Below are 121,896 nucleotides of genomic sequence, written 5' to 3'. Positions count from 1 at the left end.
CTGGTATATACAGTAGATGAAATGTAATGAACTTAGTTTGCAACCCATCAAATGGAGTTTTGAGGTTTAGACACCTTACACCCCACTCCACTCCCCAAAGTAAGGGAGTAACGCAAGGAAGATTTAATTTGAAATGGAGATAATTATTTGGATTTACGGCTTCCATAATATCATAAGTGGGCGTCATTTCAATAAAGTCTTTTTCTGTTCCAGCTAACCAACTTTAATCACTAGAAATAAACTACAAGTCCCAGGATGCACTGCACGATTAACGTCACTCGAGGACCTCGGGTCTTACCCTCGCCTGACTTAAATGGGAATTTTCGTCAATCCCGGCGAAAATTGACGTCTGTGACTTAGAACAGATTTTGGAGTATTTGTACGCCTGTGTCGGTCGAGCGTGCATTTCGGAAAGGACAGCGTGGTATCTTTCTGATTAGGCGTGGCCCCGGGCAGCCTCACCCTCTTCTGGGGCTTCCGTGCGGCGGGAGGGCTCCGTTAGTTCGCCTCCAAGATGGCGACGCTGTTGGCGGTAAATTCGGGTAGGTACGGCCGGGCCAGAATGCAAGCTGTGGGGCAGGGTGCTGGTCCGTTCTTCAGGCAGAGACGTGGGCAGTGAGGTTCCTCGGAGTCCAGGTCCGCACTTGTGCATAGTTCCCGCTTCTCCCTAGCTTTGGGCCTAGAGTCCCGCCCCTCCCCAGTTTGAATGGCGCGCGTCGGCGCTGCGGCTCTAGCCCTAGCGTTGGGGCTTAAGGATCGAGGCACGGAGGCTTGGTCCCCTGGAATCGGGCGTGCAGTTCTCGCAGCCCAGGGCCGAGTCTGGTCCCTTCCATTCCCCACCCCATTATGTGTCTGCGGTCCGAATTCCTGCAGGATTTGCAGTTCTCCGGCAACGAGGCCGGGAGACCTGAGATATTTTTCATCCACGAGAGCAGGCTGAAAACTCGCACCTCAAAATGGACACTGGGGCCCTCCTTGGAGGGTGGGTGGGTGGGTGGGGTCCTACAGGAAGAGAGGCCCCTTAATTACGAAGCCTGCAATCCGGAAGGTGGCCCAGGAGTGCCGTGACTCCCAGCTCTGCGTGTGTGGCCCGCCCCTGGATGCTCCTGTACCTTTGGAGCAGTAGATCTTCGGGGAGGGGCAGAATCTAGAAGGGAGTAAAGAGACTCTGAAAGATTTGGATTGGGTCCTCTGGGCAATTCTCAATCAGGGGCGGAACCCCCCCGTCTCCATCGGGGCGTTTGAAAGAGTGGGTGCATTTTGACTGTCAAAATTCCTGGGATGCACCGCTGGCTCCTGGTGGGCGGGCCAAGGATGCCAAAAGTGCTGCAGCGGCCGGAGCGGGCCTGAAAATGAAGACTTTCCTGCTCAGAATGCCTTGATTGAGCCATACTAAACTTAATGGGCGGTTAAGAGCACGTCTGTGTGGTAAATGCTTGTAGAGGATCTCACTCAAGAGGAGTCTTTTCTGGGCGCCTTTTCTTTCCGTCCTTATACAGTCTTTTTGTTGCTGGTTTGTTCTTCTCACACGACTGATATTCTTGAAAACTTATCTAAACCTGACTTTTGCAAATCAAACCATTTCGGAAACAGTACGATAAATTGTTTTATAATAATGAATGATTATGTTTATCAAGTACCTCCTTTTTCGCAGCCACTGGACTAAGCGTTGTACTTTCATCTTATTTAGTCCCCTTTATACAACTCTGGGGTAGCTGCTATTAAACACCCCATTTTACAGGTTTGGAAATAGAGTCTTAGAGTGGTTAAGTAACTTCTCCAAGGTTATACAGCTAATGATTCGAAGCCAGTCTTTGATACTTAAACGTCTACATGCTCCTACTTAAGTAAAACCTAATTCATTTCATTACATAATATTTCCATATATCTGAATGTTAGTAGTGAAATTACTTCCTTAGTACTGCTGTCCTGCCCTCCCACACAGATGTAAACTTAAAACAAGGCTTGTGTGTTGTATGTGTGGTTATATACTTTTCTTTAGTATGTACTTGTTTTAAGTTACTATCATTAAACATAAATCATTGAAGGAAAAGGAGTTGCCAACAGTTGCAAAGAGTATACATTGTATGACAAGGCCTTGTGGCAGGAGTGTTTAATTGGCAACGTAGAAAGGAAACTTTTTTTTTTTTTTTTTGCGGTACGCGGGCCTTTCACTGTTGTGGCCTCTCCCATTGCGGAGCACAGGCTCCGGACGCGCAGGCTCAGCGGCCATGGCTCACGGGCCCAGCCGCTCCGCGGCATGCGGGATCCTCCCGGACCGGGGCACGAACCCGTGTCCCCTGCATCGGCAGGCGGACTCTCCACCACTGCGCCACCAGGGAGGCCTGAAAGGAAACATTTTTAAAAGCCCAGTCAGGAGAATATATTTTTTAAAAAAGTAAATGTGCAGCGAAGCAACCCAAATGCCCATTGACAAATGAATGGGTAAACAATGTGGTCTATAGATATATAATGGAATGTTATTTAGCGTTAAGAAGGAAATCCTGTCTTATGCTCAGCATGAATCAACCTTGAAGACATTCTGCTAAGTGAAGTAAGCTAGTAACAAAAAGACGAATACTGTATGATCCTACTTGTATGAGGGATTGAAAGTAATAGAAACAAAGAATGTTGGTTGCCAGAGGTTGGTGGGAGGGGGAAATGAGGAGTTGTTTAACGGGTACAAAATTTCAGTTTTGCAAGATGAAAGAGTTCTGGAGATCTGTTGTACAACAGTGTGAAAGCCCTTAATGCTACTGAACTGCACAATTCAAAATGTTTTTAAGATGGCAAATTCTATATTATGTGCTTTTTTTACCATAATTAAAAAAAAATTAAACATCTCAGAGTTGTAGAAGGGGAAAAAAGTAGAGGTAGAGTTTGAAGGCCTATGCCTGAATTTCAGCGGCATGATTTACTAGTATTGTGACCTGTATCAGCCCGGCTGAGTAGACCTACAGGCTTGTGAGTAAGCAACCATTAACACTGACAATCCTTGGATGGCTGTCTGGTCACCCCTGTCCTGTTCATAGCATTGTCTATTTCAGACCTTTTCCACACTCCTCAAATCTAGTCTCCTAGTCACAGAGAAAATAAAAGCCAACAGGCATGAACTCTTTTTCTCACCCTTGAACCTACAAACCTAGATATATCTGCACTCTTTCGAGTCAGTTTCCCTGTGTCTTCCTGTCTAAGGTAAATCCTGCCCTTTACACTCTTCTCCCCATTATCCCCTCCTCTCTCTTTTGTTCCTTTTCTTTCCACTAATTGCCCAAATCTTTATCTTCATCTCATGCCTCATTCCAGTTACTGTCCTCTTGCTCCTCTTCACAGTCAGACCTTTCAAAGATTCATCAGTGTTCAGACTCTGTTGCCATACCTTCTCCTCCTCTACCCACTCTAGTCTGTTCCCATCCTCCTGAACAGCTCTCAACATTTACATGCTTTTCTGTTTCACTAAGTCCACCAGACACTTGAAATCTATCTCACTTGATCTTTTAAGGTAAAGACCCAAATCCTTAACATGGGCAGGTAAGCCCTGCATGGTATGGCAGTTGCCTCCCTTGCTGATCCCTTCTTGGTACTCTTGCTCTCTTGGCATTTTCAGGGGTTTGAGAGTGCAGCATTTCCTCTTGCCTCGGGAACCCACATGCTGTCCTCTTTTCCTGGAGTATACATCCACCACCTCCCACTCCTACTTTTTTTTTTTTTTTTTCTTTTTTTTGCGGTATGCGGGCCTCTCACTGTTGTGGCCTCTCCCGTTGCGGAGCACAGGCTCCAGACACGCAGGCTCAGCGGCCATGGCTCACGGGCCCAGCCGCTCTGCGGCATGTGGGATCTTCCCAGACTGGGGCACGAACCCGTGTCCCCTGCATCAGCAGGCACACTCCCAACCACTGCGCCACCAGGGAAGCCCCTCCCACTCCTACTTTTATCCTTCACATTTTAGCCCAATTATCACTTGTTCAGTGAATCCTTCCCTTCCCTGATCTCCCTGGCTAGGTCACATTCCCCTATTATGTGATCGTTGCCCTGGGTACTTCACCTTCATAGCACATACCATAATGGATATTGCCCTTATGTATGACTATATGGTAAATGTGCTTCCTCACTACACTGTGAGCTTACCCATACCTAGTACATGATGAATGAGTGAATAAATTTGACTTGCTGGAGGTATTCCTAAAATTTAGGAAAGTAAATGTATTCCTCAAACAAGCAAATGACTTATGTTAAAAATACATATTTAGTAATTTGGAAAAATTATAGCCTCCTTTCATCTGTAATCAATAACAGGGAGATATTTACCAAAATTAGTCAAACCAAAGACAAAATGAATATAAATCTTTGTTGCAACTACCTTCTGTGATGTGTTGATGTTAATGATGGACTCAGGAGGCTGGTATCTGTGGGGTTTTTTAGTGTAGATTTTTGATCTGTTATTGGATGCCTCCCCACAAATGGGGGGAAGTGGAATTCTCTCTAGAATTCACTGAGCTTATTCAAACTAAGTATGTATAGTGCAAAGAAAGTTATTCTTCAGGGGTTCTATTGAGTATTACTTTTATAGACAGTTTACTTTTGTTCGCTTTTTGTCAGGTTTTAAAAATACCTGTGGTAAGGCAAGTTTCATATTTGCCTACAAGTCATTTTTGATAACTTTCCTTCATCCTCTGTGCCAATCATTTACCAGTTCTGACTCTACCAACAGACCTTGCCTTTCTACTTTACTGCCCTCATCCTGGTTAAGGTTCCATCACCTCATGAGTAGCTTACCTACCCAACATCCTTGGGTCCTGACACTTCATATTCTAGTTAGTCCATTGGTCACACCATTGTCCAATTTCATTTTGTCATCTACTACTTGAAACATTCCCATTTACTAACAGGAAAATATCCATCTTGGCCAGGAATACAAGGCTCAAACCTACTCTGTCCTTTGCAGCTGGAAAGAGCCAAGAAGATGATCTCTAGGGAAGTCAGTTAGTCACCATCCAACTAGCACCTCACAGGCAGTCACCAGGATCCAAGGTCAGGTCCTCATTTTGGCAGGCCTGGAACTGTGATGTTTGTTAGTGTATCCACAGTTGAGTAGATTCCAGTAATTGATGCTCTCTGATCACATTGGGAAAAGACAGATATATAAACCAGTATGTCAGTTAATTGATCTTTAGTGGGAAGTACATCTGCATGGATACTCATTTCATCAGCACATTTTTAATTCTAGAAATTTATATGACAAGCTATATTTTTCATTAGAATATTGGCAAGTTTAGGATCAAAACAGGAGAAGCAAAGCAGGGAGTTGGATGGTTGTCTCTATGTAAGGTCTAGACATGGTGATTCCCATTCCTCCACATCCCCACACCAAAGACCTGATGCAAAACTTCCTGCTCTGCCCTTCAGATTAGGTTAGAGTCTTCCTTTTATATGTTCACATAGCACTCTGTACCTCTCCCTTAGACTGGTAGTTCTGTTTTTTTTTTTTTTTTTTAATTTTTATTTTTGTCTGTGTTGGGTCTTCGTTGCTGTGCGTGGGCTTTCTCTAGTTGCGGTGAGTAGGGGCTACTCTTCGTTGCAGTGCGCGGGCTTCTCATTGCGGTGGCTTCTCTTGCTGCAGAGCACGGGCTCTAGGCGCACGGGCTTCAGTAGTTGTGGCTCGCGGGCTCTAGAGCGTAGGTTCAGCAGTTGTGGCCCACGGGCTTAGTTGCTCCGTGGCACGTGGGATCTTCCTGGACAAGGGCTCGAACCCTTGTCCCCTGCATTGGCAGGCGGATTCTTAACCACTGTGCCACTAGGGAAGCCCTGGTAGTTAGTTGTGTTTTGAATCCTGCATTTAATGCCTGTCTTTCTTGTCAATCTGTAAGTTCTCTGAGGCCTGGGATCCTGTCTGTCTTGCTTGCTCTGTAGTCCCTGGCACATGCATGACCCTCAGTAAATGTTTGTTGAGTGAATGGCTGATCCAGCTTGACTGGTTTAGTCTGTCCTCTCCCTGTACATCCTTTTTTTTTTTGCGGTACGTGGGCCTCTCACTGTTGTGACCTCTCCTGTTGCAGAGCACAGGCTCCGGACGCTCAGGCTCAGCGGCCATGGCTCACGGGCCCAGGTGCTCCGCGGCATGTGGCGTCTTCCCGGACCGGGGCACGAACCCGTGTCCCCTGCATCGGCAGGCGGACTCTCAACCATTGCGCCACCAGGGAAGCCCAACCTGCACATCCTTTTTAAAAAAAACTTGCCCAGTAAATTGCCTTCTTCTGACAACATTGTTCATAAGATTGTAATGCATTTAGTTAGGTTATCTTGCATGTCATTCTGACTGTTCTGGTGACTTTAGTGGGATTTGTGTTTTCTCAGATGGCAGTTAAACATGTTTGCAGACCACCCTTTACGGTTTAAGCTATAGTTAGTTCATCTGTTGAGTGAGTGAGTGGTTTTGATTAGTTTCTCTTTCAGAGTCTTTATAAACACAGGGGTGCCATATCTGATTGTTTGCAAACAGAAACTTTGGGCTTCCAGGTCGTGTTTTTCTAACCATGCTTAGTAGCAAAAGCTCTCTAAGTATTACTTATTATTGTTATTACCTTTACAAAGCAAAATGTGATCCTTTTTATATGAGTTTACAAAAGAATTCCATATTTCTATGTTGTTTTTTAATAGCTAGTGTCCCAGCCAAAACAAAAACTTTTTCTTTCAGCTTCCAAGTTTTATAGAATTTGATTTTTCCCCCCATTCTTGCTTTTCCTCTAGATGATAGGGAGGGAAGGAAAGGCAGTGACATTTATTGAGTGACTGTGATATACCAGACACTATATTGTATATTTTACCTAGTTTATCTCATTTAATTCATTCAACCCTATGAAGCAGGTGATCTCCCCATTTTATATAAAAGGAAACTGAACTTCAAAGAGGTTATTTTCTCATTCCATGTCACGTAACTAATATTAAGTGACAAAACCAGGTTCAGCTGATATTCCAATTTAAAGTCAGGATTTACTTTATATTAAGTTAGGTAAAATGACGTTTATATTATTGCCTGTGAATTCTAATATTCTTTTATATTAATCTTTGGTTTGTATATATAACTCCTTATATTTAAAAGTAGCTGTGAGCAAAAAGGAGCTGTGAGCATGACTAAAATGTATAGACGATAACCTTACCTTATTTTCCAAATATATGTTTTATTTGATGCTGATTTTTTTTTTTTTTTCTTTAAGCTGCTAGTCTGTGGGGTCCTTACAAAGACATTTGGCAGACTGTGGGAAATGCTCTTTGGAGAAGACAACCTGAAGCTGTTCATCTTCTTGACATGATTCTGAAGAAACACAAACCTGACTTCATCTCATTGTTCAGAAACCCAGTAGGAAATTTTCTTTTTTTGCTTCTTGGATTTGCTTTTTCCTTTAAAGATTGAAGGAGCAAGTAAATTCTTAATGCATGTAAATGAAATGTTACTTGTTCTAGTCCATTGATTCAAGTTTTTTCTAAAAATGGAAGTTTCCTGGGAGGAATTATTATCTTTTTTCTCTTCTCCATAGACGTTAATATTGTATTTATCTCTAGCTAGGAGATATCTTAATAGTATTTGAATACAATTTAGAAAGTTCCGTATATTTCAGAAATATGAGCCTCCTTGGAATTTCTGACTTATAGTTAATCTGTCTAAGCTTAGTAAGATTGATTATTTTATTTATTCCCAGGTACACTTCAGCATTTTAACTCTTCATAATGCTATGTAAGTTGTGTTAGCAGTTAATTCTTACATATTGTTAATCACTGCATCTTGACGTACTTTTCAACCAGGGGTAGAGTACTTCAGTGGCAGGGATTCATATTTGGAAGCTCCTTTCCCTGCTGCTTGACAATTTTTTTTTATAGACCAGCAAGACCATCTAAGAACTATTTAAGAGCCCTAGCCTGGGAGCCAGTTGAGCTGAGTTCCAGTCTTGGCTCTACCACTAAAGAGTTGTATGACCACAGGCAAGTCACCTGACTTATCTGGGCATCAGTTTTTCCATTCTGTTAATAGAGCAGTTGAATTAAATGACTGTATGGCATTTTTCAAGGTGTAAATACCTAAGATTTTATGATCTATCAAGTAATTCTATACTATATGTTATTTGTTAAATATTTGCACCAAGTAAGCCTTTTTGCAAATAAGACTACATTTTAAAATAACATACTAATAAGCTATCATTAGCCCTACTAATTAATTCTATAATTTTTTTCGATTTGCTGTTTCCCACTTGAAGATTTATTGTTTTTATATTTATTAAAGATATACTTGGAAAGTTTCTTAGACATTTGAAAAACAGTATGCTATTTTGTGTGATTTCTCAACATTTTTTAGTTCAGAGTTTAGCAGAAGCAGTTATTGAGAAGGTAATAACAGTATAAAAAGTTGAAAGTGATGTAAAATGTTACCTCATAAAGGTCTAACTATATCTGATAGTTAGACCTCTATCTGATAAGCAATGCTCCTGTTTGTCACTTTACCAGACTGCCTTGTGAATAAACTTCTCTAGGTAACAATTTACCTTGTCTCCATGTGCTATTGTCATTACATGATCCTATTTATTTATTTTTATTGTTGTAGCCCAAAAATGTTCAACAACATGAGAAGGTTCAGAAAGCCAGTACAGAGGGAGTTGCTATCCAGGGTCAACAGGGAACCCGACTTCTTCCTGAACAGCTTATTAAAGAAGCCTTTATCCTCAGTGACCTTTTTGATATTGGAGAATTGGCAGCTGTTGAGCTTCTCCTTGCTGGTAGGTTGACATTTAACTGAACCTATGGTAAGGTAGTACATAAATGTAAAATTATTCACTTATAATTTAAAATATTATATCACTTAGATTCCAAAATAGTTTCTAAAGATGTAGTTTATTTGATATTCACAGTGTTTCCTTTTGTTTATCTTTGACTAATGGGAAGGCTTTAGTTTAGTGATTAGAGTTGTTAAAGGAAATTTAACGACTTTTTCATGGTAATTGACTAGCAAAGAATGACTGCATCTCAGAAGTTTTGTAGCAGAAAGCATTTATTGTCATATAATGAGTAAGAAGGTAAGGTCACTGCTTTTTTGGAGTTTCTTTTTGAGGGGGTGATTCAGATAATGAGTAAAGAATAAGATAATTTCGATAATACTGAGTTCTAGGAAGAAAATAAAACAAGGCAGTGGGATATAGAGACATGGGGGATGATAGGGGGCACCTGTAAGTAGGGTACTTAGGGGAGGCCTCTCTGAGATTGGGACATTTGATCTGCGACCTGCATGATGACAAGATACCAGAGTTGTTGGGGAAGGGTGTTCCAGGGAGAGTAGACAGCTCAAGGTGCGAATAAAGGCCTGCTGAAGGATACAAAGACCACTGTGGCTGGAACATCAGGAACTGGGAGAATGAAGGAAGACGAGGACCGAGCAGGAGTCGGATCATAGTCTTGCAGGCCATGAAGATTATTTGAATTTTATTCTAATTACAGTGGGAGGTTGTTGGCAGGGGCTTTAAGCAGGAGTTACAGAATCCAGAATAACTGAAATTATTTCTCTGGCTGCTGTAGAGAGAAAAGATTGAAATTTCCATAAAATAAGCAGTTCATTTTAATTATAGCAAGGGAACCATGTGAAGAAGCCAGGTGGGCATTTTAATTGAAAGAAAGTCTAATATGTCTGAAGATAGCATGTGGCTGCCAGAATCCTTTTTGACCTAAGGCTGCATTAAAAGAAATATGATATTGAGAATGACTAAGGTCGTTTTCCCGTTCTGTGATGCAGATGTTAACTGGACATGCTTGAATTTTGAGTTTAACTCGAAACTTCATTTAACAGTTATTTTTTCTGTGCATATTATGGGCCAGGCACTGTGTTAAGACTCCAGGGATATAAAGATGAATAAAACTTCAACTAGTGTAAAGGAGCTCATGGTCTAGTAATTGAGAAAGAGATGGAAACCAATAACTATGCCACCATTAAGTAGATTAATGCATGGTTTAGGGATGGTCCAGAGGGGAGGCATTTAAATTGACCTCAGGTTGTACAGGGAAGTCCACAAAGATAACGAGGCTTACAGTAGTTGTTGAAAAATGAGTAGGCATATGTCAGGTGGAGTAGGTGTGCACTCAGGAAGACAGAGGGCATCTAGACAGAAGAAATCGCCTGTAAGAGGTGTGAGGCAGTGAGATGAATTTGGGGAACAGAAGGGAGTAGAGTGTAAGAGCGATTGGGCCAAGGGGCGAAAAATACCATAGGGAATGAAACAGAAACTATAGGCAAAGTAGTTCAGAAAAGACAAAGTAGAACTTATTCAAAGGAGAGCAGTTTAAAAGGGCGAGTAGGGCTTCCCTGGTGGCGCAGTGGTTGAGAGTCTGCCTGCCAATGCAGGGGACACGGGTTCGTGCCCCGGTCCGGGAAGATCCCACATGCCACGGAGCGGCTGGGCCCGTGAGCCATGGCTGCTGAGCCTGCGTGTCTGGAGCCTGTGCTCCGCAACGGGAGAGGCCACAACAGTGAGAGGCCTGCGTACCGCAAAAAAAAGGGCCAGTGAAAGCTGAAACATAAGAAAATGTTATTTAATTTACTAGGGGAAGAAACATACAAATATTTGAAAGACTTTGTGAAAGAGATAAAACAATGGGTAGATGTTTGAAGTAGAGGACTTTTTTTTTTTTTTTGGCGGTACGTGGGAATCCCACGTAGAAGGGAAGCCCAAGTAGAGGACTCTTAAGGGAAGCCCAAGTAGAGGACTCTTAAGACCCTTTAAACCCTAAGGTTCTGTGATTTCTTTGAACTGAACATTGGTATAGTGATTTTTTTCTCAGCCTAAACACATATGTGTTTATTTACTAAATTATTTCTCAACTCCCTTTCCTAGGAGAGCACCAGCAACCACATTTTCCTGGCCTCACCAGAGGCTTAGTAGCTGTTCTTTTATACTGGGATGGAAAGCGGTGCATTGCAAATTCCCTGAAAGCCTTGATACAGTCTCGACGAGGAAAGACATGGACCCTCGAACTCAGGTCTGTTTGCATGCTAGGATTTCAAGGGGTTAATTAGAAATTGCTTGAAGAATTATAATTTTAGAAACAAAAATTCACTTTAGTATGTATAATTTAAGTGTATAACCTAAGTTGAGTAATAAATCACTCCCTTATTCTACCAAGAATGACACAACAGTTTAAACCTGCTTTATTTTGTTTACAAATGAAAGGTAATTCAGTTATTTATGGTTAGAAGTTTATTGAAACACAAAGATCTAAAAAGAATGGCAAGAGCTAGGTTATAACTCATCCTGGTTGTTTCCAGTAACCTAACATTATCATCAAAAGAGTGTTTGCTATATCCATGTGATGAGAAAGTATAAACATTACTGTTCATTATAACTTTATCGATTATTTTCATTACAGTCCAGAGCTGGTTTCCATGACAACACGGTTTACTGATGAGCTGATGGAGCAAGGATTGACTTACAAAGTTCTTACTCTTGTGTCACAGATTGATGTTAACAACGAGTTTGAGAAACTACAGCGTGAGAGAGGTTTAGGCAGTGAAAAACATCGAAAAGAGGCAAGGGTTCAATGACATCAATTCACGGGTTGTCTGTGTCACATATTGGAGGCAGAAAAGTCATGTCACTTAGAACATTCTTCTAATACAGGCATAGGAAAATTAACAATGCCTAGGAAAGTGTATAGGCAGTTGTGTCCATGAAATTGACTTGCACTTGTTTCAGCCTCTTTCTAGGCACTATGTGCCATGTTAGCACTTTTTCTGGAATGAGCCCTTTAAGAAATTTTTTTTTTTTTAATTTATTTTTGGCTGCGTTGGGTCTTTATTGCTGTGCGCAGGCTTCCTCTAGTTGCGGCGAGCAGGGGCTACTCTTCGTTGCAGTGTGCGGGCTTCTCATTGTGGTGGCTTCTCTTGTTGCAGAGCATGGGCTCTAGGTTCGTGCGCTTCAGTAGTTGTGGCATGCGGGCTCAGTAGTTATGGCTCGTGGGCTCTAGAGCACAGGCTCAATAGTTGTGACGCACGGGCTTAGTTGCGCCACAGCATGTGGGATCTTCCCAGACCAGGGCTTGAACCCGTGTCCCCTGCATTGACAGGCTGATTCTTAACCACTGCACCACCAGGGAAGCCCCGAGGCCTTTAAGAAATTGTCCTATAGAGGAGGTTGGGACTTAAGATTGAGGAATTAATAGGGTTTGTTCAGAATTGCAGAGGTGAGATTTTAGGGTCGCTTATGGATTCAGATACATTTATATAGTTTGCCTTTATGATACATAGTTTACATTTTGGAATAAGATCAGGCTTCAGTGTAATTTATTTATACCGATAATCATTCATCTTTATTTCTAGGTTTCTGATCTCATCAAGGAGTGCAGGCAGTCTCTGGCAGAAAGCCTTTTTGCCTGGGCTTGCCAATCACCTTTAGGCAAAGATGACACTCTGCTCCTTATTGGACATTTGGAAAGAGTGACTGTTGAGGCTAATGGCTCGTTGGATGCAGTGAATCTGGCTCTTCTTATGGCACTTCTGTACTGCTTTGATATCAGTTTTATAGAACAAAGCACAGAGGAACGTGATGGTATTGGATTTTGTACCTATTAATACATTTATTTCAAAAATCAGATTAATTGTGGAGATAACATTTAAGAAGGGTGATTTTTTTAACAACTAAGATAAAAATAGTATATTTTATTCCTTTGTGTGTAATTCATCCATATTTGAATATTTAGATATAAGATCACATTTTTAAAGTAATTGCAGCCCCGTTAGATATTTCTGTTATCTTTTGAGGTTTTGGAATGGGAACATGCTAAAGGATTTGCAATATATGTTTGTTGAATTAGGCATGCCTAATTTACTTGCTTGTTTTTTTTTTTTTAAATTAATTTATTTATTTGGTTGTGCCAGGTCTTAGTTGCGGCAGGTGGGCTCCTTATTTGCGGCACATGGACTCCTTAGTTGTGGCAGGTGGACTGCTTAGTTGTGGCTCGCCCGTTCTTAGTTGCGGCATGCAAACTCTTAGTTGTGGCATGCATGTGGGATCTAGTTCCCTGGCCAAGGATCGAACCTGGGCCCCCCGCATTGGGAGCGCAGAGTCTTAACCACTGCGCAACCAGGGAAGTCCCCCTACTTGCTTGTTTCTTTACTATTCACATTTTAAACCTTTCATTCTAAGGGAGGATAACTATAATTTTTAGTAATATATTATCTTTAACTTTTTTTTTTTCTGTGAAGTAGATAAAATTTCTCTTGGTAACCTTGTAAACAGTTACTGCTTAGAACCGAGGATCTCAAAAATGATTCCCACAAAGGAAGCTTATTGCCATTTAATGTCATAAATATTTATAATTATTCCAACAGTTGTCCGCTGTCCGCTTTTGATTGTATCATCCCTGTCTCCTTTCGTTAGGTATGTGAGGAGACCAGACACTTCCCACTCCTCTTTGGTTATCATCCTTAGCCATTACAAAAGGCTTATTTAAAATAAAACTACCCCTTACCTCCAATCGAATTGTCACGTAGTACATTGTGTGTCACATAACGAGCAGTACCTGTGCTTCTCATACAGGAATGCTTCCAGTTAGTGCATTAGTCAGATTTCCTGTATTGAATGAAATGAATCACAGAATTAAGTAGATGTAGTCTGTTTTTATGATAGTATACTTATTATTTCAAACATTAATTATAATTAGTCATAATTTTTTGATGGGAATACTCTGACTTTCTGATTCTTAGACATTATTCCTGTATATCAAAAGTGAAAATTTCTCTACTTTGGTATAGTCGTCTATTTTTGTTTTCAGATATGATTCATCAACTTCCACTGTTGACAGAGAGACAATACATTGCAACAATTCACTCTCGTCTTCAAGACTCACAGCCTTGGAAGCTGCCGGGGCTGCAAGCCACTGTGAGACTTGCCTGGGCACTGGCGTTGAGGGGGATATCTCAGCTCCCTGATGTGACAGGTAAACTGATTGTAGGTCATTTTGTTATGAGGAAATGACATATCAACGTTTAATGGCATTTCAGAAAAGGTGTTATCTTTTTCTTTTTTTTTTTTTTTTTTGGCTGTGCCGTGTAAGGAAAAGGTGTTATCTTTGACATGTATAAGCATGAGCCTAGGAAGATACCTAGAGTTGTGGTAATTGAAATTTTGTATTGAGAAGTACGGACCTTTTCCTTTTTTCTTGTCTCCCAAAAGAAATTATTTGAAAAATTTTTTCCCTTTCTTGCAGCCAGTGACAATTCTCTTTTAGCTTCTTTTTTTCCTTAAGAGTTTTAAATTTGAAATGACAGTATAACAATATTTTTACATTTTTCTTTTTGGTTTTGTTCACAGACAGACTAATTTTTCTTACATTGTGTCAGATTAAAAACTACTGTTATTTTAAATTACAGTATATTAGGTGATATTTGGTTCAATCAATAATGGATGTGGAATCTGACGTCTAACAATCTGTTACCCACTATAGCATATCCTCTTCTGCTGTTTACATGCATGTAATTATCATACTAATAGTGGTTTACTCTAATAGGATGAGAGCTATGCTTTTGTTGTAATTTGAAGGCCCGAAAATTGTCACTTCTGTAGGTTTTTACTGTAAATTTGAAAGGTTTTATTAAAGTTTACAGTCCATGTCAATGTTTCCTAGTCTTAGAGTGTCAGCAGATTCCAGTATCTTATCAGTTGTATGATTCCAGAACATTTTGTTCTCTAGTCTCATGCTGTTCCCAAGTGGGCTATGGAAAGATTTTTTTTTTTAATTTTTGAAATTTATTTTATTTATTTTTTCTACAGCAGGTTCTTATTAGTTATCTGTTTTATGCGTATTAGTGTATATATGTCAATCCATATCTCCCAATTCATCCCACCACCACCACACCCCGGCCAGTTTCCCCCTTTGGTGTCCATACGTTTGTTCTCTACATCTGTCTCTATTTCTGCCCTGCAAACCGGTTCATCTGTACCATTTTTCTAGGTTCCACATATGTGCGTTAATATACGATATTTGTCTTTCTCTTTCTGTCTTAATTCCCTTGTATGACAGTCTCTAGATCCATCCACATCTCTGCAAATGACCCCGTTTGTTCCTTTTTATGGCTGAGTAATACTCCATTGTATATATGTATCACATCTTCTTTATCCATTCGTTTGTCGATGGGCATTTAGGTTGCTCCCGTGACCTGGCTATTTTAAATAGTGCTGCAATGAACATTGGGGTGCATGTGTCTTGAATTATGGTTTTCTCTGGGTATATGCCCAGTAGTGGGATTGCTGGGTCATATGGTAATTCTATTCTTAGTTTTTTAAGGAACCTCCATACTGTTCTCCAGAGTGGCTGTATCAATTTACATTCCCACCAACAGTGCAAGAGGTTCCCTTTTCTCCACACCTTCTCCAGCATTTGTTGTTTGTAGATTTTCTGATAAGCCCATTCTAAATGGTGTGAGGTGGTACCTCATTGTAGTTTTGATTTGCATTTCTCTAATAATTAGTGATGTTGAGCAGCTTTTCATATGCTTCTTGGCCATCTGTATGTCTTCTTTGGAGAAATGTCTATTTAGGTCTTCTGCCCATTTTTGGATTGGGTTGTTTGTTTTTTTAATATTGAGCTACTTGATCTGTTTATATATTTTGGAGATTAATCCTTTGTCCATTGATTCGTTTGCAAATATTTTCTCCCATGCTGAGGGTTGTCTTTTCGTCTTGTTTGTAGCCTCCTTCGCTTTGCAAAAGCTTTTGAGTTTCATTAGGTCCCATTTATTTATTTTTGTTTTTATTTCCATTACTCTAGGAGGTGGGTCAAAAAGGATCTTGCTGTGATTTATGTCATAGAGTGTTCTGCCTGTGTTTTCCTCTAAGAGTTTTATAGTGTCTGGTCTTACATTTAGGTCTCTAATCCATTTTGAGTTTATTTTTGTGTATGGTATTAGGGAGTGTTCTAATTTCATTCTTTTACATGTAGCTGTCCAGTTTTCCCAGCACCACTTATTGAAGAGACTGTCTTTTCTCCATTGTATATCTTTGCCTCCTTTGTCATAGATTAGTTGATCATAGGTGCATGGGTTTCTGTCTGGGCTTTCTATCCTGTTCCATTGATCTATATTTCTGTTTTTGTGCCAGTACCATATTGTCTTGACTACTGTAGCTTTGTAGTATAGTCTGAAGTCAGGGAGTCTGATTCCTCCAGCTCCGTTTTTTTCCCTCAAGACTGCTGTGGAAAGTTTTTTTTGTGTTACAAGTTTTTCTTTGGCCAAGTATTTTTAAATTTTTAATAAATAAATTTATTTCTTTATTTATTTTTGGCTGCATTGGGTTTTCATTGCTGCACATGGGCTTTCTCTAGTTTTGGGGAGTGGGGGCTACTCTTTGCTGTGGTGCGCAGGCTTCTCATTGCAGTGACTTCTCTTGTGGAGCATGGGCTCTAGGCACATGCGCTTCAGTAATTGTGGCATGTGGGCTCAGTAGTTGTGGTGCACAGGCTTAGTTGCTCCATGGCATGTGGGATCTTCCTGGACCAGGGCTCGAACCCGTGTCCCCTGCATTGGCAGGTGGATTCTTAACCACTGAGCCACCAGGGAAGTCCCTGGCCAAGTATTTTTTATATTAAAGCTGGTAGATGGAGAATTAGACATTTACAATCATGTACAAATTCTGTTTCTCAGCTATACCTCTTATTCATTTACAAGTCTTATTTCAGTACTTTTCTGGCATAAAATTACTGTATACTTTTAAGTAGCTATGTGATAGTTAATCAAATTCATATACTGTAAATTACTGTACCATTGGCCTAATCTTGAGAGGCACAGTAGAAAATACAAGAATAGGAATCCAGACCTAGTTTCAAGTCCTAGATCTTTGGCTACTTAATCTCTTTAGTTTTACATGCTCATACCCTTTTATAATCTTTAAAATTAGGTGTATTATAATGAATGATTTTCTTTTTTTTTGGCTGTGCTGCATGGCTCGTGGTATCTTAGTTCCCTGACCAGGGATTGAACCCAGGCTCTCAGCAGTGAAAGCGTGGAGTCCTAACTACTGAACCACCAGAGAATTCGCTATAATGAACATTTTAAAGTATACATTTTTATCTGTTAATTTATGTTTTAAAAATTACTAGAAAAGATGAATAGCTTATGTTGCAGAAATGGTCATTTCTTGAAATAATCCAGATGAGTTTTAACAAAGATGTGAATTTTGAAAAATTAGTTCCTACTCTTTTTGTAGACTTCTGGACATTTTATAAAATACGTTTATTACATTATTTTATAAAAACTGTGTTTTGAATTTTACTAAACTGATTAAAATTTTTATATACTGTTTTGAGACGATAAAACTCAATTTACATTAAGATATTAGTGTGGTTTATTACCTAAGTAAGTAGTCTTCAAGAAATAGTTCTTAATTTCAGTATTTCTGAATTCAAGTGAAGGCTTGGAACTAGTTATTAATATTTAATTAATATTAATAATTAATAATTTTAGTAATCATTACTGTTAGTAGTAATAAAAAATTAAGAAACTGTTTTGTTCTCAAGGAGTTTGTATGATATGGGTAGATATGCAGGCTTTATTTCAAAAAAACAACACATAAACAAAAAAAGGGAAAAACCAACCAATCTCTTTTCCTCTGGTTGAGACTATCCTGGTTTATATCTATTCCTGACCCTTTTCAAGGCATTGAAAGTGTACTTTAAGTAACAGAATGTATTTGGTCTCTATGACAGTGAAGCAGAATAAGCTATTTAACATTTCTTTTTCAAAGACAGATTATCACAAAATTACCTAGTAATTTTTAAAAAATATATATTTATTTATTCTTTTTTGGCTGCGTTGGGCCTTCGTTGCTGTGCGCGGGCTTTCTCTAATTGCGGCGAGCGGGGGCTAGTCTTCATTGTGGTGCAGGGGCTTCTCATTGCGGTGGCTTCTCTTGTTGTGGAGCATGGGCTCTAGGCACGCAGGCTTCAGTAGCTGTGGCACGCGGGCTCAGTAGTTGTGGCTCACCGGCTCTAGAGCACAGGCTCAGTATTTGTGGTGCACGGGCTTAGTCCCTCCGTGGCATGTGGGATCTTCCCCATCCAGGGCTCAAACCTGTGTCCCCTGAATTGGCAGGCGGATTCTTAACCACTGCGCCACCAGGAAAATCCCTTAAGTAATTTTTTTATCGCTCTCGATGTTATTGTGAAGAGTAGATGATTTTCTAATGTACTTTTTCTGTAGTTCTTTGGGGTTTGTGAGTCAGTTACAGTTACACACTGTCTTATTTTGTGTACAGAACATATTAGAAGGTTGAGAAGAGATCTGAATTTTGAACTATCAGCAGAATATTTTGAGATATTATAATCTAGTTTAGTAATTTTTCCTCCATGTGCTGTTTTTCTAAATATGTTCCTAGCTCTGGCTGAATTCACAGAAGCAGATGAAGCAATGGCAGAGCTCGCAATCGCAGACAGTGTTTTCCTGTTCCTCACTGAATCCGTAGTGGTGTCAGAAAACTTCTATCAGGAGGAATTTTATATTCGTAGAATCCATAATCTCATTACAGATTTCCTGGCACTTATGCCAATGAAGGTAAGTGTAATAATGTAGGATGAGTAAAAAGTAGTAGAAGAATTTTATAAAATAATTTAAAATTGACTAATTAACCAACTTTATGTTTTGGAAACTAATAAAACCTTTTACTGTAGGCTAATATTTGGCAGTAGTTGTTATGTTACAGCTTGTGAATTAGTTTGTGATTCATGAAAATGAAATAATGTAAGACCCATTAACTGAGAACAAGCTAAAAGGAAGAAATATTTGGCATTGAGAATTGTTTGTAATGAGAAAATAATAGGCAAATGAAAATGCTTCTGTGGGGAGAAAATTATTAACTTCATGCTACCCTGGAGAATCAGTGCTAAGGTTGTCTTATTTAATGCCTTTTATACATGATTTGGAAGAGGTATAGTGGAGAATCTCCAGTTTTATAGTTTCATAGATAATTGCTTAGACTCTTAATTATAGTGTATAAATAGACCTCCACATAGATACGGGTAAAGTGATGGGTTTAAGACACTAATGCAAAGGTTGCTTTTTTTCTTTTTTCTTTTCTTCTTAATAACAGGGCCCAGGGGCCCTGCCTACCTTTAGTGAGGTTACATTTGAATAAAGTGCTCAAGCTATAACTTTGATCCAAAAAGGAGTTCTTGGAGCCATTTCAGACAGTTCCTACATAGCGTATGTTCTTTGTGCCATTTTGTGTCAAGGAAGCCATCAGAGTAGTGGCAGGAAGTAAAGGAGGGGGTAAAGTCCTATAAAACTGCCTTTTGTGTGTGTGTGCATAAAAAAAGCACCCGAAGGGTCTACACTTATAATACCAATGTGCAGTTCTGATATCATACCTACTGAAAAACATAAGGCAAATGGAAAAACTACCCAGAATGGTAGCAAACAAGGAATGAAGTGCTTACTCATGATATAATGAATCAAGTGTTCATTGAGTTTCTCCTGTATTCCAGGTAACCATGCTAGGAATTGTGAAGAAAACAAATAAGTAGGAGATTGATTCCCTGCCAGCAAAGAATATATAGTCAAGTTCAGCAGTCCCCAACCTTTTTGGCACCAGGGACTGGTTTCGTGGAAGATAAATTTTCCACGGAAGCGGGGGGAGGGGGTTGGGGGGGATGGTTCAGGCAGTAATGCGAGCGATGGGGAGAGGCAGATGAAGCTTCTCTTATTGCCCGCTGCTCACCTCCTGCTGTGCGGCCCGGTTCCTAACAGGCCACGGACCACTACTGGTCCACGGCCTGGGGGTTGGGGACCCCTGGTGTCTAGTTGGAGAAATGAGATATACACAGAAAAATACAGGTAGTAACAGTAAGTCAATGACAGGTATAGACAGTAAATTACAGTGGATTTCTTAGGCTAAGGATAGCTCACTCAGGACTGGAATAGTCAAGGAGTGTTTAACAGGTAACTTGAGACCTCATCAGCCTTGAAGGATGTGGTAGATGAACATCATAGAATTTTGGAATTGGAAGAAATCCTTTCATTTTACATTTGTGGAAATGAAGCCTTAGAAAGGGTTAAGGCTTTAACTTTTTCCTAGTTATTAGTCCAGAAGGGACTTTTACTATGGAAAGATAGTGGTCATCTGGAAAGATAAAGGCTGAGAGGAGTTTGAATAAACAAAGTCATATGTGGCTTGAATAGGGTAAACAATGAACTTATTCACACAATTTTGGGACACTAGAATTTTGTTAATAGATATAGTACTATTTAGGTTATCTATGTCTTCTTAAATGAGCTTTGAAGGTTTGTGTCTGTCAGTGAATTTGTTTCATTCCAGTTATCAAATCGATTGGCATAAAGTTATTACTAGTATTCCTAATATCATACTTTTTATGTCTGTATGATCTGTAGTGATGCTTCTTCTTTCATCCCTAATATTGGTTAATTTGTGTCTTCTCCCTTTTTTGTTAACCCGGCTAGAGATTTATCAATCTCATTGATCTCTCCAAGGAGCCAGCCTTTGGCTTTATTGATTTTCTTATATTTTCTTTCACTGTTATTGATTTCTGCTTTTATTATTTTTTTCCTCTCTGCTTGGGTTTTAATTTGCCCTAATCATTTCAGTTTTTTACCACAGAAGCTTAGATTATTGATTTGAAACCTTTATTTTTTTCTACTATGGGCATTTAATGTTATAAATTTATCTGTGATTTCTGTTTTAACTGGGTCACACAAAGTTTGATATGTTGTGTTTTCATTTTTATTCTATTTAATGTATTTTGCAGTTTTCCTTGAGACTTCTTTGATTGCTGAGTTATTTACAAGTACATTGTTTAATTAGCAAATGTTTGGGGAGCTAGTTTTGCTCATTACATGACTATAGTGGTGGTATTAGTAGTTAGTAGGTAGTACCAGGGATGCTAAATGTCCTGTAATGTTTAGAATCATCCAACCTAGTGAAGAAGTATCCTACCCAAAATGTCAGTAATTGAGAAACACTTTAGTTAAAATTAACTTATCTGTAGTGGAAAATGCATTGAAGTCTTAAGATATTATAAATTATGATTAATAATATTGCAGTAAAATTCCTAGCATATTTCTTCACATTATTAAAGTGGAATAGATATTTAAACAATATTTTTTTTTTATGTAATCACTTTTAGACAGTTGCCTGATTTTCTCATTTCATTATTATTAACCCATATAATAAATTTACCTATAAACTATATAATAAATTTAATAGGTGAAGCAGTTGAGGAATCGGGCAGATGAAGATGCTCGAATGATTCACATGAGTATGCAGATGGGCAACGAACCCCCCATTTCACTTAGAAGGGATCTGGAACAATTAATGCTCTTGGTAAGTTGTTATATTGGATGGACTATCATCTCCCTCTCTCCATTATTTTTTCCCCACCTTTGGAAAATTTCAGATCTAATATCTTAAATATACAAGTGAATTCAATAAAATTGTAAATTTTTATTTAAAAGTAATTTGAGTTACAGGCATTTTCCCACAGTCTTTGTTTACTGTTTGCAGATTGGTGAGCTATATAAAAAGAATCCTTTTAATTTGGAGCTTGCACTAGAATACTGGTGTCCCTCAGAGCCTCTTCAGACTTCCACTATCCTGGGTTCTTACCTTGGGGTGGCTCATCAGCGACCCCCTCAGCGCCAGGTGAGCTCCTAGTTTTTCTACTTTTGTACTGTAGGATGGTAACTGGAAATCTTAAAAACATGAAAAATGGTATTTCCTGCTGTTATTGCTGTTCATGCAAATGAACACTATTGTAACCTTTAGACATTTATACTTTTTCCTTTTATTTAAGGAAATTGAAACTCTTAAATTGATCTGATCATTTTGGAGTTTATATAGTCAGCCTTTTATTAGATACTAGCTATGCATCGAAGCATTAGACACAGAAAAGTGTCTAGTTTCTTTATGAGTCACTTACTTGGATTTAATTAGTATTTATTAACTTACTCTGTCCTCTATAGGCATGACAAAGAATATACATCATTCTTAGCAAGTTGAGGAAGATAGGAGAGGTAAAAATACTACAGGCTTAGAAGTTACAATTAATGACAGAATGCCTATGAGTCAGTAGATAATGTAGGAAAAAGTCCATTTTATATCCTGTAGTAACTAAAGGATGCTGTGCAGCAGCAAATCAGATGGATTGCCATATCTATCTTCATCTCTTTGGGATTTTCTGTTCTAGATGTTTTCATGCCATATAATACAATTTTCATTTATGCTAGCTAGAGTCTAAGATCAGGACCCCCCCTTTTTTTAACTGTATTTCTTACATTTATTGTTTCACTTTTTTCCATTTAAAAAGTTTTGGAGAAGGGTTTATTAAAAGTTTATAAATATTAAAAGAAATTTCCATTATGAAAATTTTCAAACATATGGAAGAGAGAATAATTATAATAAACACCCAACATCTTAATTTATTTTTATTTTTTTACAGCAAATGCCCCTTTCCATTTAATCATTTATTTATTGACTGCGTTGTGGTATGTGGGATCTTAGTTCCCAGGGATCAAACCTGTGCTCCCTGCAGTAGAAGGGTGGAGTCCTGACCACTGGACTGCCAGGGAATTTCCCCAGAAGAATTTCTTTTTTTTTTTTTGCCTTGCGACTTGTGGTCCCTTAGTTCCCCAACCAGGGATTGAACCCGGGCCCTCAGCAGTGAGAGCATGGAGTCTTAACCACTGGACCACCAGGGAATTCCCCAATATCTTAATTTAATAGCTGTTAACATCTTGCCATGTTCACTTCCACTCTTGTTATTTCTACTGCTTTTATTTTGCTGGGTTATTTTAAAGTAAATTATAGGCAGCATGACCTTTCACCTCTCACTGGTTAAGTTAAAAAAATAAGGATATTTTTTCTGTATAATCATAAAATTGTTATACCTAACAGATTTAACAATAAGTTCCAGAGATCTGTAACATTTTTCGTTCTGAGTTCCAACTAATTAGTCTGAATAATATGTTTAGTTGTTGATAATAGATTTAAGGCATAAGCAAGAGAAAAGAGAAATCTAAGAAGTAGACTTAGAGAACAGGAGTGTAGGAACATGTATTGGCCAGAACACAAAACAGAATATGTTTAGGTTACTATAAAAAGTTCTTTCAGGTTCCTAGATCTTCATACTAAATTTGACTGGGATTTAGGAACTCTGGGTTCTAAGTGTACCTTTGAATTTGCTAGTTAATTTTAAATGAGTAAATTTCTTCAGTTATTTTACATATTTAGAATGTGAGTAGTCTTACGTTTTGTGACATTACGATGTTTATAAAAATGTACTTTATGTTCACAAAGATATTCTATAATTGCATTAAATTGCTAATGACAAACTTGAAAATGTAATTTTTCATAAATAGAATACCAGATTATTTTGTCTTGGGTGGGGAGTTAAATGAGAGTACATAATTCATTTTAGTTCATATGTAGTCTTTATTAGCTAGTCCATGTTGGCTTAAAGTTAAGATATGCTTTATGTAAACTGTTGGTTTTTCCCTATTTCAGGTTGTCTTGTCAAAGTTTGTTAGGCAAATGGGTGACCTGTTGCCTCCAACTATTTATATTCCTTATTTGAAAATGCTCCAGGGATTGGCTAATGGGCCCCAGTGTGCCCACTACTGTTTTAGTCTACTCAAAGTCAATGGTAGCAGTCACGGTAAGAAAAATCTAGTTGTTGTCTAGGTTTGTTGTGACATTCAGTATCCTTCTACCTATTAAAGCATATTGGTTATATGTGCTAGGTTCTACTGGGCGTATACGTTATTTTTATAACAGAGAGAAGCCCACTGCTGGTTTTATGTATGGCGATGCTTTGATTATGGTCTCACAGACTGGAGAGTTACCATTTGCTTTATAAAATACAGTTCAGTTTAAGAAATGAGAATTAATATACATTTTTAAGAACACATCTGGTGCTCAAAGCAAAATATACACCTTTGCTACATAAGTTTGATTTATTTATCTTCATAAGTCCTTATTTTCTAAATTTCTGTTCTTACAGTTTTTCTCTCAGCCCTCTCCCAATTTCCTCACTTAATTTTCAGACTTGAGTCTGGTTACACCAAAAATAGTGCAAAAGGGAAGAGAAAGAAATATTTATTAAACACCTCTGTCAAGTAGATATTATTACTTCGTTTTTACATGTGAGGAAACTGAGGTTTAGCAAAGTTAAGTAATTTACCGAAGGTCACGAGTCACAGGGAAGCCATGATTGGAACTGAGATCTGTCTGGCTCCAAGACCTGTGTTTTGACTATTCTGTCAAGCCTTCCTTGTCTTATCTGCTCGGCTTTTGCTCTCAGTGCTTGGTATGTAATAGAGTACTGTAATTTGCAAATCTAGATTGTAGTTCTCTCTTTGGGAATTTAATTTAAGCTCAACATTTGGGAACTACTCATGGGAAAAGCAGCCTTGTATAGTTACATGACAGCACAGAGTACTGTCCTGGATTCGAAGTAGGTAACTGACATCCAAAGTAATTTACCTTTGCATTACATGGGCACCACCCAGTTTTAGTCCCAGGAATAAATTGATCCAGAGTTTAGTTTAAAGAGGGTTTCTAACCCATTTTCAACACACAGCTTATCTAGGACAAAGGCAAACAAAGTTTATTGTTTTAAATTTATTTTCTTCCTCCATTTCCAAGCAAATGCTTAGACAATTTTGAAAGGAAATTCTATGCTGTGTCTCTTTACAGTTGAAAATATTCAGGGGGCAGGCGGCAGTCCTGTTTCCTGGGAACATTTCTTTCACTCCTTGATGCTTTACCATGAACACCTCCGGAAGGATCTTCCGAGTGCAGATAGTGTCCAATACCGTCACCTTCCTTCACGTGGCATCACCCAGAAGGAGCAGGACGGGTTGATTGCTTTTTTACAGCTCACATCTACCATCATTACTTGGGTAGGTAACCCACCCACCGCATGTGAGAATGTAACTTTGTGTTCTAACACAGTGGCATTGTAAGGAGCCCCCAAGTTTCCTTATAATGCTTAAAGTTCATGAGTGATAAATTTAGCATATATATTTGGCATTCTGTTCTTTTTTTCTGTGGTTAGTATTTTATGCTATTCTGTTCTTAAGTTCTTTGTTTCTTCACCTTTAGAGGATATGGTTCTGGTAGCCCCTGCTTACTGCCATAAATGTGTATGAAAATAATAGCGTAAGCCTGAAAGAAAATAATCAGAAGGGCAAATAAGAATGAGCTGTTGGGGCTTCCCTGGTGGCGCAGTGGTTGAGAGTCCGCCTGCCGATGCAGGGGACGCGGGTTCGTGCCCCGGCCTGGGAAGATCCCACATGCCGCGGAGCGGCTGGGCTCGTGAGCCATGGCCGCTGAGCCTGCGCGTCCGGAGCCCGTGCTCTGCAAGGGGAGAGGCCACAACAGTGAGAGGCCCGCGTACTGCAAAAAAAAAAGAAAAAAAAAAAGAATGAGCTGTTGGATACACATCCTTCTAGAAGGTTTCCTAGCATAGGTGTGGATATATAGGTTCTTGTGTATATACATATATATATACACATAAAGAGTATTTTTAATTAAAAAGAAAATTTACTGAATATTTTTTCTCTCTCATATATACATATATATATATATATGTATAAAATATCTTCTTAATCCATTTATCTTTTGATGGACAGTTAGGTTGCTTCCGTATCTTGGCAATTGTAAGTAATGCTGCTATGAACATTGGGGTGCTTGTATCTTTTCAAATTAGTGTTTTTGTTTTTTTCGAGTGTATACCCAGGAGTAGAATTGTGGGGTCATATGGTAGTTCTGTTTTTAGTTTTTTGAGAACCCTCCATACTGTTTTCCACGGTGGCTGCACAATTTACATTCCCACCAACAGTGTAGGAGAGTTTCCTTTTCTCCATATTCTCGCCTTTGTGTTCTTTTTTTTAATGATAGTCATTCTGACAGAAGTGAGGTGGTATCTCACTGTTTTGATTTGCATTTCCCTGATGATTAGTGATGTTGAGCGTCTTTTCATGTGCCTGTTGGCCATCTGCATGTCATTTTTGGAGAAGTGTCTTTTCAGGACCTCTGCCCATTTTTAGTCGCGTTGTTTGTTTTTGTGATGTTGAGTTGTGTGAGCTATTTATATATTTTGGTTATTAACCCCTTATTGGTCATATCATTTACAAATATTTTCTCCCATTCAGTAGGTAGTCTTCGTTTTGTCTAGGGTTTCCTTTACTGTGCAAAAGCTTTTAAGTTTAATTAGGTCCCATTTGCTCTTCTAGTTGTTTCTTTTGTTCACTAGAGCAAAGCTAAGTTCCTTAGTCTGACATTCTCTCCAAAGGATAGGAATAGTGTCTTCTAACTTACTGGTTTTCCCAGTAATGCTAAATAGTATTAAAGGTCAAAACATAAAGTTTGTAATTATTTCTTGTTGAATTAAAATGGAGTGATACTTGATACCGTGTGTGTGTGTGTGTGTGTGTGTGTGTGTGTGTGTGTGTGTGCATGCGTGTGTGTGTATTTCCATTTTTTTCTCAGTAAAGGGCAAGGTATTTTATTCATTCATATCTAACATCGTTCCAGAAAAGATGTTAAATGCCTGTGTAAGATTTATGTGACCCTGGAAGACTTTCTCTGTTTGTATGTATTATTTTCCATTCTTAGAGCTGTCAGAGTAATTCTACAAAGGCTATCTTTTCTCCATTTTTTACACTGACTGAGCTAGTGATCTGATTTGATCTACTGGTAGAGTTCAAGCATTTGCCGTAGGCTTATCTTTGTTTTAGTTTGTATTAAGCCTATGAATACTCAGTGTAAGTGTTAGCAATTTAGATGATTACTGGTTATTTTTCTTAGCTTTTGAAAATGGAAAGTCTCTCTTGTTCTTTTCAATTCAATACTCAGAGTGAAAATGCTCGTTTGGCACTCTGTGAACATCCTCAGTGGACCCCCGTGGTGGTGATTCTGGGACTCCTGCAATGCAGTATCCCTCCTGTATTAAAGGCCGAACTACTGAAGACACTTGCAGCGTTTGGAAAATCTCCTGAAATTGCTGCTTCTCTCTGGCAGTCGTTGGAATACACTCAGGTAGTATTATGAGCTCTCTTATTTACATTATTACAGTTTGGAAGTGAGATTTGATAATATTGTACAAGCAAGTGCATCCAATTGAAACGTATAGTATACCACAAACTTCACAGATAGAAAGTTATGATTTTGGTACTAAGCATAGCGTCAGAAACTAACAGGCTTGGGTTTTTCTCTTGGATCAGCTGACAGCTTCACTGGGTTACTGGAGACTGGTTCTTCTCTTTGTTTTTCAGTGTTTGTAAGATTAATAAATTCCTCAACTCTGTCTTTGACACTAGGCTGATAGAAGCCTTCCGAAGTCATCTGTACTCATTAAATGTGGGAGATGCCTATTTGTTTTGCTGCTTCCTTCTGTGCCCTTCCTGTCTTACAGCAGACGAGTGAAGTGTCTCTATCAACTCTTATTTCTTTAGTTATAAGCCCTGTTGGAATTTTTATGTCAAGATAGAGTTATTCTATATGTGGTAAAGTAAAAAAAGGAAAATAAGAATGTGTCCTATAGAGATTTTTCTAGTAAAATGGTTAGGAGGAATATATGTTTGTCTTAGAAATAATACCACATAAGGGAGCCTATGATTCTGACACATTGGTGAAACTACTGTTTTGAAGCAGTATTCTAGTTGTTTTGTGACATACGTGTCCTGAAGATGTTAATGATACTTTATAAAAACAAAAATTAAGGGAGTTGGTGTGTGCTGGAGGCTTGGCCACTTTTAGTTTAGTGTTGATACTTCATTCTTTCATTCATGAGTGTGTCAGTACTTATTGTCCTGAGTGCTTCTTTATACCTAAGATGAAGTGTGTTTGGGTGAGGTTTCCTCTCATAAATCCTTTTAAGGTTCATTCCTGGAATATCTGAGAGGAAAGTTGCTGAAAACACATCTTGTGTGCACTTAGAAATTACCAGTTTTCTGAAGCCCAGGTAATTGGAAGTTCTCCCTGAACCTGGACACAATTGCTAATGAAAGTTCATCAGAGACTTCTCAGTTGTCATTTCTGAACGACATTGTAAGATGTAGAATGTGGTGGGTGTTGTATATGACTGTTATTGCAAAGCTGCTTCTTTTCGTTGATAAATGAGTGCTCCTAACATCTAATTCTTATTATTTTAAGGTACTGCAAACCGTAAGAGTTCCAAGCCAGAGGCAAGCTATTGGTATTGAGGTAAAGCTTTCCTTTTAGTTTAAATGCTATATTCATACATTCACATGATAAAAAGACTAAGAAAAAATATTCTTACCCTATTAGGGTTCTGTAATTTTCAACTTTAATGTATTTTCATTTGAGGGTTTTTTGTGTTGAAATAGAGATGAAACTTTTTATGAAAGAAATAAAAATACTTTTGGTTTCAGAGTTGGAAAGGCATGTTAGATGGCAGCCATCCAAACTGAAAGTTTGGTTTGAACTCAGTTTAATTAGGCTACTTGGGTCAACCCTAAAGTGAGAATTTACTTGTTCTAGTTTCTTTTCTTCTCTGTACGCTCCCTTCCTCTTTTTTAAAGAAATATTTAAGGTTTCCATTTTTAACTTTTGTGTCTTTATCTCTAAATAAAAAATGATAATATCTGTGTGGGTCTTTGGGTGTGATATTATACCGATATTAATGAGTTAATGTCTGAAAAATGGTTTGCACTTTATAGCTGATGGTTTTATGTTACCGAATTTCCTTTATTTTTCTTTGGAAGGTGGAACTAAATGAGATAGAATCCCGATGTGAAGAATACCCATTAACTCGTGCCTTTTGCCAGCTAATTAGTACCCTGGTGGAGAGCTCCTTTCCTTCTAATTTGGGCGCTGGACTGCGGCCTCCCGGCTTTGACCCTTATTTGCAGTTCCTTAGAGATTCTGTGTTTCTCCGATTCCGTACAAGAGCTTACCGGAGAGCAGCTGAAAAGGTTATGTTCAGAGAAAAACTTTTGTCTCCTTACTCATTTATTGCTGCTTTTTCTTTTATTAGAGGTACAAGATGCTATAAGCTCATTTTAGCTTTTGAAAGTTAGTAAAATTCATAGTCTTATACTGACATATCCATGGTCTGATTGGTTTATATGCATCAAAAAATAAATTAAGGCATTAAAACCAAAGCAGTGACTTTTTAGTGATCAGTAATGTAATTAATATGAAGCCATAGTCATTTAGATCCTTAATTGAACAAATTTTGACCAAAATTGAACCAAAAGTGTTACACCTTTGGCAGTTGGAAACACACTATTCTTTATTGGGATGATTTTGGTTAGGGATTGAAATAAGTTTAAACTTGCGCACTAATTTCTAATGATTAGTAGCACTTCTGGGTTGTGGAGTCTGGTTTAGTGGAAAGGCATATTGTGATTCATTAGGTATGTTTGCCGTGGAAAGCAGCTGAGGGAGCACTGACATTTATGTACATATTTGCTCTGGTTGCAGTACACTCACAACTGAGCTAAATGTATATATCAGCTTATGTAATTCTAATATTACTGTGAGGCAGGTACTATTAATATTCCCATTTTACAGATGGAGGCTTAGCAAAGTTAAGGAACTTGGTTAAGGTTCAGGACCAGGATTTGAACCTAGGACTCTGATTCCAGATCCAAGCTCATAACCACTAAGCTATGTAAGAAACCCTTCCAGGTTCTGATGTAATTCACTTTAGTCTATAATACTGTTTATTGGTTCACAGACTACCCTTGGATATATCTTGTAGGGACATTTCTGCTTTATTTTTGTTTTGTTTTTTTTTTTTTTTTGCGGTACGCGGGCCTCTCACTGCTGTGGCCTCTCCCGTTGCGGAGCACAGGCTCCGGATGCACAGGCTCAGCGGCCATGGCTCACGGGCCCAGCCGCTTCGCGCCATGTGGGATCTTCCCGTACCAGGGCACGAACCCGTGTCCCCTGCATCGGCAGGCGGACTCTCAACCACTGTGCCACCAGGGAAGCCCATGCTTTATTTTTATAGTTTGCTGTTTTTGAACCTGTTGGGTTTATTTGTTGTATTATTGACTATAAAATAATATAGTTCATGCTAATTTTGGAAATTAGGAAAATATAGAAAAATATATGAAGAAGTTATATCACCCATAATCCTGTTGCCAAGGGAAGGTTAACTATTATTCTTTTTCTTATGCATATCTACTTAAACTGAGATAATGAGCTGCATTAGCTTGTATCCCTTTTTGGCCACAAACATAGTATTATGAGGATTTTTTTCATGCTCTTAAAGATTCTTTGAAAACAGTCTTTTTAATGACTGCATAATCATTACTTGTATCTAGCATAGTTTATTTTTCATTGCCGTATCATTGGACGTAGTTTGTTTCTAATATTTAGTCCCAAATAACAAGTTTATTTTTTGTCAGTTGCCTTAGAAGTTTTGCTTCTCATGTGGTAGAAATAAACACTGAGAGGGGCATACATTTTATTGAAGCCCTAGAATTACCTTATTAACATATGTTTCCTTATTGGATGAAAACTATAACAGCAGCCATGCCTCATTAATAGAAGTCATTTCCGATGGATAATGGATGCTGATAATTGCAATCTCTTCAACAAAATGTTCTGATACTTTTTGGCATTTCTTTTAAATATTTTATTTGCCTTTTCTTACAAAGGTCATTATGACCTAAGGGTTTAGAGCTTTAGTCAGCAACTTTGTTTCCGTGTTTATTATTTTTCACCCATGCATTTCTATATTTCTAGCACTGCTGCTCTTCCCAGCTACCATTTATTTCCCCACATATTACCCTAAGAAATTTTCCCTCAATTTTGTGAATTTATTTCACTAGGAAGTCTTCTTAAGGTTTAACTTACATCTTTGTATTTTAGAACACTAGCTTCTCAAAAACAGTGCTTTGGATTGAGATAAATAACTATAAACAGAGTGTTAGATGCAGTGTGTATATTTATTAATCCTAAAATCCATTATTATGTGGTGATAAGCATTTTTCATTTAAACAAATTATTTTGAAAAATTTGGAAAATAGAGAAAAGTAAATAATTTTTAGAAAATAATTTAAAAATGATTATCCCAATTCTCAAAATCAGCCGTGATAAAATAATGTGCAGTGGAAATAATGACTAAAGTAGTATTTAAAAAACCACCATGTACAGTTACCAAACTCAGCCTCATTAAAATTCTATGCAGTGGATTTTTTAAACAGTTTAATTTTATTGTCTGTACAGTTATATATATTTTCCCTTTGGCATAAATATTTTTCCTTGTTGTTACTTAGCTTTTAAAAACATTTTAAACAAAGAGGTGATAATGAGATCATTTGGGGGAAGCCTACCAGTGATTCTTAACTTTTTTTTTTTTTTTTTTTTTTGATTCTTAACTTTGGCTAGAGCCATGAACACTGGTCTGGGAATTAGAAGTGCAGGGCTGGACCTCCAGCACGTTTGCTTCCAAGCTTTATGGTCTTGGGGATATCATTCACTGCTCTGAGCTTCACTTGCTTCACCTGCAAAATAAGTGTTGATTAAATGAGATGATTTCTCCGATCCTGTCCAGCTGAGATTCTTAGAGAAACTGAAATATTTGACACTTTGGAGAGGTGTTCAAATCTGGTGTTGCTTAATTATAAATTGACTATGGCTAGATACTGAGTTTTTTAGATTTATTAACAAAGCCCAAATATCTGCTATAGAAATGTTTCTTTTAGACTAATGCTTTTACAAATGTATTACCTTGAAAAATTAACCAATCCATTGTTCTTTAGCAAAATTAACTGGGATTTCTATATTACTTAGCATAAATAAAGTAGAAAGGGAACTTCACTCATTTTCTAGAGAAAAGTAGGAGGAATGAAAAACTTAGCAAGGTTATCACCTTGAACTGTTACTTTTATTGAAATATTTATGTTTTTCTATAGTGGGAAGTCGCTGAGGTTGTTTTGGCGGTGTTTTATAAATTGCTCGGAGATTATGAACCTCAACTTGAAGATTTTGTAGACCAGTTTGTGGAACTACAAGGTAGTTTAATTCTGTCACTTTCAAACAAGGTGTCAGCTATTTATAAACCTATTTATAATTTATAAATTATTATACATAAGCTATAAATTGTTTCTGGTTATAAGTTAACTTATAATTTTATGTTTTTTGGTGCATTGTTTAAGTCATTTTGATTGTTCTGAGCAAGATAAAATAAAGTAAAATTTCACTGAATGGAGGAGTAAGAACATTGCCTTACAGATTCTTTAGTGAGTTAACATATAACATGTGAACTAACTGCTATGTGCAGATCAGCTCTTTTGGAAATTACCACTGTATATAGTTGGTGTCACTGTCTCTAAATTGAAACTTGCCTTCATCTGTTTAGATACCATTTAATTTACAAATCTCACATATTTCATAGAAATCAAGGGTGTGACAAAAATACTAATTCACCATCTTTTGCATTATGTTATGTTCTATTTAGGAGAAGAAATCATAGCCTATAAGCCACCAGGATTTAGTCTGATGTATCATCTTCTGAATGAGTCACCAATGTTGGAGCTTGCTCTTAGTTTACTGGAGGAAGGCGTTAAGCAGCTTGATACCTATGCTCCTTTCCCTGGTATGTGCCTGAATGTCTTCATATATTGAAAACAGTTTTGCTGGTTTTGTCTTTTGTAAACTGAAGGTTTGAAGTAGATGACCTCTGAACTTCCTTTCCACTGTAAGATTTTCTCTCTGTATCTACAGTGTTGTTTTAGTGAGTCATACAATGAAAGTATATTAAAAGTGAAAGCAGACTAAAGTACAGAGACTCTCATTATAACTGTCTTATTGCAGGATCTTTGGTAGGTAATCATAATTATCTCTTATCACTTTAACATCTTTAACATGTCTAACTTAAAATTTTTTAATTTAATTAATTTAATTAAATTTTAATCTTTGTTTTGTTTTCTTCACAGTATTTGTAAAAGCCCTTGCTATTGGGTGTGGTACATAGTATTCAATAAATTTCATTTACTATTACTAGTAGTTATTATCATTTATTGAGTGCTTACTATGCATTTGGCAATTATTTTTTTTTTTGCTGGACGCGGGCCTCTCACTGTTGTGGCCTCTCCCGTTGCGGAGCACAGGCTCCAGACGCGCAGGCTCAGCGGCCATGGCTCACGGGCCCAGCTGCTCCGCGGCATGTGGGATCTTCCCGGACCTGGGCACGAACCCGCGTCCCCTGCATCAGCAGGCGGGCTCTCAACCACTGCGCCACCAGGGAAGCCCTGCATTTGGCAATTTTAAAAGCACGTTACATGTATTAATACATTTAACCTGTACAAAAGCCCTATGTAGTAGATGATATTATTTCCATGTAATGAATAAGGAAATTGATGCATAAAGAGGTTTCACATCTTTCTCCAGGGTCAGGGCTGTGATTTGAACTTAGGCAGTTTGGCTCCAGAGCACATGTATTTTCAATTTGAATGGTGGGATTATAGGTGACTCTTGTTTATATTTTCTGCTTCTTTATTTTCCAGATTTTCCACAATGGTTATGTATTATTTTAAATCAGTTTCTTGGCCTCAGCACCATTGGCACCTTTGGTAGAATAATTCTTTAATGTAGAGGCTGTCCTGTTGTCCTCTACCCACTAGATGCCTACAGCACATCCCTTGTTGTGACAACCTAAAGTGTCTCCAGATATTGCTATATGTCCTCTGGGGCCAAGCTCACTCCCATCCGAGAACCATTGCTCTAAATAATCAGGGAAAGGATACAGGAAAAATTACTGAGAAGCCATTGCATTAAAGTAATCTGAGTCACAAAAGTTACCATGACTTGTCTGGGTGAGGAGTCTTGTAAAGTTACTGCTGAAGGTTTGAAAACTTGAGGTCTTTTTGAATCTGGAACTTGTCCTTTATCTTGTTTTCCTAAGAATTGATTATGAGTTTCTAAGATTCATGTAGAACTTTCTAATTTTGATTTTGCTCTATAGGGAAGAAACACCTGGAGAAAGCAGTGCAACATTGCCTTGCACTTCTCAATCTTACTCTGCAAAAGGAAAACCTTTTTATGGATCTTCTAAGAGAGAGTCAGCTGGCTCTAATAGTCTGTCCTTTAGAACAGCTATTGCAGGGAATCAATCCCAGAACTAAGAAGGCTGATAATGTGGTGAACATTGCCAGGTAAGTTGCATTTGTAGGTAGAGAAATGATGAAATGAATGAGATGGCATTCTAGCTTTGATTTCCAAATCTGGTCAGATCCCTAATGCATCGCTTAAAATTTTTTTTTGTCTCATTTTATTATTATCTTCTTTTGCTTCTCTGATTTTAATTACTCTGAACCTTATAATCTTTCTCTTCTTTTTAACTTACTCTTTTCTTTTTAAGTAAATTTTAAAAAAATTATTTTATTTATTTGGTTCACTGGGTCTTAGTTGCAGCAGGCATGCTCCTTAGTTGCAGCTCATGGGCTCCTTAGTTGTGGCATGTGAAGTCTTAGTTGCAGCATGCATGTGGGATCTAGTTCCTTGACCAGGGATCGAACCCAGGGCCCCTGCATTGGGAGCACTGAGTCTTAACCACTGCGTCACCAGGGAAGTCCCTTTCTAACTTACTCTATGTCCTAAAAATTTCTAAGTACAAAAATGACATAATCTTAATATTGTTTGTCTCCTCTTGGGAAATTGGATGTTTGGAGGATAGGACTGGGGAGCAAACTTTTCATTGTATAATCTGAACTTCTGGTGGTTTGCTGGCAGTGCTTGGTGTTCCATGACTTGTGGAAGCATCTCCCAATCTCTGCCTTCACCTTTACGTGGCATTCTCCCTGTGTGTGTGTCTGTGTCCACATTTCCCGTTTTTATAAGGTTATCAGTCATTGGATTAGGATTCTCCTTGATGACCTCATCTTAGCTTGGTTAATTATATCTTCAAAGACTCTATTTCCAGATAAGGTCATTCTGGGTTTGGCTATCAACATATGAATTTTGGGAAAACATGATTCAACCTGTAACAGGTTACATCTAGTTAGAAGGGGAAACCTTTGTCTAATTTACCCAAAAGTGCTGTATGAGTAGGGGAAGCCCTGATCCTAAATGTTCTGTATCGAGAATAGTAAGAAGCAAAAATTTCATCACATAGTTCCTCAAATGTTCTCTTGTTTTAAAGATACCTATATCATGGCAATACTAATCCAGAATTGGCTTTTGAAAGTGCCAAGATCCTCTGCTGTATCTCTTGCAATTCCAATATTCAGATAAAATTGGTTGGAGATTTCACACATGACCAGGTAACTGATTTTGTTGTTGTTATTTTTTGGTGTTTCCTGAGTACATCTTATTCTTGTATGTGGAAAAATTCTGAGAGTAAATATATCTGTATATGATGGATGAAAGCCTACCCATGTGCTGGGCTGTGATTTGTGTTTGACGATAATACCATTCCCAGTGATACTACATACACTATAGTATGTGATTATACTCTGTATTATGGTATATGACTGTATGGCCTAATGAGACTGTTGCTACTCCAGGCACATTAAAGTGATTATTAGGTTTGTAAGTGCAACTTCTGTTTGTTTTTTGCATCCTTTGTTTCACCCTTCCTCAGTGGTGAGTGAGCCTCTGCAATTCTGATTTCACTGTTGTGAGTTGTCTACTTCTGTGGCTTTTTGGTGACCCACATTTGTGTCACTTCATTTGATACACTGGAGAACGTTTTTAGATGTTTTCCTCTTTTAGTCCAATTTATAATAGTTCTCTTTCTATTCACTAAATACCTATAATTGGGGAATCTGCTGTTTTTCTTTCTCTTTATAGACATTGGTCCTTTTGTATTTTATGCTGGTAATCACTGCTTTTGCTAGTTGAAGAATATTATTGTCTTTCCGTGTTTTGAAACAGGGACTCTTCTGGCATTCTGGGTGGGACAGATCTTCATTTTACGTGTAACTGTCCCTCAAATTGCAGGACTCTTAGCATCCCTGGTTCCCTGCCACTGTCTGTCAGTAGTAATCTCTAGTTGTGATGACTCAGAATGCCCCCACATATTTCTAAGTGCCTTCTGGAGCGGCAGTACTGCCCAAGTTGAGAACCATTATTTATAGTAAAATATAGATGTCTAATCTGGTTTTTGGATGAAGTTCATGAAACCACATAATTAATTAGGGGATGTTGAATGAAGATTTTCAGTTTGCTGGCATTCATTTGAGTATGAATTGTTATTACCAATTTTAGCATCCTGCTAGAGTTCTTGTTTTTTATTTGTTTTTTTTTTTTAAGTGTATCTGTTTATTTATTTATTTTTTTGGCTGCGTTGGGTCTTAGTTGTGTCGCACGGGCTCTTTGTTTCGGCACGCGGGCTTCTCTCTAGTTGTGGCGTGCAGGTTTTCTCTCTCTAGTTGTGGTGCACGGGCTCCAGAGCGTGTGAGCTGTGTAGTCTGCGGCATGCAGGCTCTCTAGTTGAGGCGCGTGGGCTTAGTTTCCCTGTGGCATGTGGGATCTTAGTTCCGCGACCAGGGAACAAACCCGTGTCCCCTGCATTGGAAGACGGATTTTTTACCACTGAACCACCAGGGAAGTCCCCATAGCATCCTGCTAGAGTTCTTAAAGGAGGTAAAGTAGTATCTAGTCTCTCAGCCCAGAAATATAAAACTGGTGTATGTGTACATTTCTAAAGAGAGAAGATGAGAATTTTATATTTTAGTTAAGATCTGATAGCATTGAGTATATAATGAAGAAGTTATGAAATAGCAATTTAATGTTATTTTTTTAAAAAACTAGTTTGATTCTTTGGGAAAGAAAATTAGTGAAGCAAGTTTTAAAACCAATAAACTTTAAAAGTTTTTGTTTCTTTATTTCTATAGCAAGCTAAATGGCACTCAGTTAAGGAACTCAGTTTTATATTAATTAAAAATGTAACTAAAACCTAAATACTTTCCTTGGAGCAGATTTGCCTTTTTTCTTTATAGAAAAATGTTTATAAATATATATCATATTTATCATAGTTTCTCTAATATTTAGTCACTTTAAAATCTTTATATGACTTCAGAGTGTAAGTCAGAAGCTGATGGCTGGATTTGTGGAGTGTTTGGATAGTGAAGATACAGAAGAATTTGTACGTCTAGAAGAGGGTATGTCTTAGATTAACATGTATATTTTTTATTTTATGTAAATGCTTACTGTAAAGAAAACTGTTGGATGTCTAATGGTGATGTAAGAGAAATTTGAGAATTTGCTAGCATAAAAGTATATAAGGCTTTTGGGAAACCTCTTAAATCTGAACTTAATGTAATGGCTAATCAAGTAAACTAAAACTAAAGAAAACATGGAGGTTTGGGATACAAGTTTTATATTTTTCCATTTGTTATATGTTAACTTTTCATTGTTTTGTGATTTCCACATTAAGGATCAGAACTTGAAAAGAAATTAGCTGGAATCCGTCATGAAACAAGAATCCACATCTTGAATCTTCTCATCACCTCTCTGGAACGCAATCCACCAAATCTTGCTCTCTACCTATTGGGCTTTGAATTGAAGAAACCTGTCAGTACCACAAACCTACAAGACCCAGGTATAGCCATAAGACACATAGGCATTTATTTCTTTTCATATTTATGTTGCTAAATGGTCATTTATTGAATTCCAGGCTCATGGGATAATTCATTGAAAGAAATAAATAATGTATGAAAGGTAATGTGATGGGCCAATCTTTAGGACTTAAATCAAGTGTGGACAAACTAAGCCTTGAGAAGTTAGTATTTAATACATTTTCTGTATCAATATTTGAAAGGATGTTTATGGTAGGGTATATGTATATGGAATTTAAGTTTTATAAAGGTATTAAGGTTTTTAATGCAGAAATTTGAAAAGAGAAGCTGAATTTCCTCTTGGTTTTATGCAGGAGTGTTAGGTTGCCCTCGGACCTGCCTTCATGCCATCTTAAACATCTTGGAGAAGGGAACTGAAGGGAGAACAGGCCCGGTGGCAGTGAGAGAATCTCCTCAACTCGCTGAGCTGTGTTACCAGGTATACAGAGGGCTGCACTTTGTAGCACCTAGGAGAAGAAGCTTAATTAGATGCTTGATTCCATCGCAGATATGAAAGTATAACAGTATGACTGAATTGAAATGAGTTTCATTTAGCGGTTTGACCAGTCTTTCATTTATGGATAAAAATCCTGTAGATCTACATGATCCTATATGTTGATCACTTGAAAAATAAGGGAAGTTGGATGCATTTAGACCAGATAATGTGGGAACTTTTCAAGGATGCTGTGTTTCAAGTTGTTTCTTTTTGGTGATGAGAGTAGTAGATTTGAGTCAGAAGACCTCTGGTTCCTATCTCTGCCCCTTAACTAACTACGTCACCTTGGGCATGCCATGAAACTTCTCTGAGTTTTTAAATCTGTGAAATGGGCTGTTGTGAGACTTACATGAGAATGCAAGAATGTAAGTGAAAGTACTTTTTAAGAACCATGTAAATTATGCAGCTCTATAGCTATATGTAAGGTGGTAGACAGTGAAATTAATGTAAGTTTAAACTGTAATGAGAACTGTTGTCTTACTTGTGTTTTATTCTTTTGTTTATTTCTTGTTTTATTCATTTTATAAGTATTTTAAGAACTAGGCTTTATAAGATACGACTAATTTCTCAATTTAAGTGACACCCTGATTCTCATTTTCATGATAAGAAATGCGTCATTAACTTCTAGTAACATGGAGATTTTTCTTTGTTATTTTCCTGTTTTTCTTTTTGTAATTCTTTACTGTTTTCCTCTATCCTCTAGCTATCCAAACAGCCCTTCACCTCTGAGTACTACAGCTAGGTCTTCCTGTGAATCCCTTAATTTGGGAACAAACTTGATGTATATTTTAGCACAGTGTTACAGATTTTGACATATTTAGGTAGAAGCAATTGATAAGGTTAATCATCTGGGCTAAAGGAGTTAGGCAGTTGAAGTAAGTGAGTGAAACCAGATTTAAGACAAATAGATGGGGAGGGGAGGGAGAGGAGAATCTGGCAGACTGGAGAGCACATGCCCTGCTACTCAGCCCCTGCTCATTTTTACCCTGTTGGGATGCAGGCTCTGGTTTGCCAGATCCTCTGCTTGTCGAAACACTGTACTGGCCAAACAAAACATGTCTAAACCAGCAGTCCGCCAGTTTATTACACGTGCTCTATGACTTTGCTACTCAAAATGTGGACCAGCATCATCAGCATCACCTCTTGGAAGCTTGTTAGCGCAGAATCTCAGGCCCCACTCCAGACCCGCTGAGTCAGAATCTGCATTTTAACAAGAAGCACTGCTCCATTTTTAATGAAAGAGGCTTCCTTTACCTCTAGGTTTATTTATTTATTTGTTTGTTTGCTTGTTTATTTATTTATTTAGGCTGTGTTGGGTCTTCGTTGCTGTGCGCAGGCTTTCTCTAGTTGCGGCGAGCAGGAGCTACTCTTTCTTGCGGTGCGCGGGCTTCTCATTGCGGTGGCTTCTCTTTTGCGGAGCACGGGCTCTAGGCGCGCGGGCTTCAGTAGCTGTGGCTCGCGGGCTCTAGAGCGCAGGATCAGCAGTTGTGGCGCACAGGCTTAGTTGCTTTGCGGCATGTGGGATCTTCTGGACCAGGGGACGAACCTGTGTCCCCAGCTTTGGCAGGCAGATTCTTAACCATGGCGCCACCAGGGAAGTTCCAGCCTCTAGGTTTATACTTCACTATGCTTCAGGAAAAAATTAAACCTCTAAGAAGAGCTTGTTAGTTTAAAAATAAATTTGATCAAAATAAATAAATTTGATCATATGGAAGGGAAATAATTTGGGCCTTATTGATACTTTCATCATCCAGCAGTATGAGGTCTTCTGGTTGAAGAGTTGACACTGAATCTTGTGCCTTTGCTCTCTTCACTTTAACGATGGAAATTTTTCCTACCCGGTCTTGGGAACTAGGAAATGTATCACACAAACCCTTGCAAAGTGGCTCTTCATGCTTTTGGAACTCACTGTTGTGTCCTTCTCCCTCTAATAGTATTACCTCTCCCATATCTGAGCATATTTGAGCATCTGTTCTTGAATCTTCTTAACTTACCATCTAATATGAATAACTTGGTTTTGTTTTGAGAAGTTCAGTATTTATAGAGTGTCAAAAACAATATCAAAGCTGTTTGAAAGACAAGCATACATCTGCAAGTACTTAAGCTTTACCTTGTGTTCCCTTCTTAGCTTTTCCTTGGGTATACATGTTATTTATTTAGGTATGTTCAGTAGACATACAGTTTTGTGTCCCCCCCCACCCCCCCCGTAAACTTTCTATGCTGCTACAGTATAAATTACATTAGGTTGTTTCTAGTCTTTTTACTTTGCTTTACTCAACATCTTTAGTTACCTTTTGTTATTTTATATTTTTCTTAAGACTGTATTTCTAGACACAAATTGAATTTACAGTCCGTTGTCGTTACTAGTTGTATAGTCACAGCGAACACTGAATTGGTGAATACTGAACCATTGCTCTTTGGGAATACATAGAGTTAGATGCCTGCAAGGGATTCTCTGATCCCAAAGTTTTTATCAACTGATTAATACATAACTTTGGTTTTTAGAAGTTACTTCTGAGTAATTTGCTACTAATAATAGTTAAAATACTAAAACTGTTAATTAACTACATGTATATATATTGGAGTTGGCCAAAAATGTCGTTTGGGTTTTTCATAACATCTTACGGAAAAACCCGAACAAACTTTTTGGCCAACTCAATATTAATACATTTAGGGTGATTTCAAGATTAGTCCCATAATACTGTTGTCAGCATTCTCCAATTGTATTCCAGTATATTTTGAGTTAGTGTGCCAAGAACTGCTTGTAACTCTGAGCTTTTATTTTATTTGTACATGTGTTATCCATTTTGCTTTAGTTGCTAATGGGTCTTAGTTTCCACTTAGTAGATTTAAGTTTGCCTTTTTTCTTAGAATGTATAATATAAAAAAGCTGATTTGGCAGTTTTCTTATTTTACTGTAATTCTTTAGGTGATATATCAGTTATGTGCATGCTCTGATACATCTGGTCCTACTATGAGATACTTGAGAACCAGCCAGGACTTCTTATTTTCTCAGTTGCAACATTTACCATTTTCTAACAAAGGTAGGACATTATTTTCCCTTATTATTAAAACAAATCTGTAAAGTATGTGTTGAGTGATTTTTAATTTCATAACAGTTGGGGGTAGCGGTTTTAGAATTTGTGGAATTCTGTTCTCATTTTATTACTTTGCTTCTGTGTTCCTTTGGGTTGCTTTTGTAATTTGTTCTTGAGAAACCTGATGTTTTAACTGCCAGCATAAAATTATTTTAAAATAGCCTGTTAAGGATGGAATTTGATCCTTTTACTAACAAATAAAAATTTTAAATTGTGTTGAAGGGATAAGAAAATATATAAGAAGATTCTGGAAATTTAGATATTTTGCGTGAAATTGTTTCATAAGAATCTGTTTTACTTTTGTTTCTTGTGTATATATTGAAACGAATTCAGGTCTTGAAATGAAAAATAGAAAACTAATTACGATGGAAACTATAACTTTAGATTATTGGCCTGATCAACACAGTTATCCCAGGCTACCTATGTTTTATAGGATTCTATTTTATATAATTTTCTTTTTGATCAAGTTATAAGTTTTCTGAGTTCATATTATATCCAGACAGTAGTGGTTTTATTGAGTTTTTTTAAAGTTTATTTTGTATTATCTTTATGTTTTAGGAAATCTAGGCTCACAAATTTCATAATAAATTTCCATTACTAGTAGTTATCAGCTTCTATTTACTTTTTAGAGTATGGTGTGAGAGACTGTTGGGAATTACCTAGTGGTAGAAAATTTTCACTTCATTTTCATAATAAGTGTATTTTATTTTTAGCCCTAAGATTTTGTTTATAAGGTTTTTAAGAAACCCTTTTTAATACCTAATTAGAAAAAAACAGTTAATATCTTGCCTGTTATGCTTTCTACTTTTTAAAAATTGATCTAGCTTTGCTTGTAATCATTATTACTAGCAGTAGTAGTAGTGTTTGGTGAATTTTATATTTATAAAACTGTCATAATTTAGGACTTCAAAGCCAGGCATATTGAAATAATATTGGATTCAAAAACTTATATTGTATAAGGGATTCCCAGTCCTAATTATATATTAGACCAAATGTCCTTCATAATCTCAAGACATCATAAAATTATGCAATTTAGATTTATTTTAGTTTTTAAAAATGTATTTGTTTCTGAAATAAGAATCAAATTTTATGATAGTGTTTTTTTTAACAAGTTAAATATTTGCGAATTACTTGAGTTTTCTTTTTTATTTTCATGATTCAAGGATTTATTAAGTCATACATGCAAAACATACTGCTAATTGCATTAGCAAAAGATCAATGTAAAAACACTCCACCATTCTGCAACTGTCAGCTTAAACGATTTTGTTCTAGTGGTTGAAAGGTCCAAGCTCATATTCTTGCCAGTGGGTAAGTTGTGCAGAACTTCGTTAGCACGAGCACAGGGTTTATATAGCCTCACAGACCCCAAGGAACATCGTTCGGGCAAAGACAGGAAGTGTGTGTGCACTCAGTGAGGCAAGCGGTGGGAGATCAGTGTTATTAGTCCAGGTGCAGTGTCGGTGATCTGGCAAGGTTTACAGTTTAAGAATATCTAAAGTATTTTAAAAACTGTAAAGCTGCAGTGCATGATTTTTATACCTAGTTACTAGAAGACCAAGGAAAGCACTTATTGGCTTTGAATAAAGTAACATGAAAACAGGAATGCACTTTTACTAATCTACAAAAAATTTTTTCTAATTCATATTCAGAAAGATTTTATAATACAAGGAGGCATATTGCTCGTTAATAAGGGGTTCTAGGGGCTTCCCTGGTGGCGCGGTGGTTAAGAGTCCACCTGCCAATACAGGGGACACGGGTTCAAGCCCTGGTCTGGGAAGATCCCACATGCCACAGAACAACTAAGCCTGTGCGCCATGACTACTGAGCCTGCACTCTAGAGCCCACAAGCCACAACTGCTGGGCCCGCGTGCCTAGAGCCCGTGCTCCACAACGGGAGAAGCCCACGCACCGCAACAAAGAGTAGTTCCCGCTCGCTGCAACTATAGAAAGACTGCGAGCAGCAATGAAGACCCAATGCAGCCAAAAATAAATAAATAAAATAAATAAATTTGTAAAAAAAAAAAGGGGGGGGTTCTATAAGAAAAGCACTTATACTAAGTTTGCAACTATGAGAATGACCAGATCAAAGATGCATTAAATGCCCAATTTCAGGAGGGATAGGCAGGTTTAAAGAAAAGGAAAAGCTTAAGAAAACACTTACTGATAATACTGACCTTTCTTCATCATCTACTGCATTTGACAGAAATTAACCTTTTAAAACTTTTACCTGTGACACTTTTCATAGTTTAATTATTACGTATACAATGTAGTGGAAATTTCCATATTTTGTTAAAATACTGTCTTCATCTGATCACAAGTGTTCCACCCAGTGCACCCACGGCCAGAGCAGAATGCTTCATCGGAGGGAGCACGGCAGTAAGAGCTCTGTTCAAAATCTCACAAAAGCTAATACACTAATTTGTTAAAAAAAATCTCACTATGAAATCAAAAAGATTGATCCAAAGAGCTGAGCTGTTACATTCATTCATTATGATGTAAAGTACATGTTAGGTAGTGAACACAGGCTGGTAAATCAGGATGCATTAAATGACAGCGTTTCAGGAAGGAGGCTGTACTGCTCTTCACGTCTGAAACTCATTAGCGAGCGTCTGCATCTCCTGCCTCAGAAGCTACAGTCTCTTCCAAACAAAAGTCTTTAAACAGTTTAGTGGTTAGTGTTCTTAGCCCAGCAGTGCAACTTAGTTCACAAGGTATTTTGGCAACTCTTAATCTGAGCAAGAACAGGGGCTTTGAAAAATAAGGCTTTAAGGAAGCTTGTCATTTTAGGGCTAAACTTTAATAGAATGTGAAAGTACTTTAAACAAACAAAACCTGGAAATTACTGATTGGTTCAGAATGGTTTTATGGAAAAACTAATCTGTAACAAAAACTTGGCATTGAGTGCAAAGTCTCCACTGTTTGAGCAAAGCGTACAAAGTGTCCTGGGAAGACGGGACAGGCAGGAGGGGCCCAGACATTCACAACAGCAGGCATTTTCTCTTTCTCTGCTTGACGGGAGGTGGGCGGAGAACTGCCCAAATAGCGTCATCAAAAACTGTCTTGAGGCCTCGCTGCGTGAGCGCCGAGTGGCATTTGATGCCACCGATCTCCTTGGCCATGGCCAGGGCCTATGGGTAGGTGATGGGTGTCAGCTTCTTCTCCTTCAGTTTCTCAATCGTGTCTTTCTCATCCCTCAGATCCAAGTTTCGTCCCCACCAGGATGATAGGAGTGTTGGGACAGTGGTGTCACACTTCAGGGTACCACTTTGCATGAACATTTTCAGGACTCACAAGAGAAAAGCAAATTAAGAATCCGTTTGCGGATAGGATAGGGGACGTAATAGGTCATAGTCATCTTGTCCACCTGTATCCCACAAGCCCAGATTCACCAGTTTTCCATCCGCCATAACATTGGCAGAATAGTTGTCAAAGACAGTGGGGTATACTCTCCAGGAAAGGCATTGGTCGTGTAACTGATGAGGAGGCAAGCTTTACCTACTGCGCCGTCTCCCGCCACCACACACTTGATGGCCTGCATCTGGTATGGTAGACTCAGAATCCTCTACGTCTGTGTGAAATTATTCTGTTGACAGAAACTTGATTCTCTCTTGTTCTTCAGTTGCTTTTGCTCAACTTTCATACACATATACTAGTTTATTTTTTCTCCCTTGGCATCTGTTTATTTTCTTTTTTAATTTTCTAGAGCGATAAATTATTATGGTGCCCATTTTCATAAAATATTGACTATGTTACATGGGAAAATATCTGGTGAGTTATGGATTTTAGGTCTGTTCTGATCTTGTGTTATTATACTGGGAAACTAAACATTCATATTTCAATTCCAGAATATGAAATATCTATGCTGAACCAAATGTCATGGCTGATGAAGACTGCCTCGATAGAACTAAGGGTGACTTCTCTGAATCGCCAACGGTCACACACCCAGAGGCTCCTTCACCTCCTACTGGATGACATGCCAGTGAAACCATACTCAGGTGAACATGTGTTGGCATTTGTATTGTTATGCTGCTGACTGGTCTGTGTGAATGCAAGCACAAATCTGAATCTTATGGTTAGTATGTGATTGTAGGCCAAACAAGTTCTTTCTGCCTTTAGAATTCTTTTCCTTAAAACACAAAATCACCCATAATTGCAATTTTATTGTTGTTTGGAGCATTCACATTTTGCTGTATTCATAGACACAGATACACAGTGGAGTTTGTCACACTGAGCCAGCATGACCCAAGATATTCTAATACGTATTTTACATGCAAATTAAGCATAAGCTTTTCTAATCATCTCACTGGCATGGTTGGGTCCTGCCTCTCTTGGAGTTCTGATTATGCTCTGTACAATTGTGAAGTGGATCCCATAGATACGGAAAGAATTAGGTGAATGTTGTTGATAAGTCCTCATCATCTTTGCATTTTAATAATCCGTTTGCAAGGGGCTCTTTGACCTAGAAATAGTAACTTAGAAATAAAATACCTTGTGTTTGTTATTTCCAAATAAATTTTATGAGTGTGTTGTTCTTTTTCTGATTTTTATTACTGATGCTCCAACAGATGGGGAAGGAGGAATAGAAGATGAAAATAGGTCTGTCTCTGGGTTCCTGCACTTTGATACTACTACAAAAGGTAAAGCCCTTTGAATTTGTAATAAATTTGTAGATACGTATATATTAAATTGCATAAAATCTCAAGAGGTAATTAATGCCTGTATCTGCAAATTCTGAACTGATGTAGAAAAGCTATATAAGGGATTGTTTCTCATCAAAAAAAATTTTTTTTATAACTAAGATGATAGTATGGGAAAACAATATTTTTGCGAATGAATGTATTAGAAATAAAATCCAATTTAGATTTCAACACAGTCTTCAATTTCCAGACTGATGTCCTTTCTGAACATAGTGCTGCCTTAGAGGGTGAGCTGAGTACGGTGGTTAGCTCTTCTCTTCAGTGTCCCAAGTGAAATAGAACTACTTTTTATTATTTCTAGTACGTCGAAAAATTCTCAGTATTCTCGACTCCATTGACTTCAGTCAGGAGATCCCCGAGCCTTTGCAATTGGATTTCTTTGATCGGGCCCAGATTGAACAAGTTATTGCTAACTGTGAACACAAGAATTTACGGGGACAGACAGTCTGCAATGTCAAGGTGAGCGTTGCTTTAGAGCATGTGCAGTATCAAGTGGTTCAGACTTTGAGTCGTTAAGGAAAAAATAACTTTTTATTTTCTAATAGAGATATTGGTTTATTGGACTGGTTTTCACTTTTCAAACAGTCAGGAAAGAAAACTGAATAGGCCACACTAATTTTGCCTCTATAAAAGGTTCCCTATCACCTACCTCTTAGTATTCATGCTACCCAGCTATCACAATGGAGTGGTTTTACCCATTTAACTCTCTACCAGGTAAATGGTAATCACCTCACTAGTAGAAAGAAGCTATCCCGTGCAGTTCCACTAACTTTCCTGCCATAGACGCTCTTTGGTATCACTCTCTGGCATGTGAGGGATATACTGTTTTTGACAGAAACTTGGACAGTGCCACTATTAGATTATATATAAAGGTATCTGAAACTTTTCCGTCTAGGGCAGTTTAGAGTAATTGCTAGGTTATTGTTCTACCAGTGTCTGAAATGGTCTTATTTTTCTCTCATTTCTCAATTATATAGCTTCTTCATAGAGTTCTTGTAGCCGAAGTAAATGCCCTTCAGGGTATGGCAGCCATAGGACAGAGACCTCTACTAATGGAGGTAAGCCCTGTTGAATATATGTTAGTTTTACCCTTTTAACTGCTTAACTACTTAAATTGCCAGTTAGAAGACAAAACAGTGAATTGACTTCTAGTTCATTATTAGTAAACTACTTAGAAGTTAAATTTTAATTGTATCTTTCACTTTTGACTTTGTGACTGTTAAAAGCTGAACTGAAGTTAGTGTCTGGATGCCAGAAGAAATAACATCTTTTCTGCTAAGTTAGTTGAGGATTTTGTAACCTTTTCATATTGTGTAATGGAGTTCACTTGCTCCCTATCAGCGAGGAAGGAGTCATTTGTCACCACAAATGGGGAGATACGGGTCAGAGAGCAGGTGGGAAGAACCACATTCATGGAAACACAGTTGGTGAGGTCAAAGCAAGAGGCAAAGAAATAAAAGACACATCAAGGAAACATGCCATTGAACTTGGGTTTTAGGGAACTCTAGTGTTCCAGAGTAAGTATAACTAGACAGTTGCAAGAAAAAAGAAGATGGGGTTAAAAACTCATTTCCACGCATATCACCTCTGCCCTCTGCCTTACACATGCGCACGTGCGTGCACACACACACACAGCCTTATTTATTATTTTTCATAGCTCTGGCTACCAGTATAATGTGAAAAGTTATCTGCTGACTTGCAAGCATGTGGAAGGTTTCCAGAGTATTCTATAAATATTTTCGTATTTATATACGAAATATATCTATAAATGTTTTCGGATTAGCTGACAGTGTTAAAAATAGGAACCTGTTGGTTAAAAGACGTTATTTGCCTGTGTGTTAACCTTGCAATTCAATTTCTGCGGCTTTAGGAAATCAGCACTATACTTCAGTACGTGGTAGGAAGAAACAAATTGTTGCAGTGTCTTCATGCAAAACGGCATGCTCTGGAGTCATGGAGGCAGCTGGTAGAAATTATATTGACAGCTTGCCCTCAGGACCTCATTCAGGCAGAGGATCGACAGCTGATTATTCGTGATATTTTACAAGATGTGCATGATAAGGTGACATGCTTCATAAGTTACTTTATACTGCCAAACGAATATTTATATCATTTAAACATATAGTTTGCCACTCCTTTTTTCCCATGTGGAGTAAACAGAGTTGTGCAATGCCAGTGTTAAGACTTTTCTTGAGAAAGGTATTAACTCTGTACAGTAATGGTTCTCAACCAGAGTGTGTATCAGAATTTTCTAGGAAGCTTTTTAAAAATCTACATGACACATCTTACCCTAGACCTACTGAATGGGAGACTCTAGTGGTGAGGGCATTATGTTAATTTCCATGAAAAACCTCTAGGGAATTCTGATAGGGCTCCCTTCTTGTTAAGAACATGTTACCCTGCATTCTATTTAAATTTCTTTTTGTGTATTAGCTTCTACTGTCTTTGAACAATACAATTCCATTCTTATATTCTTATGGTAATTGAAAAGCTAAATGTATAAGACATGTTAATGACTGTAGCTGAAAGCAGGGTACTCACTCTGATTTGTCTTTCTGCTTTAAGATACTGGATGATGAAGCAGCACAGGAGTTAATGCCAGTGGTAGCAGGTGCTGTGTTCACCCTGACCGCTCACCTAAGCCAAGCCGTTCGCACAGAACAGAAGCAACCAGTAGTCTTGGGACCTGGAGAGGCTCATTATGCTTTTGTGCTTGATAACTCTTTCACCTCACCTCCGCCTGCAGAGAATGCAGTGGTGGGGTTCGCTTCTATTGGAGATTCTTCACTTCATATCATATTGAAGAAACTGTTAGACTTCATTTTGAAGACAGGTTTTTTCATCTAAATTTTCTATAACTTACAACTTCTGTATTTGTTTTAACTTAATTTGAAAAAAGGTTTTTACGCTACCATATTTTCCTAGGTGGCGGATTCCAGCGAGTGAGGACACACCTGTATGGCTCTCTGCTTTATTACTTACAGATTGCCCAGAGACCGGATGAACCAGACACCTTAGAAGCAGGTAGAATTAGATTTCTGTCTTTTCTGTGTTTAGAGATTGGTTACTTTAAATTTAAAAAAAAAATCACCTTTTCATCTTTTGGCTCAGCGAAGCTATAATAAATGAGTCTTTATGGAATCAAAGTGCTTGCTCTAAAGTCAAGGAAGAATGTTTAGTTTTCTAAAATTGTGACAATAGTGCAAAAGTAATGTAAGTACAGACCCTCAAATACTACTTTAGCTTATATATTTTTGTAACTCCCACTCACCTCTGGTCCCACTGAACAATACATACAGTACATATCTTTTAAAATAGCTTTGTTATTCCATAGTATAGAAGTACCATTTGTTTAACCATTTGCCTTATTCATAAGTGTTTAAATTGTTTCTAATTTTTTACTATCACAAAAAAGCTGCATCAAATATTCTTTTATATGCCTATATATTTCTCAAGAAGGATACTTCATGGTGGAATTTCCATGTGAAAGAGGGTGCACATTTTTATTTTAATAGATTCTACCAAATGGCCTTCTACCAGCTTAAATTCTCATCAGTAGTATACATATGGCTTTTTGTACTAATGTGAAGTTTTTCTTGGATAAATTCCAAGGAGTAGAATTTCTTGGTCAAAGATGTGTGTATTTAAAACAATGATAAATCAACTTTGTAAACTATAGTTATCTTTTTTTGGCTGCACCGCTCAGCTTTTGGGATCTTAGTTCCCCAACCAGGGACTGAACCCAGGCCCTTGGCAGGGACAGCACGGAGTCCTAACTACTGGACCGCCAAAGAATTCCCATATAGTTAGCATTTTTAAATAAGAGTTAATAATACGGATTCTTTCATTGCCAAATGTGAAAAATGTTTTTAACTATTCAGGAGACCAGCGTATAATACTCTTTGCCAGAGTTACTCTGCTATTTAAGAACTTGTCATAAGTACCTTCTCATAATGGGCGCCTTGTGCTTTCTGAGAACCTTAATGAGTATTGTTATTTTGTTTTTTTTATAAATTTATTTATCTGTTTTTGGCTGCGTTGGGTCTTTGTTGCTGCGCGTGGGCTTTCTCTAGTTGTGGCAAGCGGGGGGCTATTCTTTTTCGCGGTGCGCGGGCTTCTCATTGTGGTGGCTTTTCTTGTTGCGGAGGATGGGCTCTAGGCACGCGGGCTTCAGTAGTTGTGGCACGCGGGCTCTAGAGCACAGGCTCAGTAGTTGTGGTGCACAGGTTTAGTTGTTCCATGGCATGTGGTATCTTCCCGGACCAGGGCTCGAACCCGTGTCCCCTGCATTGGCAGGCAGATTCTTAACCACTGCGCCACCAGGGAAGTCCTGAACACAGATTCTTAAAAACCACTCTGTGTGTAAGACTTAGATTATCTCATATTATTCATTACTGGCTATATATTTTTGTATAATATCTCTCTTAGAATGTAATAATAGCCAAATGATGTATTTATAGGAATTTCCTACCAGCATAAATAATACACAAAAATATTTTTAAGGTCGTTAAAAATAATAGTTCAGGGCTTCCCTGGTGGCGCAGTGGTTGAGAGTCCGCCTGCCGATGCAGGGGACACAGGTTTGTGCCCCGGTCTGGGAAGATCCCACATGCCGCGGAGCAGCTGGGCCCGTGAACCATGGCCGCTGAGCCTGCGCGTCCGGAGCCTGTGCTCCGCAACGAAAACAACAACAACAACAACAACAACAAAAAATAATAGTTCAGAGAAACTTTTTAAAGAAATAGGAGCTTTTTTTAAGAGAGATAATCCGCCAATACACCTCCCCCATTTTCCTCTTGACTAAAAAAAGTTTTTAACGTTGTATTTAGTTGAATTGGCAAAAATCACCACTTAACCACTAGGTGGAGCTCTACAACGTGCTTTATAAGAAGTCATTATCAAGATGTGGTAAAAGCAGTGTGACCATAAAAGAAGATTCTCCTTTTTTAAAAAAAAAATCTGTTATCTTTTTATTATTATTATTATTTATTTTTATTTTTCTTATTTTGGTTGTTCCGGGTCTTAGTTGTGGCTCGCCAGCTCCTTAGTTGTGGCATGCATGTGGGATCTGGTTCCCTGACCAGAGATCGAACCCGGGCCCCCTGCACCAGGAGCGTGGAGTCTTAACCACTGTGCCACCAGGGAAGTCCCTCTCCTTTGTTTTTAATTTTCAAATGATCTATTTTTAGAGCAATTTTATCCCTTAAGTAGCTTTTTTTTCTTAGTCATAATTACTGCTTATTTTGACTTGTTTTAGATAGATAGCAAAGTACTTTATTCCCTAGATACTAGTGTTTTTAATTTTCAAATTAGAAATACTATATTTAATAAATATTCATTGAGCACATACTTTTGTGCTAGTGTACCTATTTTCTGTTGTTTTAAAACAAAAACTGAATTTTTAATGTTTATATACTTATTTTTTCATACCACTTTTTCTTTATTTTTACATAAACGTATGTACTGAATACTGGGCAGCCATTTTCCCTGTTTGGTATAAAAGGAATCTGACTTAGAGAGGCTAAGTGACTTGCTTCTTTTTGACAGATCTGAGAATTAGAATTCAGTATCAGCAATGTATTTGTAGCTCGTATCACAAATGACTAATTTCTAATAAATAAAGAGCATCTACAAATCAATAACCCAACAGAAAAATGGGCAAAGGATATGAGCAGTTTAGGGAAAAGGAAATTCAGACGTCTCTTAAGCATATAGTTAATTTTCTGAAAATCCATATGGGTGGATCCTATCACTTTGAGCTGGCAATGCAGTAGATCTGGGGAGGAACCAAAGCATATATTGGGTTGGCCCAAAAGTTCATTTGGGTTTTTCTGTAAGATGATATGAAAAAACCCAAATGAACCTTTTGGCCAACCCAGTATTTTTTTTGATAAAATTATTTGGAGGATCTTATATGTTTCCTTTATTAAGAACAGTGTAGTTCAAATCTGACATTGTTTTTGCATATGTAATTCCTGGGGCTTAGTTGACAGCCATTGACATCACAAATATCTCTCTTTGTATTTTTTTCACCTTTTTATTCTCTCTCTTTTCTACCAGTGACCACTAGAAAGAAAAAGTGGATAATTTGACCAGAGCCTAAATGTTTAATATGAACCCCAATTATTATGTTCTTAATTTCTCTATTGTTCTGTTCCTTAAGCTCTAGTATTATAAAAATATTTCACATTTAAAAACAGATTGATAATGACAAAGATATATACTTTTCAGCATATTTTTAATCAGATTAATGTTTTCAATAAAAGTTTATAAAGCCAACCTATAAAGTTATGCTAACACCTCAGTGTAGAGGATATAGTGCATCCTCCTTAATTTTATTTCTGTGACATTAGCCCTGTTTGAATGTTTTGTTGTAATTTCAGTAAAATGGATTATATTGCTTTTAAAACAGATTCATTTTTAACTTTCTATTTTCTAGGAGCTTATCATTCACCTTTAATTTATAGTTGATTGATATAGCTGTATGGAAGATGTCAGTTAGAATTTTTAATTTAAAAATTTTTTAAATTGTAATTTTAAGTACTTTTATTATAAGTTTTTCTCATATGTTCTATTTTCTTCTAAACTGGCTTTTCTTTTTAAGTTTGACAAGTTAATGGTACTCAGTAGTATCTTTTATTTATAAATAAGAATTAGGAATTATAATAAGAATGAAGAATTTTCTGCTCTGCTCATAATTCTTCTGGGCTATTGCGACTTTTGATCAAGAATATTCCTGTTGTTCTTTGTTTATGAAACCATAATATCCAATCATCTTTTTAAAAGAGATTAGAAAAGATAATCTCTTGCCATTATTAAATTTTTTAGGATCCTATCATGAGATTTTCAGTTTTTATGGTCTAGGTGTTAGTATGATCTAGAATTATAGTACAAGTACACCTCTGATTTTAGTCATAAAGTAGTGGGACTAAAAGGATTTCATAGAGCATCTTGCCTGTTGTTAACTCCGTTCTTGTGAATCTGACTCCAATAAGTGACTTAAAAATACAGTACCAGGGGCTTCCCAGGTGGCACAGTGGTTGAGAGTCCGCCTGCCAATGCAGGGGACACGGGTTTGTGCCCCGGTCCGGGAAGATCTCACATGCCACGGAGCGGCTAGGCCCATGAGCCATGGCCGCTGAGCCTGCGCGTCCAGAGCCTGTGCTCCGCAACGGGAGAGGTCACAATAGTGAGAGGCCCGCATACTGAAAAAAAAAAAAAAAAAATCTTTTAGCTTTTATTTTTTTATTTAAAAATAAATATTGATTATAGGAAATTTAGAACACACTAATAAACAAAAGGAAAAGTCACACATTTTACCTTCTAAGATAACTATCACGACATTTTGGTTATAGCCAGCCATCTTTTTTTATTGATTTAAATCTTCCCTTTTCTCTCTATTTAGTATTTTCTCAGCTTTTCCTGCCTCATTAAGTAACATTTTTAATACCTGTATAGATTTTGCCACTTATGGATATACCATAATTTATTTAGCCTACCCATTTTGGACATTTAGATTATTTCCCCTTTTTACAATACAAACAAAAATCAGTAATCATTTGGTGGTTGATTATTTTTAGTTGTTCCAGGAAGCAGGAAACATTAATTGGGTTCTTGCTTTCATAAAATCTTTTATCCTAGTAAAAATGGCAATATATGTGTTTATAAAACAATAAGCCTTAAATTGGATGATATAGACCAGATGCCAGCAAGCTTTTTCTGTACAGGGCCAGATAATAACTAATTCAGACTTTGCAAGCCATATGTTCTCTGTTGCAACTACTCAACTCTGCCATTATTGTGCAAAAGAAGCCAGAGACGTATGCTATGTTGCATTAAAATTTTATTTGCAAAAACAAGTGGGAGATCACATTTTTCCCACGAGCCTTAGTTTGCCAACCCCAAGTATAAATTACAAGTTTTATAAGAGTTAAGAAGAGAAAGGAAATTAAGAGTTTTGCTGGACTCTTCTGGTGGGGTTGCATTTACATAAGAATGTTTGAACTAAGGAATTCATGGCTAAAAAATGTTAAACCTATAAAGTAGTGGCTTTCAGACTTTTGTCCAAAGCCTTTATTCAGATAATTTTGTGGCAATCCTATGCGTAAAACAGAAGAGGAGATGCCATAGCTCCTCAGGCTGGGTTCCTGAAAACCCACCCACCATGGTACCCCACCCTGAGAGCATCTGGTGGCATCCCTGGAGCAAAGTTTCTAAACTTGCCTTTAAGCTGTCAATCAATCAGTAATTAATATTTGAGCTTCTACTATGTGCTAGACACTGTGCTAAATTCTGGAGAAACAGTGGCAGACAAGACAGAATCCCATTGTTAATAAGCTTACATTCGATGTGAGGAGACAGAGATACAAGCATGGAAACTAAAAACTAACATAATTTGAGTAAATCTGATAAATAAGTACTGTGGAGAAGATAAAATAGTACTGTGATATATTGTGTGTGGGGTGGGAGGAGGAGGGAAGCTGGATATAGTTGAGGAAGTGATATTTGATAGAGGCTGAAATGATGAAGAGGAGGCAGTCATGCTAAGATCTGGGGAAGAATATAAAGAACAGCTAGTGCAAAGATCCTGAGACTGAAGGAAGTGCTGAATTTGAGGGCTAGTGTGGCAGCAGCATTGGGGTGGAGGTGGAGAGTGGAGGGAGGTGAAATAGAAGTAGATGGGACCAGGTGACCAAAGGAAGTGACACGGTTGAGAAAATAATCTCATACCCTGCTTTGACACTATTGGAAATTAACTATGACTAAAATAAAATCAGAGTAGTGGTAAAGATATTTTAGGGAAAAAATAAACAAACAAACAAAGTTAAAAAAAAAACTCTGAAGGTTTGACTGCTGCAAACTTTATAGTGGAATATAGGCCACCTTGTGTGTACTTTTTTTTTGTGGTACGCGGGCCTCTCACTGTTGTGGCCTCTCCCGTTGCGGAGCACAGGCTCCAGACGCGCAGGCTCAGCGGCCATGGCTCACGGGCCTAGCCACTCCGCGGCATGTGGGAACTTCCCGGACCGGGGCACGAACCCGTGTCCCCTGGATCGGCAGGCGGACTTTCAACCACTGCGCCACCAGGGAAGCCCTTGTGTGTTATTTTTATTTTTCATGGTTAAACCTGCTTTGTTTTGCCCTCCATTCTGATCACCCTGTCTTGAGAATCTTTCCTCAGTTTAAAAACTGCTACCGTTGGCATATATACACTACCAAATGTAAAATAGTTAGCTAGTGGGAAGCGGCTGCATAGCACAGGGAGATCAGCTTGATGCTTTGTGACCACCTAGAGGGGTGGGATAGGGAGGGTGGGAGGGAGATGCAAGAGGGAGGGGATATGGGGATATATGTATACGTATAGCTGATTCACTTTGTTATACGGCAGCAACTAACGCACCAGTGTAAAGCAATTATACTCCAATAAAGATGTTAAAAAAAAAACTGCTACCATGTGCTAGTTGGGGAAAAGTCATAAGATTAGTTTCAAATACAGATTATTGCTTTATGTAGTGTATTTATGAAACTTTTCTAAAAGGTTTATAGGAATCTATGTAAAGCATATGATCCTATCTTTAATTATTAGTGTTCCTTGAATTAAATTAAATTTAATTAATTTAAATTATCTTCATAATGAGTATACCTTTTCTTTTTAATAAATATTTCAATTAAAAAATATAAAAGAATAAAATATCTGTTTTTTGGAAGCAGATCTTTGTCTACTTTGTACCTGCTCCTTTGTAGCCAAATTCTCATAGATCTCAATAAAAGATAAAACCAGATTGATTAGTGGAATAAATACAGGAATGTTTCTCCTGGGGTTTCATAGTTCATTTTGATTTCTTTAAGGATAGTTTATCCTTTTCCTAATACCATTGTTCTCAGTGTACATGCATGGAATAGTGCGTTGTGTTCTTAAAGTTTACCTGCCTAGACTCATTGGTTGATGGGTCTTTGTGTGCAGGCAATAATGGAAGGATTTTTCTGTTGTCGTCATGTATGATGTGTAATTACTCAGTTACCAAACTGCTTTTTGCTGGAGTGTTTTATATGTCTTCTATTGTAACCCTTTAGCCAAGAAAACCATGTGGGAAAGGCTGACCGCCCCTGAAGATGTGTTTAGTAAATTACAGCGAGAAAACATAGCCATCATTGAGAGCTATGGTGCTGCCCTCATGGAAGTGGTCTGTCGAGATGCTTGTGATGGTCATGAGATTGGAAGGGTACAGTAACTCCTGCTTAGTATTAATTGGATAGATATTTTGACTTATTAAGGCATAAACTGGATCAGCTTTTCAAATGTATGTTATATATTGGGAATTATTTTCTGTAATATATTTTAGTGAATTTTCTTATTTACTATAATTTTGAATTTCTGTTTTGTTCATTCATATGTTTTGTTTACTTACGTTCAGAATCCTTTATTTGTTCAGACTGTACCCTCAGAATAATCTTTTTGCTAATTTTGAGATTTGCCTTACACTGGTAGAAATTAACCAGCAGAGATGCTGGTTAATCAAGATCTTGGCATAAGAGAATGCTGGATACGTAGCTTTTATACTGAGTGTATCTTTCTCTGCTTTTTCAATGAGTATTTGCATTTATATGTCTTTAAAATATTATGTCATACTGGTGATAATACAGTGAGAAGATAATTCCCTGCTGGTGGAAAATTACATAGCATTTGAATCATGTAGTACGCTCTCAATTATGTTAAAAAAATATTTGGGAAGACATAGAACGAAGTAATCTGTGTTTCTCAGATAATGTATTTTCTGTATAAGTTTTCTGTTTTCTACAAGGAGCATGTGAAACTTTACAATTGGGGGGAAAAGCTATTTTTAAAAATCCCTTTCCTCCAGCAAGTAATGTTTCGATTTTGCTAAAATATATTTAATGCCATTATTTTAATGTGTTAGGTTTTGTTTCAGAAATATAACTTTACCCTGAAATTTTTTCTTTTATTAATAAATCAAGATTCTGGATACATACATACATTTTTCTCAAAAAAAAAAGAGAGAGAATTGTATTGCAGGCAACCATTCTCCTTGTAAGAAAACTTTTAAACATTTCCAGATAAAGGGAGTTACTGTTGTTGATTTTGGTAGCCATCTCCACATTTTGGATTTTGATGTGTTCTTCCGTCAGATGCTGGCACTGGCTCTACTTGATCGGATTGTCTCCGTAGATAAGCAGCAGCAGTGGCTTCTGTATCTTTCTAACAGTGGCTATTTGAAGGTGCTTGTGGACAGCTTGGTAGAAGATGACCGTACTTTGCAGAGCTTACTCACTCCACAGCCTCCCCTTTTAAAAGCCCTTTATACATACGAATCCAAAATGGTAAGGCTTTATATTCACTTGAAGTTAGATCAACAGGTCACTTCCTCTTGAGGTTAAGGATATATTAAAGAAAACTAACGTGGCCTACATTTTGCATGTTTCTATCATACAAACTGTAATCATTTCTAAGGAGTTTTAAATTTGGGCACATGTGCTAGAACTGTATCTTCTGAGCATGCCAAAGTTGAGTTGAAATGATCCTGAGAGGGTTAGTTGGGTACTGAGACTGCTGCTTACTCACTTCGATTGCTGGTGGTGGCAAAGCCACATGACACCCAGTGGTCTATGAGGAGAAGAGTGAGCAAAAATGTCCTTCCGCAACGAAAATCAGACTGTTAGTTGCCTGTTGAAATTCCAATGTAGATGTGCTGGTTCTACTTTAAATACAGGATTTTTCAGTACAGTGTATATAATTCATTTCCTTTCCTCCAAATCTGTTTTAATTTCTGTTTCCTCCTGCTTAAAAATACCACAAATGTCACAATAAGAGAAGCACTAAAGTCTTAGATTCTTCATTAATTCTGTTTTCCTTCCTTCATTCATTTATTCAACAAGTATTTATTAAATATCTGTTACATGCCAGGTATGGCACTAGGTAGTAGAGATACAGCTGTGAGCAAAACAATCTTCCCTGCCCTCCATAAGCCCACATGATGATTTAGTTGAATGCTTAATCCTTGCAAGGTGTATGTAGCGCTTCAGATACGCTGTGCCATTTACTCCTCATAAAAATCCTATGGTTAAGGTGGTATAATATGCCCCTTCCTAGCTAGCTCAGAATTTCTCTTCACCAGTGATTACAGATCAGAAATGTGCTATGAGAAAGTCTCATTTTAATGTGAGACGCTTGGCTCTGATCTCTGTACTGATGATTTTTGTTTCATAACTTCTTAGGCATTTCTCACAAGAGTGGCCAAGATACAACAGGGCGCTTTAGAGCTGCTGAGGTCCGGGGTGATTGTGAGGCTGGCACAATGCCAAGTCTATGACATGCGCCCAGAAATGGACCCACAGGGGTAAGCATCCATATCAATTTATTTATTTTTTTTATGGTTTTTTTTAAAATTTAATTTTATTCATTTTTTTTATACAGCAGGTTCTTATTAGTCATCTGTTTTATACACATCAGTGTATACATGTCAATCCCAATTGCCCAATTCATCACACCACCATCCCCACCCCCTGCCGCTTTTTTTAAAGTTACCAGTAAAGGATTATTAAGGGAAAAAAAAAAATTTCAAACATAATTTTGCCATTTATAATTCTGTTGGAGCAGTACTCTCATCTTGATGGTTTTGTTTGGTCATATACCCCTGCCATTAACTAGTAAATGAAAGTTGCTAATAGGGTAAAAGTGGGTAGGGACCTAGTGCTTTCCATTTTAGAGCAGTAACGTAAGAGGGAAATGGGAGAGCATTTTGTTAGACGTTTTTCTTCCCAACTTTATTGTTCTGTTTAGTAGAAGTACATGTTTTCAGTTATACTGGTCTTTTAAAGTATTGTAATGAAATTATAATTTGTTGTGGATTTTCTTTTCTTGATGACTTGAATAGTATTTTATATTTTTCTCATTTTAACATTTTACCAACTGCTTGCTAATTTGAAAGCTTCAAGTGAAATTATTTTAAGTTTCAAACTTTCTAGCAGATTTCTCAGTTGAGTTTGAATATGAATTTTTTCTTTTTTGTCTACATGGCTGCAGCATTGTTAGGGCCTATAGCATACCCTCCTACTGTTAAATAACGATTTAGGTCAGTTTGAGTAATTTTCCTCAAAAGATCCATTACCAAATTGTATGTTTGAGTTTTTCAGGCTTAACTATAGAAATATTTTACTTCTAGAAAAGAAAATTTTTTTAGTATAACTTTCTAAGGTTTTAAACACAAGAGTTATTACTTTCACCTTAGGTGAAGAGGATTGAGTAAATTGTATTCCTCAGTTCATGGCACATTATTATTGCCTGTCTTTGGAAAGCCTTTCTGTTATTTCTTTTTATTTCCATATTCTGCTTTCATTCTCTTCTCTTCAACAGGCAACCATTTTTTTTTGTTCAAAAATTTAAATAGAAATATTTACAATAAAAGTTTATTAATAGTGTTCTGAGACCTCATCTTAAAGGTTAAGTGATTTTACAATCTCATTTTAATTTTTAAAATCTTGTTTTATTTTATATAATGGACAATGTAGATTCATTTTTGGCTTTGGGTGTACAAGAGGGAAATTTGGGGAGAGTAACTTTTGTTTCTGTCTGTTTCTCACACATAGTCTCTGTGGCCCAAGGGAATATTTAGAGTAGAATAAGTATGTTTGGGGAATTTTAGCACTGTCTTTTCAAATTTATGCAATTATTCTTTACGAAGATTTTTAAAAATTCAGATTTTTTCACTAACTGTACCTCTGGGATACAGAGTCCTCATTAGTAGCTTCACATCTTAATTAGCCACCTGTGATTGTTTGCCGTGGAGATGGTCGGGGACTGTTTTAACTGTTGGACTACTGCTCTCTCCTTGTTCGCTGGATGCAAATCAAGCATGTTTGGCCTGAGAGATGCCCCAGTGTTCATCCCTACTCCAGTGGACCGGTACCGCCAGATTCTGCTTCCAGCTCTCCGCTTGTGCCAGGTCATCCTCACGTCTAGTATGGCCCAGCACTTGCAGGCAGCAGGGCAGGTAAGAGGATCCTTAGTGTAGAAATCATCAAGTGCAAAATCTTTATTTTACAAATGCAGAAGCCCTAGGCATAGAACGCTTAACGTGAATTTACCTTAACCGTTCTGTTTGTGGCAGAGCTGGGTATTGAACATAGACCCCTTGCACTTTGCTCTGAACTTTATCGGTCTGTTTTTGTACTCTTGTTTGAATGAAACACCACAGCTAATTAATAGAATAGTGAGATAGAAGGCAAGAGATCTAAATTTGTTGTTCTGCAAAAGGAAGCAGTTATTGTGATAGAAATAAGCTGGCTTCTAAAATGTAATTTAACCAGGTATTTATTAGAGAATGCTGTTCCTTTATTAGACCTTGCAGAAAATACAAAAGATAAATGATGATGCCACATTTAGTTGTGATGTTTAAAGAATGAGTAATTTAAATAAGTGAGTTTCTAATAAAATATTTTTCCTTCAAACACCATAAATTAGTTTTATTTTCATTGCTTTTCAGTGAAATCTTCAAAAATATGTTTGTTTCTTAGACTAATAATGCAATATGCAATTTAACCTTTTACTGATTAATTAGGCTTATCACTAAGAATCTGCAGTTTTTTATTGTGTTGCTCTATTATTATGATACCCTCAGGAATTAGGACACATCCTAATAATTTATGGTGATTTTATCTGCTTTCCCTGCCATCAGTCTTCAGGCATACTTTCCCAAGATAGAATGCTGCTGTTTCTAGTGTGCTACCTGATTTTATATTGCGTTAGTCTAAGTGACATTCTACCCCTTTCATATGCAGCCTTTGAGTCAGTTCTTTAACACTCAAAAACTTTGTCTTCTACTTTCTCGAGATTAAGGTTTTTTAGAAGAAGTGGGACATTGTGATACAAGGCCAGTCTTATACTGAGCATAGTGGAATTACCTGAGTAGGTTCTTTAAAAAATACAGATTACTGAGTTTCATGTCCAACAATGATGGACTCTGAGGCCAGGAATTTGTATTAAAAAATAAAAGTGGCACAGTTCCTGAGAGATTCAAATGTTCAGCCAGTTGTGGTGTAGTCCCTGCCTTCAGGGAATCTATAATCTAGTTAAGAAGATGTTTGAATGTGAAAATGAGTAGAGTCTTCTATGATGGTACACTGTAAAATGCTAAGCTGAAAGGGCACAGTTTAGAGGTCAAGATTTGTATCTCATTTATTTTCATCATATCAAAAGGAGAGTTAGACAAAAGCTTTTATGTGATTGTCCCCATGTCACACTAGTCAGACTTTCACAGAGCAAACTTGAATTCAGTAAGTCATTTTTTAAAAATAAATAAATTTATTTATTTATTTTTGGCTGCATTGGGTCTTCGTTGCTGTGCGCAGGCTTTCTCTAGTTGCGGCGAGCAGGGGCTACTCTTCATTGTTGCGGTGTGTGGGCTTCTCATTGCAGTGGCTTCTCGTTGCAGAGAACGGGCTCTAGGCGCATGGGCTTCAGCAGTTGTGGCACGTGGGCTCAGTATTTGTGGCTCGTGGGCCCTAGAGCGCAGGCTTAGTAGTTGTGGTGCACGGGCTTAGTCACTCTGCGGCATGTGGGATCTTCCCGGACCAGGGCTCGAACTCGTGTCCCCTGCATTGGCAGGCGGATTCTTAACTACTGAGTCACCAGGGAAGTCCCAGTAAGTCATTTTTGAACACACTCATTTTAAATTCATGTTCTAGTTCCATTTAGACAAAAATTTTAAAAAATAGGGGTCAAATAATAGTTTTCATACAGTAGTTCCAAGTTATATTATACTCTTCTATAGTAGCTTCTAAGTGTATTAATCTCTAAACTTTGAAATAATCCTTATCTTTAGCTTTCTTATAAAATTTAGTTAGATGTTTGCTTCTTGAAAATAAACTACGTAAATGCAAAAGACAACTGCTTATCTAATATTCTTCATTACATTAAATTACTTGCTTCAATGTTATTAAACAGATGGATATAAATTTATAATACAATTTTCTACTCTTCCACCTGTTTTTCCATTTCCCCTCCTTTTCTTCGTCTTAGGTGTTGCAGTTTCTCATTTCTCATTCTGATACCATACAAGCAATCCTGCGCTGTCAGGATGTTAGTGCTGGGTCTTTGCAGGAATTGGCTCTGCTGACAGGAATTATAAGTAAAGCAGCACTTCCTGGTGAGTTGATTATGTTGAATGGATTTTTACCAGTGCTTTACAGACTGACATACACTTAATAGAATGAGGTTATTGTTACTTTGCAGCTATATATTACTTATTTGAGATTGGAACTAACAGAGTTAACTGCCTTTTTTAAAAAAAAATTATTTAGTTATTTATTTCATTTTTGGCTGCGTCGGGTCTTAGTCGAGGCACACGGGGTCTTTGTTGCGGTACGTGGGATACTGCTGCGGCATGTGGGCTTAGTTGCCCCGCGGCATGTGGGATCTTAGTTCCCTGACCAGGGACTGAAGCTGTGTCCCTTGCATCAGAAGGTGGATTTTTAACCACTGGACCACCAGGGAAGTCCCCTTAACTGCCTTTATTTGAAGTAATATGTTTATAAAAGTGATATATGGTCAGTATAAAAAATTCAAAAAGTTCAAGAAAATAATTAACACTCAAATCCCACTATCTAGAAATTATCAAATGTTAACATAGATAAGTAGCTTTTCAAACATTGCTCTATGTATATGTATGTATTGGTGGGGGGGAGGGGCGGTGGAGAGAAACAGACATACAGAGGTACTTTTCGAGAATGGGATACCTTTTACATTCAGTTTTAGAAAACAACTATTTAATTTTACGTGAACTTTACAGATGAAAAACTAATTGAAGAGAAACTGAAGACATTGATGAATTCCAGACAAATGTTTCTTTACTACAAGTGTACAAGAGATATTAGTTCTTAAAATATCACTATGATTAAGAAGAAAAAAAGATTATGATAAACTACTAAGATATTTTGGTCATTAAAAACATTTTTTTTACTACATATTTTACTACATGTTTTTTTACTACAAATTTTAGACAGGGGGCTTCCCTGGTGGCGCAGTGGTTGAGAGTCCGCCTGCCAATGCAGGGGACATGGGTTCGTGCCCCGGTCCGGGAGGATCCCACATGCCGCGGAGCGGCTGGGCCCGTGAGCCATGGCCGCTGAGCCTGCGCGTCCGGAGCCTGTGCTCCGCAACGGGAGAGGCCACAACAGTGAGAGGCCCACGTATGGCAAAAAAAAAAAAAAAATTTAGACAGAATCAACTAACTCCTGATGTGAAAGATGAAGTAATGAGTTATTTTACACTTCTTTTTCCACCCTCATGTTGTTTGCTTGTATTATATTTACAAGTAAATATCATTTATATTCAGTCTTGTAACCATAATAACTTCAGTTATTTAGTTTTACTTGTATATTTACATGGATTCACAGAAAAACACCAATTCTTTTTTTTCCTCCTATAGCTTCACCATTTCTGAGTTCTTTCTTTTGATTTATCTCTTGGTGTTTTTAATTTGTATTGAGGTCCCCTCCCCTAAGAAAAAGTATATAATCTTCCCTGAACTCTCTAATGTTTACAGACATCTAAAGGTTGCCTTTATTCTTGAATGAAAGCATGGCCTACTATTAATAATAATGTCATTTTTTTTTTTACAAATGAGGAAACTGAGGCACAGAGAGGTTAACTTGTCCAAAGTCACACAAATAATACTGTAGGGTTTTTCATGCACTGTGGCTTCTGAGTCTGTGTGCTTAACTACTAGCCTATACTACCTCCATCTTTATATTGCTGTGGAGAAGTCTGAGGCCAACTTCTGATTCTGCCCCAACACCCACAATATTTTTTCCTCTCTGGGCATGCCTCAGTACCTGAGCCCTTTGTGTTGGGAGAAGGAGAGAGTTTGGAAGGGCAGAGTGCAGTGCATATTAAGGAACTTAGAGACTGTGCTCATTCTTCGGAGATCCCAGGGTCAACTCCACCCAGCCTTGGAGTGTCTTAGTCCTGTGTGCTTATTATGTTCATTTCCCCACTTCATTCCAGTGTCCTGAGATGATACCAAGACAGGCCACCCTTGCCTTTACTAAGGTCCCATAGTGCTATGTAGTGGTTCTTCTCCAAATGGTTTTTACCTTGGTTTCTCCTAATTGCTAGTTCTCCTAATTACTTAATTTACTTAATCACCTGAATGTGCTGCTTCGCAAATTGTGGGGTCTCCATGAGAATTTGCAAGAGTTTGTTGGCTTATCTTCTTTTCTCTGTATTGCTTCTGAGGGGTGGGATGAGGGTCATGAGTTGTATTATGCTACTTACTCCCCTGGAATTTTCTTCATCTCCCTTTTTTTTTTTTCCTTAAGCACCACCATGCTTTAGTATTTATGGCGTAAGTTGGCCCCTTTCCCTTTTTGGTGAATTTCATTTATTTGTAGTTGATTATAGAAGGGACATTCTATGATACTACTTCATTCTGCCATCTTAATCCAGAAGTCCTGAGTTAGTACAGAGAGAATTTACCTTTTATCATATCCTCTGGCAAGGTGATTTTATTGATGAATTTTCCTTTCGTTCCTTTTTCTTTGTTTTTTTGTGGTACGCGGGCCTCTCACTGTTGTGGCCTCTCCCGTTGCGGAGCACAGGCTCCAGACGCGCAGGCTCAGCGGCCATGGCTCACGGGCCCAGCCACTCTGCGGCATGTGGGATCTTCCCGGACCGGGGCACGAACCCATGTCCCCTGCATCGGCAGGCGGACTCTCAACCACTGTGCCACCAGGGAAGTCCCCTTTCGTTACTTTTTAAAAATACTTGAAATATTCTGTATTTTACTAATAGCAGCATTTAACCCTGTCACTGTATTAAAATTATCTTCAGAAAGGCACAGTTTATTTTAACATGCTCATGGTATATTCAAACAAAATAAAAGAATAAAGCACTCTGACCAGCAATTCCTGCTTCCTAAAAGGAACCAATTATCAATTTATACTTTGTTTTTCTAGCAGTTTCTCTGCTCGTGGTGTAAAAATTTTTTCCTCCCTACACAAATGAAATACCATACACACTGCTCTGTAATTTTTTCCCCACATTATGTTTTGGGGATTTTTTCTCATCGGCATGTATAGTTCCTACCTGACTCTTTAATTGGTGGAATAGTTTTCCAATTGTGAGGTGGTTACCCAGACCCCTGTGACACGTTGACTGTTTCCGATCTTTTTAAAAATGTCAAACAGTATGGCATTTAATAACTTTGTGTGTGTGTATACATATACATATACATTTTTGTATATTTGAGCTGGTAGGCTTGGTAAGTTCCTGGCAGTGCTTTGTCAGATATAAATATACTTTTATATATATATACACACATACATATATACCATTACATACGTGTGTGTATATATATACGCACACACACACACTTTAAAATAATTTTAAAAGATAATGCAAAATACCCTCCTAATTTTTTAAAATAACTTTAAAAAATAATTTATACTCCTCTTAACCCTACTCTGCCCAGTTCAGCCCTTGATTACTTATGGTTTTGTATTATCCTGTAATTTTACTATATGGTTTTGTCTTAAATGCTTAGCCCAGTACCAGATATGTTGTACCTCCTCAACTACTTATCATCAGGTTAATTTTTTATCTGTGACCCACAGATATTCTGTAAAGTGTTTTGGAGTTGAGGATGATATATATGGTCCACAGCACTCAGGTGGCATGTAGCAGAAAGGTCTTAAGAATCTGAGAATTGGACTTCCCTGGTGGTCCAGTGGTTAAGACTGTGCTTTCACTGCAGGGGACACGGGTTCGATCCTTGATTGGGGAAGCTCCGCATGCCACTCGGTGCTGCCAAAAGAAAAAAGAATCTGAGAATTGCTAGTTTTTTAAAATAGAGGCAGCAGTTGATGTGCAGGAGGAATGAAAGAACTGGGGAACAGCAACACAGGTTGCAGAGATCAGAAAGGTTAAGGACAAACAGGAAAAAGCCAAAGTTCCACGGTAGTGTTAAGTGCAAACTCCAGCTTTCAAGGGGTTAAGATGGAAAAGGAGGGCATGAGAATCACAAGCAACAAATGGAGAAAAAAATATTTCAAGAATTTGATATTAATCAGGGTTTTACTTGGTTTTGTTTTGTTTTGGAGTACAAGGGAGACCTGAACACATTTTTAGATAGTGCAGAAAAATCCTCTGCGGTAGGGTAAATTTTAGAAAGTAATTAAATAAAGTGATTCTGGGAACCTACTCCCCGTGGAGGTGGAGGTGGGAAAGGGAAAGGAGCTAGTGGAGCAGTGAGGCGCAGGTGAGGTAACAAGCCAGCATGTGGCAAGTGATATGAGTATTTTCTGTAGGTTTGTGTAGAGGTTGATGGGCTGAGAAATCTAAAAGGAGGAAGGCTTGTCATTATAAGGAGCAAAGGATAAGGTTCCAGGTTATGTGCTATGGAGTGTATGCTTGGAAGTAAGAAATGGATTAAAGGGATTGTGAAAACACATGGATAGTTAGGGTGGCTGGGACAGGATCAGCTGGGTTCTCCTCATGGCTACAGTCATAGAACAAAGAAATAAACCAGTGGAGAGAATGACCCATGGGTTTGCTTGGAGGGCTCAATAGAAATAAAAGGAGTCCATGGTACTATAAAAGGTTGATCAGCTTTAGGGATTTCGTAATGGGTCCAAACTGAGAAATTGAATGGCAACTTTTTTGTGTATGTGTAAACTGTACTTTACCTAAGGGAAAAGAAAAAAAATCAAATGGTACAATACATAGACGAGATAAAAGAAAAAAAATGCATTTCATTTTTAGTGTTTTATATTCTGAACTGTTACATGAGAAAGTAATTTACTGCTGAGTTTAGAAAATTTTAACTTTTATGTTTATAAATAAAAGGTCGATTTTTCTCAAAAACTTTGAAGTGCCTTTTTGAATTACTGATTCAGTCTAGATTTAGCTTGCATATGACTGAATGTGTGATGTGGTACACTTAACATATTGTGTGGTGGTACACAATCTTTGTAAAGTCGTATTTCTCAAACCTCCTTCATGGCAGAGTCTGTGTCTATTTATGCATATATATATAAAAATATATATTTATACATATATAAATATATATATGTATACATATATAAATATAAAATAGTAAAACTACCATTCCTGGTTTTTTAATGTTTTTAATTTTTTGATTATAACACTACATTTAAAAGCATTCCAAATTTTATAGGTATACTAAGTGAACTTGATGTTGATGTTAATGAAGGATCTCTAATGGAGCTACAGGGACATATTGGAAGATTCCAGGTAACTGATTCTTTCTTATTTCTTTTTTATTTTTTAAATTAAAAAAATTTTTTTTACTTCTTTAAAGAGCAGCTATAAGACTTGTAACAAAATACAACAGTCCTCTCACTGATCCTCCCCATTCTGCTCCCTGAATTTGGGTAAACCCAGCAATGGTTTTAATTGATTCTTTCATATCTCTAAATAATATGCTTATGTTACTACTACTTGATTTTCCAATTTTAAGAGTCATCTGTTGACCTTCCATCGAGAAGGATGAGAATTTAGATCTCTTTACTCCTGTTCTTCTGTCATACAATATGTACCTCTCTTGTAACGTGTCCCCACCCCCAACTCTAATCATATCATAATTTCGATTAGATTAATATTTAGTGTTATATTATTATTACTATGAAATGTCATTTATGAATAAGCCATGGATGGACCATATTTTACTTTTCTATACAACATTGTTTTTCCTAGAGTAAGTAATTGTTTCTTTTTTTTATTTGCTTGGTTTTATGTACTTATTTCTAATTTATTCCCGAACTCTCCTCCAGTTATGTAATCTCTTTTCAATATGTTCAAACAGAGTAGATAGCTTATCAATTAGATATTTTATCGCAGTCTTTCTGGGAGCCTCCTGGCCTGCTTTGATTTGAGCACCTTCACTTTTTTTTGGCTGCAGAAGAATTATATTTATATTCCATTATTTTTGATACAGTAATTTTCTTAAACAGTCCTCTTTTCATGAGCTGTTTTTCAAGTTTCCAAAAGAAAAATGCTGCCATCAGCATAATTGTTATCAATGGGTGCATGGGTATACAAGTAGTACATTTTGAGTCATTGTCAAATAGCACTCCAGAAAGGCTTGTACTCTCTCTAACCAAGCCAAAATACTCTGTTTTGTTTTGTTTTTTTAAGCCTTCTAACTTTTTTCATTGGTGGGGAGAAAAAAATATTTTTGATGAATCTTTCATAAGGTAGCCTCTGGAAATGTGATAGTGCATCTGTTTTTGTCTGTAAGAATAGCAAACAGCCAGTTTTAAGATTTAAAAAGAGTATTTTGACAAATTAAATTTACATTATAATCTCCTTAGTATGTTTTGCCTTATCCGTACTTATTATTTAAACTAACATCAGTTTAAGTTAGATATTATATAATATATATGGATGTATATATGTAGGGGTGAATGTGTGTATGTGTAATACCAGTGTTTTAAACGTGTTTTTATTGTGCACTTACTATGTGCAAAACACTGTACTAAGCACTTTAAATACAATTCAATGTCTCAGGTAATCCTAACAATAATCTTATAAGGTAGGAATTGCTATTATCACTCTAGAAATATGAACACAGAGGCTTGAGGAAGTTAAGTAACTTGTCCCAGGACATATAGCAAAAAGTCATGTACCTGTAATTGGAACCCACATCTCTGATTCTGGACATACTGCCAATTTTGCAAAGCTTGTCCTTTCCCACTGAGAACCTTAGGAACAATTATATTCTCAGGTGAAAATTACCAACATTTCAAACAAATGAGCTTTGCGATTTATCTGCCAAGGTTTCTTCTGTGTTCCCAACTCCTTTTTGAAGTCCCCAGAAGCAGCCACAGGAGTTAGAGCCTTTAAATTTGAGCCTTAGTAGACAAAATTATCACGAATCTGCTTCTGTTTGCCATCTCATTTTGTTTCTCATTGTTTATTGATTAGTATTTATTTAATGGGAATCTACTAAGGAATTATTTGGTGTGATACAAAAAATCTTTGGCAAGCACTTAGATTTTAGTCGGGGTTAACTGCTAGAAGAATTAATATTCTTTTAATGAGTTGTCTGCCAAGTAAATACATTTGCAGAAAGGTAAATTTTAATATTGCTAACTTTAGTTGAGTCAGTTGGAAGTAAGAAATTAGATGCTTTAAAGAGTGATTTTATTCCCCACTGAGTTTTTCTTTTTTTTCTCCCTCAAGAAAGATAGGTCACTAACTTTAAACATATACAACTAGATATGAACAAGGAAGTATCTTTTCTTTCCTTAGCGCCAGTGCTTAGGACTACTAAGTCGCTTTGGTGGCTCCGACAGACTGCGTCAGTTTAAATTTCAAGATGATAATGTGGAGGGGGATAGAGTGAGCAAGAAAGATGAGATCGAACTGGCTATGCAGCAGGTAAGAGGAGTGAGAGTTGTGTAGCTATTCTTTAAGCTTTTTATGTTTTTGGAGATATTTGAGAAAAATAATAGATGTGGGTAATTTTACAAATTGATTTGTAACTTTGTTGTAATTTTACAAACTGATCTATAACTTTGTTCTCCTTCAAATCTGGATTTCCATGATATGAGGCATTTGGGGAGCTAATATTTTTGTTACTGCTTGTTCTTCCTTTGTAGATTTGTGCCAATGTCATGGAATATTGCCAGTCACTCATGTTACAGAGTTCCCCTACCTTTCAGCATGCTGTGTGTCTCTTCACCCCTAGCCTGTCAGAAACCATTAATAGAGATGGGCCCCGGCAAGGTGAGCTAGCTAGTTCTTTCTTTCTGTATTTGAGGAATTAAGTTGCCAGGATTATGACAAGCTCTAGTTGGCCCCAGTATGATGCAATTTTTTTTTTTTTAACCACGAGTAATGAATGGGAAATTTTTAAAACGACTTCTTTAAGAAGGAGTGATGAGGAGGTACTCTTGTCAGACCTGTGGATACAGCTGGAGAACTGGAAAGAATAGAGAAATTTAAGATTTTCTGAGGATGAATCTGGAAGAGCCGTGTGGGGAGAGTATAGTTTTATGTAGCGTGTGAGACCCAAAAGGCTCTAGGATTGGAGAGTAAACTAGCCAGGTGAAAAGTATGAAAATAGTTTGTATGTTAAATCATGTTAAGCTGAATTTAGTGTTTCAGTTAGGTTTTGTATTTAGCTCCAAATTTCTGTAACATAGCAAAGTAAAATTTCGATAGTTAGTAAACTGATGTAGCCTATGATTCCCTAGTGACCCAGTAGGGAAGATTAGGAATATGAGGCCGGATTATGGATTGGTTAAAGCTTTTGTCCCATGGGACATTCAAAAGCCAAAGCCCGTTTGGATCTTGGTGGTTGTATTGTGATGGACTGGTGATGATCTCAAGAAACCTTTTGTTTGAGATTTCTGTGAATCATTTTGTCACATTTTCATCGTCTTCAGGATCTTATTTTCTCTGAAAATTGCTTAATCACGTAAAGTATCTATTTAATAGAATAATATTATGAAAAAATATGTTATGCCAAGAACTCTTGTTTGTCTAACTCCATTATAAAATGTCCTAGCAAGTGGGATTAAGAAATATTTTTTTATTGAGGTTTTTTATTTACATACAACAAAATATACCCATCTTAGGTGTACAGTTTGAGTGCTTTTTGTAATTTTATGCAGTGTGTAACCACTACCACAACCAAAATATAGAATAATTCCCTCATCCTTAAAAGTTTCTTCTTGTCCCTTTGCATGTGATTGTTTCCTTTGACCCCTGGTCAAGGTCTCTATTATTTTGCCTTTTCCAGAATTTTATATAAATGGAATCATACAATATGTAGTGTTTTTTGTGTTTCGACTTCTTTCATTTAGCTCAGTGTTTTTGAAATCCATCCATGTGTGTATTACTATTTTGTTCCTTTTTATTTCTGGCTGGTATTCCATATTAAAAATATACCATAATATATCTCTTCACTAGTTGATAGACATTTGGGTTATTTCCAGATTTTTAGCTATTGTGAATAATGCCACTATGAATATTTGGATATAAATCTTTATGTGGACATAATGTTTTCATATCTTTTGATTAGATGCCTAAGAATGCAATTGCTGGCTTCTGTGGTATGTTTAACTAAATAAGATACTGCCATTCTGTTTTACAAAGTACAGTCATTTTTTATTCCTACCAGCCATGTATAAGAGTTCTAGCTGATCCACATGCTTGCCAATGCTTGGTTTGTCAGCCATTCTAGTGGTTGTGTTGTGATATCTCACTGTGATTTTAATTTGCATTTCCTTGATGACTAGTGATGAGCCTGTGTCCAGTTTTAGTACTATTTGTTGAAAACATTATCTTTTTCTGTTTGGATTACTTTGGTACCTTTTCTCAAAAATCAGTTGACCACATAAATTTGGGTTTATTTTTGGACTCTCGATTCTGTTCCATTAATCTGTATGTCTGTTCTTTCTCTTAATACCACACTGTCTTTATATACTTTATACACAATGTCTTTATATATTTATTCTTCAATAGCTTTATATCAACAGTAAGTCTTGAAATCAGGTGGTTTAAATCCTCTATCTTTGTTCTTCTTTTTCAAAATATCTTATGCTTATGGTTTACATGGTTTATTTCTTTCTGTCCATTTATTTTCATCCTATCCATGTTTTTCTGTTTAAAGTGCATCTCTTGTACACAGCAGAGAGTTGAGTCTTTTTTCTTTAATCCATTTTGACTATCTCTGCTTTTAGTGGTGTGTTTAGTCCTTTAATATTTAATATAATTATTGATATGGTTGGACTTGGGTCTATCATTTAATTGTTTTCTACTTATTAATTGCTTTCTACCTCCTTTCTCTGTTTTTTTGTTTTTCCTTACCTGCTTTAAAAAAAAGTCTGTTTTATAGAATTTGATTTTAATTTTACCATTGGGTTTTTACCTACACTTCTTTGTATTTTTTTTTTTTAGGAATTGCCATCGTTTTTCACAGCCTATTTATTGTTAATATAGTACCACTTCATTCAAAATTTACAACTCTTACAACTGTATAGGCCCACATTCCCCCCTTCTTTTATGTTATAATTGTTACCTGTATTACATCTACATACACTATAAATTCCCTTAGACAATAATTTTTATTTCAAACAATTTAATGCTTTATAAGTAAAGAACAAAAGGGTAAAAAAGAAAAAAAGTCTTTTGCATTTATTTAGATATTAAACACATTTGATGCTCCTTATTCTTTCTCAATGATCAGAGTTTCCACGTGGTGTCATTTCCCTTCAGGCCGAAAAATTTCTTACATAAGTATGGGTCCGTTAGTGATGAATTCTCTTAACTTTCTTTTATTGAAAATGTCTTGATTTTGCCTTCATTCTTGCAGGATAATTCTGCTGGATATAGAATTCTGAGCTGGTAGTTTTGTGCTTTCTGTACTTTAAAGATATGGTTTCACTTTCTTTTGTCTTCCATGATTTATAATGAGAAGTCAGTCATTGATGGGAATATTGTTCCTCTATATGTAAAGTGTTGTTTTTCTGTTGCTGCACTTGAGATGTGCTCTTCCTCTTTAAACAGTTTGACTGTTAACGTGCCTTGGTGTGGGCATCTTTGTTTTTATTCCGTTTAGTGTTGTTGAGAATTTTTTATCTATACATTTCTTTGTTTTATCAATTTTGGGGAAATTTTGACTCTTTTTTTCTTCAAATATTTTCAGCCCCATTCTCTTCAAACATATATTAGATGGTCTGATACTATGGGTTTTTTTTGTAATGCTCTTTATTTATAAGAAATAGGATGAGAACATTTGCTATACTTTTTTTTGCGGTACGCGGGCCTCCCACTGTTGTAGCCTCTCCCGTTGTGGAGCACAGGCTCCGTATGCGCAGGCTCAGCGGCCATGGCTCACGGGCCCAGCCGCTCCGCGGCATGTGGGATCTTCCCAGACCGGGGCACGAACCCGTGTCCCCTGCATCGGCAGGCAGACTCTCAACCACTGCGCCACCAGGGAAGCCCCTGCTATACTTTTTTATTATTTGATTTACTATCTCATGTAAAGTTGCATTACAGTTTATGTATGTTAGCATGATTTCAAGGCCCTGAAGGTAAATGTAATGGGCAGATCATTTATTTTTTGCAACTATTCCTCCTTGTAATTTTTTGTTTATATCTTGGTATCATGAATATGTAAATTTTACGTTAGCAACTATATTTACAGATAATGGAAGACTGGAATTTTTTTCTTCCAGTTTTATTGAGATATAATTGACATACAGCACTGTATAAGTTTAAGGTGTACAGCATAATGATCTGACTTACATGCATCATGAAATGGTTATCACAATAAGTTTAGTGAACATCCATCATCTCATATAGACACAAAATAAAAGGGGAAATATTTTTTTCCTTGTGATGAGGGCCCTTAGGATTTACTCTCCTAACAACTTTTATGCATGACATAGAGCAGTGTGAATTATATTTATTGCATGGTACATTACATCCCTAGTGCTTATTTATCTTAAAACTGGAAGTTTGTGCTTTTTGACCACTTCAGTTGCTTTATCTTCAAGTTCACTTATTCTTTCCTCAATAAGCTCTATTTGGCAAAATATATCCAGTGAATATTTTTATTTCAGAAATTGTATTTTTCAGTTTTAGAATTTTTGTTTGATTCTCTTATCTCATTTTTATTTTCTCTACTGAGATTAACTATGTTTTCATTGTTTGTTTTCCCTCAGTTATAATAGCTACTTTAAAATGCTCATTCATTAGTTACCAACATCTGGTTTATCAGGGATTAGACTTGCTTGGTTTTCTTGTCTCTTGAGAATGTGTTCCATTTTCTTAGTTGTTTATATGTTGGGTATTTAAAATTGTATACTGAACATTACAAAGGTTTGAAGGTTCTAGATTCCATTATTTTTTCCCTGTATGGTGTTTTTCTTTTGTTTTGGCTTAATTACCTTGGCTGTTTTGACCTGTGAACACTGCTTCTTGGGTGACAGGTGCTGCGTCAGTTTATGTCTTTTGCCTTTAGCTGAGATGTTTTGAGTGTGTTATGTGCATGGTTCAGGGGTCAGTTAGTGATGTGGGTAGCTATAGGGATCCCCTCTCTACTCTCCTGGGATTCCCCTAAAACTTTCTTCACTGGTCATGGTTTCCAGGCTTCTCAGCTGCTGTTTTTTTGGTTTGTCAGGCGTTAATGACTATGCTTTTTCCATCAGCACTCCTGCTTCTGCATTGTGTTGCTTGTGCTACTGCTGGGTGTACTTAGCCCCAGGCCGAAGGCCATGAGCTGCGAGCTTAGAGTTGTACTGGTTCCATCTGCCCTCTTCCCAGTGCGCCTGCACTCCCTACCAGCATCTGTCTGCTTCTGTTTACTTTGGTAACTTTAGGTAGTTATTTTTTGTGTTATGTCTAGGTTTTTTATTTTCTGCCATGAGCGGGGAGTGGGCTGTTGTCTGGTATGGTCTTAGTTTGACATATTTGGAAACAGAAGTTCTTAAAACGTAGTAAGATACCTTTACTTAAAAATACCTGTCATTCAGTGATTCATTTGGAGTAGCCTTGGGTGAGAGTATGTCTTAAATAAATTGAGGAGGTAACTATAAAGATTTATAGTAATATTTTATGGAGTAAAGTGCTTAAATCATTCAAACTGGATATATAAAACAATTTCTTTGACTTAGTTAAGCAAATTAATTCTACATAGTTCTAGCTTTCTCCTATATTCAAAAAGTTCGCTGCCAGGAAGATCACTAGACTACAAAGGTGCAGCCTCACCGGCATGTGGGAAAAGTGCTAGTTCAGGTGGCTCAGCAGATAGGAAAAAGGAGGTCTTCTTCACTTGGAGGGGCATGGAATGACTGGGAATCCTACTCAGAGACCCCTTTTCATTCAGAAGAGTGGTTTTCCTACCACATAGCAGTGACATTTAACCTGCTGTGTCCCCTTTCTGTCTGGGAGTTTGTAAATGAGCATGAATCTGTTTACTAATCCCTGTAGGTCTGTAGCTTGATGTAGACCTCTAACTGCCTCAAGAGGGTAATCCTTTTCTTCCCCTTTGAATCTAACTTTTTTTTTTTTTTTTTTTTGTGGTACGCGGGCCTCTCACTGCTGTGGCCTCTCCCGCTGCGGAGCACAGGCTCCGGACGCGCAGGCTCAGCGGCCATGGCTCTCTTGCCCAGCCGCTCTGCGGCATGTGGGATCCTCCCGGACCGGGGCATGAACCCGTGTCCCCTGCATCGGCAGGCGGACTCTCAACCACTTGCACCACTAGGGAAGCCCTGAATCTAACTTTTTAAAACAAATTTAACCTGAGCATAAGATTTTTTAAACAAAATAGTAATTTTGTCATTTATTCTTCAAAACATTAATATCACTAATAATTATTAAAATTTCATTAGTTTCTTATCATTTTGAGCCAATCTTTTGCATACCATGTTGTTTTTTGATCTTTAATACTTAAAGATGAACTTTATGAAACCTTATAAATTGGTCTTTATTTTTCTTCAGACTTTTTTAAGGGTTAATAAGCATATTCTTCTCTGCCAATTCTAGACATATGAATGGGTAGGTATCTGGTAGGTTCTAGAATATTTAGTTATAGAGAGATAGTTTAACCTAGTGGTTAAGAGCACGGACTGATGATGAACTGCCTGGATTTAAATCCCAGTGCTACAAGTGACTTAAGAAAAATGACTTATCTCTTTGTGCCTCAGTTTCCTTGTCTATAAAGTGGAAGTAATAACAAGCTCCCTCCGGTGAATTATTGTAAGGATTAAATGTGTTAATATGTGTAAAGTGCTTTAGAACAGTGCCTGGTGCTTGGCATGACATCAGTGTTAGCTATTATTATTCTTATTATTGCTCTTGTATTATTGTTATCCTCTAGTATATTTACTATTACTTGTGATCAAGGGACCCTTTTCTGTAGCACTTCCACTTCTTTGACTTCATGGTCTTTTCTGCAGAATCTGTTTCTGTAGTTAGATATCTCATGGGCCATCCTCATCTGATGTCTAAGTCTGGTGCCTCTGAATGCTCTAATATTTCCTAGGCTTAAGCAAGTTAGTATATAAGAACTCCTGAAGTGATTTGGAATACTCTCAGCATTAGACCATCATATTTATGGATAGCTTCCTACCAAGTTGAGGTCACACAAATGTTGTCTGGGGACTGGCGTACCTAATTTCACTAGAAGAAGGCTCTCTGTGATGACCTGTATCATAAAGATTGTCATATCTTCACTGAGACTGGTGAAGGAGAATTGGCAAATCCGATGAGTATAGGATATTTTTTTGGTGGCAGAATCCACTGACAAGGGACTCTTTTCTCTTTTCCCCTCCACATGAAGGTCTATGAGATTGGACTTTGGAGCAAAGTTCAAGGGGGTGGCAGTGAAGGAAGCAAATGTAGATCTCTCCTTCAGTGTTCATGGCAGTTGGGGCCATTAAACAAAGATTATCTCCAAATTAAACCTGAAATTACCAAGGTGTTTCTCAAAGAAATCCCTCAGTCACAAGAGGAAATTGCTTTACTTGCACCACACAAACCATCTCTATCAATAGAATAGGAACATTATTGCTCGCCTTGTTTTTCTTTCCTCTACAAACAGCTTTTCCAACATCACGTTTTTCTTTTATACCTTCATCAGAAAGTCGTCAAGTAAAAGGCAGATCATTTTGTTTTGCTATCCAAATGGAGTTATTGTGGTAGAAGACTTACTAAACTTTAAATTTAATTATCTATTTTTTAACTATTTGTTAGCGTTCTCCTTGTCTCTTTGGAAGAATAACTCTGATCTGGGAACTCAGCAACCAGAAAGATGCAGACTGGAAATGAGTCCATATAAGTAGAGCCGCAGGGCGAGGCAGGAGTTATTCACCTGGGGTCAGGAAACTGTAAACTGTATTTGTGTGCACGGGGTGGGGGGTGGTGGAGAGACAGGTGTAAAGGTTTATAACTTCTATAGAGTTCTCAAAGAGGTCTTCACCCAGTAAAGGGTAAGCTGTCTCAGTGTCCATCAGCCAGCTCTCCTTATTGTCTCAAGGCTCCAGCCTTATGTACCTACCTCATTACAGTAGCTCCTAACCACTCCTTTGAACTGTCAGTGGTATTTAAAAGTAGTCTTGGATTGGTTTTAATAATAGTTTACATGCCCTTAAATTCCTGGGCTTTCCTTTTTTTAAAAAAAACAGGTCATTTGAGATTCATATAAGATGGCTATAAGTAGAACATTGTTTTTTATCAACTCTATTAGATACCCAAGCTCCAGTGGTTCCATACTGGCGCCTACCTGGTTTGGGCATTATTGTCTACCTGCTGAAACAGAGCGCTAATGATTTCTTCAGCTATTATGACAGTCATCGACGGAGTGTCAACAAGCTACAGAACGTGGAGCAACTTCCCCCAGATGAGATAAAAGAGGTATAAATCTTATAATGAGCGGTAGATAATTTTATTTTTTTAAGAGTTATTTTATTATTTATTTTATTTATTTTTGGCTGCGTCGGGTCTTAGTTGCAGCACTCGGGCTCTTTGTTGTGGTGTGCGGGCCTCTCTCATTGTGGCGTGTAGGCCTTCTCTCTCTAGTTGTGGCTCGTGGGCTCCAGAGCGCCTGGGCTCTGCAGTTTGCGGCATGCAGGCTCCCCAGTTGAGGCGCACGAGCTCAGCAGTTTTGGCGTGCAGGCTCAGCTGCCCCGCGGCGTGTGGGATCCTAGTTTCCTGACCAGGGATGGAACCTGCGCCCCCTGCATTGTAAGGCAGATTCTTTACCACTGGACCACCAGGGAGGTCCCAAGCGATGGAGACTTTTGAGAAGCCATTGTTTTTACTGATAAGGACCAGGGGTCTGATGTCAGACTTGTAGGTAAAGATGATGCGTGCAGTGAGATGAAAGGAATTACAATGACTCAGAGCTCTGTGTGGCTTGAAGAAGAGCTCCTCACCTAAGGAGCACACCTCATGAGCATAGAAACTCTTGACTGAGTGACAGGAAGTTGTACCTGTTCAAGAAAACCACCTGCTATTCAGTAGAAATTTCGGTAGCTGGCCTTTGCATAAAGAGTTTGGTAATTTATACTCTAAAAATCTGTGCTGAGAAACTTAGGTGCAGATGCTTTTTCAGTTAGAAGTGACTCCTTAGGCAAGATGTCTCTGTTCCTTCAGCATTTTCAGTATCTGTTAAGTGAATTTTTCAGACAAATGAGATGGCGTATCAGACTTGACTGCCTTTTCTCAATGATCCAGAATCATACCCTGGCACTTATTGTAACTAAAGATGCTGAGTTACTGGGCCTGCTCTTTCTTTCCATGTGGCACAGCTGAGCTATAAGGCTTCCCTTGGCCAGTGCTGAAGCTTCGTGTCTTTTGTGGCAGCCTGCATGTTGAGCCATTTTGCCATTCCTGGTTCACACCAGGTTTTCTGAAAAACACCATGTCACTCTTAAGAGTAGTCAGAGCCTACTCTCTTTTACCATTCTTATAATTCTAGGGGACATTTATTGAGAGTTTATGATGTGCCAAGCCATGAGCTACATATTCTACCTGAATACCTTAGGCAGATATTGTTGTGTCTCCCATTTCTCAGATGAGGAAGCTGAGGCACTGAAAGACAGACTAACTTATCCAAAGCCACACAGCTAGCAAGTACAGGTTGAGGCAGGTGTTATTGACTGGGTTCAGGTAACCCCTGAAATTGTGTGGTTTACACCCGGCAGTCCTTCCCCATCGTGCACAGCTTATGGGTGATGCTAGTACACACAGGAGGGGCTGCAGCATCACGGTAAAGCATGTGGCACTCCACCAGTCCCACTGTAGAACACCTGCTGCCAAACCCAGTGTCTGCACGTTAAATTGACCCACTGTGCTTGCAAGTATGCCAGATGGAGAAGGGATCAGGGGAGGTTCTGGTTGATGATCATATATTTATTATGCTCTGCAAGTCTAATTCACATTTTCTTCAGAAGATACCTGACAGCTGTTATAGAAATTCTCCACACGGCATTGTGACACTTACTGCTTGGAAATCCCACTGTTTTGTTTTGTTTTAATTTGACAAGAAATTCAGGATTGGTTGGCCCCTCAGCAGATTGGAAATGTCTGTTTCAGGGACTGGACTTTCAGAAAGCAGCAGATGAACGTTCATTTGTGAATTCAACTGCTTCTTTGGCTCTCGTTTTTTAAAATTACTAGCTTCCTAATTAGATAATTAACTCTTGTCGGCAAGGATGTTTAAATTTATTTGAATGTTTTTCACAGTACGTATCACAAGTGACTACTTATAGTGTATAGATTTTCATTAAATTTTTGTTACAATATATGTCATTCTTAATACTGTGTTTGTTTTTTTTCTTAGTTGTGTCAGTCTGTGATGCCTGCTGGTGTTGATAAAATCTCCACTACCCAGAAATATGTTCTAGCAAGACGCCGTTTGGTGAAGCTGATCAACAATCGAGCTAAACTGCTTTCCCTTTGTTCTTGTATCCTTAATGAGATCATAGTGGGGCTTGAAGGGTGACCTTTAAGAGAATTTTCAAATGTGGGAACTGTGTACTTATTTTCACATTACTTGGGTATCAAAATCACATGGAAAGGGACATAATTACTGTTAGTTTTTTTCTAGTTAAATGTGTGATATATTTCTAAATTGAAAATATTTTTCTTACCTTTTAGAGTAACTAGTAATCCTCATAATATACACAGACACTTTCTGTCCGGACAGGAGACAAGGACACTGAAGGCTATGCTGGCCCAGCATCCCACAGTTTCCACCTCCTTCCTCTCAGCACATCTTGCTGCTTTCTGGAGAGACCTTACGTCCAGTTTATTAGACTGAGGCTGTGGTACATCACTGAATGGTGCAGTCTCTTCTTTTCCCTCGTGCTCAGAAACTGTTTTGCAAAATCATGTGATGAGATTGTTTTCCTTTAATCTGAGCTCTCCTCTGTAGTTATCACAGAGACCTGCCTGTTTATTCTCTGGCGCCATCTGGAGTACTACTTGTTACATTGCACACCCACGGATTCTCAAGACTCCTTATTTGCCTCCAGGACCTTATTTAAAAGCAGAAGGCTACAAGGTAAACTTTATTCTGAAAATTAGTGAACCATAAATGCCTATAGATTTTAGCACCTTAAAAAACTAGTTACATTTAATCTGCTTTTTACTGTTCAGGTTACTGAACAGTAACAGGGTGGACTAGGTAATCAAGAGCTACTTAGTTACTAGGCATAGCTAGCTATGTTTTGTATTTTCCCTTCTGTCCATGGGAAATTGGACAGAGCATTGTAGAGGCTGCCTTCAGCTGCTTCTCAGCTTCTTGCAGTTAATGGCTGACCCAGGTCCAGAGTCCTCTGGTCACAAATAATTTTCCAGAAGAATGGAAATGGGTCAGCCTAGGCCATGATTCTTGTTGCTCGAGGGCCCTTCTGTGACTGATGAGCATGTATTGGATCCCTTAGGTGGCAAGAAACAGAAGGAAAGCTTGAGAACCCTGGCCTAGAACAGTGAAATGCTTCCTAGGGGCTTCCATTTACTGAAAGCTGAAATAGAGTTCTCAGTCTAGACCCATGCTTTTCATGGTGCTGTGGTTCATTGTCATCGGGTTCTTCCATTGTGTAGTAGACACACACCTGCAGAGCTGGTTTGACTGTGTCTTTATCTCTAGATTCCTTCGCTTCGGAAAGCAATCTGGATTTTAGAAGTGGGCTGACTATAGTGAGCCAACATGATATAGACCAGGTAACGTTCTATTCTCATACTCTTTTTTTTTTTTTGAAAGTAAAAAGGGAAAGCCTGGTATATTAGTAAGATAATAGTTTTCAAGTTTACATCCAAAGACCTGGTTTGAATTCTAGCATAGCCACCTATTAGGTACGTGACTCAGAACAATTTACTTAGCTTCTGAGCCTCCATTTCCTCAGCTCAGAAATGGGAATGATAATTCAACCTCTAAGCATTTTGTCAGAATTAAATGAGGTTTCATGTGTAAGACTCGTAGGGTAGTGCCTAGAACATAGTAAGAGTTCAGTAAGGGTAAGCATCATGATTTGGAAACTCCGTATATAGATAGTTATTGCTATTTAAAGCAAATTTTAAGTTTTACGCATTTATACAACAAGGGAAAGAAGGAAAAACATTAGTATCATACCAGTAAATTCTAGGGTGGAAAATGTGAATGTTGAGTTAATTTGGCACATGGGAAAGGACCACATTACAAAAATTCAAAGGTATTTAAAATAGGAAGACATAGAATAAAAGAAATATTTGAGACTACTTAATAATGAAATGTCACCTGCGTTACCTGTAGCTTCAGGCTGATGCCATCAGTGCTTTTGGAGAATCACTACAAAAGAAACTTCTGGACATTGAAGGATTGTATTCAAAAGTTCGATCTCGCTATAGTTTCATACAAGCTCTTGTCAGACGTATCCGAGGCTTGCTGAGGATATCACGGAACTGAGAGCCCGTGCTTATGCTCTTCTGAGGAAGAGAGGAATTGGGGAAAACTGTCTCCTTTTTATAGTTTCTTTCTAAATTATGACCAAAAGATATTTTGCTATTTCTTTCTTTATATATGGACTTCTTTTCTGTAAACTTCTTTGCCTGGTTTCGTCCTCACTAGTAAAAAATAAATAAATAAATACTTCTTTAAAAAAACAAATATGTGGTCAGTCTCTTGAAATTTTATCTAGAATATGGTCAATATTATCAGGAATTCAACAAATAATCCTTCCACAGTGATGGTTTTCCCCCAGGGGTATTATTCGGAATGCTAAATTAAAGCCATGGTCTGAAAATTCTAATTTTTTCTCTCTTTGTAGCTACATTACACTTTTCTTTTTTGCGGTACGCGGGCCTCTCACTGTTGTGGCCTCTCCCGTTGCGGAGCACAGGCTCCGGACGCACAGGCTCAGTGGCCATGGCTCACGGGACCAGCCGCTCCGCGGCATGTGGGATCCTCCCGGACCGGGGCACGAACCCGTGTCCCCTGCATCGGCAGACGGACTCTCAACCACTGCGTCACCAGGGAAGCCCTACATTACACTTTTTATGATAATGCTCTTTAAAGTCAAGCCATCTTTTTACTAAAATTATTTTTTCTTTTCTGCATGTAAATGATAAAATAATCACTTGCATTTGTTCCTTAAAATATTTGTGGAACTTTTCAAATAAATCATCTGCCTGTATTTCTCATATAGTTAATAGGATGGCTGCAGTTAGAGAAAAAGAATTTACCCAATAAAAAAGAATAAGAATAATAAATAAATAATAAATAAATAAATAAAAAATAATTTACCCAATTTGCCCGATAGTATTTATGTGCATGTGACTACCTCATCTGAAAGTCCGTTTTCCTGTTTCCAGCCAAAAATTATTTCAGCCTGATATATAGAAGAGACTGCTGAGAGGGGAAAGAGTCTTGACTCTAAGGTAGTGGCAGAAAATTAACACTTAGTTCTATGGTGTTATGGGGTTTTTACCCTTAATCTTATAATAAAATTTCCATGGCTTTTTAAGCATTTATAAAAGGCTTTGTCATTGTTATTGTATTTTGAAATTAATCTATTGCCTACCGCTTATAAATATCAAGCCTTAGCTGGAAAGCATCCTGTTAATAAATAGCATTCTTAGAGGGATGTGAATGAATAATTAACTGGTCCAAGATATAGTAATACTGGCTGTTGCTCCACTGGTGAGGCATATGGTAAACTTTATCATGTGGAACACAGGCATGAACGCAGAAATAATCAAAAAGAGCCTGGGGCACAGATTCAAAGCATCTTATAAACTTCTGAAGTGTGAAGCCTTCTGCAGGACAGAGATATTAGCTAATTTGGAATTAGTTAAGATTTGGGATTTACTAAGCTTCTTTATTTTGTTTTCCCATCATTTCTTCCAAAATTACAGCAGAGTGGGGGTCAAAAGTTAGGGCAGTGGAGAAGTGTGTGGGAGGGAGAAGAAGGAACGATTGCAGCTGCACGTATGCTACTTTTAAAAGACTGACCAGAAATGCTGTTTGTGTAATAAATACAATGGGGAGAGGCTAGCACTCAAGGCACGCGCCGCCTGACTCGGCACTGTTTCCTGAGGCGTGGAGAGAGGCTGTTGGATGCAGCATGTGCTCTTCAGCAAAGCAAAGGAGATTGAAAGAGATTTTAGATGGCTTGTTTAAAAATGTTTTAGCATTTAAAGGTAGATTCATCTATTCCTCAACAATAATAAATATAGGATCTTAATATGTTGTTTTTACTGAGTTAATTAGTTTGGTGGAATCAGAAAATCAAAAAGAGGTGAAAAAAAAAAAAAAGGTGAGTACCTTCTTCCTAGTTATTAGTGTTTTAGTTTTGATAAATTAGTGATGTTTAAATATAGCTGTCTGAGCTTTAGCTGAGCTATTTATAAAAGCAGTCATACACAATCTAGTCTTTTCTAAGTATTTGTCTCTTGTTTTCACAACTTATTTTGACAAACTTTGAATCTTCATAAAAGTTGAAAGAAAAGTAATGAACCCATATACCTTTCACGTAGCTTCATCAGTTATCAATATTTTGCACATTTGCTTTATCTCTTTTTTTAATATGTATATATACTGGTTTGCTTCCTTAACTATTTAAAAGTAGGTCATAGACATCACGACACTTTATCACTAAATATTTCAGCAGGTAAGAACAAGGATATTTCCTTCCTAACCACAATACAATTATCACACTTAAAGATGTTTACCTTTTTAAATTTTTTTAGCTGTATCTCACAGCTTGTGGGATCTTAGTTCCCTGACCGGGGATTGAACCTGGGCCTTTGGCAGTGAGAGCGAGGGTCCTAACCACTGGACCACCAGGGAATTCCCAACAATATTTTCTAATGTTTAGTCCATATTCACATTGTCTCAGTTGCCCCGAAAATGTACTTTTAGAACTTTTTTTTAAACCCAGGATTTAATTATCACACGTTACATTTAATTATCTCTTTAGCTTCCTTCATTCTGAAACAGTTCCTCTGTCTTTTGGGGGAGGAGAGGGTCTTTTACAACATTGACTTTTTTTAGCTGTTTTGAAAAGGGTATTTGGTTTTTCTTTATTAGATTCAGGTTAAACATTTTTGGCAAGAATACTGCAATTATTCAGGTGATATGCCTCGGCGTGTCATATCAGGAGGTACGTATCAGTTTGTCCCATTATATTGTTTGACCATTTGGTTATGGTAGTATTTGACAAACCATCTCTATTGTAAAGGTTCTCTGTTTCCCATTGCAATGAGTAATCTGTGGCTTGATACGCTGAGACCATGAATATCTTGTTTCTAAAAAATCTTTCAACCATAGCTTTTATCATTCATTCCAATTAAATATTTTTATTAAATTGCATACTGTTTCAATCATACAAATAATATAGTCAAGGTAATGAACGCCCATCTGGGTGTTCTGTTCACTCTATCATTTCATACAGCTAATTTTATCAAATCTTAAAATTAATTATATTTGCTGTAGATCTTTCTAAAGAAAGAAATATGGGGAATGTAAATTGGTGCAGCCACTATGGAAAACAGTGTGGAATTTCCTTAAAAAACTAAAAATAGAACTATCATATGATCCAGCAGTTCCACTCCTGGGTATATATCCAGAAAAACTGAAAACACTAATTCAAAAAGGTACGTGCACCCCAATGGTCATAGAAACACCATTTACAATAGCCAAGACATGGATGCAACCCAAGTGCCCATTAACAGACAATTGGATTAAGAAGATGTGGTATATATACAATGGAATATTAACCATAGAAAAGAATGAAATACTGCCACTTGCAGCCACATAGGTGGACCTAGAGAATATTATGCTTAGTGAAATGTCAGACAATGAAAGACAAATATTATATGCTATCATTTATATGTGGAATCTAAAAAATAATACAAATGAATGTATATGTGAGACAGACTCAGATACAGAAGACAAACCTGTGATTACCAAAGGGGAGAGAGAGGGGGAGGGACAAATTAGGGGTATGGGATTAACAGATATTGTACAAACTATATAAAATAGATAAGCAACAAGGATATATGGTTTAGCACAGAAAATCATACCCGTTATCTTACAATGACCTATAATGGAATGTAATCTGCAAAACAACTGAATCACATCACTATGCTGTACACCTGAAACTAAGACAGTATTGTAAGTTAGCTATACTTCAATTAAAAATATATATACAGTTGAGGTTCCTGTGAATTCTCTGATCCCATTCCCCTCCCTCCTTCTCGGAGATAAACATTATCAAGCATTTGTTGTTGTTCTTTCCCATTTATGCTTTATACTTCCACTACATATGTGTATTCATAGGCATTACAAAGTATTGTTTTGCAGGTTGTTAATTTATATATGTGTATCATCAGGTTATTTTTTTTTCTTTTCTTTGGCTGCACTGCATGTGGTGCGGGATCTTAGTTCCCTGACCAGGGATGGAACCCGTGCCCCCTGCATTGGAAGGTGGAGTCTTGACAACTGGACCGTCTGTGTCATCGTAGTATGTCATCATATTATGAAGCAATTTGCATGTTGGTTTTTTGGTTTGTTTTGTTTAGCATTGTGTTTTTGATAATCCCTCATGCTCATTTATTATACTTATGGAATTATAGTATTGCATTTTACGAATACCCTAATTTATTCATTCTACTATTGGTGAGCTGGTAGACATTTAAGTTCCCAATATTTTGCTATTACCATCAGTGCTGCAATAATGATTATCATACATATAAGAGGGCTTCTCTGGATTATGCAACTAGAAATGGAAATCCTGAGTTGGAGATTAAATGCTTCAATTGCACTAGACATTGCAATATTTTTCTTAGGGATCGTACCAATTTTCTCCTACCCATAGGGAGAGCTCCTGTTCGTCCACACCATTGATAACACTTCCAGTTGTCATACTTTTTTTAAGAGCAATTTTTTTTTTTTTTTTTTTTTTTTTGCGGTACGCGTGCCTCTCACTGTTGTGGCCTCTCCCGTTGCGGAGCACAGGCTCCGGACGCGCAGGCTCAGCGGCCATGGCTCACGGGCCCAGCCGCTCTGCGGCATGTGGGATCTTCCCGGACCGGGGCACGATCCCGTGTCCCCTGCATCGGCAGGCGGACTCTCAACCACCGCGCCACCAGGGAAGCCCCAAGAGCAATTTTTGTTTTACAACAAAATTAAGAGGAAGATACAGAGATTTCCCAAATACTCCCTATAGCTACACCTGCATAGTCTCCCCTGTTACCAACATCACTCACCAGGTACATTTTTACCAAGGATGTTCCTACATCCTACACTGACACATCATAATCAGCTGAAGTCCATGGTTTTTATCTTAGGGTTCACTCTTGGTGTTGAACATTCTATGGGTTTGGACAAATGTATAATGACATATGTCCTTCATTGTAACATCGTACATCGTATTTTCACTGCTGTAAAAATCCTCCGCGATTTGCCTGTGCCTAATCATTTCTCCACCCGCCCTGGCAACCAACGACCTTTTTATTGTCTCCATAATGTCATATAGTTACCTTTTGCAGAATGTCATATAGTTGGAATCATATAGTAAGTAGCCTTTTCAGATTAGCTTTTTTCACTTAGTAATGTGCATTTAAGCTTCCTCCATGTCTTTTCGTGGCTTGATAGCTCTTTTTTTTTTCTTTTAAGCACTGAATAGTATTCCGTTATCTGGATATACCAGTTTACTTATGCATTCACCTACTGAAGGACATCCTGGTTGTTTCCAAGTTTTGGCAGTTATGATCCAAGCTGCTGTAAACATCCATGTGCAGGTTTTTGTGTGGACATAAGTTTTCAACTCCTTTGGGTAAATACCAAGGAGCACGATTGCTGGATCATATGGTAAGAGTATGTTTAGTTTTGTAAGAAACCACTAAACTGTTCCAAAGTGGCTGTACCATTTTGCATTCCCACCAACAGTGTATGAGAGTTCCTGTTGTTCCACATCCTCTCCAGCATTTGGTGCTGCTATCAGTGATCTGGATTTTGGCCATTCTAATTGATGTGTAGTGGTATCTCCTTGTTTTAATTTGCATTTCCCTGATGACATATGATGTGAAGCATCTTTTCATATGTTTATTTGCCATCTGTATATCTTCTTCAGTGAGGTGTCTGTAAAGGTCTTTGGTCCATTTTAAAATCAGGTTGTTTGTTTTCTTATTGTTGAGTTTTAAAGTTCTTTGTGTATTTTGGATAACAGTCCTGTATCAGATTCATCTTTTGCAAATGTTTTCTCCCAGTTGATGGCTTGTCTTCTATCTCTGTTGATAATGTCTTTTGCAGAGCAGAAGTTTTAAATTTTATTAAAATCTAGCTTATCATTTATTTCGTTCATGGATTGTGTGTTTGGTGTTGTATTGAAAAAGGCACCACTATACCTAAGATTATCTAGGTTTTCTCCTATGTTATCTTCTAGGAGTTTTATAGTTTTGTGTTATATATTTAGGTCTATGATCCATTTTGATTAATTTTGGTGAAGGGTCTGTGTCTAGATTCATTTTTTGCATGTGGATGTCCATGATCTAATTTTACTTTACTTACTTTTTTCCCATGTGGATAATCAGCTTTCTTTTTATGATTCATTGAATAGCCCGTGCTTTCTCACCGATCGGTAATATTGCCTCTGTCATATGCCTCAGATATGTAGGAGTTCTTTATATAAAGGAACTAGTCCCTTGTCATAGGTGCAAATGATGTTTTTCTTTCTTTCTTTCTTCTTTTGCTATTTGCCATACTAACACTTTGCTTTTTTCCACTTATACTGAAGATCCTTCTATATCAACACATATAAAGCCTCTCCCTTTCTTTCTGTCTCTCTCACAAACACACATATACACACAGTATTTCAATGTATGTATATAGCATGATTTACTCAGTTACTTATTAACATTTCTTTTTTTTTTTTTTTTTTTGCCACGATGAATGTTTTTGAATATACACAAGTTCATGCGATTGCTGAGATAAAGGATATGCTCATTTACACTTCTGATAGTTTTGGCCAAATTGTCCTCCACAGAAGTTTTTAACAATTTGTTTCCGGACTTCCCTGGTACTTCAGTGGTTAAGAATCCGCCTACAATGAAGGGGACACGGGTTTGAGCCCTGGTCCTGGAAGATCCCACATGCTGCGGGACAGCTAAGCCCGTGCACCACAACTGCTGAGCCTGTGCTCTGGAGCCTGCAAGCCACAACTACTGAAGCCCACGCACCTAGAACCCGTGCTGTGCAACAAGAGAAGCCACCACAATGAGAAGCCCGCACACCGCAGCGAAGAGTAGCCCCCGCTTGCCGCAACTAGAGAAAGCTCACGCGCAGCAACAAAGACCCAACGCAGCCAAAAAAAAACCCACCAACAACAAAAATTTGTATCCCTATTAGTACTGTATGGCTATGCCTGTTTCCCTACTTTTTCCAATACAGTGTATAATCAAGCTTTTTGATTTTTGCTAATCAGGAGGAAAATGACACCTCATTATGGTAGTAATTTACATTTCTCTTAGTGTGAATGTCACTGAGTATCTTTCCATATGTTTGAGCCATTTGTATTTCCTTTTCTATGAGCTGTTCATATCCTTTGACCACATTTTATTGGATTGTTGGTCTCAATGAATTGTGGGAGCTCTTTACATAAAGAAAATTAGGCCTTGTCACTTATTTTACAAATAATGTTTTTCTTTCTTTCTCTTTCTCTCTTCCTTTCTGCCATACAGAAAATTTTTTATTTGTATGTAGTTGATTTTATCAGTCTTTTCTTTTATGGCTTCTGGGTTTTGTACCATGTGGGTCATGTGAAAAACCTTCAAATTTGGAAATTATAAAAGAATTTCTCCCTTTTTAGTGATATTAATATTTTTTTTGTTTTGCTTTGTTTTGTTTAGGTTGTTATTTATCTGTAACTTATTTATGTGTAAAGTGTGAAGTAGGAACCCAACATTATTCTTTCCAGGTGGAAAAATAACAGTGAACCTCATTAGATCAATATCATTTGTTGAATGATCCACGTTATACGTTTGATGCTCAGAATGGAACTGAAAAAGGCAGACTGATCAAGAATTAAAATTTTGAAATGCAGGTATCACAGAATGGCAATGGATATGAAATTTGAGGCTAATGGTCCTTGACTGAAGTTCTGATCTCTTGGGGGTTTAGACCAGATAGAAAAGGGTGAAGCCAGGAGGAAGCTCATAGCTTGTGAGACTATGGAACAGCTGAGAGACTGGACATCTGGCTAAGGTCAAAGAGTTGATAGGATAGAAGGTAGGATTTTGGAATGTAATACTTCACAGGTGGAGCAGGTCCAGGAGGTGACAAAGTGTGGGTTATGAACATGATGGTGGATTGCTGAAGTGGTGTGAGGATCAGAGTCATTAGAGGTAAGGATTCTTTGAACATACAAATGTTCATGGCCTTTGAAGTCACCCATGATGATGATAGCTTGGGACTGAATGGAAGGCTGTTAGATGCCAAACCTTCAGTGAATGGGGGGACTGCCTAAGGAAGTCAATAAGTTAAGGCACTGTGAAGGGGTAGAGGGAAGACATGAATTTTAAAGGAGGTTTTTAAAATATGAGAACATTTAAGTAATAACCTGAAAGTAGTCAAAGAATCCTGCCTTTTCCATGCCTCGTGGTTATTTGGGGTTATGGAGAGAGAGCCTTTGAAAAGGCCTTAGGGGAAAAGCCAGACTTCATTTAAGGCTTTATCTGTAAGAAGGAGACAAGGTTTTATACAAGGAATTTCAATAAATATTGTGTTCACTTTCTGGGCACTAGGAATGGAGTTGTGAACCAAATAAAGTCCTCACCCTCATGTAGCTTATAGTCTGGTGTCTTGTAACTCAAAGCATGGTTCACAGACCACTAGTAGCAGCATCTCTTAGGAGCTTAGTAGAAATACCGACTCTCAGGACCCAACTCAGATATGTTGAATTAGAATCTGCAGTTTAACAAGATCCCCAGGTTATCTGAATGCACACTAATTTTGAGAAGCCCTGGTCAAGACTTGACTGACTCAAGGTTTAACCTAGACATATTGGAAAGTAGAGTGTGTTACAGCCATCTACCAGCATCTCCTTCCTCTTGGCAGCCACTTCAGTTCAAAGAGACCCTGTCTGTTCTAGTTACAATTGATTGGAAAGCAACTGACACCAATCATCATTCCTTTCCCAGGTATTTGAAAATAGTAATGAAAGAGTGATCCAGTCTTTCTATTGGATGGACCATTTAATGAGTAAATTTAAGTAACAGTGGCCATATTCTGGAAAGCAGAAAAAAAACGTAAAGCAAAGAGAGAGAACAATGAGACAGATGTATGGAGAAGGGCAGAAATGGAGAGAAAATGCTGCTTAATTCCTAATAGCTTTCCTATTCCTCCTTGTCGTCTACTGTATAATACACTCTCATTTGGTTTAAGCTAATATGATTTTGTTTTTACTATTTGAAACCAGAGTTCTACTTAATATAGCAGGTAAGGGTGAATTCAAAAGGCTGAGAGCAAAGAGAAGACGGTGGTCTTACTTTGTAAGTGTGTGTGTTGATGGAGGTTGTAGAGGGATTCGAAGACCAGGAGTAGGAGGTGGCATCTCTGTGTGCAGAGAGGCCAGGAAGAGGTCTTCCAGAGCTCACTGTCCACACCTGACACATGACAAGCATTTATGGATCCCTTACCTTGTCTCATTTGATCCCCCTACAATTCAGCAAGGGAGCTGGTGCTAGCCGCATTTACACTGAAGAAAAGCAAACTTCAGGGAGGTTAAGTAACTCGTTTCTGGCTGCCCCAGGAAGTGCACGGCAGTCATGAATCGAACCCAGCTGTGCCAGACTCCAAAGGCCTCCATCTTACTACTTAACCTCTATCACAGATCCTCAACGCAGGTTACACAGCATTATCTGTGGAGCTTTTGAAAAATACAACTCTGCGTGGGGCCCCAGTGGAGTATATCGCAAAAGCTCCACAGGTGATTCGCTTTGCACGTGGGGATGGGAACCACCGCCTCCTGTGATCCTTCTAGGTCAGGGAGTTCTAAGACTGGCTGTGCATCATAAGTGTGGCGATACCGGTTAATAATATAGATTCCTGGGCCCCGACCCAGCTTTACAGAAACGGGATTTGAGGACTGGGCCCTGGAATCTGAATGTTCAAAGCTAATGCAAGCCCGGCTTGGGGCTTGGGACTTGCTCCTAGCCGGCCCCGCACGCTCGCGCCGGGCGGTCAGTTCAGGAGGTGATCCCGAGGAGCTCCGCCAGGGAACGCCAGGAGCCGCTTCCGGCTGATGCGAGGCGAAGGGTGCCAAAGGGGCGGGGCGGGGCGTGAACCGGAAGTCGGCCGCGGGCTCCGCCCGTCGCGCCGGAGGAGGCACTCTCGGACGGCCCACGGAGCTGTAGCTGAGCTACGAGTCTTCCTTGCCGACATTATGCTCCAGTTCCTGGTGAGTGGAGCTGCCGAGGAGCGAGCTGGGAGCCCTGGGCGTGGGTCCGTCGGGTCCCACTGCCCCCCGCGCCTGCTAGTTGCCTGGCGGGGTGGGCTGCGGGGTTTTGTTTCTGCCTCACCCAAATCCTTTGGCCGGCATTTTTCTGCCTCCCTTTAAGTCCCTAAAACTTCTGAGGGGTCAGAGCGTGCGTTTTCAAAGCTCTTCTGTGACGTGCCCGCGTGCTTTGTGTATTCCTCGAGTTAAGGCTCCCGGGGTCCTTAATGACTTTTTCTGTACTGCCACCCCCTGACGTAGACACATATCCCGTCGACTTAGAGCCCTGCTGGTTGGCGTCTTTGAAAACGTAGGAGGGCCAGGAATAAACTCTAAAGGAGTAAACCGCCAGAATTAGAGGCCTGGGGAGCGCTCATCAGACCTTTTATAGCTTCCAGACGGAGGATGGCTGGTTGCTGGCCTGAGTCAGGCCCTGGTGTACAAATAATTTTTCCAAAATGCTCACTCTAGGGTAAAACGACTGTTACCATGAGTAAACAAATTATTTTTCATGGGTCTTTCAGTTAAAAGCGGGTTTTCTGGCAAAGCCCCATGTGTTTCAAAGATTGCCTGGTTGAAGGTTTCAGGAGAACTTGCCAGACTTCCAGGTGAAAGTTTTTCTTCCAGGTTTTCGTGCCTTCAAAACTGGATGTTTAAATTCTGATTCTGATAAGAGGCAGGTATTGTAATACCTTCCAGGTGGCCGATGGAAATTGAGTGCTCTTGGGATGAGATACTTTCCCAAATGTTACGTTCTTTATGAAAGAGATTAAAGAAGAAAAAGTGCCCCTCTGTCCTTTTTGAGATGGTAATTAATTTTTCAATCTCTAGGCCGGAAAGAGAGTATCCTTGACATAAACTGCCTAAACAAGACATGGCTACACCTCTGCTTCTGGAAGTTTCTCCAGTGTCCTAACTGGGTATTAGCTTAGGAGTCAATAGAAATAATTACTGCCATATGGTTGTAGGAAACACTCAGGTTAAAAACAGTGTCAGCCCCAAAGTGTGAGATGATGTACTTGAGTCTCCTGTACAGCCGTAGCTCATTGATAACTGGGAGGAAGCACATGGATTCATTTACACTTAACTTTCTAGGTACCTTTGCAGAGTGACTTTATTTGGTTTTGAAATAAACTATTGCTGTGTATGAATATGGATGTGACTGATATGCAAATTCAGAATTCTCAGCATTTAAGGAGAGATGCCGAAGCCATTCATTAAATTCCTAGTTCAGAAGTAACACGGATGTTCTCCCACCTCCTCATTGCATTTGTTGAAAGAAGTAATAGCATAACTTTACCTTGATTCTAACTCTGTCAAATGATTCACCAGCTCATTTGAACTTGGGCAAATCTTTCTCCTTGCTCTCAGCCATTTCATCTATAAAACAATGGGGTTGATGTAGATGATCCCTGAGATCTCCTCGAGCTTTTAACCTGTGACCAGCCATCATGTCCTAGTGCTTAAGAGGTCAGATTCCAGAATCAGACTCCTGCCTTTGAATTATCATTTTTAAGCAGTGGGAACTTGGGCAAGTTATTTAAATTCTTTATGCTTCAGTTTCCACATCTGAAAATGGGAGCCTACTTCATGGTTTTATTGTGATGATTAAAAATGAGTTAATACATTAAAGTACTTGAAACAATGACAGTAAGGACTCAGATATTGTTCATTTCTCCTTGGATTAAAATATTTGCCCATCATCCCTATATCGAAACTTGCTCCTGTGGTCCTGCTGCGTCTTTCCCCTTGCTTGTACTGCAGTAGCTTCCTTAATTGCAGCATGGTTTAGCCAGTTTGGTGTAAGGAAACTTTTGAAGCTTTTAAAGGGAAACCTGATATGATGGGCACTGCTCGTGGCTTGTGTACACTGCCTGTTGTACTGTTACTGGGGTAATGTATTGCTTTTCTTATCTCTCAGAGCAGCAGCACCTGGTACTCTTAATCACCTCTTTAATCCCTCCTCCCTCGGCTTTTGGATACTGCATCTCAGTGCTTTCCAATATTCTTACACATTGTAACACACATGGACATTTTTTTAAAAATAAATTTATAATTTTATTTTTGGCTGTGTTGGGTCTTTGTTGCTGCGCGTGGGCTTTCTGTAGTTGCAGCGAGCGGGGTCTGCTCTTTGTTGTGGTGCACGGGCTTCTCATTGCAGTGGCTTCTCTTGTTGCGGAGCATGGGCTCTAGGCACGCGGACTTCAGTAGTTGTGGCACGTGGGCTCAGTAGATATGGCACATGGGCTCAGTAGTTGTGGCTCGCAGGCTTTAGAGCACAGACTCAGTAGCTGTGGTGCACGGGCTTAGTTGCTCCGCGGCATGTGGGATCTTCCCAGACCAAGGCTCGAACCCGTGTCCCCTGTATTGGCAGGCAGATTCTCAACCACTGCACCACCAGGGAAGCCCTGGAGGTCCCAAATCTTACTGTTTTTTTTTTTTTAATAGTTTTGAGATACAGTTAGTTCACACATCATACAATTCACCTATTTAAGGATTTAGTGGATTTAGTAGGATTTAGTGTTTTTTCAGTATGTTCACAGAGTTGTGCAAGCATCACCACTATCTAATTTTTATATCTAATATTTTATTGCCCCCCACAAAGAAACTCCATACCATTAGCATTCATTTCTCATTCCTCTCACACCTAACCCTGGACAACCACTAATTTATTTTGTGTCTCTCTGGATTTGCCTATTCTGGACATTTCCTTTAAGTTAAATCATACAATACGTGGTCTTTTCTGACAGCCTCTCACTTGGCATAATGTTTTCAAGATTTATCCATGTTGTAGCATGAATCAGGACTTCATTCCTTTTTATGGTTGATTATTATTACATTGTGTGAATATGCCACATTTTGTTAATTCATTCACCAGTTGATGGACATTTGGGTTGTTTCCACCTTTTGGCTATTATGAATAATCTTGCTATGAATATTCATGTAGTTTTTGTGTAGGTACATGTTTCAGTTTTCTTGGTTATATACCCTAAAGTGGAATTGCTGCGTCAGATGGTAATTCTGTGCACAGCTTTTTGAGGATTTGCAAGACTTTTCCAAAGTGGCTACATCATTTTACATTCCCACCAGCAATGTATGAAGGTTCTCCATATCCTTGCCAACACTTATACATCTTTTGGATTTAAGTCGCCCTAGTGGGTGCGATGAGACCTCATTGTGGTTTTGATCTGCATTTCCTTAATGACTAATGACTAATGATGATTTCATGTGTTTGTTGGCCGTTTATTTGTATATCTTCTTTGGAGAAGTGTCTGTTCAAATCCTTTGCTTGTTTTAAAATTGGGTTGTCTTTTTATCATTCACTCATAAGAATTCCTTATGTATTCTGGGTACAAGTCCCTTATCAGATATATGATTTGCACATATTTATTTCATTCTGTGGGTTCTCTTCACTTTCTTGTTGGTATTCTTTTTTTTTTCTTTGTGGTACGCGGGCCTCTCACTGTTGTGGCCTCTCCCGTTGCAGAGCACAGGCTCCGGACGCACAGGCTGAGCGGCCATGGCTCACGGGCCCAGCCGCTCCACAGCATGTGGGATCTTCCCAGACTGGGGCACGAACCCGTGTCCCCTGCATCGGCAGGCGGACTCCCAACCACTGCGCCACCAGGGAAGCCCTCTTGTTGGTATTCTTTGAAACACAAATGTTTTAAATTTTGATAAAATCAATTTATCTATTTTTTCTTTTGTTACTTGTGCTTTTGGTGTCATATCTAAGAAACCATCGCCTACCCCAAGATCATGAAGATTTACTCGTATGTTTTCTCCTAAGAGATTTACAGTTTTAAGTCTTACATTTAGGTCTTTGATCCATTTTGAGTTAAGTTTTGTTTATGATGTAAAGTAGGGGTCCAACTTAATTCTTTTGCATGTGGATATCCAGTTGTCCCAGCATTCTTTCCCCATTGGATGTCTTAGCACCCTTGTTGAAAATCACATGACCATAAATGTAAGGGTTTATTCCTGGACGCTTTATTCTATTCCATTGATCTTCATTGATTTTAAAGAAGAAAAACAATTCATTCGTGTTTGCTTGCTCTCCCGTGTGCCTTCTCTAATCTGTATTTTTTCAGCCTTTTTTGGGAACAGCTGTCAGGTGAGTGCTTGCAAAGCAGGGCTTTCATCACGTTGCTGCTGATAAAGAGCAGTCAGTGGCTCCCCACCGTTTTGTAAATGAACTAAACTCCATTGCTTGTTTTTTGAAGTCCATCAGCTAGCCCTATCCAGCTCTCTGTACTAGTAGTTTCTCTCCAGTTTTTAGTTCAAATCCACTTTTCTAATTGGGCCTATTTCTTTTATTCAGGTCATTACATTGTCATTCCTGTCTTGTACCTTGATTCTCCACAGTCACGTCCCTTTCCAGTTTAAATTTTAACACTTCCTCAGCATCTTTAGAGCCTTTAATAACAAGTTGAGGTACACCGATCTCTTTCAGGTATGGTTTCTTAAAAGAATCACTTCTGTATCACTCATTTTGTTACTTAATTCATGACTCAGTTCTGGTTTTTCATGCATCTATTACATTCAAGATCCTGTGCTGGGTGCTGCTTTCTGTTGTTATATAACTATTTTACTTATATGTAGCTTTTCTTTCTATACATCATATAAATTCTTTAAGATAGAGACCATTTTATAATCTTTTCACAGGGCTGGATATGAAATTGATTTTCAGGATATAAGGGACTGTAATCCTTCAATCAAAACCTTTGGAGGCCAGATGTATTTGGGAGGATTTTTTTCAGATTTCTTCTCACCTGTTTGTCCTTTACATTACTTAGCTCATGTCACTCCTCAGTCCCCAAACTTCTGGTGTTTTACCATTTATTGTCCTCAATATGTTTGTGAGAAGAAGCTACGTATTCCTAAAGTTTCAAAATGATGGCAGAGAGGACATAATAGTGATGTATTTAGTGTTGAGCTTGGGAAGAAGGCATTTCCCTTCCTTCTGCACTATCTTGTCTGCAGGGAGTACTATGGGGGGACCCTGTGATGTGGAGGAAGACCATGGTGATAGCGTCCAGCCATCTGGATGGACCACTGAGGAGGCTTCCAGGTCTTGGCCTGCAGAGAGGTTTCAGACTCATTCGAGACGTTTTATACTCTGGCTCCAGTCTAACTTCTCAGACTAATGAGTCTCTGTTCCTCAGATTTAGATTTTATTTTTTGAGATCCTTTATTTATTCAGATTAAAATTTTTTACCTGTCTAAACTTGTCTATTGAGTATCCCATGAACAACATATAAATGCTTTTCTGGTGTCATGCATTTTCCTCACATTTCTCTCATGTTGTTTATGTAATTTTACAATATCCCATTGGTAGACCTAGCAATATTCTGAAACTGGAATTGGATATGACTTGTCTAGAGACCCATGGTTTTTGTTTTGTGTTTTAAAATAACTGCTATTTTTTTCATGTGCCCTGATGCCTCGTGAAATTGCCAAAATGAAGACACATTAGATATGCCATATTTATTTTGAGACACACGTGGTAAGAACCAAGAATCCTAGAATGTTGGAGCTAGAAGGAGCATTGTTGGTATAATGTTTTAGAAATCAGGAAACTCAGATCAGCAAAGCGCCAAGGAGGTTAAGTGTCATGCCTAAAGGTACACAGCTAGACAGTGGTAGAACCAGAACTCTAATTTATTTTTCTTGAAATTTTTCAACCCTCTGTTCTTTCTGTTTGGTGTTAGAGCTAACATTCTTAGATGATTTTTTTCCCCTCTTCTTCTTCTTTTTTTTTTTTTTTTTGCGGTACGTGGGCCTCTCACTGCTGTGGCCTGTCCCGTTGCGGAGCACAGGCTCCGGACACGCAGGCTCAGTGGCCATGGCTCATGGGCCCAGCCGCTCCACGGCATGTGGGATCTTCCTGGACCGGGGCACGAACCCGTGTCCCCTGCATTGGCAGGCAGACTCTCAACCACTGCGCCACCAGGGAAGCCCTTCCCCTCTTCTTTTAAGCAAATTTAATACTCTTTCTGGATTTGGAAAACCTCTGACTGCCTGGTTTCAACCCATAGGAGTGAAAAAAATCATTTTGCTTCTTGGTGCACATTGGTAAAAATATTCACAAGATATGTTTGATTAATCAAATGATCAGAAGATGGTCTATGGTTAGACTTGATAGCCTCTTTTATGCTTCTTAACTTACAACAAACCTATTTAAATTATGCTTTTGGTGTTTAAAGCTTAGTAAGCTTAAAACTTATTAAGGATCCAGCTGTGTTCTGAAGTTCTCCAACTTGTTCTCTGTTCTCCAACTTGAAGACGATTCGACCACACCACATATGACCATTAGTGTTAAGTGCTGCGCTTTGTTTTTCTCTGTTAACCTCTGCTGTGTATTGAATAGGAGTGACACTGATTAAAGAAAATGATAAAAAAAATCAGATGCCAGTTCACATTTATAACATTAGAAGTTAGGTGTTCAGTTGGAGATTTTTTATTATTGGGGGAAAAAACCCAGGAAATTATAGATCATCATTAAAACTCCAATCTTAAGGAACTTTGAAACTCTTTTGGTGTGAAGGGAGTGCTTTAAATTTTCATGAAACAGATTTTGTTCAGGAAGAGTCACCCAGTGGGATAAACAGTTCTCTAAAAATCGTGCCTGTCTCTCTTGTCACTGACTAAGACATGGTTAGGGGACCTGTGTTCTCTGCAGGTCTTAAGTGCCCTGCCCATTAGACTCCATCCAGGGCAGAGTGCTAAACCATGTGCTGTCTCAGTTGCATGTCAGCTTCCTGCTTTATCTCACTGTATATTTTAGTGTTTGAGTGTGAATCTAATTTAGGTTGTCCTGTGCTCCTGTTATGAATGGCCATGTCCTAGGCCTCAGGTGCCTCTTGAAATATGAAGAGATTGAACTGTGAAGGTCCCTTCGTTTTCTAAGATCCTACGATTTAGCCGAATGCTTTTTAAAATTGAATACTTTTTACTTGATGTAGCAAGAAATAAAAAATCTCAAAACCAAAAAAATAAAAATAAATAAACTGGCTTTTAACAACAAAAATCGGAATTTTGGCTTGAGTTTCTAGAACTTACAGCCAAATATTTATAAGGTCGATGTGTTCAGTGCTACCGTATATTTTTTCGTATACTCTTTAACCTTTTGGGAGGATATTTCTGTGTTTATTTTATAGAAGAAAGATGTGAATTTCATGCTATGCATGGCCCTAGCCTGGACATCGGGGTCTTATAACTGTCCTGCGCTCCTTAGGAGAATATTATCCATGTAGTCTGGTGTGGTATTGGATGGCACAGAGCTCCGTCTCCAGTGTGACTCTTCCTGTTCTATCCTTACAGCTTGGATTTACTCTTGGCAACGTGGTGGGAATGTATCTGGCTCAGAACTATGACGTAAGTGACCATATTCACATCTTCCTTCATTTCACGTAACTAATACATAGTGACTTGTGTTTGCTGAAGTAAGGTATGCCTTCCAGCAAACAAGGTCCATAGGTCTGAGGAAAAAGTCCTGAATTTTGTAGTAAGACTTTCCATTGTTTGAAAAAATAACAGAACTCACAGAAGCACCTGTCACCATAGGAGTGCAAAAATCCCATCAGTTTAGGTGGCCTCCTGGTGATCCTGAGCTGGGTTTGTTAACATAGAGTAACACTGTTAGATTCTTACAGTTCTATGGAAAATCAAGTGATACTTAAATTGGATAATCTTTTCAGCACCCTACCCAGTAGTAGAGATGACTGAGTAATTTGGAGGTGGATTCATATAGTGCAACACATTTAAGGAGAACAGCGTTTTGTGAAGTAGGGAGTTGTATTAGCTTCACTTTACAGATGGGGAAGTTGAAAATCAGGTGACACAAATGCCCATGAATGGGGATCCTAAAAGGTAATGCTTATTTTAAAGAGATAAGGAAGGGAAATATGATATTAACTTTTGATTTGTTTTATAGTGAAGCTTTTAGTGTGATAAAGGGAATTCCCTTTGTCAACCTTCACTTGAGTCATGTGGTTTTCTAGGCAGGTGCTTGTTAATTTATGTCACATTTATTGTTTATATGTACAACTTTTACTTGGCACTGGATTGAGGGGCTAAGTGGGTATATAAAAGTAGAAGTCAGGTTCTGGCTTTTGGGGAGGGAGCCTACTTTAACTTACATCTTTTGGTATCCTTCTTAGGCAGTTATGAGGCTAAGAAAGACCACTGTTGAGCAGGTTTCTTTTAGAGGAAAAGTAAAAAATCCATTTATCTTTAGAGGAAGAGAAATGAAAAAATATTGATTAGGTAGATGCGAAATGATAATAATCTCTTTTCTCTTTAAAGATACCAAACCTGGCTAAAAAACTTGAAGAAATTAAAAAGGACGTGGATGCCAAGAAGAAACCCCCTAGTTCATGAGGCCAACTCCAGCACTGCCTCCTGGATAAACTGATTCTACTGTTCTTGAGGGCCTCCTTTACCATCTGAACCAAAAGCTTTTGTTTTCATCTCCAGCCTCAGCAGTTTTCTTCTTTGCTAGACCCTGCATTGCCTTACAGCACAAATGGGGCCACAAGTTAAGAACAGCCCTTACTTTTCCAACATCCTCACTTCTTCCCTTCCTCCTTCCAGCCACTTGGGAGGTCCTGAGAATGGAATTGTGGTGCTAGATTAGTAAACGTAACCTTTAATTAGTAGTCTCTCCCTTATTCTTTGGGATTTCTACTACCGTTTTCAAAAGAAAAATTGATGAGTTTTGTATAGCTGATGAGATATAAATAATGCTGATTTCACAGTCTAGAAATTATATTGGGTGTTTAAACCTTTGGTACTAAATTATGTTGTTTCAAAATAGTAATTAAAATGAAAATCTAGAAGCCAGTTTCTGGTGAGTTATCCACTAATTTTATGTTGTTGTCAGGAAGCTCCATAGTTGCTAATTTAACCAATAAATCAATTTGCTATTCATTAACCAAGAAACTCTGTTTTGAGAACCCTGTCAGGAACTGGGGAATTGAAAAGTATTTAAAGTAATGGCCTTTGTCCTCAGTAGAATTCATAGTCTAGTATGCATGTTTTTTCCTAACGATGCATTTGATCTGGCTCTGTTTTCTCATAAGAATCATACTTATTTTATGGGATTACAGGCACATTTGACATTACATGGTAGATAAATGAGAAGTTGTCTATAAAGGAAATTTTATGCCTTTTTACATTAAAAAAATGTATTTAAATTATAACTTTATAGTGATTCTCATAAGAAGACTTTTTGTGTTTTTCTTTCTGCAACCATAAATTACTCTTGTAATTTTTCAAGTGTATAATCAGTCCATAATTTTTTTTAATTGATAAAAAAGTTTAAATACCTGACTTTTCCCCTGGGTCAGTACAAAGTGATCTGCGTTGTCCCTCAGCTCCTAGTTCCTCTCCCTGGAGTCAGGCACTCGCTAGTTCCCTGTATCCTTTTGCGGAAGATTTTGTGCCTGAACAAACACATGTACATGGGGGTTTTTATACAAATGATAACAAACTATATACAGTGTTTTCCCCAGTGGAGGTCATTCCATATCAGTAGGTAAGGAACAAAGAAACTCTTTCCTTTTTTTGGCTACATAAGGTTCTACTGAATGAATATACCATAATTTTATTTAATCTGCTCCTGAGGAACATTTAGGTTGTTTCCTATCTGTTGCTATTACAGTGATAACCTTGAACCTAATGTTATTATACATATCTGTGCAGGGGGATAGCTCCAAGCTAAAGTCCTGGAAGTGTATTTTGCACTAAATATAAATAAAGGCCCATTTCACTGGGTGTTTGGTTCCGGAGGGCTTGTTGGGCAGCTTCACTGATGACGCCATTTCTGAAGACATTTTAGCAGAATTAGTAAACTGGAAGAATGGTTTAGAGACTGTTATTTTCAGACAGTGATGCCACTGATACTAAATGTGATTATAAAATAAAGTGATTCTGCTTCTCTTTGGAAACATGGATCTTTCATACATGGAGATAAGTTTTGTCCCTGCAGGTTGTACTGGTGCGTGAGACAGGTTAGGATCATATTATGGTTGGCTTCTCCCTTGCAGTGTGATCAGGGGCAAGCAGCTTATTTTTCTGAAACTGTTGTGTTCTCTGTAAGATGTGGATACAATACCTACCTCATAGGGCTTCCATGAGAAACAGTAGAAATAATGTATGTGATGTGTAGCACAGTGCTTTGCAAATTGTCCAATAAATAGTAGATATTAGTCCAAACATGTTGCTTTTGGTCAGAATACTTTTGTTTTTCTGCACTCACTTTTGGAGCCAGTTTATGAACTGTGCAAAATTTGTCATTATTCTATGGTCACTCTCTTTGTTGATGAAAATCTGTAGTATGCACCTTGATCATACCACCTGGCTTACAAGGTTTGATCTTGAACGACCAAATCCTCGAAGGCTAGAGGTTTACCATCCTTGAGGGTATTCAAAATGCCACAAGCTTGGGAAACTGTTTCCAAAGAGGGATCCCTTGTTATCAACCATGGAGCATTGTGTGCGTGTGTTCTCCCAGAGTGGCTTCTTTGAGGGTCACTTGGACATTGGAAAATTAGGTCTCTATAATTATATATTGTAAACAAAGCTCGTTTGGACTTGGAGCTTCCCTCAGGAGTGACACTTACCTCGATGACAGGATCATTTCTGCCAGTGGGAGCCACCCAGCAAATCACCTTCACCGTGTAAACTGCTACACAGTGAACGCAGGCTGACTTCCTGGTCTCCATTCAGAGCCCCTCTCCTAGTTTTACGTTCTTGCAGGAGTGAAAGGAGCTCGGAGTTCTCAGGCAGGTTTATCTTCACTGAGATATATTGTTGGAGGAACCCAGAACCATCATGGCTTTTAAGGGGTGTGGTTATTGTGATTGTGGCACTGAAAGGTACATTTCCTGGGTGTTTTGTAGAGGCCCTTGCCTTACAAAGCAGTGGAGGGATGGGAAGAACCATTGCAAGACATGCCTTCTTTTCTTTTAAAAAAAGTTTGAAAACAACTGCTGATGTGACTTAAGGAAACTTTTTGCTACACCTGACTTAAGAGGGTTACATAAAATTCTACTGAAGGTTACTCACGTGTGAAAAATAAGACTTCAGGGTTTATGTTGGGAACCTAAAAAATACATTGAACTGGAAAGCTTATTCTTAAACTGTAAACCTCCCCAAAAAAAAAAAAGCCAAAGGGAGAGAAAAAAACAAAAGAACCTTACTTAAAATTGTTAAAAGGCACTGTATTTTATGAGTTGAAGTTACCAGTTGATGTCTTTAGATGTCTCATCTGATTTAGTGTTTTATACAGTTAAGCAGTTTTGATTTAAAGGGACAATTTTATTTCCTTCTTTCTAACTCATAGTGAACTTTAAAAAAAAATTAATTTATGGCTGCATTGGGTCTTCATTGCTGCGCGGGCTTTTTCTAGTTGTGGTGAGCGGGGGCTACCGTTCGTTGCGGTGCGTGGGCTTCTCATTGCAGTGGCTACTCTTGTTGAGCACGTGGGCGCGTGGGCTTCAGTAGTTGTGGCATGCGGGCTCAGTAGTTGTGGCTCATGGGCTCAGTAGTTGTGGCACACGGGCTTAGTTGCTCCATGGCATGTGAAATCTTCCCGGACTAGGGCTCGAACCTGTGTCCCCTGCATTGGCAGGTGGATTCTTAACCACTGCGCCACCAGGGAAGCCCCCTCTTTCTAAATCATTTATTCAATTTTCATTTGTGTGACTCTAGAGAAAAGTTGGGATGTGTGGGTTTTCCAGTCGTCTGTACTTAACGGGTTCATGGAGCATATAACATGCATCATGTTTTCACTTCCACTGGGCAATTCACTCCCTAGGTACTATGCTGATGTTTGTTTTTCTGCGGAGCTCTCTCACATTTTAAATGCTTTTTCTGTTACTCCTCCTGAAGGAACACTATATACCGTACTGGAGCATATGAGGCTTTTCTTCAGCTTCCCGGCTCGGACTTTGCACATACCATTTCCATGCCTTACACAGATGAATGAGTTCTTCTTTCCCTACTGACTGTTAGGGCCTTGCCTTATGGAAAGGAACAGGGCGATGAAGGGGAAGTATATTGAGACCTTGCCTGATCTTAATAGGGAGTCTGTGAGACTTGGATTTTCCAGTGTTCAGTTTATACCTTTCCTAAATCTGGGTGCAACGTAGTCAAGTACTGAAGACCTAGCGGATGGCATGTTTTGAGGCACTGGGAGAGAAACAACCCAACGGTGAAGATTCGTGGAAAGTGCATGGGGCAGGGTGGGACATTGCAAAATCTGAGTTCTGCGCCTGCTTAGGAAAAGTGCAGTGACGTTGCCTGGTTCTTAGCTGTACAGCTGTACAGGATTGGGCCAAGCAGAAGGTGCCCTGTAAAAAGTGCGGGCAGCGTGCTCGGCATTCATTCTGTGAGCACAGCCCCAGGATGGCTCCCTGTGCCCTTGGGTGCTGTCAGTTCCCTTTCTCTTTTAATGGTTTGGATATCTCAGTAGTGCGTGAGGGTGATTCTAGTGTTCAGATGTATTTTTCGAACAGGGTCCTAAAGCCACCTGCTTTATTTGGGCTCAGCTAAATAAACAGGGATCTATTTTGACAATGGAGGAAAAACTAGCTATTTTTTACTTCCTAAGATGGCATGTGAGTCTTTTTCATGTAAATACTAACATAAAAGATAGTATACCCTGTACTTCATGGGTGACTTAAAGGAATTTGAGAGACAACTTTAAGCAGACTTGATGTATAATCGAGAATAAGATGCAACTGTGCTTAGTGTTTCTCAGTTTCATCATCTATAAAATGAGCTGGTATAAGATGATCACTTATAGCTTTTCTGCCCATGTAGAGTTGTGATATGAGAAGATAAAATCAAATTTAATATATTTGCAAGAGACAAGACTAGTAAGTACAGCTATTATTGTAGTTCCTGTCCAACAGCAGAGTGATTTTAGAAGACAAAGAATTGTTAGTCATAGCTGACCATTTGTTAGTCATATCTGGAACGAGCAATCTTCTTTGGCCTGAATCTGTGGTCTGGGGAGAACACAGTGCTGTTCAGGCTACTGACCAGACCAAAGTAAACACCCTTTCTGAGCTGGCTGCTTAGCTGACTGGCGGACCTGGCAGCAGCTGCAGGGGGGCTCCACTGCTTTCCCTTTCGGAGTGAGTCAGGGTCTCAAATAGCTGAACAGGGGCCAATCATTCTAAGTCAACTTAATTCTAAGTCAACTTTTCTTTCTCTTTTTACTTATTTATACTCCCAGAATCATCTTATCTGTGCCTTTGTCTTATTGTCTGACTTAAAGGCTTGGTGTCTAAGTTCTGTAATAGGTCAGACATTCGAGGATTTGGCTACTCTGACATTAGGAGTGACATTCTGACTCTTCTGAACTTTTTTTTTTTTTTTTTGCGGTACGCGGGCCTCTCACTGTTGTGGCCTCTCCCGTTGCGGAGCACAGGCTCCGGACGCGCAGGCTCAGCGGCCATGGCTCACGGGCCCAGCTGCTCCGCGGCATGCAGGATCTTCCCGGACCGGTGCACGAACCCGTGTCCCCTGCATCGGCAGGCGGACTCTCAACCACTGCGCCACCAGGGAAGCCCCCCCGCTCCCCGAACATTTTAAAGCCACGTGACTGTAGTGATCTGGCTTCGTCAAACCAGACGTAGTGTACCTAATACTGGTATTTCATATGGGCTCATTCACTTTTATAAGTGGCCAGATAATTTGGCTTAAGCTAATTGGCAGAAGCAGTAATATTCCTGATTAAACCTGGTGCAAGTTTGGCACAAAAGAATTTTGTAACTCACAGATACTTGGTAAACTAAGGGAGTAACTTATTGGTTAATTATTATGGGAAAACTGCACGTGTTATCAATAGTAACTTAAAATCAGTTCAAGAAGTGCAGCAACTATGGGGTCCTCCTTTTCCCATAAGGTGTATTTAGCAAGTAACTGATGGTAGAAATCAGAAATGTGTAATGCCTGAAGACTGGAGGGCCTGGGAGCTTCATCCAGTCCTATAGCAAGGACCTCTGTCTTGGGGGAAAGGGTGTATAGTACAGGAGGAAGGAGGAGGCCTGGATTTCCAAAGTGATTTTTCTCAAAGGAAACGTTTATTGAGCAGGTACAGTTTACTATATTGTATAAGTTGTTGGGGACTTTAGGAGATGTAAGACATCTCCCCTCCCCTCAAGAGGCTCATTAACTTGTAGAAAGTGACTGATGTGTTTGGACCTTTCTGTGCTTGTCTTCTCAGGGACGAACTACTCATTACCTCCAGAAGAAAGTCCGTCAAATATCATTAATAGTGCGATGGTCTTAATCACAGTTTCGGCCTCCTTATAAGACAAGTATGAACGTTTTTCCTCCCTCCCGACACTTAACCAGCACGGTGGTATTGATGGTTAGTGATGAGTGAAGAGAGAGACACTAATCTCAATGTGTCTTCCTTTTCCTTTGACAGAGAGAACAGCACCAGCCTCTTCCTGAAGGGGACTATTTCTTTACAGGAATTTGGTGCCAAGGTATAGAGAAGCCACTGAAGAGAGACACTTAAAAAGGAATCAGAGTAGTGATAAAAGAGTACTGATTGCCACAAAGAGGACTTACTAAGAACTGCCTTTTTGTGGAGAGAACTTACGATAGAAACACTTGAGAGAAATGAGGCAACATTAGGTCTCAAGTTCTAGGTGAGATTTTCCCCCAAAGAGAAGTCACTGGTGTCACTCTCTGTGCATAGGTAGGATGATTTGGATTTCTCCTTCTACTCCTAAAAGGGATCAAGAAGTTAAGAATAACATCAAACCCAGTGAGGCTAGTCAGTTTGTGAGGATTAGCCTCTGAGGGGCAACAAAGACAGGCTTTTGTTTCTTCCTGTCTTCAGAAAGAGCTGATTGGAGAGACTAGATACAAGGAAGTGAGAACGGTTTTAGGTTTCCTTGAGCTGTGGTGCTAAGGAAGGAGGGCAAAGCAGAAGACACTAACATCCGAGCCTGTGCATTTGGTTGTTGAAGGCTCCCTGCAATTCACTCGAGGTGGTAGCTGGCGGAATCTTCTGCTGGGGGTTTTGCACTCCTGGTGGTTTGCTTGGCCTGTTGGTCAGATTCTGCCGGGTGCTGGCAGCTCCTTTGGTTGGGCCATTTGCCCACTTCTGTTAGGCCTGATCAGTGATGTTACTGACCTTAGCCCAGGCGGGAAAAGTGTCCAGGTGGAAGAGGCTAATTCCCCATGTATTGATGGCCACCATCACTATCACCAGGCCAATGACATTGACCCCCAGACCAGCCTTCACCTGCAGGAGACAAAGCAGCAGGACACACAGACTAGTCACCGTGAGCAGGCAGCAGCACAGATCCCCAGATGCTCCCCACCTGTGTCCCCTGCCAGAGCCTCACCCCCGATGTGATCACAGCCCACCTGCTTGGCCCCGATTTGTTCCAGTCATTGCCTGGGGTGCCCTAGTGGTGCCTTGTAGGGGGCACAGGACTGTTGAGGACAGGAGAGCAGGGAGGACTTGGGGCTGGGAGACGGCCATTAGAACCTTCTCTGTGTTTGTAGCACTCTCGCTATTACATGGAGGCCTAGAAGCCATGTACTTGGAACACCAGATCTTGGGATGTTAAGTTACACTAAAAAAAGGGTTCTGTAGCTACATCATAGGGAATGTGTTCATCAAGATTAAACAGAGCTTGTAAAGCAGGAACCTCTCAGAGCCTTTAATGTGCTGACACATACGACTCACAGGAGAGCCTGTATTCTATGACTGTTACCTTTTTTCCCCCAAGGAACAGCTCATGGAAGTAGTGTACCTTAGGTTCACCTGGGGCAACAGGTCAGCTGCCTTCCCACCAGCCCTTCCACAGGAAGGTGACACAGGCACCCTGGCTGGCATGGGGCCTTTGCTGCTTTCTCCTGAGGGAATGTCACCTCCACAGCTCTGACCCCTTCCATTTTCTGTCCTGGCATTGACACTGCCAGGTGGAAGGGGGACGTGAGGGATGGCAGAGCCAGGGCCATTTGGAAAAGTGTACAGTAAGGATGGCTGGCATCCTACCAGGTGATGACCAAGTATACAGCGTGTCACCACAAGTCCACTAGCTGGGACTGAGTTGGGAAAGTTGCAAGGGAAAAATGAATGCCAGGGAATTGTTCTAAGCCAATGACTAGATGTGCCTTTCTGCCTTCTGGCTCAAGGCCTGGACTTAATCACCCTGGCCTCCTGGGCCTTTTGGCCTGGAGAACTAACCATGTTTTCCTAGCAGATGAGAGGAGGCAGGTTCTAAAGGAGCTAACTTAAGGCCGTTTTAGAGCTGAAAGGGACCACACAGAGCATCTAGTTTGAACCTCCTCACTTAGCAGGTGAGGAAACTGAAGTCTTGAGTCGGTACCCAGTCTGGGAATAGAACCCAGGACCGGCTCACTGCTCATCATCCAGTGCCTTTAAAAATGACTCTTTCTTCTTAGAGGAAAACATAGGCAGAACACTCTATGACATAAATTACAGCAAGATCCTTTTTGACCCACCTCCTAGAGAAATGGAAATAAAAACAAACATAAACAGATGGGACCTACTGAAACTTAAAAGCTTTTGCAGAGCAAAGGAAACCATAAACAAGACCAAAAGACAACCCTCAGAATGGGAGAAAATATTTGCAAACGAAGCAACTGACAAAGGATTAATCTCCAAAATATACAAGCAGCTCTTGCAGCTCAATATCAAAAAAACAAACAACCCAATCCACAAATGGGCAGAAGACCTAAATAGACATTTCTCCAAAGAAGATATACAGATTGCCAACAAACACATGAAAGGATGCTCAACATCACTAATCGTTAGAGAAATGCAAATCAAAACTACAATGAGGTAACACCTCACACCAGTCAGAATGGCCATCATCAAAAAGTCTACAAACCATAGATGCTGGAGAGGGTGTGGAGAAAAGGGAACCCTCTTGCACTGTTAGTGGGAAGGTAAATTGATACAGCCGCTATGGGGAACAGTATGGAGGTTCCTTAAAAAACTAAAAATAGAACTATATGACCCAGCAATCCCACTACTGGGCATATACCCTGAGAAAACCATAATTCAAAAAGAGACATGTACCACAATGTTCACTGAAGCTCTATTTACAATAGCCAGGACATGGAAGCAACCTAAGTGTCCATCAACAGATGAATGGATAAAGAAGATGTGGCACATATATACAATGGAATATTACTCAGCCATAAAAAGAAACGAAATTGAGTTATTTGTGGTGAGGTGGATGGACCTAGAGTCTGTCATACTGAGTGAAGTAAGTCAGAAAGAGAAAAACAAATACTGTATGCTAACGCATATATATGGAATCTAAAAAAAAAAATGGTTCTGAAGAACCTAGGTGCAGGACAGGAATAAAGATGCAGACGGTAGAGAATGGGCTTGAGGACATGGGGAGGGGAAAGGGTAAGCTGAGACGAAGTAAGAGAGAGGCATGGACATATATACACTACCAAACGTAAAATAGATAGCTAGTGGGAAGCAGCCGCGTAGCACAGGGAGATCAGCTGGGTGCTCTGTGACCACCTAGAGGGGTGGGATAGGGAGGGTGGGAGGGAGGGAGACGTAAGAGGGAAGAGATATGGGAACATATGTATATATATAACTGATTCACTTTGTTATAAAGCAGAAACTAACACACCATTGTAAAGCAATTATACTCCAATAAAGCTGTTAAAGAAAAACAAGACTGTCTCTGATCACTTGATTCCAGGGTAGAAGGCAGGGGTGATCAGGGGAAGCACGTGGCAGAGGGAGCGGGCCGGGGAGAAGCGGCGGGGGTGGTCTTCGTGGGGACAGGGGAGTTGGGGCAGAGCTCAGTAGGGGCAGACAGGGTTGTGTAGTAAGATCTGAGGGGGACAGAGGGGTGGCTGTGACCTCTCTTCCCTGAAGTAATACAGATGACTCAGCTGAGCAGTTTGAAAGTAGAAAGGATCTGAATATCTGCTCCCAGCCTGAAGCTCTTCCTTTTCTCCATTTGATATTTACAGGGCTGCTGAGATCAAGTTTGGATTTGAGTAAAAAGTAAATAGGCCCTCAGCAAGGGTGAAGCGGCCGGGTTTCAGTCAGCCTGGCCCAGTCATCTGTATTAGTTTTTTCCTCCTTTCCCAGCCTCGTCAGCCCTGGGTATTAAAAAGCATAGCAGTGAGCATAGGTTGAGGGGTGGAGAGTGGATGTGCTGCACACTAAAATCAGCGGCAAAATGTACGCTCAGAGCTGTCTTTCGTGAGCCTCGCTGAAAACTAAGAAATGAGCTGTGAGTGCTTCATTTTGTAGTTGCTGCTTCGGGGGTTCCTTGCTTGGGGGAGAGAGTTGAATAGAAGGACCCTGTTCTTATCACCCTAGGTTCATGCAATGTCTCAGACTTAACCTTCTGTGAATAAACCAGCAACTCTGAGTGAATATCCCCACAGTCCAATGAAGAAACTGAGGCAAAGACTAGAACAAGCTCTTACCTTCTGGAACTGGGTCACATCCCGTGTCTGTCCCAGCTTTTTCTGTCCACATTCCCACTTTCTCCCAGATTAGGATTTTGGGAAGAGCACATTTTTGCTATTCTTGGTGCGCACGGACCATACAGAAACCTTTTACCAGGACCATTCTTTCTGCCACAGCAGACTGAGCTATGACAGGTCAAGGGCACCGCTTACAAAATAATAAACTTGAGGAGAAGGCCGTTCGGCCAGTCAGCCCTGTCCTCGTGGCAGGTGGGCCTGGCAGGAAGAGGACACCCACGACTCACCATATCTTTAATCTGGCAGTGCCCATAGCTGAAGACGATGGCGTTAGGGGGGTTTCCCACTGGCAGCATCACTGCAAAGGAGATGCACATGGTGACTGGGATCAGGGTGTAGAGTGGATTTATGTGCAGCGTTTCGGACTAGGAGAAGAGAGAATTCACAGAAGCATTAGCCTTGAGATTAGACTTGCATTTCCTGTGCTTACTCTCATGAATGTACTTTAAATGATGGCTCGGTGTTGGCTAACCTTGGCTGGACACCATGTGCTGGGGGCAGTTAAATCACACCCTCAAAAGCATGTAGTGCTGAGCTACTTGGATGGGTTCCCGCTGCTCACTCACTTCCCATGGAAACATGGGCTCCAAGTGACTTCCCAGAAGGGATGTTTCATTTCTTGGTGCTGGTCTAAGGAAGTGGTTTTAAAATTTGATTCTTTAGCTGAGAAATTCTTCAAACACAAATCTCATGAATAAGCTGCTTTGATTGGAGTAGGCATCTCTCTCTCTCTTGGGGTGCAGAATTAAGGTTTTTTTTCCTAGGTAAGATAATTGCCTTACATGGGACTTGAGCCCGTGGTCTTACCCTCAATGTTGCCAAGTTTTAACTAAGTGCATTCCCATGCTCGCACAGGCAGGGTGATGGAAGGGAGAAGTTGGAGGGAGTCATCTGAGCAATGAGCAAAGAGTGGCTGGGAGGAGTTTGGGGTTAGAAAGAGCAGGAAGATATTATTTTGTTGGCAATGAGAAGGAGCCTTCATTTTACAGGTTCCACCTCACAGAATGGGACAGAGGCAGCATCTTGTTTGGTGCATTACCTTTGGGGCTGCTTAGCCAGGCTGAGATCTGGCAGTTGCTCCCTCCCCTATTCCATTAATAACAAATTGTTCTGAGACCGTGGAATGAGGCTGGCATTGCTCATAATTCTCAGAATCTCCTGGACAGAGAAGCTGGGTGGAGGCGCTGATGACAGAGCTGTGGTTTTGGTCTCTGCAGCCGAGAGTACTTCTGGGAGCATTTTGCCTCCATTTTCTGTAGCTATTTCTCCCGCCCTCCTGTTAGGTCTCATCTTAGGAGAGAAAGGTTGATGATGATTGTGGGGAATTAGAATCCTAGGGTTTTAAGGTTATCTTGTCCACTCTTGTTTCCATTCAGGGCTGCCCCTAAACTAAGCCTAGTCCTTTGGAAAAGGGTTTCTAGAACTCTTGCTGTTATTAATTATCTATTTACTTATCAGTTACTATTTGAAATAGACTTCATTTATCAAACTATGGCTTGAACACCAATCAGTGAAGGCTGTGGCAATGACCCGAAGAGAGAGTCCAGCCGTGGAACTGCCCCTGGGCCCGGGCCTGCCCCTGTCTGTTCCTGTGGTAGCCGGTCTGGATATCTGGGAACCCTGCTCTACTCACCAGGCTGCACAGGATGGGCAGGAAGATGGTGATGGTGGCCGGATTGCTCACAAACTCTGTGACAATGGACACCAGGATGCACGCCAGCAGGGTGACGGCCCACGGTGGGAGGCTACTCAGAGACAACATCTGGTGCCCAATCCACGTGGAAAGGCCAGAGCTCTGCAGGAGACAAGGTGATGCAGTGAGAAGAAAGCGGGAAAGGCCACTCCCAGTGGAATTCTTAGCCTCCAGAAGGTCAGGGATGGTGAGGGGCTGAAAGGGACCACCAGGAGCCATCCAATTTGCTTCCCTGTTTTCAGGCAGACTGGACCCACAGGCATTCCTGATTTTTTATGGTTAGATCACTATGTAGCCCAGCAAATGCTTTTTTTTTTTAATGATTGTACACCATTCAGTCTAATTAGGGCCTCCTGGTCAGTCATTGTCACAGGGCACGGAGAGCCTCTACTTGCTGAGATCCTCCTTAGCCCTGATATGACTTGGCAGGGATTGGAGATCTTCGGGGTGATGAGCCCCTCAACTTCAAACCTGTTACTCTTTCTCCAGCCTCTGACAGTCTCATGCTGTGCATTCAATCAACAATGCCCTTTACACAGATTGCCAAGTGTAATCCTTAATCCTGCTTTTGAAATCTATTTCTCTTATTTTATCACCCGTGAAATGGGAAAAATTATCAACATGTTTGGATAGTAACCTTTTCTCTGGTTTTGGGGGCCTTGAATGGGCAAGACTGAACATTAGAAGTTTTACATGAGTAATGAAGGAGAGAGGGATTACAGGTTTATCTCCACATAGTGGGGAAGGTGCCACGTCACTGGCCTAGAAACAGTCATTCAATCTCAACCTGTGTTAGGTTCAAATCTCATCATGGCTGACATCAGGATCTACCATCTGCCCATGCTTTTTGGCAACACGATATAAAGGCATATTGCCACGCTTGAACATTTTCCATTAGCAACACCTGTACACATCTACTCAAATCAATGAATATTCCCATTTGGAATAATTCATTAGGTTGGAAGATGTCCATCTGCCAATGATGAGGGCTCTCCCCCTCCCCTAAAAATGAAGGGCACAAATGAGTTTATGTTCTTAAAAAACCCCAGGTTGCCATACGCATTCACCACCTCTCCCCACCCTCCCTCCTCTCCCTTCTATGGTTGACAAGCTCCGACTTTTGCTGTTTACCCTCTAGATTGCAAATGCAATAAAGAAATGGGCAGTAGGGCAGATAGCAAGGTGAGACATTTTATGATTCCTCAAGCTGTAAGCCCTACTCATGTTCTGCTGTTAAAGACTGCCTTACTACACTGTCAGCAGGCCACCCTTTCTCCTCTTTTCCAAGTTCATCAAAACCTCCTTTGATCTCCACAGCACCCCGGCCACTTCATGACATGCTCATAGACGACTGATGACCAAAGGGCTTCAGAATTCTCTCATGTAGCCATTTTTACCTTGGACCACTTGCCTTTCTTTTTTCTCAACTGACCGAGAGCTATAAATCCAGTATGTGGGGACTACCTCAATTAACGGTGGGTGCAGAGTCTCGAGGCCTACAGGAACTCTGTAATTGTTATCTCTTGTGACACATTAAATTTTGCTCTCTGGACAAAGAGAGGGGAGGGAGAGCAGTTAGCTGAGTGGAAACAGTATGTTTTATAAAGACATGGATTTTTATTTATCATGTTTTCCACATAGTACTTGTAAGTAAAGTGAGATAACTTAGTGGCAATTTTCTTTTTCAGAACAACGAGTTGCTACTATAATGAAATAAACTGGTAAATTAGACTGCAAAGTTAGGGAAAAACCACAACAAAGGAAACCTTAAGTTTTTAAACCCTTGGTATGAAAACATTTTTTATTGGATTTTCCTCACTAATGTTAAGACTGAAATTATTTGAAATTCAGTAGGAATCACACATATTGTACCTGAATTATATTATTAAAGTAGTAGTCAGTAGGTTCTACAGTTATACCAACTATACATGAACAATTTTGGTTAAAAAAGAAAAAAAAAAGATCTTGCCAGGCTAGGCTCAGAGGCCAGAACTAACCACTGAAATTCAACAAAGATAAATACGATATTGTGAACTTGGAATCAAAAATATTGACAGCATATATACAGGATTGGTTGAAGGACTTGAAGCTTAATAGTAGCTAACAATGAAAAGAATGAAGCGTTTTAGTTGACTGCAGTTTCAATATAAATATTGACATGAATGACAATGAAGCCTTATAAAAGCTTCCATAAAAATACAGGATGGGGCTTGGGTAATTAACTATTCTACTCTGCACTAGACCGACCACCCCTGGACTGTGTTTGAGCAAAGGCAAAGTGGTCCTAAGGAGAAAGACCAGCATGGTAAGGGGTCACTACTATGAGGAATGGTTAAAGGAACTAGGGAGTTTTAGTTGGAAGAAAAAAATGATCTCAAGGGACCTGATTGTCTTTGTTGTTTTAATAATTATTACAGGAGAGGAGAGGGTTCCTGAGAAGAAAGCCAGAACAAAGAGTGGAAGACATCCAGAGGACCTGAACTGAAAGTAAAGAACAATATTCTTTGTTGGCTGTGCAGGGCTTGCCCTGTCACTGGAGGCGTCCTGGAGGGAAATCTCTATTTGGGTGGGAAGATGGGACTCAGTGTCGCTCCATGGCTCCTTCCAAGTGGAGGATTCTGTGCCTTTGTTACTGATGCAGAAAGCATTTAGGCCCACAATGAATGGGCAGTGAAAAGTGAGCCAAGTTTAGAATGGGTGAATGTAGATAGACGAGGTAGAGGAAGAAAACAGGGAGACCCCTAACCTGCTTGATTCTTAGGGCTGTTTATTTCAGGAAGGGCTAACAATCTAGGAAAATCAACTCTTTCCCACCAGCCCCCTTTAAAAGATCTCATCCCGAATCCTCCCAGTCAGGAAGTGGGGGGCATTTACATCTGCCTTAGCATACATTCTCCAAAGGGTCTCAATATATGCATATGGAGTCCATATGCATACGGACTCACAAGGTGCTGTGAGTCATTCTGGAGCATCTCTGGGCCCTTACACCTTACACCTATCACCACTGTCAAAACTCCAGAAGGACATGCCTGCAAAGTCCAGTACATCTTTTGCTTGTAGCAGTGTGGGCCCATAAGTGAGGTGTGAATGCCTGTGTGCCGTGACTGTGGCACAGCTGTCTGTAACTCTGTTCCCAGTAGTGCCAGCTTAGAAGGTGGGACAGGATGTCCATTCCTGGCTGAACTGCTTCCCTTCCCAGTGACTTGGGTGAACATTCACCTCTCAGCGCCTTTGAATCTTCCTTCCCGGCACCATAATGACTCATTAGGTCAAGCTGCTGGAAAAACAATGGACCCAATAAGAACAGATTCAAGGGTTACCTTGCTGCCAGAAGCCAGAGCATAGCCTCCTCCCACCAGAATGACAATCTCCCAGGGCATGGTCTTCTGGAAGTCCTTCCACGTGATCATGGGCTCCGTCCCCGGTGAGGGCTCCTGGTCTTCCCCTGGATCACAGGTAGACAGCGAGGCAGAGCCAGATGAACCCTAATGGGTGTGATTTGTGGAGACAGGGGCCTAATTGATGAACCAGAGGATACTCTGCTATTCTGGGAGGAGTTGGAAGGGCTTTGGTAAGGCTCCTCCCAAAATTCTGACTTCGACCATTATTTGACTAGAGCCAGCCCCAACTTCTTCTCTTGAACTCCTCTCACCATCGTTCTTTTTCCCGAAGCAAGGCTTCTTCGCTGGAATCAGGAAGAGGAGGAAGCCAAGGAAGACAGAGACTGTGGCGTCGGTGCGGTAGCCCTTCCTGGCGAAGAGACAAGAAGAGCTGGGGAGAGGGTCAGGAAGCCCAGGGGTAACACAGTGTCTCAGGACAGCCTGTCTGAACACAGTGCCTCTCTTGACCTAGTCTAGAGGGGACGTCAACCTTCCTTCTTGCCAGTTGCTGCCATGCTGTCCGGTGGTGGATTTAATGGGCAATAGTTAATGTCTGGAGGCAGGGCCTGGTTAGGGTAGATGTCTTAGTGTGAATTTATGGACCTATTAAAAGGAGTGGTCAGGAGTTATTTAGATAAAGGAGACTAGAAAAGGATGAGTTCTCTTTCCTGGGAGGGTCACAAGCTGGCACTGAGAGCTTGTGGCCTGTGGCCCTGGCCCTCGGGAATATGTAGGGGTGGGACAGGCCTCGGCCACAAGGGCCATGGTCTTTACAGGTGGTGTTTTACTCTGCAGACATATTCCCCTTTAACTCTCATAACAATTGAGGTTCCAAGAGCTTAAGTAACAAGACCAAGGTCATGTGGATGGTAAGTGGCAGCTCTTGATCCCAAGCCTGGACTCAGACTCCAAAGACTATTTTCTTCCTGACTCCACACTGCAGCTTCCCTAAAAAAGGGGGACTTTCAAGGGAACAAAGTGCTTCCTGGGTTCACGACTATCCCGAAGAATCTGGGAGGGGACACCGGCGGGTACTGCCTGAAGGGTTTGGGTTAGTGGGTGGTTCTCAGAGACAGTATCCTTTACTTTTCAAAGAAGGAATCCCAACCAGGAACAAAGCCAGGCTCCCGGGTAAACCACAGCACCGTCATCAGGATGAAGAAAAATCCAGTCACCATTTCCGGGTAGCTATAAAAGAAAACAGACCCACTCCAGGAACTGGGAAGTTTCTGTTAGCTTTCAGACTTTGCTTTGGGATGCTCCTGTATGCAGAGCTCCAATAGTGGAGACCTAAAACGCAGCTACTGCTTAACCACTTGGACTTGGAATACAGCAGAGGGGAAGGGTGGCCCTTAGAGTCTGGGCCAGCTTGACTTTGGCATTAAGTAGCACCTCTAAATACCTAGATTCGTAGTTGATGAAAATTCCCCCAGCTCAAGGGACCGCTGAGAACAAGCCTGCTTCTGCGCACACTTTACCTGCCACATTTTCTCCTGGGGAAGGAGAGAGGGTGAAGGGCTGATTCTTACGTAATGGCTCCCAGCTTTTCATATTCCTCTTGGATCCTCTTCTCTGATAACTCTTCCCTTTTGGTCTTCTTCTTCTTACTCAGAGAGCAGGTCTCTTTAAAACTGAGATGGGAGAATGAGCAAAAGAATAAAGGAAGCACACTTCTGAGGCCCAGAGGACAACAGGTCTTAAGCAAATACTAAACTACTGGCTGGCTGGCTGTGATGGTGCTTCTCTCCACTCGCCCCACCTATCACGCGACTCTTGATCTGCCAAGTTACACAGCCTCTCATCAGCCTTCTCCCCAGCCTTTCGGGTATATCTCTGGTATATATATGTAAAGTCATGTCTCATGGACTTGTGCAAGTGTACTTATGTGAGGTTGTTTCTACACACTTGTATTTTTAATTTTTTTTGCCCAGTTGGGTTTTTTAATTAATCAATTAATTAATTAAATTTGGCCGCTCCATGCAGCATGTGGGATCCTAGTTCCCCAACCAGGGATGGAACCCGCACCTCCTGCATTGGAAGTGCAGAGCCTTAACCACTGGACCACCGGGGAAGTCTCTACACACTCGTCCTTTACATAAGTGAGAATCAATGTGATGCGGCATATGTGTATAGATGCTTATATATTTGTGTGTTGCACACACACATAGGTGTGTGTATGTGTATCTGTCTAGAGACAAGGCTTGTCTGGGGTGAAAGTGGGTGTTACTTTTCAATTAGCAGCACTGGAGGCACAGAAGTATACAGTTATCTTTGATTTGACAATTGTCTCTGAGTTATTAAAATAAAAAGTCAACTCAGAGAACATTCCCTGAGCAATGGGAATGTTGGGTCCCCGGACTCATAGCAAAACATCATATACATCTTCCCTTTATGTGTTCGGAGCTGATCAAGTTTGGAGTCAGCATCCGTAATGAGTAAAAGGCTGGCTAAGCAAATTAATATTAGAAATAATATTGTACGAGGAATGTCTAATATTATTTTGAGGGATATGAGCATATTTCATACAGCTACTAAGTATAAATCAGTCATGTCTATAAAATTAAGCCTAAGGGAACTTCTACTTGGCATCATTTCTTTAGAAATTAGTTCAAATTACTCTGTATGGAACTACATTAAACACTCTGCGATTCAGACTCTTTATGAATCCAGCACTTCCCCGACCAGTTGGTTGAAATTAAGAACATTTCATTGCAGAGCTCATAGTGAAGTGCAGAGTCCACGTATGTTCAGAGTGTCTAGAAGATGTGATGCCCGACTCCTCATCTAGTCCACTGCATCCTCCGGGCACCCTCTGTGGTTACTTGGCAGCTCCCCGTTGGATGGCACCCTCCAGGGCTTGCGCCATGGCCCTGGATGGACAGGAGAGCCTTGCTGGCAGGGCCCTGGGACTCACTTGCAGCCCAGGAACAGCCAGTGCATCCAGAACCAGCTGACCACCAGCATGATGAGGGAGATGGGGAAGCTGAAGAGGAACCAGGTGCCGAAGTTGACCACTTCTGCTGCTGGATACTGGCTGGAGGGGAAAGAACCAGGTCAGTGATTAGAAAAGGGTGGATTTCCATTTGGTATTTCGGGGTAATACGCTAAATGGTCCTTAAGAAGACAGAGCAGAGCTCATGGTAGAGCTAATGATAAAAATATGGTAAAACATTATCTAGAACTCACTTGGCAGCTGCAGCTGCACCGAGCCCTGCCAAGAATTATGAAATAAGCTAAAAAAGCATCCAGGCAACCAAAATCGATACCACTGAAGTGTATATACTTTGCCCTCAGGAGAATCACTCTGGATCTATTTGCTCTTAATTTATGTAAAGATTCTGATCTGGATTTCAAGACAACAGAATAGAGGAGGCAATCTGATGTACTTTCTTTGTAAAGTCACTGAAGGAATGTTTTTTTTTTTAATTTATTTATTTCATTTATTTTTGGCTGCGTTGGGTCTTCGTTGCTGCGCACAGGCTTTCTCTAGTTGCGGCGCGCGGGGGCTATACTTCGTTGCGGTGTGTGGGCTTCTCATTACGGTGGCTTCTCTTGTTGTGGAGCACGGGCTCTAGGCGTATGGGCTTCAGTAGTTGTAGCACATGGGCTCAGTAGTTGTGGCTCAGGGGCTCTAGAGCGCAGGCTCAGTAGTTTTGGAGTACGGGCTTAGTTGCTCCATGGCATGTGGGATCTTCCCGGCCCAGGGCTCAAACCCGTGTCCCCTGCATCAGCAGGCAGATTCTTCACCACTGCACCGCCAGGGAAGCCCCCAAGGAATGTGTTTTGACTGGGGGACACAAGGCATCAATTCTGGAGAACTTCGGTCTCTAGAGCCTCATGAAGGTTCTAGATGTGAACTTTGCCCACAGGAGAACCATGGCATGGAATCTCCAAATCTGTTATCAACATCCACTGCTTAGGGGGCCTCCTTGGTCTTAGGGGGCCAAGGAGGTTATCTGGTGGACTCCTTGTTCATCATTGGGCAGAGCTGTGGCCCCAGCCCAGGTGACCACCTGGTCATCTCAACCTCTGTATCAACATTTCCTCATCTTTCCCCTCATTTACGTCAAGGGCAACTCTGTTTCCCCAGCTGCTGAAGCCCCAAGCCTGACAATGAGACTTGGGCTCTCCCTCTCTCAGGCTCTTCCTAACCCTCCCCAGGCCGGTCGAGTCTCCCTCTGAATGTTGCTCAGATCTGGCCATTTCTCCTCCCACTGCTGCCCAGGCCACCATCAGCTCTCTCCTGGGCATCTGTAGCCAGGTCCTGGTTTATCTTCCTGCTGCCTGCCTTTTCTGTTCCAAACCATTGTCCATTTTTAAAATCCAGAATGAGTTTTCAAAACTGTAAATATGATAACCTCACTCCCTGCCTAAAATTCTTCAAAGGCTTCTCAGGGCCTTTCGGACGAAGTCCAAGTTCCTTAGTGGGCCCTGCGAGGCCCTCTGTGATCTGCGCATCCACCTCCCTGGCCTCCTTTTGCCCTCTGTCATTTTCTTTTACGTGCTCTGCTCTCTTGCCTCTGAGCCTACTACACTGTTTTCTTTGTCTGGAAGATCTCCCTTCATCTAGTTAACTCCAGCTTGGCCTGCACGTCTCCACTTTCATCGTCGCCTCTTTGGGAAGTAATTTCCTCCCTCTAGACTGGGTGGGGTCCCTCAGCAGGGCTCCCCTGGCAGAATCCCACCCTTCTTGTCACATTTAACTGTAATGACTTGATCATCTTTTTTCCCTCTTAGTACAGAAACTGCTCTGGTTCGATTTTCTGTGGTATACTCAGCACCTGGTTCTGTCCCTGACACACAGTGGGTGGTTAGTAAATATTTGTTGACGGAGTGAATTACTTACTTATTGAAGTGTTCCAAGAAAATGAGGCTGGTGGAGGTGCCAATGATGGTGGTCAGGCCCCCAATGGTGGCGGCATAAGAGATGCTCAGAGAGAGGCACTTGCAGATCATTTGGTCATGCTGGGACTTGTACTTTCTTTTGAGTTCCTGGTTCCTGGGGCTGGGGGTCAGGACTGGTGGCTTTTCCTACCAAAGGAAAATCAGTGAATTTCTCCAACCCAGCTTGGGCTGTCTGGCACACAAAGCATGAAAAACAGGGGCACCATTGTGCAGTGGAAAGCTTGGGTGTCAGAAAAACAAATCCCAGTCCCAGTTCTACCTTTTACCAACTTGGGCAGCCCCATCTCAGCTGCAGTTTCTGTAAAATGGGGAAAATCCTATTTTCTCTGCCAGATTGTTTTGAAAAGTACATGGAATGCACTTGGAACACTTCCTGGCATTTAACAAATGATAAGCTATTATTATTTTTGTTATGGGTATTAACAGCACATTCTGTTTTTCACTTGAATTCCAGTAAAACTGGCTGCTCTCCACTTTGTGTCTAAATACCAAATAGAAGGTGGTTATTCTACGTGGAATTAAAATACAGTCCTGGTTGGGAGATGACTGAAAAATAAGCTTTGCATTATAGAAAGAGTCCAGCTTTCACTGGGCGGAGAGTCAGAGTGTGTGATTCTCTCCTCCCTTCTTTCTCACTTTTTCCCTTCTTGCCTATTGGCTTTTCCTTCCCACTTTCCCCTCCCCCTTGCATATAAACCTCAGCCTGGCCACGGCCCTCTCAGGCCCTGCGTGGTCCACGTGACGGCCTTTCAGGGTCAGCAGTTGTTGACCTCTGGTCTCAACTGTGGACTAAAGAAGCAAGTGCCCCTCTGTCCTGCCAGGCCTGGCCCCAAATTGTGAAACTAGGAGTAGCCTGGTACAAATGTCAGCAGGCCAGGTCATAGGAAAACCAAGGGGAAGAGGCCACCCTGCCACATTTCTCAAAGCCCGTAACCACTGCCCCATCTGCCTAGGAGGGCCCGGAAAAGGCTGGATCCCGCCACATTTTCCTGAAAGATTCATTGATTGTAAGAGCTGGGGGAGACCTCAGAGATTCTCTGGTCCAGTAGTTTTCCACAGTCCTTTCTCCTAATGAAAATTTACATGGACCTCCAATAGAGAAAACAAATGTAGCATTTAATGGGCAAACATCTATTTTTTAACTGAAAGTACACACATAGGGTCAGGGAGACTTGGATTTGAATCGAGGTTCTCCTCTGAGGCTGAGGCCTTGGGTACATGATTTCATCTCTCTGCGTCTCTGTCAAAATGGAGTTCAAAGTTGCTACCTCTCTGAGCCAAGACTAGAGAGCAAACGCTCAGCCCAGTGCTCGGTATTTAATAAACAATGGCATTTATTTATGATGATACGGATGCTACATAATTGAGATGATTTTGATGAACACAAAAATTTGAAATCAAGGGCTATAAGTGATGGTTGCAATTTTACACCACCTTCGACGTCCATTGTACTTCTGCATTTTGTTTCAGTGATAAAGTACCAGGAAAATCAGGGAACAGAAAAGCAGTTGCCTTAAAATCTCAGGATACGCGAATAAAATATGTGCAGTGCCCCTGAAGCACCTTTGAGGAGTAGTTTGAACACCTCTGATCTAGACCAAGTCTCAGTTTTTATAGCTGAAGAAACTGGGGCTCAGACAGTGGAATGACTTGCCAAAGTCAACAGCGAGTGGGATGTCTTATCTCCGTGGCACACGCAGGCCAGACACACAGATGGATGAAGTGTGCCTGGCGACAGCCCGCTAGCCTGACACCCTCACAGCTTCACGAGCAGGGCCCCTTGGGAAGCTCAAGGCACTTCACGTAGGAAACAGGATGAGGAGGTGCAATTCCATTACCTGAGACGCGCGCTGCTTCTTGTCCTGGTGGTTTGCTGCTCTGGCGGAGCTGGTGATGGCGGGCACGCCATTCAGGTTCTGTCGGGACACAGACCGTCACACTACCACGAGGAGACTGTGGGGCCTGGAGAAGCCACCTGATCACCCTGGGGGCACCCACGCCTCCTCCCTGTGGGACTCGGAGACCAGAAGCAGGGCGAGCAGGTGGTAGAGAGCCACC

At 39.4% G+C, this 121,896-nt stretch overlaps 3 protein-coding genes, 1 long non-coding RNA gene and 1 pseudogene across 6 annotated transcripts in view; 3 read left to right on the top strand and 2 right to left on the bottom strand.

Moving 5' to 3' along the window:
- The first annotated feature begins 408 nt into the window (after positions 1-408).
- NUP205 (nucleoporin 205) lies at positions 409-81,500 on the top strand. Of its 3 annotated transcripts, XM_004272168.3 has the most exons (43): positions 409-542; positions 7,215-7,357; positions 8,594-8,765; positions 10,869-11,013; positions 11,401-11,560; positions 12,350-12,578; positions 13,804-13,968; positions 18,399-18,574; positions 21,240-21,356; positions 21,537-21,674; positions 23,535-23,685; positions 24,726-24,931; positions 26,889-27,071; positions 28,188-28,238; positions 28,760-28,969; positions 31,925-32,024; positions 32,470-32,607; positions 33,976-34,165; positions 35,152-35,272; positions 37,033-37,114; positions 37,390-37,554; positions 37,885-38,009; positions 40,996-41,110; positions 45,010-45,159; positions 45,730-45,801; positions 46,163-46,320; positions 46,839-46,919; positions 47,732-47,923; positions 48,427-48,694; positions 48,787-48,885; positions 55,936-56,084; positions 57,010-57,201; positions 58,096-58,217; positions 59,732-59,870; positions 61,898-62,024; positions 67,053-67,129; positions 69,149-69,277; positions 69,499-69,625; positions 77,097-77,263; positions 79,194-79,317; positions 79,788-79,916; positions 80,505-80,578; positions 81,147-81,500. In XM_004272168.3, exons 1-43 carry the CDS (start codon positions 515-517, stop codon positions 81,297-81,299), a joined length of 6,039 nt encoding a protein of 2,012 aa, XP_004272216.1. In that variant the 5' UTR covers positions 409-514; the 3' UTR covers positions 81,300-81,500. The 3 variants fall into 3 exon arrangements, 2 of the variants coding, with proteins under 2 accessions (XP_004272216.1, XP_033288278.1); XM_033432387.2 differs by lacking the exon at positions 69,149-69,277; XR_004484549.2 differs by lacking the exons at positions 69,499-69,625; positions 79,788-79,916; positions 80,505-80,578; positions 81,147-81,500.
- On the bottom strand, positions 43,882-44,702 carry LOC101286116 (ras-related C3 botulinum toxin substrate 1-like; annotated as a pseudogene).
- Positions 81,501-91,161: 9,661 nt separating the features above from the next.
- STMP1 (short transmembrane mitochondrial protein 1) lies at positions 91,162-99,986 on the top strand. The gene is made up of 3 exons (XM_004272167.4): positions 91,162-91,290; positions 98,650-98,703; positions 99,634-99,986. Exons 1-3 carry the CDS (start codon positions 91,276-91,278, stop codon positions 99,706-99,708), a joined length of 144 nt encoding a protein of 47 aa, XP_004272215.1. The 5' UTR covers positions 91,162-91,275; the 3' UTR covers positions 99,709-99,986.
- Positions 99,987-106,292: 6,306 nt separating this feature from the next.
- SLC13A4 (solute carrier family 13 member 4) overlaps positions 106,293-121,896 on the bottom strand; it is a 39,099-nt gene continuing 23,495 nt past the window's right edge. Inside the window, exons 7-16 of the mRNA XM_004272166.3 lie at positions 121,677-121,754; positions 119,780-119,964; positions 117,848-117,967; positions 116,463-116,564; positions 116,020-116,121; positions 115,206-115,303; positions 114,874-114,998; positions 111,494-111,655; positions 110,088-110,225; positions 106,293-106,600 (exon numbers count right to left, since the gene is read on the bottom strand). Of these exons, the coding sequence (XP_004272214.1) occupies positions 106,463-106,600; positions 110,088-110,225; positions 111,494-111,655; positions 114,874-114,998; positions 115,206-115,303; positions 116,020-116,121; positions 116,463-116,564; positions 117,848-117,967; positions 119,780-119,964; positions 121,677-121,754 (1,248 nt within the window). The 3' untranslated portion in view covers positions 106,293-106,462. The remainder of the gene's footprint in view (positions 106,601-110,087; positions 110,226-111,493; positions 111,656-114,873; positions 114,999-115,205; positions 115,304-116,019; positions 116,122-116,462; positions 116,565-117,847; positions 117,968-119,779; positions 119,965-121,676; positions 121,755-121,896) is intronic.
- The window catches only part of LOC117202307 (uncharacterized), a 38,980-nt gene continuing 27,303 nt past the window's right edge, over positions 110,220-121,896 (top strand). Inside the window, exons 1-3 of the long non-coding RNA XR_004484547.2 lie at positions 110,220-113,028; positions 113,971-116,758; positions 117,649-117,986. This is a non-coding gene — a long non-coding RNA (uncharacterized LOC117202307). The remainder of the gene's footprint in view (positions 113,029-113,970; positions 116,759-117,648; positions 117,987-121,896) is intronic.

Source organism: Orcinus orca, chromosome 9 (genome assembly GCF_937001465.1).
Source record: "Orcinus orca chromosome 9, mOrcOrc1.1, whole genome shotgun sequence".
Lineage (NCBI taxonomy): Eukaryota > Metazoa > Chordata > Mammalia > Artiodactyla > Delphinidae > Orcinus > Orcinus orca.
This window is presented reverse-complemented; position numbering and strand designations above follow the sequence as displayed.

What these genes read in the sequence shown, in the direction of transcription:
- STMP1 (XM_004272167.4), top strand. An exon ending in ATCTGGCTCAGAACTATGAC is followed by an intron (nt 98,704 to 99,633) that starts GTAAGTGACCAT and finishes TTCTCTTTAAAG; the next exon opens with ATACCAAACCTGGCTAAAAA.
- NUP205 (XM_004272168.3), top strand. Translation starts at nt 515, where the DNA reads ATGGCGACGCTGTTGGCGGTAAATTCGG. An exon ending in CACAAACCTACAAGACCCAG is followed by an intron (nt 37,555 to 37,884) that starts GTATAGCCATAA and finishes GGTTTTATGCAG; the next exon opens with GAGTGTTAGGTTGCCCTCGG. An exon ending in ACTGCTTTCCCTTTGTTCTT is followed by an intron (nt 79,318 to 79,787) that starts GTATCCTTAATG and finishes TCTCCTCTGTAG; the next exon opens with TTATCACAGAGACCTGCCTG.